This window comes from Marmota flaviventris, chromosome 17 (assembly GCF_047511675.1).
Source record: "Marmota flaviventris isolate mMarFla1 chromosome 17, mMarFla1.hap1, whole genome shotgun sequence".
Classification (NCBI taxonomy): domain Eukaryota; kingdom Metazoa; phylum Chordata; class Mammalia; order Rodentia; family Sciuridae; genus Marmota; species Marmota flaviventris.
In genome coordinates this window covers 17,859,382-18,003,560 of record NC_092514.1, presented here as the reverse complement: position 1 = coordinate 18,003,560, position 144,179 = coordinate 17,859,382, and the positions used below count along the sequence as shown (strand labels likewise).

At 39.4% G+C, this 144,179-nt stretch overlaps 2 protein-coding genes and 1 pseudogene across 3 annotated transcripts; 1 reads left to right on the top strand and 2 right to left on the bottom strand.

The window, feature by feature from the left end:
* The first annotated feature begins 21,642 nt into the window (after positions 1–21,642).
* On the top strand, positions 21,643–24,160 carry LOC114108406 (germ cell-less protein-like 1 pseudogene; annotated as a pseudogene).
* A 3,080-nt stretch (positions 24,161–27,240) lies between these two features.
* On the bottom strand, positions 27,241–60,470 carry Pmp22 (peripheral myelin protein 22). Of its 2 annotated transcripts, none has more exons than XM_027956003.3 (5): positions 60,328–60,470; positions 55,977–56,085; positions 54,675–54,774; positions 36,138–36,278; positions 27,241–28,578 (listed from the first exon to the last, which is right to left on the bottom strand). In XM_027956003.3, the coding sequence occupies exons 2-5, from the start codon at positions 56,052–56,054 to the stop codon at positions 28,415–28,417; spliced, it is 483 nt and encodes a 160-aa protein (XP_027811804.1). In that variant the 5' UTR covers positions 56,055–56,085; positions 60,328–60,470; the 3' UTR covers positions 27,241–28,414. The 2 variants fall into 2 exon arrangements, with proteins under 2 accessions (XP_027811804.1, XP_071460026.1); XM_071603925.1 differs by lacking the exon at positions 60,328–60,470 and adding an exon at positions 57,750–57,919.
* A 35,256-nt stretch (positions 60,471–95,726) lies between these two features.
* Positions 95,727–131,473, bottom strand: Tekt3 (tektin 3). Its single transcript, XM_027955999.2, has 8 exons — positions 131,388–131,473; positions 122,932–123,539; positions 120,206–120,289; positions 110,923–110,993; positions 108,943–109,086; positions 106,687–106,909; positions 103,501–103,655; positions 95,727–95,943 (listed from the first exon to the last, which is right to left on the bottom strand). Exons 1-8 carry the CDS (start codon positions 131,392–131,394, stop codon positions 95,727–95,729), a joined length of 1,509 nt encoding a protein of 502 aa, XP_027811800.2. The 5' UTR covers positions 131,395–131,473.
* Between the last annotated feature and the right edge of the window lie 12,706 nt (positions 131,474–144,179).

The following is a 144,179-nucleotide window of genomic DNA, read 5'->3' as shown; positions in this document are numbered from 1 at the left end:
AAATGGGCTTTTATAGGAATTATAGCAATTTACACTATTTCAGTGAAGTATGAGTAAGGAACAATATTTTTGTCCTGTTAAAAATTTCTTCACTGAAAGACAAGTTATCTTCTTAATCATACTTAAAGAAGGTAAAATTAATTTCACTTTGAATATAGAAAGAGCTAATCATTTTGAAAAATCTACTAAAATGCATATAAAAATGTGCACCTTACTTAATAAAATATTTACAGTTATAGGGAAGGTGGTAAATTTACTATTTTCTGATGGGGCTCAAGATACATGACCTTAAAATATAACTACAAGACAACAGAATATACCACCCCAACCCATTATTCTCTTTTGGCATATTGCTTATTTTGAGCTGATTTATTTGAGAAACCACAGACAGGAATAATTCTGGAAAAACTCCTCCTGACAAAGGAAATTTACATCCAAAAGGAAGAAAAGGTGTCTATAATAGGAAGAACACGGTTGTGAGACAACTTTTATCATTAGAGAGACTTTTATCTACAAAACAAGGTCATTTAAATTCATCGTTCACTTCCTCTTCCTAATCCCAGGAGCCTCACATATGTATTATTTTCTTTAGCTTGGGATTCTAGGTAAGTTTTAATTACCTGGTCCTTCTTTGAGTCTTATATTTTTGTGAAATTACATGTATATATATGTAATTAAATTTTTTCTCCCATTGATTTGTTTTATGGTAATTTAACTCATGACCCAACCAGAGAACATAGAAGGGTGGAGGGAAAGCATTTTTCCTTGTTGTATACTACTTTCTATGGAACCCTCTCGTTCTGAGTTTTTAAGAGTTAACAGATGGTATTATCATTTTGTAACTGAAATGAGCAGGACTGAAAATTTTTCAGAATATGCCACCCCAACCCATTATTCTCTTTTGGCAAATTGTTGAAAACTGTAAGACCACAATTCCAAAAAGCTCAACAAGCCTAAACACAAGACATCAAAACAAAACTACAAGTCACATATATCATGATCACATTGAGCAAAACCAGTGTTACAGAGAAAATCAGAAAAATCAGCTGGGCTGGACTCAGGTGGAGAGATGGGTTACCTAGAGCTACACAGACAGAGTTGGACAGATGGATTTGTAGACAAAAAGATGGTACAATATCATTAACGTACCGAAACTGCTATCTTAGTCCTTTTGAAAAGGAAAATTCACCCTTCAAAATAAAAATAAAATGAAGACTTTTAAAGACGGAAAGAATTCATCTGTAGCCAACCTACGTGACAAGAAATGTCAAAGGAAAGACTTTGGTCAGGAAACAACGAGGCCATATGAAAAATAGAACTATAGAAAGATTAAAAAAAAAAAACACCAGAAATTGTGACTAGATGAATATGGATATTTCTCTATAAAAGATAATGGCTTTTGTTGTAACAAAATGGTGTGGATGTCTCTGGCCACATTCCTCCCCACTAAAACTATGAACCATGGGAGACAACACATCAGACAACCAAAGGAGAATCCTGACAGGTGGAAAGAGAAAGGTGAGCTTGGTTGGCAGCCTAGAACTGGAGGAACGTAGTGGAGCGTGGCCCAGGAGACCTCCTGCCCTGATCCCTTCACAGGAGAAAGGCCATTTGGGCCCAGCATTTCCCCCCAAATGAAAAGGAAGCCCCAATAACCACATCGGGCCATTCTAGCAGATATAAAAAGGGAACTGATTAGAAACCTCCACCCCCAGCCATCAGCAGCCAGGGGAAGCCATTCTTCCCTGCTGGCCTGGAGAACTCTCTTTCCCACCCCAGAGACAGTACACAACCAAAGAGAAAAACAAATGTGCATAACAAATTGCCCTGCTCAAGAAGCATCGACCTCCCACCCCAGACCTGAGACTCACCCTGCCCCCGCACCAACCAAGAGACCCCGAATGGCCAGGCATGGTCACAAAAGGGGATTCCCCACACACACCAAGCACCTGGTCAGGAAGCCTTGTTTGTCTCATGGATGCCAGGAGACCCAGTCTGGGGAAGCTCCAACCACCCCCTCAAGGGGACTGAGCAGGGACCAGCAGTAGCCATAGCATCAGCTAAACAGAGCAGAGCAAAATAAGCATCACACAGTCTGTGGAAATTAAATTGTTACTGGACCCACAGTTCACAGAAATAGGCGGAGACATAAGTGCTAAACATTAAGTGTGACTTCCTGTTTAAAAAAAAATGAAAAATTAGAGTTTTCTAATTTTATGTCCAGGATAATATGGAAAAAAAAAACTTCCTGTTCTACCAACAACTAGGAAAATCACAAGTTAAATGAGAAAAGACAATTGTTACTAAGAAGGAGATAACTCAGAGGCTGGAATTATCTAAGAAAAATTTTAAAGAACCCATAGAAATGTTTCAGTAAGCCATTACAAATGCTTTTGAATAAAAACAAGAAGAAAAATCTCATTAATCAGAAATAGTGGAAAAGAAAAAAAAAAACATGGAATTATAGAGCTGAAAAATGTGCAATGACAGAAATAAAAACCCTGCTAATCGTTTCAGTAATGGAGTGGAAATGACAGAGGAGAGCATCATTGAATTTGAAGATGAAACAATAGATTTCACCCAATCTGAACAAGACAGAGAAAATAGACTTCAAATATACTGAAAACGCGAACAAGAAGAACCTCAGATACCTGTGGAACCATGCAAAAGTTCCAATATTTATATCACTGGAATCATGTAAGGAGAAGAGAAAGAGAAAAAACTAAAAAACTCTTTGAAGAAAACAAAATGAATGAAAAATTCCCAGATTAGGAAGGAGATAGAGCAAATTATGTTTGTGCATGAGTGAATATGGCATAAAGAATCCCACTCTTATGTGCAATTATAATGGACCATAAATAAGTAAGTAAACAAATAAATAAGAAAATTTCCCAATTTGGCAAAAGGCATAGATTCAAACAGCTAAGCAAACTACCAATAATATAAAAACAAAACAATCCATGCCAAAATATATTCTAATGAAACTCTTTTAAAAATCAAAGAAAAAATATCTTGAAAACATCCAGAAAGAAAGAACGCTTCCACTATAGGAAAACACCAATTTGAGTTAGATTTCTCATCTGAAACCACAGGGGGCAGAAGGAAGTAGCAACATTACTCAAATGCTGAAAGAAGAGAGTTATCAGCCACAAATTCTGTATCTGGCAAAATTATCAGCAGTGAAGGGGAAATGAAGACATTCTTAGACAAAGGGAAATTTCAAAAAATTGTCACTACAAGATCTTCACTTATAAAATGGCTAAAGGGAATTTTGTAAACAGAAAGGAAATGATTAAAAAAAATCTTGGATGACCAAAAACAAAGAAAAAACAATAATAAAAATATGGCTCTATATAATATATTATCCTTCTTATCATGAGTTTTGTAAATCATTTTTTATAACTTGAACAAAAATTATAATATCATCTGATACTCAAAAATTTTAAATGGTGAAGGTATAAGGGCCTAGCTGGAAATAAAGTTTTCATATTTCAGTGGTAAAATGTTGACATCAGTAGGTTATAATAAATCACATATGTGCATTTTAATACCCAAAGAGACCCCTCAAAAAAAAACTATACAAAGAGATACACTTAAAAACTGTATAAGAGACAATAATCTATTTGTATGACAATTCAGAAAATCACAGAAGAACATTCTCAACTCTTTCCTTGAAACCAGCTGATATCAAAACTAGACATAAATTATAAGACAAGAAGACTATAGTCCAATGTTCCTCATGTACATAAACATAAAATACATAAAATGTTAACTAATCAAGTCCAAAAGTACATAGCAAGGATAATACACCATAACCAAGTGGAGTTTATTCCAAGAGTGCAGGATGGGCTTAACGTTTGTAATCCATCAATATAGTTCTTCAAATTAACAAATGAAAAATAACATGTAATCATCTTAGTCATTGTAGAAGAAAAAAAAAAAAAGCATTTGACAAAATCCACCACTGATTCCTGGTTTTAAAACAATAACAACAAAACCTCTTAGGCAGGCACAGGTGGTACACACCTACAATCCCAGTGACTCCCAAGGCTAAGGCAGCAGTGTCACAAGTTGGAGGCCAGCCTCAGCAACTTAGTGAGATCCTATCTCAAAATAAAAAGTAAAGAAAGACTGGGGATGAAGCTCAGTGGTACAGTGTCCCTGGGTTGAATCCCCATTACAAGAAAGAAAAAGAAAAAAAGGAAGGAATGGGGTGGAGAGAGAGAGAGAGAGAGAGAGAGAGAGAGAGAGAGAGAGAGAGAGAGAGAAAGCCAGCCCTTTACCTTTACCAAATCAGGAATAGAGGAAATCTCCTCAACCTGATAAAGAACTCCTGGGAAAGACATATAATGAACTAGTCAACACTACTGTACTTAATGGTGAGAGACTGAATGCTTTCCTACCATGACCAAAAACAAGCCGAGGATATATATATTCATAACTTCTATTCAACATTCTACTAGAGGGTCTAGCCATTACAATAAGACCAAAAAAGAAACAAAGGTATCAAGATTTGAAATGAAATAAGGCAGCGTTTATTCATAGATAACACCATGATCTAGACAGAAAACCTGATGAAATCTAAAACAGAGCTACCATAATTAGCAAAGTGGCAGAATACAAGATCAATAGGCAAAATTAAGTTATAATTTCATATACTGACGCAAATGCGTACAAAATAAAAATTCAAAAATCAATGCCATTTATATCATCAAAAATATGAAATACTTAGGGATAGAAATATGTGTAAAAACTCTAAAATAAAAATTCAACACATCATCCAGAAAAAATAAAAGACCTAGAGAGAGATCTTCCTTCATAGATCAGAAGGTTCGATTTTTATCAAGATATCAGTTATCCCCAAATTGATCTCCAAGTCCAACTCAATATTAATCGAAATTCCTACAAAGTTTGTAGAATTTGCCAAGCTGATTTTAAATGTCATTTAATTCTAAATGTCACAAAAGACATGGAATAGCCAAAAGAATTTTGAAACAAAAGTACAAAGTTGGGTGGAGATGACTAGTCTAAATTCAAGACTTATTATAAAGCTATATTATTCATCTTTATATTTTGGCATCAGGATAGACAAGTAGATCAACATAACAGAATAACAAGACCAAAAACAGATCTGAACATAAATGAACAACTGATTTTTAACAGACACAAAGAAAGTTTTGTGGAGATGAGACTCTTTTCAACAAATAGTTCTGGGACAGTGGATATCCATATGCAAAACACGCATGGATGATATACTTTTGATTCATTCCCCTGCCAGAGACAAAACCCAGCCCAAAATAGATTATAAATCTAAATGGAAAGATCAGAACTCCGGAAGAAAACACAGGAGAAGTTTTTTGTGACTTTGTACTTGGCAAAGATTTCTTAGATGCAAACAACAAAAAGGTAATCCATACAATTTTTTTTTAATTTGGTAAACTTGATTTTACTAAAATTTAAAACTTTTGTTCTCTCAAATACACTACTAGAAAAGTAGGAAGAAAAATCACAGAGTAGGAAAATAATTATGGAGTCAATATCCAACAAAGGACTTCAATTGGGATATATAAATAAATCTCAAAATTCCATAATAAGAAAAAAACTTTATTAAGAAATGAGAAAAAATGATTTGAACAGGCAATTCACTAAAGATATTCTGGTTTCAGATAAGCATATCAATAACAACAAAAGATCCGACCTTATTAGTTAGTCGGGGATGAGAATTAAAATCACAGTGACATAATACTATACAATTATTAGAATGGCTAAAATTGAGACTAACCAAATGCTAGCAAGGATATATAAGAACTGGAGTCCTTAGACATTGTCAACAGTGATAGTAAGTGGTATAACTGCTTCTGTAATCAGTGTGACAGTTTCCTAAAATGTCAAGCTTATACCTGCCATAGGATTCAACTATTTTATTCCTAAGTATTTACCTAAGATAAAAGGAAATGATGCTTCTGCAAAAACTCGTGTATTAATATTCAAAGCAGCTGTGTGATAGCTCCAAACTAGAAATGACTTTAAAATGCTTATTAACGGATGAGTAAATAAACATGTGATACTCTGACAATAGAATACTACTTGGTAATTAACTGGAAAAATCGACTCATACACTCGATAAATTTATTTTCAAAAAACACAAAATGTTTATTTATTTATTTTCAAAAAATACAAAATTAATTTCAAAAATATACTTTAACCCCATATATCGGAACTATTTTCATTTAAACATATTTTTAAAAAACAAAATAATGTACTTAAGCGAATGCAAATTAATTATAACTAAATAAATTTAAATAGTCAACTCCACAGACAGATGAGCCACTTTTCAGAATGGCTACGTGTGGCTAGTGGCTATGAGGGAAGAGTGCAGATCTAGACCTTTTGAGACTGCTCTGAAGTTTCTCTGCCATCTGTATTTATGCACAAAACAGAGGTCAACTAATTCCTTCAAATATTTGTAACCCACCTACGACAGATGACTGAAGCTTCCTTATATAGCAACAAAAATGGGGGCAGTCATCTCTTTTCTCCTCTCCATGTCTTAACACTTCATTTTTAGAAAGATATTGCAAGTGGCATTTGGGGAACAGCTGGGTGTGTTCAATTGGTCCTAGTTCTTTGGACCCAACCTCCCTTACCATTGGAAATCTCTAAAGCTCCCTGAGAACAGTCTTCAAGTTTTGTAACTTCAGGTTCCCCCAACTCAGTCTGAAATATATGTTGTAATGTTTTATGCAGGTACCTTACAACCTCAGAGTGACCCTCCTACCTCCCATTCCAAGAAAGTTGTAAGAAAAAAAAAAAGAAAGAGAAAGAAAGAAAGAAGAAAAACAAGACCTCAACAACATTTCTTCTTGCAAAACCTGTTTTCATTCTCCTCATTACAAACCTCTGGTATATTCTCCCACACAAAGGGCAGATTATGTAAAAGATTATGGGAGAAAAGAGCAAGAGGAAAGGAAAAATAAAATTTTACAACAGCAAACTTTTCTTTGGTACACTGAAAAGTGAGAGTAACTTTCCAAAGACGTCAAATATCTAGAGACCAATTTAAGACACATGGACTTAAATCTGAAATTTGATATTTGTGGTTATGTTTATTTCTTTAGGTTGTATTTGACAAGTAGTTATAAGATTGACATTATTGTACATACATTTATTGGAGATCATTACCTCTCCTTTTCCCCCTAAATTAAAAAAAAATTATATATAGTTTCTTGTGCCTTGAAGTGGAGAAAACAATCATTATCATGGAGATCTAATTTGTTGTTTGGTCATGGAGGTCATCTCCATGAGCCTTGTTTTCTTAGACATTTCCTTCCACAACAAAAATGAGATTCTTTGTCCACTCTCTGTCATCCCCCTCCTTACAAGTCTCTTCCCATTCTACTCCTCTGGGGCTCTGAGAAGAATTGCGCAGTATGGGCCCTCCTCAGTTCTTACTGATACTAGTTGGCAGAAATAGGAATCCTGAACTAGCAAAGGAAAAGGGAGGAAGGAGGAATGATTGAAAACTAAGATCTACATTATCTTTTTAATTCAAGCACATTTCTAAACAACTAAACCCACATGCTTCCCTAAGGTTCCCTGTTATTTTCCAGTTAGTGAATCTGGGCTTGTGAGTATACTTATAGGACCTCCATGATATGCATGCCTGAATTAAGTCCATGCTGAATCTCACTTGAATGTCCTGAATTCTTCTCCATCCTGCCGATTCCAACTGTTTCCCCTCGGATTCCCACCACAGGTGATTGGGGACACTGTAATTAATTAACCTTCTGCTTCATAAGAAGCACTGGGACAACTTGATATTCCCCTGCCATTTGAGGAGCAAAAGAACAAGCAACTAACTCACATCTGGACAGAAAAAAGGGTAAGATGTTATGGTCACAGAGGTGACTATCTAGAGAAAGGTAAAGCTGTCCCATGAGCTTTGCAGGAGCCAGACATCAGAAAGGGGCTCTGCCTGAAATGTGATATGCAAGAATAATTTTTGGTTTGGGTTCTAGCAGAAATTTCACTCATTAGGAAAGCTGCTGTTGTGCGAAATGTAAGCAAGCTATTGACATGCATGCAGCATATGCTTGGAGCAATCTTCTGGGCTCTCAAGGTGGAGCATATGGTAATGATAGGGGCAGACATATGTAAGTGGTGGGAAAACGAGGCTAAGGGAATAATTCTTTAAAATGAGTCCACTGTGCTGAACCCCACGTGGTTTCTTTTCCAAAACAGCAATTTACCTGCAGCTTTGCCTGACCTAAGTGAACAGGCTATACGACATTCCTTAGCAAACTACCTGTTATGTGCGGGAGAAACGCAGGCCAGAAATAATGTTGATAAGAGGAACATGAGTTACCCTGAAGGGGGAGATTTTTGTGACCCTTTTCATAGACCAGATCCTGAAACTCAGGGAGTTAAGAGTAATTCTTCTTCACCATAAAATCTGTAAGAATTCATGGTGAATTTAAGAATCCAGTTAGAACCTGTCAGCATGGGCCAAGGTGACATAGAGTGACATTCATGGCAGTAGGGACGTGAATGTCCGAGGTCATCCTGCTGTCAGTCAAAAGTCAAGAGACTCTCTGGAAACTTGTGCGGGATCCTCAACGAAAGTTGAGTGCAAGACAGGCACATTGTCCCTCTCCTCTCTGAGAGAACCCACTCTCTCCCTTGAGCGTATCCCTTTTCTCTTTTCCTACCCCTCCAATAAGTTCTTATTATTCTGACCGATGTGTCTGAAATCTTTCTGACTTGATCACAAGAATCAGGGTTTGAAGGAGGGGTCTTCACTTGGCCTCAGTGTCTCTGAAGGCCCCAGGTCTGTAACACTAAGGTCTATCAATTGCCAATGAGATGATGAGCCATTCTACATGATAAAATGAGCTGCAAAGGAAGATGATATAATGCTGTGATAAATCTCGCACATTTTATTTGTGAATAGAGAGCTTTATAGGCAAAACTCAAGTATTTCTGGTTCTCTAACTGATGTTATATGACCCCTTCATTACACCAATACATTCTCAGCAGTCTAAAGCACTATCTACAACAAGTTTATAAACTTCTCTTTCCTTTTTCTTTCAGTGCTGAGGATTGAACCCAGGATTTTACACACGCTAGGGAACTGCTCCACAAAAACTGCATCCCCAATGCTGTAAACTTCTTAAAGGAAGAACTATGCTGTCATTTTGGTCATCTTCCAGAGGGTCTTTATTGTGCATAATTAACAAATGAACAAATAAATTAACATTAGTTTATAAACAATGTGGCTGTTTATTCTGCCCAACCTTAGCTGTTATGGTTTAGATATGAGGTTTCCCCCAAAAGCTCATGTGTGAGACAGTGCAAGAATGTTCAGAGGTGAGATGATTAGATGCTGGGAGTAAGAACCTAATCCTCTACTGATGTGGATTAACTGGGTGGTAACTGTAAGCAGGTATGGTGTGGCTGGAGGAAGCAGATCACTGGAGGCATGCTTTTTGGGATGGATATTTTGTCCCTGGTAAGCAGAGCTCTCTGCTTTCTGACTGCCATGTCCTGAGGTGCTTCCCTTCCTCCATGATGTTCTGCTCTGTTTTCATGCCTAGAGATACAGAGTCGGCCAACCATAGACTAAACCTCTGAGACCATGAGTCAAAATAACTTTTACTCCTCTGAATTGCTCTTGGCAGATCTTTTGGTCACGGTGACTCAAAAACTGACTAAAACACTAACCAATTACATTTTAGTAATATTACACTTTACAACATGAAATGATCAATGATTAAATGATTTAATGCGTGGAATGATTGTATAATAGTTCTATCATGTACAGAGTACAAAAATTGCCTAATTATGCATCTTACAGTTGTCATCAAGCTGTAAGGGTGAGTCAGAGCTGGTAGAAACAAGGAGAAGAGAGTTAAAGGACTGAAATGAAAGAATTTAAATCCTCAAAGACAAACTGGTTCTAATGAAAACAACAACAACAATAATAATAACTCACATATATTAGGCACTTGCTATTTGCCAGTATTATGTCAAACAATACCCAACTCTGTGATACAGATACTTTCATCATCTTAGAAAGGTTGGTTATGCTGAACTTGGACAGTCAGTCAGTGAAAGAGCTGTAATTTGAATGCAGGATGCCTGAACCCCAGGCTCTAACCTCCAGTTCACCTAGAGCTGCCTCCAGGGTCTTCATGGACTTTTTTTTTTTTAGAGAGAGAGAGAATTTTAATATTTATTTTTTAGTTTTCGGCGGACACAACATCTTTGCTTGTATGTGGTGCTAAGGATCGAACCCGGGCCGCACGCACGCCAGGCGAGCGCGCTACCGCTTGAGCCACATCCCCAGCCCAGTCTTCATGGATTTTAATGGCAAGATAAATATGTTCCTAAAAACAGTCTATTAAAAACTGGGAAATAAAAAAGGAAACACCATTGTTGTAATTGTGGATACAACGATGGGATTAATTTTATGAACACCAAGGACACTTTATCCCTAAGTCAGAGAAATCATTAAGAAGCCACTTTTTTTTTTTCTTTGCTTAGACAGGTCTCTGAATGTTCCAACCCTCATGGAACTAGATGAAGCCCAGAATGAGGCTTTCCTTTCAGTCCTTGTGGAGGATCAATCCTGTTCTCTCTGCTCATCTGTGACTTCATCTGAAAGCATGGTTAAAAAGACTTTGAGTGTAAGCAAACTTGCATACCAGACTCCCGCCCCCTTAATGCTTCCCAGTCTGTGAATAAGTGTGTCTCTTAATGCATATAAGTGCAGCGGGACCAACAGGCTCCAAAGATGAAAGGAAGAAATTCCGAACACTCTCAGGTGCTTCCTGGTCAAGGACCAGCCACTAAAGCCAAGGATGGCACTCTGGGTCCTTCTGCCCTGGGATCTAGAGATAGAAACAGTAATTTGGTTCATTTCAGCCCCCAAGAAAAATATCTTGTACTTAGTGCAAAAGAATAGTTGGGGAAGGAGAAATTAAGATAATGAATTTTATTCAAAATCTTGAGTTTATGAGTTTCAAGTCAGGTAAGAAGAACAAGGGAGCAAATGATCCCTCCACGTTATTGGCCAAAGGGAATTTCCTGGCTCAAAATATCTTGAATCCCATAAATTGTAAATAATGCCTTCTTGAATTACCTCTCAGTTGTGAAAAATCTAAACACCTATAATTTCAACTGTTCAGACCCATATCACCCATCTACATAGGTAATGAAAGCTTTTCCAATGCTTCAGGAGCTAAAATGAAAGGCATTTATCTGCTTTTGGATGAAGAGGATGAATTTAGATGGTGCTACAAAAATACTCCAGATTTTGCTTCTGCTGTTTTTCATAATTTAGCAGAGCAATAGAATTATCCTGGGAAATACCTAATGGAGTCCAGAAGAACAAAACGTAGATGGAATCACTCTTTATTCAACACCATAATGGCCAATTAGGAAATGTTTCTTGGCTGGAATTCGTCTGAAATGTGGATTTGCCATATATTTCTCAGAGATTTAGATTGTAACTAATTAGGAGGATGTCTCAAGGTGATTACCAGACCCCTTCAACACTTGAACCTACACACCTGGATAAGATGAATCCACATGTTGAAAATTTTATATTCTAAATCTGTGATGTGTTAATAAAACTTAGGCATTTAAATTCTTACATTGCTTTTGTCTTCATTTGGAATTTCAAAAATAAAAAAAGAGGACCAGTAAAATCCCCCAAATAATATCTCTTGAAACCCTAAACTTGAAGATTTACATTTTGGAATTCACAAACTACATCATGAGTGATGTAATCCAAAAGGCATTATCAATCATGTGAAATCAATAGATCCCATCTATGGTGAATTGTCTTGCAATTCACAGAAGTCACTTGCAAAGAAGTGAATGTGAAGTGTCACTTACAAAGAAGTGCATGATGTGAAACTGCCAAATGTATAGAAAATGACTACTTCCACATAGTCATCAATAAAATAAACTGACATTTTTCTTATACTAAAGAGACTGAGCTCATACCACATTTTCAAGTTCAACACACACACACACACACACACACACACACACACACACACACACATATAACACGGACACAGTCCAGCCACCTGAGCAGGTTGAACATCAAAGTTAAGAATCAAGATTCATCAGCAATACTCAGGAGTACCTTCTGTGGATTCCATGGGAGATTTGTAAGAAGGAACCATATCTAAAAGTTCTTAAAAGGGAAGAGAATATGTTCACAAATAAACTTTTTAAAAAGTGACCTAAGGATTTTATTGTTTTTCACATGTGACTAGAGATCCATGACTCTACTAAAACTCTGATTTCTGTTACAATCCCATTTAGAGAAGTGCTGTGTCTCCCAGGGAGTGTAGCTTGGTCAAAGTTGGATACACTAAACTCATTGCAGTATTGTAGATAATCAACAAAAGCATGGTGAGTTTAGGCAAAATAAGAAGAATTACATTGAAATACTGCATGACCTCACTCATATGTATAATCTAAAAAAATTAATAACAATCTCATAGAAATTATCAGAGCCTGGGGAGGGTGGGGAGGGACAGGAATGAAGAGAGCTTGGTCTACAAGTGCAGCTTAGATATAAGAATAAGCTCTGGTGCTTTATTGCACAGTAGGGTGACTATAGTTAGCAACAATGCATCATATATTTTCATAGCTAGGATAGAGGATTTCAAATGTTCTAATAAATAAATGGTGAATATTTAAGCTGATAGACATACTAATTTGATCATTATACAATGTATGCATGTACCAAAACATCATTGTTCTCTCATAAATATGTCAAATTGTTATGCTGATAAAGTTGAATTTTAAATATGAAATACTGTTTTTAATCCTTCATAATCATCTTATGATATATTGTGATTGTGTTGCCATTTTTTTAAAGATTTTTTTTTTAGTTGTCAATGAATGTTTTATTTTATTTGTTTATATGTGCTGCTGAGGATCAAACCCAGGGCCTCACACATGCCAGGTAAGTGCTCTACCCCCTGAGCCACGGCTCCAGCCCCATTTTAATAAATATTCTTCTGCAACATTTTTATTGGCTTCTTGATATTCCATTTGATAGATGCAGCTTCATTTCCTTAAACATTTTGCAATTATTTCTGTGTTTCCCTCTTTTAAACAAGTCTGAAATAAATAGTTTTGATTTAACTGAATCTTTCATGTGGTGTTGGTTTTTTCTTTAAAGTAAAATCTAAAGATAGAATTGCTAGTCAGAGGATATTTTCATATGTAATAATTTGGGTATCTATGCACAAAATTTATCAATTGATGATCTATACTAATGTTTCTTTTCCAATGTAGTACCCAGAAAAGTATCTTATTTTAATCTGTAATTTTTATATGTGTTTAGCAACAAATTATTAGAGATCAGAAGACAAGTTGGCAAAAAATAGTAACAAATTGAATGAAGACTGAAGGGAAAGGCAAAAAATAAAAATAAATAAAAATGCTAATGGGTTAGAAAACATGTGAAAAAGATAAATACAATATTTTTAGTAAAATAAGAGAAACAAACCATTACCAAGATGAATAAATAAAAATGAGAAAATATAAACATGCAAAAATAGAAATAGGAAACATAGTATGGGGAATTTAGAAAAACTATTAGAAATGCTTGCCTAATTATCTGAAAATAAAATTGAAATTATGAATAAAAGATAAGATTTCTTGAAAATAAATTATCATAATAAATTAGGAATTTGAATACTTAAAGAGGACACAAATTAGGGAACATCTGTTTTAAAAAGGTGCCAGAGTACTATCCTTGGTTGACAGGATAACTATCCAAGAGTGAGGAGGTTTAATTACAGAGTTGTATCAAATCCTCAAGTAAAATCAGCAACACTTAATTATTCAATGTCCCCCAGTTAATTTATAAATTGACTTTCTCTTTCAAAATGAAAAGTTAATTTTTGCTTTCACAATAAAAAGGCCTTCCTGTATAATTCTTATAACATAAAAACTTGTCTAGCTGAGAATTATCAGAAAATCTGGATTAAAACAAAAACCAAACTAAAAACAAACAACACATAATTTGAGAGCATTGGAAGACACTTGCGAATCCAGCAGTTCTGAGAGAAGAAAACCCGTTGAAAGGACCCCAACACTTCTTCCTGAATGTTCCTTCAAGGAATTTACCAACTAATAAACAGCAGATCAAGAGGCTGGATGGGGCTGTGGTTGTAGCTCAGTGGTAGGGTGCTCGCCTAGCATGCGTGAGGCACTGGGTTCGATCCTCAGCACCACATACAAATAAAAACCACATACAAATAAAATGAAGATACAGTGTCCACCTAAAAGTAAAATAAATAAATAAGAGGTTTGAAAAACCTGTCCCAGAAGAATATGCATTGGAAGAATAGGGCAGAAAAAATAAACAGAGTATTACAAACCTAAAAGAGTTGGAGAGGCAAAATAAGAGTCAAAGCTACTAGGAAGATAAGGGTACAAGATCCCAGAGAAAAGAGACATGCAAAGAAGGGATTCCTACCAGGCAGAGCAGCTATTTCCCTCAGAGCATTCAGTGTTTTGTAAACAATGCACTCCCAGAGTCTGAGAGCAGCGCAGAATGTAGCTGCGGAAAGTACAGTTTCTAATCAAAACTCCATTTCTGTAAATTCCTAAGATTGAAATATTTCTCAGAAGCGCTCAAGGACGGAAAATAAATGTCATCCAAACAATCCCCTGAGAAAGCACGAGATTTTGCAAGTGAAGAAATGTGTTAACTGTTCATGTCCAAGGTCCTGCTTTGTTTGATAGTGCTCAGAAGGACGAAGTATCTCATTCCTTTTTTAAAAAACTGACCAGAATCACAAAAATAAAAGATGCGTTATCTTTTTTTACACTGAAAGAACAGACTTAATGAGACATTTGGGAACAGCTGGAGCAGGCAGCTGTCTCCTCTTGACCATCTTCACTGCCTTACAATTAACCCACTCGAAGCATAAAATTTGTTGTTTCTGAACACATTTACCTTTGCAAAAAGATGTGTAACCACCACTAAAGTTAATTTTAATAAAACATTTTCACCACCTCAAGAGGAAATGTCATGCCCTTTAGCTACTACAATCCTATGTCCCTACCCACCTCTCAGCCCTAACCAACCACTAATCTATTTTCTGTCTCTCTGTGGATTTCCCTGTTCTAGACTTTCCTATGAATGGAATCATATAATAAGTAGTTCTTTTTGACCAGCTTTTTTTCACTAAGTATCCCATTTTCAAGTTTAATCCTTGCATGTAGCAATACATTGATGCTTTTCATAGATAACAACATGGCTATGACAATTTGTTCATTCATCAGTTAATGGACATTTGGGCTGTTTCCACTTTGGAGCCACCATGAATGGAGAGCTGCCATAAACATCTGTGTCCAAGTTTCTCTGTGGGCATTTGTATTTGTTTCTTTTGGTTTATATCTAGGGATGAACTTCTGGATCATATCTATGTTTAATCCTTTAAGGAACTGCCAGAATGTTTTCCAAAGTGGATGCCCCATTTATATACTCTCGTGAGTAATATATAAGAGCTCCCGTTCTTCCACAATCTCACCAACAACATGTGTTCTCATCGGCATTTTGATTTTAACTAGCCTAGTGGGTGTGAAAGGATATCTCATTGTGGATTTGATATGCACTCTTTCTGATGAGTAGTAATGCTGAGCATCTTTTTATGTGCTTACGGGCCATTTGTATATCTTCCTTGGACAAGTGTCTAATCAAGTGGTCTGCCCATTTTTAAATTGATTTGTCTTTTGATTATTGAGTTGTAAGTCTTCATCACACAGTCTATACATAAGTCCCTTATTTGATCTGTAATTTGCAAATATTTTCTTCTATTTGGTAGATTGTCTTTTCACTTTATTCATGGTGTGTCCCCTCCCCCCTTTTATTAGTGCACTATAGGTATACATAGTAGTTGGGTTCATTTTGACAAAATTATACATAAATGGATTTTTTTTTAGAGCAAGCAAGAGAGAGGTTTTTAATATTTATTTTTCAGTTTTAGGTGGACACAACATCTTTATTTTATTTTTATGTGGTGCTGAGGATCGAATCCAGGGCCCCGCACATGCCAGACGAGTGCATTACCACTTGAGCCACATCCCCAGCCCATAAATGGAATTTAATTTACTCCATTTCACCCCCAAACCCAGAATTTCATGATGTCCTTTAAAGCACAATTCTTTTTAGTTTGATGAAATCCAATTTATTGATATTTCTCTCTTTGGTTGCTCATGCTTTTAGTGTTATATACAAGGATCCTTTGCCAAATCCAAAGTCAACAAGACTTACCTTTGCTTTCTTCTAAACTTTTTATGTCTTTATTCTTACTTTTAGGTCTTTGGTCCATTTTGAATTAATTTTTGCATATGTGTTAGATGAGGGTCAATTCATACTTTTGCATCTGTTGGATTTTGTCAAATTCATTTTCTGAGCCTATTTGAAACAATCATGTGATGTTTTGTTTTTTATTCTGTGGACATGATGTATTACACTTTTACTTTCAACCTATATCTTTGAGTCTTAAATGTGTCTCATAGACAAAATCTACTTGGATCATGTTTTTTTGTTTTTTTTTTTTCTAAGTCCAGTCTGACAATCTTTGAATTTTGGTTGCTTTATTATAATTATTTAATATTATGGATATATTTGAATTTCAGTCTGTCATATTTTACTTTGCCCTACAATGGATTTTTCTCTCTTTTTTCTTTCTCTTTGCTTCTGTCTCTGGCTCTTGACCTGAACACCTCTGCATGATCAGTGCACCAAGAATGTACGATTTATGTCACAATGAAGAGTCTCTGAGGAAAACAGGAAACTACCATTATCTTAAAAGGGGAAGGCTGAGCAGGATGCTGGGCTCAGCAAAACCGAACTGGTTTAAGCTGATTTGGATGTCCTCTTGACCAGTCTTTGCCCTCCAAACTTAATTTTAATGTTTTTCCTTAGTAGAGCTCCCTCCTTCTAACGCCATGGCAGTTTACAATTTCTATGGCATCCCTAGAAGTAACAAATATGGTCAAAGGAGGGGGTGATTAAACTCTCAGAGATACGGTGTCATCTTCCTGGAATAGTTATGAATATTCTGCTCACGTTTCCTCCTTATTTTTGACTTTCAGCATTTTTTTTTTTTTTGGATTAAACTCAGGGGCTCTCAACCACTAAGCCACATCCCCAGCCCTTTTGCGTATTTTATTTAGAGACAGGGTCTCACTGATTTGCTCAGTGCCTTGTTTTTGCTGAGGCTGGCTTTGAACTTGTGATCCTCCTGCCTCAGCCTCCCAAGAGCTGGGATGACAGGGGTGCACCTCCGTGCCTGGTTAAATACATTCAGGATTTTTACTATGATGTGTTTTTTTTTTTTTTTTTCTACTTGCATTAACTACATTAGCCTGACCCTTCCTATTTTAAGAAGACATATAAACTACTTTTGCTTACTGGAGGTGGGGAGGATTGATTTAAGAGCTACACTCCTGTTCCTTCCTTCACTGGCCTCTGAATCAAGTCCTGCCTCTTTGGTCCAATGTCATCTGGTGTGATCATTGGTTCTGATCCCCAAGGTTAAAGAAACAGTCACAATTTTACTTCTCTCTTGGCTAGGTCACAATTTTACTTCTCTCTCTCTCTCTCTCTCTCTCTCTCTCTCTCTCTCTCTCTCTCTCTCCCTCTGTTCCTTCTTTACTGTTTTCTTTTGCCATTCAAGGAGTATTTTCTGATTAGCATTTTACACTTTTTAATGGTTAGTGTGGAAAAAATACTACCTTAATTTCAGTGATAAGTAGAAATTAGTGCAATATAGCTCTATTTTCTTTCCCCCTTTTTTTGTGGTGTTATTGTTATTATACATAGTGCATCTATTAATGTCATAACCCAGTAATATATTGTTTAATTACTTTTTCCATTGGTATTCATTGCTTTAGCCCAAAACAACTTTGCTCCCACAGGCTCCCTTTGTGTTATTATTGATCAATATAGCATAGACCTATTACCTTATATGCGATAGGCTCAATAATACATTACATACATGCTATTTTATGCTGGGAGCCATTAGCCAAGTAGGTATGACAATTTCCTTGCCAGCGTACCCCATGTTGCTTAGTGGAAGGACTCGTGGAAATAGGACATTTTGCAGTGACATTGCATCTAAGGTGACCTTGCTCAAGGACCAGGGCGGATCCGGGTTTAGGGCGTTCCCGGTTTAGGACTATCCGGGTTTAGGGTGGTTCCAGGTTTAAGGTTATTCCTGCTGGGAATAGGGTGTATCCTGCTGCCTGAGTTCCCCTTGAGTTCTCACGGGATTCAGACAGTATTTTTTTTGGGAGACAGAAGCCCAGTGGGGGTGGATTTTGGGCAGAGAACGTGGATTTCCCCAGAACGTGATTGTAGATGGCTGGTGTGAGTTCGGGAATAAAGAGTTGCTGTTTGAATCTGCAAGCTGTGTGGTGGTTCGTGATTCTGTGCCCAGCAAGACTGCGGCAATTTTATACACTTGATTTTAAAACCAGTTAAGAAATAATAAAAATACCAGCGTTCTTTGTGGGTTTGTGTGTACATGTGTGTGTGTGTGTGTGTGTGTGTGTGTGTGTGTGGTGGGGTATGATGGATTCAAGTTTCCCACTGGGGTCACTGGCTTTCAGCCCAACAAACTTCTCTGGTTTTTTTGTTTTTGTTTTTTGTTTTTTTTTTTTGTTTTTTTTGGTAAAAATGGGCTTGCCAGAACAAATTTCTCAGTTTTTGTTTATCTGGGAGTACATTTGACCTTAATTTTGAAAGATAGCATTACTGGAGAGAAGATTCTCGTACACTTGTTTTTTCTTTGTGTGCTTTAAATACATTGTCCAGCTACCTCTTGTCCTTCATCATTTCTTCTAGGAAATCAGCTGTCAATCTCATTGGGTTTCCCTTGTATTTGAGGAGTCATTTTTCTCTCACGGTTCATGAACTTAATGGTGTTTCTCTCTCCCTGTTCTTCAGGAAGAAGATACTATCCAGCTCTCTTTATATATATATATAAGTTTCCACAGTTTTAAGCACCTACTAGAGGTCTTGAAATGTATCACTCAAGGAGAAAGGGAACTACTGTATCTGTTGCTTGCTTTCTTTCTTTCCTTTTCATTCCCAGTGCATGGGTCATACTTTTCTGTTTCTCTGCATGGCTCATAAGTTTTTTCTTTCTGCAGGAAACTGGATAGTCATATATAATGCATTCATTCTTGAATAAATCTTTAAGACTCTCATTTTTTGCTCATTCTTTTTTTTTCTCCTTGTTCTTCAGTTTATGTGCCATTTCAGTTCATCTATTTTCAAGTTCACTTATTCTTTCTTCTACTAGTTCATGTTTAACATTAAATACATTTGATGGGTTTTTTAAAAAAAATTAATTATACTTGCCACAACATAATTTCCATTTATTTTTAAATAAATTCTCTTATTTAAATTCTTTGTTCAATGCAACATTTATCATAATTCCTTTACTTCTTTTTCTTTTAGTTTTTGAACATGATTATAATGCCTGCTTGAAAGTCTTTTTCTAATAAATACAACATTTGGTTGTTCTCTCTCATAGATAGCACAGGTCACCCTTATTCACAGTTTTGTTTCCTGCAGTTTGCTACTTACAGTCAACTAAACACTGAAAATATTAAATGAAAAATTAAAAAAAAATAAATAATTAAGTTTTAAATTAGGTGTCATCGTGAACAGTGAAATAAAATTTTGTACTGTCCTGCTCTGTCCCTCCTGGGAAACGAATAATATCTTTGTTCAGTGTATCCATCCTGTATATGCTACCCACATTTTAGTCATTTGGTAACCATTTTGATTGTTAGTTCAATTGTCACAGTATCACAGTACCTGGGTTCAAGTAATCCCTATGTACTAATCCAACTACATCACAATACCTGTGTCATTCACCTTACTGCATCTCAACCTGTAAGCATATCATCTCACATCATTAAAAGAAGAGTAAATATTGATTCATAAGATATTTTGAGAGAGACTAAATTTACATAATTTTTATTGTAGTATATTATTATAAGTTCTCTACTTTAAGTTATTGTTGTTAATGTCATAATATGTCAAGTTTAAAAATTAAACTTTATCATAGGCATATATATAAATATATATATATATATATTTATATATATGAAAAGATTATACTATAAAGAGAGTTCAATAATCCACTAGGCGGTCTTATAATGCATCACCCAGGGATAAGAGGGATCACTCTATCTGCTTCCTCCTACCTCCCAGTGCATGGGTCATTCTATTCTTTTCCTTTGCATGCCTCATAGTTTTTCCTTTTTATAGGAAACTGAATCTTTTACATTATATATATGATAGCAACTCTGGGTTTGGGTTTTCCTACTCATGGGTTTATTTTTATTATTTTTGTGTTTGTTTATTGACTGGCTGGATTATTTTAATAAATCTATTTCCTCCTTACAGACCTCTGATATCATTTCTCAGGCAGAGCTTTGAGTATGTTCATAGTCACTCAGGATGACAGTGATTTTTGTAGGGTTCCTTTTCTGTCTTTCCCTGATTACTCATCAGTTATTAAACTCTGCTTATTGCAGAGTTGCTCCACTGTTTTCAACAATGCTGTGCATAATAAATAACTCCACCAACAAATCCAACCAAATTCTGACTCCTTTCAAATTATACTTTCTGCAGTGTTTGATTTTAGTTTAGACCCCAGGAGACAATTTCTATGGCTTGTATTATTCCCTGGTTCTCTCCTGCCAAGTAGCATGCCTAGAGTTCAGCCTGTATCTTGGATTTCCTCCCAATTGTCTTTCACCAAAACCTCCACTATCCTTGGAGAGTGCCTTAGACCTTGAACTTCTTCCCTCTGTTTAAATGAAGTCAGTTCCTTAGGAAGAGATTAGGAGCTAACTGTTATGTCACTCAGGCAAAATCTGAGCCAAAGTTTAATGGGGGTGGGGAAAATAGCAAGCTTCTCTCAGGCACCCTGACTGTATTCGCTGCACACTTGGAGAGGGGTGGGCGGCTGGTCTGGTTATCAAGTTATCTCTCCTGGTTGAAATCCTCACCTCATAAACAGGGCAAGAGTAATCAGTGCTCCCATATCCTTAGCACAATGCACCCAAAGTACAGCCTCCATTCCAAAAATGGAGTTTAGACATAAAAAGGAAGTGGCCACTTCTCAATTGCACTCATCTGGGGCTTAGCCTCAGCAATAGGTATGTAAGGGCAGAATGAAAAATGCTGAGTCCAGCTTTCCCTGGGAAGAAAGCCCTTTGGCTAGGAGCTGGGGATAGGGAGCCCTGGGTCACTGGCTGGAACTGCTGGATAGAGTTTCTATCACACTGAACTGGGAGGAAAGAAGGAGAGTAATCTTGATTCAAATAGTACCAAATTTCACAGGTGTTCTGGCACAGTTGTTTCTGTGTTTGCTGGTTTTATTTATTTTATTTTGTGTATTTATTTATCTAGGTACCAGGGACTGTACCCAAGGGCACTGAGTCACATCCTCAGCCTTTTATGTATTTTATTTTTGAGATAGGATCTCACTAGGTTGCTTAGGGTCTCACTAAGTTGCTGAGGCTGGCTTTTGAACTTGCAATCCTTCTACCTCTGCCTCCTGAGTGGCTGGGATTATGGGTGAGTACTTGTTGTGCCAGTGGTATTTGCTGTAAGTCCTTTTTTAAAAATTTTATTTTTATTTTTTAGTTTGTTCCAATTAATTATGCATGACAGTAGAATGCATTTTGACACATTGGACATAAATGGAGCACAACTTCTCATTCCTCTGGCTGCAGAGTCATACCGGTGTTGTAGTCATACATGTATATAGGATAATAATGTCCGTCTCATTCCACCATCCTTCCCACCCTCATGCCCCCTCCCTTCCCCTCACTCCCCTCTGCCCAAACCAAATTTCTTTCATTCTTCCTACCCCAACCCCTTATGAATCAGAGAAAACATTCAGCCTTTGGTTTAGGGGGATTGGCTTATTTCACTTAACAAGATATTCTCCTGCTCCATCCATTTACCTATAAATGCCATAATTTCATTCTTTAAGGCAGAGTAATAATCCATTGTGAATATGTACTGCATTTTCTTTATCCATTCATCTGTTGAAGGGCATCTAGGTTGGTTCCATAGTTTAACAATTGTGAATTGTTGCTATTTGTCCTTAGGAATGTTATCTGAGGATTTAAATAGTCTTTTTCTTTTTTTCCTGTTTTTTTTTTTTTTGTGTGTGTGTGTGTGTGTGTTTAGTTGTTTGTTTTTTCAAGTTTTCACCAGTTTCACTGGGCCATGGATGGGTGGATGTTCGTCTGTAATGCAGGATATTCTCTCTGGCCTCTTTTTGTTCCCCAATTAATTTAGAGCCAGTGGTGAAGGAGAGAGCAGCCCTGGATGACTAATCTGGTGCCAGGTTCTGCTCAGGGCAAATATTGCAAATATGTCCTGTAGCTCAGTAAATAGCTGAGAAAACTGGAGAACCTGCTATGGTTTGAATACAATTTGAGTGTGTCTCCGGTATGGCCCTGTTGGGGAGGCAAAGCTACATGTGGTAGGGTCTAGTGGGAAGTGGTTGTTATTGGGGATGCTACGCTCAGGAGAGATCAATGCTGGTCTGTCTCAAAGATTTAAGTTCGCTCTAAAGAGAGTAGGTTATTACACAAGTTCACCTCACACATTTGGCCCCTTCTACATGTAACCATTTCCCTTTCTGCTTCTCCACCACGATGTGAAGCAACCAAGGAGACCCTTACCAGCCCTTCTGGGCCACCTGATCTTGGACTTTCAGCTTCCCAAACTGTAAACTAAAATACATCTCTTTTCTTTGAAATATGTAGCCTCCGGTATTTTGTTTTTGCAACAGAAAACAGACTCGGAGATGACTACAGAATACATTACAGAACCATTGCTAGGAGCCTAAGCACCCAACAGCCTGGCTTTGTTATGAAAGCAGGGTGGGGGAGGGGGAGCAGGTGGCCCTGCCCTCATGGGGCAGGACCCAGGATGGAAGCTTGTAGTGTGAGGGGTTGGGGCTGCTAGTGAGAAAGTGGTGGTGTAGGCGCCTGGGCTGGGAGGAGCCTGGGTATAGACAGGCCATGATAGGAAGCCCTCTCTTCTGGGATTCTTGAAGCCTGTTCCACAAAGTATCAGGGAGCCATGTCCCATGGGCTCCCTGTGCATCCAGTGGTGTGCCACCTGCGGCCAGCCTAAGCCCAGCAGAAAGCGGAGCAGAAGGGCCTTTTGCCTCTGTCACTTCGGACAGATGAGGATAAGAGGAAGATGACAGGCGGCAGGGGCTTCTCCATATCCTTCGAGGTGAAAATAAAACAGCACATCCAAATATATTTATCAAACATTATTTTTGAATGGTGAAAACGGTGATCTGTGTTCCAGGACTGGAACTTACACAAAATATGTGTCAATTGAGCTACTTTTCTAGTATGTTCAGTGGTCCTGGGAAAGAATCCACTGAATATGATTGAACTTGGAGATTCCTGAGCAGAATATTGATATAGAAGCACTGAAGGTTGCCTTTGGATTACTATGTAGGGAGGATGTCTTAAGAAAGCCCGGTTGAGTTATTCCCATTTTGGAAGCAGCTTGTATGCTGCAGTTGGATGGTTTAACACAGCACTGTGGTGAGACAATGAAGGAAGCAATTAATGTGAAAATCGCGGCTATTACACATCAGCAGGGACTTATGGATAAGATTCTATAAAGAAAAAGTGTCGTGAAAATCTTCTAAACAATTTGATGACTCAACAGAATGTTAAAGTTTTTAAAGAGCTGGGTATCAACATCATGAAACAGCTCATTGGTTCATCAAACTTACTTGGGATGCCAGTAGACGTGGATGTACATATAGCTCTAAAATAAGCCTTCTTGGAACATATCTTTAAAACAGCTTTTGACAGAAACAGATGTCTGGTTTTCCCAGCAGAGAAAATATCTGAAGGCACTAACTTCCTTGAAACTGAGAAAGGAAAGCCATTTGCATCCGTGTTCAGACTTCTAAGGTTACTGTGTATTACCAGTGATCTGGCTTCTGCAAGGGTTATTGAATGAGATTCTCTAGAACCTTCAGAATAACCATCTTCTGTGTGTAAACATCAGTGGCTTCTATGCTTCTGGCAGAAAAGACAGTGAAGTGAGATTGTGTTTGGCTTCTTTTGATAGTAGTGGGAAACTAATATGTAGTAGAGCAACCGATTTTCAAATACTTAACACTTGAAAAGGATCCAGAGCAACTGGGAATGAACTTGGACAGCAGGCTTCTGATGCTCCCTTTATATATCCGCAGTACGTTCTCTTATATATTGCCAGAAAAAAAGAACTGAAACTAATCATTACCCAGGAAAATTTAAATAAATAAATAAATAAAAACCCCGAGGATCCTAATCAGTTAGAAACAGTAGCATTTAGAAAACTTTTTAGGCCAGCTTTAACTTAACGGCCCTACTGATATTCACTCCTAAGGTGGCAATATCAAAAGCCCTATGTCTTGTACAGAAAATACAGAGTATAGTTCCTAGCCTTGTTATATTTCTGTGCATATGTGAAAAAGCATTTTAAAGCCAAGAAAGTATCTGACAAAACAAGAGTGTTATAAAGATGTCACCTCATGCTTTTAATTAAGCATTAGTAGAGAATTGCTGTGAGTAAATTTCATCTCTTTGCTGCCAAATATAGATTTAATTTTTAGCTTAAAATTGATGCTGCTTAATGTTGGTGAACTTCATTTATCCATCTATAGACTTATTTTTATTTTGCTAAAACAATGCTAAAGAAATAATTTGCATGGCCAATTACAAATACTCTTTGACTTTAAAGCTAATTTTTTTCAACTGCTCATTTTGATTCCTCCATATAGTCTAATCCCTTTCCAATCTCTACATGTGTTTAATTATGAAATACAATTTTTGTGGTTTGAGGAGATAAAGCGTAGGAATGTTTTTTTAAAAAAATAAGTATTTTCATGATTCTTTTTTTAAATATAATTTAGCTTTCCTAGAATTTTTAACAACAACAACAACAAAAAAAAAAACACTTCAGACCTTCAAATTAACTCAAGAGGGGAAAATCAGTTTGACTCTGAGTATATTATTTTGCCTTATATTGTTTTGTCCTTGACATTCTGTAAAACTTTATTGTTAGGTTATGAATCATTTATGTTCCAGATATTACAGTTTTAAAAGTTTTAATCATCTCTGATGTTTACAATTATTTATGTTCAAATTTTCGTTGGGAATCCTGTTTCATACTTAAGCTCATGACTTTAACCTCTGAATTAAATGTCTTTGAGTTATACGTACCAACAGAAATTTCATAGAAAATGTAAATAAGGTTGGAGGATCTAACATAGAAGCTGATAATAGCATTAAGGTAAAAATAGAGCTTATTTTTGTCAAAAACGAAATGTACACTCGTCGTGATTTACATAGGTTGGCTTCTTGCGTTTATTGGTGTTTTGAAAATAGCTAATGTTCATTTTCTTTCAAGAGTAAGTACTTTAGTGGTTAATGTGTACTTTATATTTTTAAACATGGGAATCATTTTTATGTATCTGTACAAATAATAAATGCCGACTTGGTAAAAGGAAAATGATGCATAATGGCATTTAGCACTTTAGCTGTGGGTAATGGTATTTATTACAGAGTAAAAATGTCATTACCCACAGTTAGAGTACTAAATGCCAGTTCCTTGGTGATATTCGCCATAATAGATTGTTTGCTGCCTATCAGAAACTAGACCACACTTAGACTAGGCTATAGTAGACAGGTTCCCAGGGTGATGAAACTGTCTCAGGATGTGAGATCATATCAGAGCACTGGTCACAGATAAGTTATTTCTACTCAAGTGTTTTTATTTGAACACTCCTTTTTCTTGGTGGATCCCAAGAGTTACATGCAGAAAGTCAGGTCTAAATAGAACGTGAAGTTGATGCAGTTTTTCTGGAGACTAAGCTGTCAATATCTACTAAATAAATAAAAAAAAATCCTTTTGTCTTGGCAACAACCTTAGCAGGAATGTAATACTTGGACATACTTCAAAAATTCACCAATATTCATTTATAAGGGTGTTCATTGAAACATTTTGGATAATAATATAAAACAGGACACAACCAAAGTGTCTATCACTGGGAGCTGGTAAGTAAAGATTTGTGTAGCTATATAGTAAAATATTCTATAGAATTTTAAAAGAATGAGTTGAGGGTTCATTAAAAAAGAATAAGGTATATGTTAATAGAGAATGATTTCCAATTTTTATCAGAAAAGATGTAGAACGGTGTGAGCAGTATGATCATTTTTGTATAAATTTTTTAAAGTATTTACATGGATGCATATGTATTGGACATTGTTTTTTTTTTTCCTTTAAGAAATTATGTTTTATGACCAGTTGACCTTTGGTAAGTCAATATGAGGTAGGAAATAGGCTTCAGATTTTATTCTCTGTAGAGATGTTAGAATGCTATATTCCTATTTGCAAATTACTTCTTAAAAGTGCAACAGGGTTACCCGAGTGGAGAGATGTGGGGGATTTTTTTGCTTTAGTTTGAGACAGGATCTTGCTAAGTTGCTCAGAGCCTCACTAAATTGCTGAGGCTGGCGTTAATCTTTTGATCCTCCTGCCTCAGCCCCAGGATTGGCTGGGATTACAGGCCTGTGCTCCCTGGGCTACCTGTTAGGACAATAAAAGTTGACAAATAAAAATTGTGAGATACAGCCCCAAAACCTGGAGCCAGATGACGTGGTTGCCTTTTCCCTGTCTCAGGATGGTGTTAGGAGCTCAGTTGGCACTGACTAATGTTTTAATCCAGAAGTCTGGCCCCAGGTGGCCATAATTCAGACCTTTCACTGTATCATACCTCAACATTAGGGATCTGAGCACAGATATATTGGGCCAGTTCATTTTACGCCTCTGTGTATTTTTTTCCTGTTTTCTGGTTTCCTTCCTCCTTTCCCCCAGAAAGAGGGCTTAATAAAATGGAATTCCAGACCATTTACAGCCTTCGTCTCAGCTACAATTCCCAGCTCTTCAATTAGCAGACATTTGCACAGACATCTGAAGGCATCATGTGCTTCCCTTAGCCTGTAGGACAGCTGTGATCCTGGTCCTTAACACCACACTACAACCCCAGACACCATCTCAACCTTGAAGCTCTTTACCCCACCCTGACGTGTATCTTGTCCCCATACATAGGCCCCACAAAAACCAAGAGAGATCAGTGAGTTACTCTGATGTTTATTTTAATGCTTCTTAGTCCACACAGTTGGTATAAAATCAGAAAAAGCAAAGCAAAAAAAAAAAATAAAAATAAAGGTCTGGAGTCTTAGCATCAGAAGGGCACCGTATATACATCTACAGTTGGTGGCCAATACGAATCATTGCCAGACAGTCCTTGGAGGCATAGAACACTCTAGACCCAGCCAAGCCCTGGGAATTCAAAGTCCCAAAGGTCTAGACATTTGTCCTGATGCTCCGACCGTAAGAAAAAAATGTGGGAGTGATGAAGACTTTTAAGATTTATTAATTATAGTAATACCAGCAACCTAGCTAGGTACAAAAGCGGTTATAAACCATTTATATTACACAGAATTTTTCAGGTCTCCATTTCTATTTTATGTCATAAAATTGTTAATTGAATTTCCAGTGAGTCGTTTAGATGATTAGTGATCATAAGGAATGGTAAATCCATAGCACCATTTCACAGGTCTGTTGTCACTGATTTCTCATTTATGCGGGCCACCAAGGTACTCCACCTGCAAGGGCAAGTATTCTAAAGCCACAGGCCGTATTTTGGCCAAGGGTTCCGGTCTGGGGCGTTTGGTCTGTGCATGCTTAGAGCTTCACACAGAGGTTTAGGCAGTGAATGTTTCTGTTAAATGCACTGGGACACCCACAATATAAGGGCTTGGGGGCATTTGGGGTTCAAGCCCCACACTTTGGTTTTCTGTGAGGTGGAGTGGGAGGGAGGTATCTTCTTTCAGATGAAAGGGAAGGGGCCAGATGCGAATTACTTGATTTCTGGGCAAAACAAAAGATTGAAAACCAACAACAAAAATACTGCGCTCAATTATACGGTTAGGGTGTAAAGTTCCTTAGCTACTTTAAGGTTCAACACGAGGCTGATGGTCAACATAAAAAGCAAACAATACTATGTACATATATGTAAAAAGTGTTATAAATAGGTTTTATAAACCATAGATATTATATACATCTTTGATCAACAGCAATCCCCGCCCCCCTCAACTGTTTTCTGTTTGGTTTGGCTTGAGTTTGGGTTCTTTTGGCTAACTTTGTATTTATTTTATTTTATTTTTATTTTTTTTTCCTGTTTTCTGGTTTCCTTCCTCCCTTCCCTGTGTACGCTCAGAGCCTCAGACGGACCGTCAGGGCACATCATTCGCGTTTCCGCAAGATCACATAGACGACTCCGCTGAGAAGAGCCAGCGGGAAGGCCACCCAGGCCAGGATGTAGGCAAAGCCATAGGAGTAGTCAGAGTTCAGATGCCACTCGTAGTGCCTCACCGTGTAGATGGCCGCCGCACTCATCACGCACAGACCTGGGAAAGAGGGACAGGCAGGTGAAGGAGAGTTCATGCTGGGACAACCCCCTCTCCACCACCACCACCCAACCCTGTGCAGGGAGACCATTTCTAACTCTGGAAGGAATCTGCTTCCAGGTTCAGAATCCAGAGGAGGCAGCTGGATGAGATGGGAAAGAGCAAAACAGACTTATTCTCTGGTTCCAATCCAGGCTACTGAGGTCATGAATGTCCTCTGCATATTTTCTATCCCATTTCTTTTTTTCTTTGACCGTTGTCAACTCCCAGGCCACAAGTGAACATGAGGGTTGCAAGAGAAACCTATATGTCCCTTTCCAAGGGTGAATGGCCTGGAGGTTCCCGGAAATCTGTGAACCACCCTACAGCGGCGTGACCTGAAGCCCATGGAAGGGAAATGACATGGTACCATGACTGGTGTCATGGCATGACAAAGGCACTAATTTTCTTCAGACCTCTGGAGTCTACATAGTCTCCTTAGCAGGGATTCCCCATGAAAGTAAGCTGGTGATGGCTATGGGCACTGCTAAGCATAGGAGAAGAAGAAAAGGAGGTGAGGAGGAAATGAGGAAGGAGAAGACAATACAGGTGAGAAGCAATGTTACAAAGGGAGAAGATTATCAAGGACCAGCTCCATTTCACTTGGTGGCCCCAAGATTGGGCCTGTAGCCCAAACACAGATAAAAGGGCCAGTCAGGCCCTTTTTAAAAGGTAAGTCAGGCCAGCCCTCCTTGGCCTGTCAATGTAGTTCTTTGGTATGGGAAGAAAGCCTCCACCTCTGGCCCTGGGTAGCAATCAGGATCAAACCCAGTGGTCCATGCCCACATGACAGGCAGCATCCCTCTGCAGGGAGGGGGTCTGGTGACATCAACGCCCCAGCCTGGAGCCGCACAAAGGCTGAACTGTTTCCTCCTGAAAACAGGGTCTTTGAGAAGCTCTGAGTGACTCTATTATAAATCCAGTATTCGTGTGGAATTCATGTGGTTCCAAAGCTCCCAAGGCCCCAGACCACCTACATCTAACCTCACTGCTATTTGGGCTACCATCTTACTGGACACTGCAACTTTGTTTAAACAAAGTGCAGAAGTGGGACTGTGTCACATTAACCATCCTGATAAGATTGCTGTTCTGCAGTTCAGAGGGGGGGAAAAATGCCCACACAAATTGACCCCCAGAAGGAAAGCCACACAATAGTCTTAAAAACTATCGTGGGATTGGGTCCAGGGCTGCCTGCTATGTACAGAAAGTTCAGGAAATTGCAAAGATATATGTCAGATGGGAACTATAGCTGGTGGATTGCTAGTCAAGGAAAAGAGCAGTTTTGATTTGTGTTAAGGTCCAAGATCCTCAATTATTTTGCTCTAATGATCCCTGGCCCACCACTACAAAGTGTTCATCTTTGTGTTCAAGAAATGATGAGGGCTAGGGAGGTTTGTCACTAGTAGAGCACTTGCCTCGTATGCACAAGGCCCTGGGTTTGATCCCCAGCACCAGGGGGAAAAGAAACATGGAAGTTGTCTCTTAAGCTACATGTGACTTACCTAACAAAAACAGTGCTATAAGGAGGAAAGCTTGCCCACCGAAGAGAACAAGGTGTTAACAGAGAGCAAAAGAGCAAGGAAATTGCTTATCTTGTGCGTAGGGCTTCTGCACGGAGAGTTTCACCAGCCACTGGCATGAAAAAGTGCTTGGTAGCCACATGGATTAGCTGTGGATCGAAATCACTGGCAGAGAAAAATATCAGGTTCTGTCCTTGAACAAGAGGGACAGAGAGAGGCAGGACGCCCAAGTGTAGCAACTAACTAGATGATCCAGTTTTCACCCTTCACCCTAATAGGAAGGAGTGAATCTAAACTCAATTTCAATAAGCAATAAGCTTAGACACTTTGAAAGCCAAAATGAAAATACACAGTTAGCACTGTTAGGAGGAGATTGATGTTTTAGAGGATATATTCCTATTTCAAGGTTCTCTGCCCGTTAACAATAGATGAGTGTTCTGAAACAAAAACGGAATAAAACATGGACTCTGGCTGGGTACCCTCTGTCTGCAACCCTGGGTAATTAATGTCGGACAATAGTCATCCCCTGAGCCATACATTCCTCCTAATAAGTGATGTGACTCCCTGCTTTTCCAGCAACCAGTAGGTGGAGATGTGTCATCAAGGTCCCCAGGGACAAAAGAGGTGTCACAGACGAGCTACCTATGCTTTGGCAGTGACTGGGACTCCTTAGGAGGGTCCCAAGTCTGGGGACACAGGGCAGCTTTATGTGGCAGGACAAAGATCCTATTCAAATAGCATAAAAGTACTGGGCATTCAGCTCATAAGAGTTTCTACCTGTTTATGGATGGCTGGCTCTGCAACAGCCACTTGAACATTCTCTATTAAGTCCTTTGGAAGAGAAGGAAGGTCTCAAGTCCCTTCAGAGCACAGAGCCTTTGGAAAGAAGCCACCATGGAGATGGATATGGAGAAAACAACTAAAGCAATTCTCCATACTTCCTTAGCATTTCCATTCCCCTGGGTTCAGTAAATGTGTAACGAGTGCCTACTGTATGCAGGCACTGTCCTAGATGCTAAGAACATCAAGATAAATGAGGTGAGGCCCTTACTTTAGGGGTGTCTGTTCAGAAGACAGATATATCCATACATACTTATGATATAATTTTAGAAGGAGAGAAATGTGTCAGATGCCCTCTGAGTACAGGTGGGCATGGAGTCCCCACTGGGGCACTGGAGGAGCCTCAGGAGGAGATGGTAATTGTGTTAGCCCTAAAGGATGTATAAGAGGTGGCCAGGTGAAGAGAGGTGGGAAGGGAATTCTAGGCAGAATTCCACTATTTGCCAAGAGTGAGTCTGAGAAGACAGAAACTATCAGCAGATGAGGATAACAGTATCCCATGTTAGGGAGGCTGGAGAGCTCACTGAGGGCCTCAGTGGCATGTTCAGGGAAACCCTGCAGGAACACTCAGCACAGGAGAAATATGATCAGATGCATGTCTTAGAAAGAATGTTCTAGCGGCAATGCAAAAACGGGTGTGGGGCAGGGACAAGGCAGATGGCCAGAAGGTACATTGAGGAAGCTTTTGCATATTTGCCATGCTGTTCATGAGTAAAGAGAAAAGTACCTAGAGGGGTGCAGTACCTATGGGGGACGATGCAATGGCTTCACTCAGGAGTGGACTGAATCTGGGTTGAGGGAGAGAGAAGAGTTGAGCAGGACCACCCAGTGCATGAGCAAAGGCAGGTGGGAACAAAGGAATATTTTGGAAGCCCAAGGAATACAATTTCAAGGACGGAATATTCAATATGGAATATAATGGAGTGACCTTACATTAAAGACTTTACAGTATAAATACTTTACAGTATATTTTGATGACTCCTGCAGAGGCAGCTACAGAAACTAGAGTGAAGTTGGCTAAGAAAGATAAGACCACCTGGTATTGGTGTGATGATGCTCTATCACTGAGCCACATCCCAGTCCAAATGCTCAATGTTCTATCAATCTGTCTACAACAAAAGAAACAAAATAGATGGAAAAGGTGAGACTCGCTCCAGAGTCGAGTTCTGCCATCTTCTTCCTTTTTCTTAATCATAGTGATTACACATTTAATCTGAGTCAGATTCTGCCATAGGAACACAGTTATCCAATCATCAAAGAAATTGTTACTCAGGGGCTTCTATGTGCCCTGCGTGGTGCTAGTTCGTGGATCTAAAGTAGTCAAATGACTCAAAACAAGCAGAGTTTTTTTCTCTCTAGGTCCTGTATCTTATATGAATTTCTTGATTTTTTTTTCACCATCTCATGTAATCCAACCCAACAGAGCAAAGGCAAGGATAATTACTATCTAGGAATAGGTGACTATAGGTTCTGAAAAGAAGAAAGACTACAAAATCCACATATAGGATCAGGACACTCCCTCTCTTAAAAAAAAAAAGGGATTTAGAAGAATCTATAGCTTATGAATGAGATTAACTGTCTGTGGGAAGATGTCCTAGAAGACCGCACAGTTCAATGGCTATACCAATAGTTCTCAAACCTGGGGGCACATCTGAGTCACTCAGGGAATGGCCACACCCCAGAGCTATTAAATGAAAGTCTCCAAGGATGTGCATTGGTGTTGTTTGTTTGTTTCTTTGTCTTTTTTTTTTTTTTTTTTTTTTGTTAAAGTACCCCCAGCTGATTCCAATGTGCAGCTCTGATTGAAAAGCACTGAATTGGAGGGAGCTGCCTTTTGGTATGCCTTCAGAAAGCAGACACCTAAGAAATATGGAATCCAGGAAGACAGTTCTTAAATGTGAGGCTTATGGCTCAGTGTGAACTAGAGAGGTGATGATGTGGAAAACCAGGGAGACTGCTAACCCCACAAGAGCTGTCATCTAGAAGAAGGCAGAGAGGTCTCCTAAACAGAAACCAGCCCAAGGAGCCCACCCACCTGCCATCTGCCTCTCCTGCAAGAGCGAGTGTAGTGTCCATAAAGATCACAGTGGGCCCTTCAAAGGGAAGCTATGCACATAAACCAGTCTCTTGGGAAACTCAGCAGAGATCCTAGGAGTTTCCACTTAAAATGCCTCAGTGCTCTGAAGAGTCATCTACCCTGCGTGGAATCTATAGATTGTGGTAGGTGTGCTCTTAGATTTTGAGTCCCGTGATCATAGGACTACTTTCTTCTTTCCTCCCTCCCTCCCTCATTCCTTTTGTTCTCTTTCTCTCTCCTTCTCCTTCTTCTCTTCTCTCCCTCATGATTATTTTAGCTTTTCTGACTTCTTCCTTGATTTCAAGCCATCATTTTCCAAGTTTGCACTAGTTCTTAACTCCAGCTATCCTACCCCTAATTTTCTCTCCTGTTACTATTTTCTTTTTTCCTTCCAGTACTGGGGATTGGACTAAGGGGTCTGCCACTGAGCAACATCCCCAGCCTTTTTTTAAAATTTTGAGACACAGTCTAGCTAAGTTGACCTTATGATCTCTCCTGCTTCACCCTCCCCCTACTGTACCTGGCTCCAATTACTAACTTCTTAATAAGCCACGAGTTGGGGAACAACCTGACAAGGTTGACTTAGAATTATCACAGCCTCAAGGAGTCGGGAAGTCTGTAAGTAGATTCCCTAACTCTTAGTTCTCAGCTTTGGTGGGAAGACCCTAGAGCCATTTCAAATGCACATTCTAAGCATCCTTGGTTCCTAGGAGGCCAATCTTCAGGTCATTTTGACTGGAGTTGACAAGCAGGCACAGAACCTTCTTCAGATTTCAAAATTATAACTGCTATTTTAGTTTGACATTGCTTACTTCAGATAACTTCCCATTTAAATGTGGACCACTCAACTGACAAACATAACTGAAAATGAGGTCTTGTGAGAGATAAGCAACTAGATTGGAAGGGGATAAAGAAGAAACAAATCATGTGCTTTTAAATTCAGAGATATTTATGGCAAAGTTCTGAAATGCTTGTACTGAGTTCAGAGGGGGGGAAGCAAAGCCATGAAGCAAGGGTGGATTAGTAAAGCACTTTGGAAGACTGTAAAATCTCCAGACCTCAGAGTTGTTCAGCTGAACAGAAATACTTTAGCCCGCAGCGCAGTGACATGTGAAGGGTTCTTATCTCTGGACTTTTTGTTCTGGCCTAGCAGGATGTTGCTAAAAAGACACTGTTAGAGGGTTTAAAGTGGAAATATCTCAGTGCAAAGAATAAAGGTGGAAGTTCTGCCTATTCTGAGAAGCACTTCCACAGTAACTTAGTCCTCAGTTCAGTATTTTTTTATTTGAAGAGTTCTGCTGATGCCAGCTCTTATTCATCACAGATGCTTAGAAACTTTGGAATAATAAATGGTGCAGATGAATTGCCTTTGCACCAGAAGTCAGTTTTAATAAAAGATAATAAAAAGGCAGCGATTATGCCTTTGATTTTATGTTTCTGATAATTTGGGGCGGGAGAGGTACCTAACTATATTCGGTCCACAAGGTATGGGAGGGGTTATAACACTTGGCAGTCCCTGCAATGAGTGGGGTGACCTTCATGTCTTAGGTTCAGTCTTAGGTTCAGTTTATTCATCAGCAAAACAATAAGCTTCCATAAATTAAATTAAAAATAATAAAATGAAACTTCTGGTTCCTAAGTGTATTTTAATTGATATTGAGCTACAGATGCAATGGGTATGATCATTTCATTTGATATCCAGCTATGTCATCAGTGAGCAAAAAAAAAAAGAAACCCTAGAAGGCATTAAACAGTTTTCTATATTATGTCTGGAAACTGAATAATAACTCTTTGCTTTTTATATACCTAGAAATGATATCCATTGCATAATTAGCCATTTCATAAAGCTGGTGATACTCTAGGAGTTGGCTTGGTACAATAAAACCAGGGCCAACAACAAAACACTGTTTGGCTTTAAAATCCTGAGATCCTGAGTATTGAAATGTATTGAAGTGTTTGGTGAAAGGGGGGCCTCTTCAGTTTACTTTCTTGGGAACTCTCTGGCTTCTAGAAAAGGTCATCGCATTCAACCTCAGGCAGTCTTTCTGTAAAACCCTTTATGAGGATTCACGTCTGCTGGTTAAACCACTAAGCCCATGTGCGCAGTTTCCAACCCTCCAGTCACTACTGAGCACAGGGTGACGAGAGAGCACCATGGGCTTTCTGACCATCAATAAAAACATGAGATGAGTCGTCCTTTGCCTACGTAGAAAGTCATAAGTGAGAACATCACACAGCACCCAGACCTACTCTGGTAAATATGAAGTTCATGATTTATGAACTGGGACTATAGAATCTACCATGATATCTGCCTCCTTTATTTCTCTCCAATGCCCTGCAGACTCACTCCACTGGCAGTCAGCAGACGGAAAATAAGTCAATTGGAAGCAAGACGCTGGCCAGAATCTAGAGAAAATGTTGGAAGATGCCTCCATCTACAACAGAAGCTTCTGTATACTGTGACTGTGAATAACCTATTGACGACCATATAGGGAGGAGAAGAAGGGGAGACTGCTATTTGAAGGTCCCATATTTGAATGATGGCATAGTACATAGGGTTGCCCAAATGAAGACATGATAAGATGATAAGAAAAAACTCAAAGTCTAATGAAATCTAAGAACTGGAGAACAGAGGGTCAAAATGTGTCTGCATAATTTCATCCCTACTTACAGGTAGAAGACACATACCTGAGAGTTACCTTGCCAGCACTCAGCCATTTTCTGCACTGATGCAGAGATGATTTCTTGGAGTCTAATATAATTTACAGAAAGTAGCCCTCAAGACTGGGCTTGGCTCTACTATTACCCTCCATATTGACCTTGGATGATGTGTCCAGATTGTAGCTTCTAGCTTGACTGGGGAACTTCCTTCCAGAGCTACTAAGTTTTTTCATGAGCACCTCAATCTATAGAGAAGTTGGGAGTTCTCAAGTTCAAGGATACATACGCACATACACACACACACACACACACACACACTGAACTTTATGATAATGCATTCAACGTTCAGACTCATGAATATCCATCATTCCAGGGCTACATCCTTGGACAGGCCCCGCTTCTACATGGACTTTACAACTTACCAGCAAGAATTTGGAAGACTCCAGTGATGTAAAACCGGCCTCCCTTGGTGAGGGTGAAGAGCTGGCAGAAGAACAGGAACAAGGACAGAACACTGAAGATGACGGACAGGATCATGGTGGCCTGGACGGATTGCAGCCATTCTGGGGGAAGAAATACTTGGTTAGAAAAGGTGGACGTGGCCAGAAAGAGGAGCACCTGCCATGAGGTATGTGACCCTGACTGCTGAGTGCCACAGTCCTCTTCCCTTAGCAGAACTCAGACAATTTACTTTTGCACTTTAAAAAGACCTTCTTCATTTCATAGTTTTCTTTGGGAGAAAAAAAATATATATATATATGTACTACATATATATATATTTTTTTTCTTCTCCTTGTTTAACTTTGGACATTGTAGGGAAGGGCCATAAGAAAACTACAGTCTTGTTACTCAGAGTTAAAATCAATTTAAAACATACTGAATTTCCTTCCAGTGTTTCTACCAAGTGTGTTACTGAGATATACAGACTATCACTGACTCATAATGGCTCAACTTATACTTTTTTGACATTACAATAGTGCAAAATTGATACACACTCAGTAAAACCCATACTTCCGATTTTGAATTTGGATCTTTTTCTTGGACTGACAGTATACAGTATTGTCCCTCCTTCACAATGCTGGCAGTGGCCATGAGCCACAGCTCCCAGTCAGCCATCCAATCATGAGCGGAAACAACCAACCAGTCTACAGTGTTGCTAAACTGTGATGTTCTGAAGGTTAGGTATATTAAAAGCATTTTTGATATATAATATTTTCAGCTTATGATGGGCTTATTGGGGCATAACCTCATCATAAGTCAAGAAACATCTGCATGTACATGTGTTAGAGGGCTTGAGCCCTACCCAATCTTGGAATTCTTGCTTTCATGGATCTTAAAGGGCTTATAGGAACCCCTAAACTGCTTTCCAATAAGACGAGTTTAAACCACTGTTCACAATATCAGCATCTCCCAAAGAGGTCGTGGGGATGGTTGTTAGAGCCCAAACTAATTTTGTAGGAAGTTGAAAAAAAAATAATGCTGAAGATGATGGCTAGACTTTATACAGGGACAGAAACCTACTTGCTTGGCAGAGCTGTATCTTTTTCTTGGGCAATCTTGATCATGGTTTTTAGCCTCAGCCCAGAGCAGTTTGTGCCCAGTCAGATCACCAGATAGGTTCATGGGTTACATATTCTCATCTTTGTTGAACCCCCAACCTTCAATCAAACCTCTAAGCTTCCAGCTGAAATTCAAACAAGAAAACAGGTCCCCCCTGTGGTCTCTCCATTTCACAGTTTGCTGCAAATTAATGTCATTTCAGGAGGGAAGGGGAGACAAGGAAATAATCTTAGTTCACAATAGGGGGAAGCTCATGGTATCCACCTAGATGGGCTACATTAGGTCTTGCCCACCCTGGGTGGATACTGGGTCAGGCCTTGCTCCCAGTGGAACAGATGATCTGAAGGAGACAGGGTTTTATCTTCCCAGCTAATGTGCACTGGTTTAAAAATGCACATCCATCAATGCTTAAAACAATATTCAAAGCTAAGTAATCTGGATGGTTTTATACAGGTTATGCATCCCTGACCCCAAAATCCAAAATGCAAAAATGCTCTAAAACACAAGACTCTTTGAGCAAACATGATACCACAAGAGGAAAATTCTACACCATGAAACTCTGTTTCCTTCACAAAATTATTTGTTTCATGCACAGACTTATTAAAGATATTATATAAAAATTACCTCAGACTATGTGCATAAGATATATAATGAAATACATGAATTTGGTGTTTAGGGTTCCATTCACAAGATATCTCAGTATATATATGCAAGTACTCCAAAAAAAAAAAAAAAAAAAAAAAAAGTCCTAAATCTGAAATAGTTTTGGTCCCATGTACTTCAGATAAGGGATACTAAACCTGTAATTATAATTGAATACAATTAAACCTGTTTTGAGCTCCAAGTAGAATTTTAAAGAATTTTAAAGATGCTGATTAGGTTTCACAAAGATTTTTTTTTTTCCCCCAGATTCAGACTTGAAGCATTTTAGAGTTGGAAGAAACCTGAGATCAACTAATCCAGCTCCTTTGCACTGAGAGAAATTTCCGGAGATGTTTTTGATGAGCCTAAGTGCCACAGCCAAATCTGGAAGGCCCTTGGTTCCAATCTAGTACTCTCTCTCTCTCTCTTTCTACCCTTCTCTCCCTCTCTCTCTTTAGGTCAATTAAGACAAGAAGATGATGTCTAATGGGTTGTGAGCCATCCTGATTTCATTTTAATGTAGCCTTAATTAAATGTTTATCTTTATCTAGCATCATGGTTCTTCCCGATAAGCACTATGCAGGAAAACTAATGTTGCCATAATATCATTTAAAAAAATGTTATCTAGCACTCTGTTAGAAGCAGCTAAAAGCACAAAGTAATCTGAAACCCAAATCTGAAACGAAAACAGTGTGATTCACTCTGGCTGGGAAATGTCATGAGGGGCAAGCCTGGTGGAGAGGACAGTCTGGATCTCAGGATTCTTATTTTCCCTTCACTTTCATCCTCAGCGTAAGCTATTACTGGGTCTCACAGAGAAAGAAAACTTAAAATCTTTATATGTTAAATGTACACTAATAAGAAAAGTACCATAGATTTAATAATGTACCTAAGTCCTTGTTGAAACCTCTTTTGCCAATGCTTTGAACTCTAGTCTTCACCCAATTACAAACAAGTGATCTTTCTCTAAGCTGTTGCCCAGATAAGACTGGAATTAAGGAACCAAGGATGTTTTTATTCAATGAGCTTTTGTTGAATGTCTACTGTCTTGGGCCAAGTCCACTGGTTGGCTCTCAGGGTATAAAGACAAAGAAGGCAGTTTTCAACCATAAGCACAATAAATAAACATATAAATTAAGATAGTAAGTCCAACTATATCATCAGTTATAATATATGTGAAATAGATTCAACTTATTCATAAGACAAGCAATATCACTTTGGATTTAAATCATTCTAGTCATTTTCTGGTCTGAGAGATACACCTAAACAAATGGTGATTGGCAACAAAACTATTTTAAAAAGAATCCCAGGCAAATGTTAACAAAAAGAAAGCAGATAAAGTAATGATAACATCTGGAAAAAAGCAGAATTTAAGTTGAAAAAAAATAACCAGAGAAATGTTTCACAGATTTAGTTTACTTGATCTAAGATTGAAGAAATAATAACATATACATACACATATAACAACCAGGCCTAGAAAAAATAGAAAGCAAAAAAATTAAATATGAGAAGAAATTGAGAAAACTGTAGAGTGGAAGATTTTAGCTCCTCCTTCAGGAAATAAATCAGAAGACTGAAAATAAGGAAGCTTCAGGATTATTCGTATAATAAGATCAGCAATTTCAATCCAATAGATACATAGAAAATTTGTGTCCAAATGACAAAGACTATAAATTATTTTCAAACACACATGGGACAATCTTACAAACTGACTATGTATTAGGCAACAAAAATAGCTCTCCAATCTCAAAAAAAAAAAAAAGGAGAAATGATTTAGGCACAACATATAACTAAAGGAATTTAGAAAATAAAAACACTCAAACTTGTAAAGATACCAATTTTATCCAATCTAGATGCCATTTTAATCAATATACCAACTGGAATTTGATGAAGTGATTCAAAAATTCATCTAAAACACAATGAGCAATAAGAACCAAGAAAAAATTTGAACCAAGTACAAAAACAACAACTAAAACACAAACAACAATAACAAATGAAAAAAAATCACAAAAACATACCCAAGGAGATAGCATGTGACCTACCAGATATCAGACATATATTGGTTGTGTCTATTATCTTGAATGATATATATTAAATATATAATAAATTAACAAAATTATATCCTCATTATGAGTAATTATTCCAATTAATTTATATATTTTTATTTGTATTATCTGATCAAGTCTGAGCAATTCAAACAATGTAGTATTAGTTGTGAAAGAAAACAGAATGGGACAGAATGACGATTTTGGAAGTATACATATAAATTTATTATGCAATAAACATAGCCTACAAATCATTAAGGAAAAAAATACAACAGACTATAAGTGATATTGGTTAGCCATTTGTGAAAAATAAAATCAGGTCTCTGGCTCATATAAAGTTTTTAATGAAAAATTAAAAAACCATAAGGTGTGTGATTGGCAAAGAGAAAATATGAATAGACAGGAAACATTAAAAGGTGCTCAATCTCACCAGGAACCAAAAACAAACAAAAAAAACACAAATGAAATCTATGAAGAATGTGATACCATTTTTTTATTCATCAGATTGTCAAAAGTAAAAAAAAAAAAAAAACTGATTATATCAACAGAGTAAATGTGTTATTAAATATCTGCATAGGGATAATAATAAGAAGAACATAATAATCCTTTTGTAATTAGAAATTTGGCAGGATATATTTAAAATTCCCAATGCTTGTAACATAATGAGTCAACAACTTAATCACTACATTAAATACTTGAATCAGAAATGTGCAAATAAGTATATTCATGGTAGTATATCATTCTTATCAGGGAAAATATATTATAGCATATCTCCATGATATGGAATATTTTGCCACATTTAAAAAAATCATGGTCTGGAAAATGAAGAGCCTTTGAAAAATCACACTATAATCAAAACAGTAAGGTGTGTGTACACACAGTATATCCTTATGTCAGTGCATACCAGAATCTATATATGTGAATACATACATCTCTATGCATGCTCATTTCCAAGAAAAAAGAAACAAAGTATATCAAACTAATATCCCTGGGTCCCCCAGGAACTGGAATTGGAATAAAGAAGACTTTGGCCAAGAAAACCTTCTAATTGATCTATATCCTTTGATTTATTTTTAATAGGGAAGATATTTTCACACAATGCAGTCATTCCTCCATGTACCCATAGCTCCACATGTTCAGATAAAAAAAACGCAGATTAAAATATTTGAAAACAAAATTGTGTTTGAACTGAACGTAGACATCCACTTGCCATTACTCCCTAAACAATGGAGTGTAAGACCTACTTAATAGTATTTATATTAGGTATTATAAACATCTAATGATTATTTAAAGTACATGGGAGGATGTTCATAGGTTATTTGCAAATACTACCTTGTTTTATATAAGAGGCTTGAGCATCTGAGGATTTTGGTATGGAAGAATCTGAGAACAAGAACAACTATAGGTAGTATTTGAAAAGTTAAAACCAGGGCTGGGGTTGTAGCTCAGCAGTAGAGCACTTGCCTAGCACGTGTGAGGCCCTGGGTTTGATCCTCAGCACCACATATAAATAAATAAATAAATAAAATAAAGGTATTGTGTCCAACTACAACTAAAAAAAATTATAACCAATTTAAAAGATGAAAAGGTAAAAAAGACGTGCAATCAGTAATAATATTTAGGCTTCCAAACTAAAAATCCCTCGGATTCCTGGGCAGGGTTGAATTCCCATACACAAAAAGAAAAGGGACTTCTTTCATCAAATGCCATCCATCAGAAGCTTCCTATGAACATCCTAACCTATGAACATCTTCCCATGTACTTCAAATCATCACTAGATTATTTATAATACCTCATACACTATAAATACTATTAAATAGTTCTTATACTCCATCGTTTAGGGAGTAAGGGCAAATGTATGTCCATATTCAGTACAAACATAATTTTGTTTTCAAATATTTTCAATCTGCATTTTTTTGATCTGAACATGTGGGGCTATGGGTACGTGGAAGACTGACCGTATTGTACGGGCAGCAAAGGAAAACAGAGCCAAGCCCATTCCAGCCCCGAAGGCTAGCTCAAGACTCAAGAGCTCTGTTGTCATTGTTCAAAGGGAAGCCTGCAAGGCCCTGAGGAGATTCCTAAGCTCAAATGACATTACTCCCCAGCCAGAATCATTCTTCAGAACTGGAATAGACAGATGACCAGGGGGGTGGTAATGGAGAGCAGATATCACACACTCTGGAAAGGACAGGTGTTTGATCCCATCTGAGAATGGGACCTCAGAAGAGGATGTGTAAAGCCAGACTCTACCCAGAAGACGTGTGCATGTACTGTGGTTAGAAAAGCGCAGGGAACAGCTCTGTTGCCTGGTTCTGCTGACCACCAGCTTAACTTGCCACTTACCTATTTTTGGTCTTGATTCCTTTTCACCAACTTGAGGTACTAACATATATTTCAGAGGGTTGTTGTGATTATCAAACAAAAGAGTTGCTATAAAATTTCTCTTAAAGAATAGAGCAGGGCTGGGGGTGTGGCTCAGTAATAGAGTGCTTGTCTAGCTTGCATGAGACCCTGGCTCCCCCACTATTCCTCTATCTTCATCCCCATCATTGCAAAAAAAGAAAAAAATATGTGCCAAATAGCTCCATTAAGGCCAATACTGAGGGGTAGTGTAAATAAGCACTTATGAATCATCAGGAAGTTCAGTTTCTGGCACATGTCCATCTGGGGAAGATGGGCCAAGCAATGTCATAATAGGGACACAGTATTTCACTGAAGCCAGATTATTAGTGCACCTACCAGAATTCTAATAAGTGTTTTGATACAACTTTGATAGCAATTCATATATACTCTCCAAACATCAGTACAGATAAGCAAAATCTCTGTAAAAGAGTCAGTTGGCAAACATTTCAGATTTTGGAGGTCATAGGATTTTTGTAGCAACTACTCAACTCTGCTGGCCTTTGTAGGACAAAATCAGCCCTAGCCAGTATGTAAATCAAAGGGCATGTCCCATTCATCCAAAAAAAAAAAAAAAAACCCTTATTTACAAAATCAAGTAGTGGGTTACATTTGGCCTGCAGGCTATAGTTTGCCAACCTGTGCCAGACAACTCAGATATACAGAAAATGGTTATTAGAGTTGAGAGAAATTGCATGTAAGGGAGAAAGTTGTTAATTGTGAATCTTTTTTACATAGTCAAACCCAATATAACGCCAGTCTCAAGGAGCAAACCCATGGATTTCTACACAAGCCCTTGTGCTGGGATACTCTGTCCCCCACAAAATGCAAGTCTGCAATTATTTAACATAGTCCATGTCGAGCACCTGCTGTCATTCTCTAGGCCTCACTCAATGTAGGAATTTGTGGAACTGACAGTGCAGTATTCTAAGCCAATCTCCAACCTTGGTGTTGAGCACTAGAATTAAAAGCCCTGCAGGTCCCTGCAGACCTAGTGTTCCAAAGAGAGCGTCAGGTACAGGGGTTGCTGGCAGCATTCTGATGCAGGCTGTGGCTGGACACCCACCAGCTGATAAGGGGAAGCCTGAGTTGCACAATGACCAAAGTTTCCTTCAAGGTCAGATTCTTGCCACAGGAGCAGCTGAGCAATGAAGGAAATACATGTGCCCCCTCAGCTGTATTCTTAACTCGGGCCTACAATCTAGTGGGCCAAGGGCTCAGAAAACGTGAATTGTTCATCTGCACCTTAGTCATCAGCATGGTCAGCAGCCCTTTCTTACCCCTGCCCCATCTCTACTCCCACTTCAGGAAACTCATAAAACTTTGTCTGACTCAAGAGAACAGGCTGTAGTGAAAGTGAAATGAAGGATGATTGCAAGACAGAGCATAAATTGGGAGGCCATGAGGAAGAGGTCCAACAGAGGAGTGAATCACAAAAGCAAACATGAATAACTCCCCTTTGTACAGTGCTGCACTGTTTTAAAATGCACGTGAACCCCCCCAAAACCAAGACCCCTACCCCCAAACCTCCCAACCTACTACTCCATCACCAAAATCACCATTTTCCCTATTTCTCAGGATGAGCATCATTCTAGAAATAGATGAATTTCCAAGAGGCCCCCACCCTAAACAATGTGACCTTTGCCTTTACAGCTTACCCACCAGCTTGGAGCCCAGTGTGGGTCCTGCCCCAGCGCTCAACAGACCAGCTGGTAACTATGAAATGGGCTTAGTTCTCAGGCTAACTTTGCCTGTGAGCCATGCAGAAATCAAATCAAATGGAAAAGCTACCCCATGTTCTCAGAGCTCACAAAGATAATGAAGATCACATGAGAGGCTCTTTCAACAGGTAATTATGAGAAGTGCATTAGCTACAACAAACATATATGGCTGGTGACTAATAAACACAAACCACTCAGTAGCTGAAAAGAAGCTTCATGTCAAGGTATTCCGGTTCAACTTGATACAGATTGAACATCACTAATCTGAAAATCCAAAATGCTCCAAAATCTGAAACTTTCTATCAATATGATACCACAAGTGGAAAATTCTACACCTGGCCAAATTTGACAGATTGTAGTCACCATGCAGGTGCACTGAAAATATTATATAAAATTACTTTTAGGCTATGTATAGAAGACGTATATGAAACATAAATGAATTTCATGTTTAGAATTGAATACCTAGTATCCTAAAGATATCTCATTGTGTACATACAAATATTCCAAAATCCGAAGGAAAAAAAAAATCAAAATCTGAAACACTTCTGGTCCTAAGCATTTTGGATAAGGAACATTCAACCTGTACAATTGATTGCACTCCTAATTAAGAGGCTCCGTGGCACACAAACTAGTTTCTGAGTCTAGTTTGGTGATTTGATACCCACATTCTTGTTCTGCTAACTAGTTCTTAGACTTTAAAAGGGAGTAACATGTAGCCCTGTGGTAGCAGAGTTTATCAGAGAATAGAAAGCTAAACTATAGAATCGGGAAAATCTGGGTAGGTTGTGCTTCTCAAAGAATTGCTCTTAGAAGACTTATCCCATTAGTTGATATAAAAAGGGGAGTATCAGGTGCACGATCAAATATATTAGTCTTTCTTTGGACATTCACAGTGTACAATGCTTATTAAAGGTTATGAGAAGTCTTGCCATTAAAAAAAAAAGCAGCCTTCTGGTGTGCAAGCCTATAATCTCAGCAACTTTGGAGGCTGAGGAAGGAGAATCACAAGTTCTAGCCTAAGCTAGCAATTTAGCAAGACTCTGCCTCAAAATAAAAATTAAAAAAGGCTGGGGATGTAGCTCAGTGATAGAGTGTCCCTGGGTTTAAGCCAGGGTACTATAGGATGGGCAGGTGAGAGGATGAGGAGGACCCACTTAACTTTTAAAATTTCCTGTTTTCATGTTTATTTTACATGATTCACTGGGGAACCATTTCTCTTTAAAAAACATCCCAAGTACAAACACAGAATTTGGCCACAGTAATGAGCTACAGAGGGAAAGGGCACCTGTAAGTGCATAATTGTGAGCTGCACAAGTGGAGAATGGAAAGGAGATACTTGAGTTGCTGTGGAGATCTCTGGGGTTTGAAAGAAATTCTCTGTATGAAAAAAAATCAGAGACACCCCACCCCCCACCCCCCACCCCCGCGCTGCCCCGCCCAAGGCATACAGAAAGGCCGAGCATCCTGGAAATCTAGAGTGGTGCTTCCCTGAGCACAAAGCCCTTCTGCTCTCCAGGCCTCCTGAAATTCTACCCAATTTCCAAGGCCCTGGTAGAAGAGCAACCAGTGATGTGGGAGGAATGCCTTGAGAAGATGGCCTGCGATTGATTCTACCCAATTTCCAATTTCCCTGTTGGATCTTCCTATGCCACAATTGTGTCCCAAATATGCACAGTGGCCCTGAAACCCATGCAAGAAAGGGCCCCTGACTTCAATTCCTACCTCAACTCCCACTCTACTAAGGAAACAAAGTATGTGCCTCAGGATATGCAGCTTGTTAGAGGTAGACCTACTTCATAACACAGGGCTCCTGATGTCCACTCCACGAGATTTCCACAACAGCACACCAGGAGTGCCAGGAAGCTCAATGATATGCTTGAAATATACAGAATTAAATGATCCAACTGGCATTTGTTAGATTTATAATCCACAAAATGTGGAGAGGAAGGAGGGAGAATGGTGTGGCACAGGGAGAGAGGAGCCCCTCAGCTCTCCCTTCACAGGCTGTTGAACCAAACCAGTGACCAGACCTCAGAAGAGCAAGTAGAGGTCAGTACTTGCTATCTAGAGACCACATTTTATGCAGCCGGGGATTCCAGCAGCATCTGACTAGCACCAGAGAAGACACTGAAAGAGGAAAGGAGGCATCAATAGAAGAGAAGGTAAAACTGTAGTCTTTAAATATTTAAGGGCTATTATACAGAGGACGAATCACAGTCATCCTGTGCTGATCCAGGGGCCACTACAGAGGTTCAATCTCCTTGAGGATGAATAATAAGACTTGGTAAACCCCAGTCTAGAACATCAGGCCTCATGAAGACAACCAGTAGTGACTGGGCCAGTCGAGGAGGAGGCAGACTTGGTCTAATGAGGGAGTTTCTAACTGACAACATCTCAAAGCATCCCTTCCACATCACTGGTTGCTCCTCCTCAGTCTCCGCTTCTTCTCAGATGCCCCATTCCCCAGTCTCCCAGACTCATCTCCAAGCCCTGTGTCCTTCCTTCTACTCCCTTCTGATCTGCTCCCCAAATAATGTCATCTAGCACAATGACATCGAATATCCTTCCATACAGACTAACCACTCCCAAATATGAATCCCAGGTCAGACCTCCCCTCCCCACCAAGCTACAGATATCTCAATCCAAGAGATTCTTTGCTGACATCTCCGATTGCCTAAACCTGAATACTGATTTATATCTCCTCCTGAAACATTCTGTTCCTATCTCTTCTAGCTCAGTCAAAGACCCCCATTTCACACCTAGTTGCTCAGGCCCCAAACCTAAAAGTCATGACTAGTCACCTTTCCTTAACCCCCCTACATTTAACTAGCAGCAAAACCTGACATCAGCCCTGTCTCCTTCTCTTCACCTAGCCGGCTGGCCAAGCCACTACCTGCTTCCTGGGGTTCTTAACAAAGATTAAATATCTTTCCCTTAGAAGAATGCCTGGCACCTATGTGAGTATCATCATCTTCACCATCATCACCGTCACCGTCATCAGTATCTCATTGTCATCATCATTCCCAGCCTAGATCATTACCACGGGCTCATCAGTCCCCCGTTTCCATTTCTGCTTCTCCCCTCAAATTGTTTTTTTAATAAAACAACTGAAGTGAGCTTTTAAAACATAAATCAAATCTTGCTACTCTTTTGCTTCAGATCTTTCAATGGTGTCCCAATGATCCTCCTCAATAACATGGCCTGGAAGGTTCTAGATGTTTAGCCCAGTTCCCCTCTCCTGCCTCACCTCACCACCTTCCTCCAGCTACTGCACTCAGCCACACCAAACTCTTTCCTGCTTCATGGCTCTTCTCTTTACATTCTGGAATTTTCTTCCCATGGTTATTTACGTGACTGGTCCTTCCCTGACAATCCACAACTAAATCTCTATGAAAGGAAGAGGCCTTCTGTGATCAGCTCCTTCCTCCCCAGAGATGACTCTCTATTTCACTCTACAGAGCACTTTCCACTCTCCATGAATCTTTATTGATTATGTATTGCCTCTGTCCTCCAACTAACAGTGAGCACCACAGAGCAGGGTCCTGGTCTTTCTCGTTCACCTCTGTATACCCAATTTATGGAACACAGTCTAGTACAAAGGATTAGCTTGATATATTTGAAGAATAAATGAGTGAATCTCATTGTTATCTCCTCAAAAATGAAAAGGGCTCTCTTGAAAGGTAGAAGGGTCCATATCCACCTTTGTAGGGTGGACAAGTGGTAGGCATATTGCAGACAGCTGTACTGCTCCAGTGGGTAAAAACCTAAAAATGCTGGGAGGGGTTGTGGGTCACTAACTGCACACTCAGAAGGCTTCATTCTAAAGCCAAGATCTACCACCTTAGGACACATCACTGCCAGTCCTTCCCTGTTCCTGAAACATAAAAAAAAAAAAAAAAAAAAAAAAAAAGCTCTAGTAAAATCCCAGGGATGTGACTGAAGTTTTTTGTTTGTTTGTTTTGATTTGGTTTTTGAGATGGGAATCTCACTATGTTGCCAAGGCTGGTCTCAAATTCTTCCTGGACTCAAGTGATCCTCTCACCTCAACCTCATCACTGAATTTTTGAAAAGCAAAGAATAACTATGAACTTGGGGTCATCATTCTAACACAGGCTCCAACAAGCATTCCACATTACTCCTAGATATTAGCATTCAGGAGAAAAATGAAGGGTTAAGATAACAGTATCTGACAACATCCCATATCTTACACTGCCCTTTCCCCTATAGGGCACGCATCCCAGGACAGGGCCCTGTAAGATCAAGAGCCATTCCTTGGGTAGAAATTATGGGTTGGCCCAGGGAGCCACAAAGATTTTAAATTGCAAAACATGAAGCCATAAATGCAGAGGGCCTCCTGTGTTTTCTAAAATCTGACCCAAAGCTGAGCCACAGATGAGGAAATGGTCTGGCATCCTTGCCAAAAGGACAGTGTCACCAAATGGAAAAGCAAGATACAGTCTGGGATCACTCTGAAGATGGAGACCAAGGAGAACAACAATGCTTCATACTGGGGGCTGCTGAGGCTAGTAGGATTTTTTTTTTTTCAATCCAAAGCATTGATCCAATGCTACCCACAACCTATTCAATGTCATGAATTTGTTGTTGGTGGTTAGGATGGAAAGAATAAATAAGGAATGGTGTCTTCTCAGCTTGAGGCCCCTGTCTCAGTACACACTTGGCAATGGAGCAGACCTGCCTATTGTTGTTGGAAAATGAGGACTGCCTTTATAAACTGGAAGGGTGAAGGATGCTTTGAGGACAGATTCAAGAAGGGCCCAGTTATTCCCTTCATGCTTTGGACCTTGTCTTTAAAACTGAAAATGATTCCAGAATGTACACATTTACCCTTTCATGTGCCATAACTCTTCAGCATAAAAAAGTTTGCAAGACAAGACAGGCCTTCATAAATGAGCATAGGGCACAGCACCCAGGTTTGATGAAAGACCACTTCTGCCTGGGCCCTGTCTCGGTGTGGTTCTCTGAAGCTGATAAAGACCATGCCAAGGGACAGGGCAAGACCAGGCTATGCCCTTCTATCTCTCAGGTAACCAATTAGCCCATGACCTGATTCCAGTAATCTGCCCCACTCTGCTACATACTAGGTTCATGCAGATGAAATAAAGAATGGAAGAAAGCTTATGTGGACTTGGAATTAATATTTAAATAAATTGGAGAATCAAAAACAAAAAAGCATCATTTAATAGCAAGCTGTGTTTTGTCTATATGCTCTGTGTCAGCAGATTTTAAACATGCCCACAGAGACTTGGGGATGAGGATTGACACATCCTCTACCCAAACCAGAGCTTCACAGATCTTATTAGCCTTGGAACCTAGAAACTGGTGTCTTCCCCTCTGCCCCCTTGGCTTGTGTGGATGCTACAGCCCCCCCACCCATTGGGCCCTGACTGCCTTCATCCAAGGTTCCATATCTTAAAGCAAAGAGAATTTTTTTTATTATTTATTATTTTTTATTATTTTCTAACATAGAATCCTGTTTGTAGCTATTTACCAATTGTCATCAATGAGGGAAATGTGAAAGGAGCAAAGTCACAGAACACAGTGGAAGAGATCCCATCATCTGGGATCATCGTATGATGATACATCGGTGCGTTTCTATTTTGTAGGATTTCTGAAATATCCTGCCTTATGAATGTTTCTGGACTATTGCTACAGGTGGGGATAAAACAGGTCACTGAGAATTTAAAACAGTTCTAAATGTAATCAGAAAAATTGGAAATGCATCCACAGGCATCAAACTCCTTACTAGTGTCTGGAAGGACTTTCAAGACAACCTGCGATTCTACCCCTTTACTCTGTTCCCAGGACTCTGGCCTGCCCTCTCCTCTTCACCTAAGCCCAGCTCCTCCTCTCCCTGGTGATCTTGCACTTGATGGTCGGTCCCCCTGCATGGAACCTCCCCCAGATGTTTCATATAGCTGAGTCCCAGGCATTTATTTCAAGGAGTCATTCTTCAAAGAGCCCTTCCTTCCCCACTGCAATCCCTCTTTAAAACATCACCTTATCTTGTTCTCTTTATAACTCCTGGAACTACTCCCAATTGTCCATGTTTATTGACTGATTTGCCCACTGCCCTGTAAGCTCTTATTCACGCTTGTGTCCTTGGTGTCTACAATAGCATCTGTCACATAATAGATGTGTAATGAATAGTTTCTGAGGGAAAGAACAGAAAGAAAGAAGGGAGGGAAAGAGAAGATGATGATGAGATGTGAGAGGAGATTTAGGAGAAGCCAGAAGAGATGCACCAGGTGGAATCCTATGGGCCATGTTAAAGATTGCATCTGGAGAGAAAGACCAATGAAAGACCTCTGAAAGGTTTTTTTTAAATTTCAGGAATAATATGATTAAATTTGTATTTTTAAACACATCACCCTGGCTTCAATATGAAAAATGAATCACAAAGAAACAAGAAAGGCTCAAGCCAGCTACTCCAAAGGCTGCCTCAGTGGCTCTCACAAATGAGAAAAGAGACATCATTAAGCCTAACAAGACTTTGCTCATGACTAGGAAGGGAGAGACAAATAGAGAGATGTTAAGATCCCATAGTTTTCAATATGGGTGAGTGCAAGATTGGTATTGGTGTTGACAGAGACCAGGATGAGCAATAGAATATCTGGAGAATGGTAAAATAATTAGGTCCTGCCCTGAAACTCAGAGGACCTGGGTGTGCTATTGTAAAAGAATATAAATGGATGTGTTGGGTGTGGTCAAGCCTCAAGGAGATTCATTTTAAGACAAGATTACAGGGAGGTACTTGCTTTTAAGTTTCTACAAATTGAGAAGCTATGCTCCCCACAAGGCTAAATTCTCAGGCTCCCTTCTAAATAAGTGTAGGTGTGGTCATGTGACTAAATTTCAGTAAAAGATAGAAGCGAATGTGTGTGGGTCTATCTAGAGCATTCCATTAAAAGGGAAAAGAATATATTCTTTCTTCTCTCCTTTCTCCACACTACTACTTAGATCATGGATAAGATGGCTGGTACTCTAGCTGCCTTTTGGTCCATGAGGATAAGAACCAAGCACTCCCCACCACCACCTAAATGGCAAAGAAAGTAGCTAAAGAATACCTGGGTGTCTAACACGTTCATGAAATCATCCTCTTTCTCTCAGGCTGCCTACTTTCAGACTTCATTTAAAAGAGAGAGAAATAAGTCCATTGAAGCCACTGCCATTTGAAGATACATCATCCTAAACAGTCAATTCTAATCCTAACCAGAACACTAGTCAACGGGTCTACCATATCCCATGCATTGCTTGTACTGCAAGGGAATATCCTCCCCCTTGCTTGTATTTACTTAAATCCTGCCCATCCTTTGGAGGGTGGATCAAATTCCACCTCCCACTGGAGATTTCCCTACCACTTCCTCCCCTGAACTCTGGTGCGGTCTGCCTGCCCCCACTTCTTGTGCATCTGACCTTTGTGTCTTCACAGTGAGTGATTCAACTCTCCATACTTAACCCTGACACTTCACTGAGGCTCCATATCATCAAAGGCATGGTCCCCATGGTGTCCTAGTCCCTGCATGTATTCCTGAGACTTGAGAGGCTTTCAAATGAATATGCCTTCTGGGGTGTTTTGGGATTTTTTGTTTGTTTGTTTGTTTATTTGGTTGGTTTTTGTTTACCTCTGCCTATAGGCCTTACAGATAAGAGAGACAGAAAGTAAATAAATAAATTTTAAAAAGAAGATGAAGAAGAAGACTACCACAACCACAGGAAGAGTGGAAGGCAGTTAGTAAGAAATTTAGAACTATTCCCATTTAAAGAGGGAGCTTGGGGGAAAGATCTGATACATCTCCATCAAATTCTATAGCACAAATGTTAGATTGCCTCAAAACACCAGGGGGCTCCATTCAAAGCAAAGAGAGTCCCTTCATTTAAAAAAAAAAAAAAAGCCACAGGTACATTGGTGCAGTGGCTGGGCACTATAGATCCAGCTACTCAGACAGGAAGATCACTTAATCCCAGAAGTTCAAGGCCAGCCTGGGCAATATAGCAACATCCCTGACTTTAAAAAAAAAAAAAAAAGAAGAAGAAGAAGAAAAAGAAAAGAAAGAAAGAAAAGGAAGAAAAAGAAGAAGTCATGTAAACCAAAGTATTTTCCCATTGCACATTTGCAACACAATCTTTGCAAATAAATATCAACAATTACTTTGAATCACTTAATAAAGTATGTTTCAAATATTCTAAAAACAAACACAAACAAGGTAAGTGATTTGTAATAGTAGCAGTTCATTGTCTGATGCTTTTAAAATTCTGTATTTTTCCACCTTATTCTTTTCAAAGCAATTGCTAAACCCAATCAAAAAAGCAAAGGGGGCCTCCCAGGATTCACTATGTACTGCTAAAGTTGTAACACAGGCCAGCATGTTAGGAAGATGTCAGCAGAGATAATTACTATTGGAGAAGTTTAAACGGAAACTTCTAATTTAGAATTAGCCCAAGTGGAAACAAGCCCAGCTTGCTTAGGGTCATGTCCAGATTTCATTAAAATGTCCTTATTGTGAGAACCAAGAAGGCAAATGTGGAGGATAATGGATATTCTGGGGTTTACATGGAAAGGCACTGAGTGGATATGGAACTAACACTCAGGACTTCAAAGTCATTGTAAGTGAATCCAAGAAGTTGAGCTTGGCACACAAGGAACAAGTTAAGAGATAAGAAATTTCCTGTTTTAACTAATGACAGTGCCTCTTTGAGATCTTCTAGCACCAAGTGACAGCTATTTACAACTTCGGCAGGCACTTAAAGCAGGTCAGCAACAGGCTACACTGCAGTATCGCTCTCCTTCCTGCAGACAGTTTGCAGCACAATTTAGCAGTTCCTGGGCCTCCTCTTTCTGCTGAAACTCAGCCGGGCTTTAACACGCCTGCCAAAACTTCCCCCTTCCGGGCCTAAGAGTCCAGGATTCCATGCCAACCCCACGTGGTTAGATGCCACTTGGGGACAGCGCCTGTGGACACAGAGACCAGAGCCTCAGAAAGCCTGTGGCTCAGTTGCCACTTGTGGCCACCAGGTGTCAATAACGAGTAGGAAGACTCCTGTCCTGAGTTGTCAGGGAACTTGGGCCAGACCCTGAACTGGAAGAAACCGGATGCTGTGGCTTTAGGGACAAGCAGCACTATCATCACATTCTCAGGCATTCATGAATTCAGGCATTCATTTACTTATTTGCCAACCTACCATGCAAACTCACCATACAACCTCTAGGATGGCTTTATTCCATGTTTCTCACACACTCAGAGAAAAGACATACTGCTCACTTCAATGGGACTAGGGTCTTTTACCCTGTCCCCTCCCCCAGGAAGGTGGAAACATGAAGTACAGTTTTCTACTCTTTGTCTACTCTCCCCATGTAAGGTTTTAAACGAGTATGTCAGCAGCATCTATTTATACCGAGGATCAAGGCACTTGGTTGTAACATGTTTCGGGACTACTGGGTACAGAGTCCACGGGAGGGGAAAATCTAGCAAAGAAATCAGATGGTGCAAAGCTAGTACCAAGTGCCATTTCACTGCCTGCTTTATTGAGTTGGATCTAAACTGATTTCCCTTATCAGATGCGGCACCTTCAGCATAAATATCGGATCTATGAGTAGTTGCTACAACATTTAAAGTTGTACTTTATTGGCCTTTCAAACCCAGGAAAGTTCTGTTCTATGTATAGCTACTTGTCTCTCCAGGATGAGGACACTTCCTTTAGAACTCAAGACTATGTCAAACCAGGCCCACCAGTATTTCAATACCAACTACTATAACCTTACCCAGCAACCAAACAACACATTTTATTCGCCTCTGCCTCTGTGTATCTCGAAACACAAGATTCCTACTAAGCATTCACCCCCCTCTGAGTTCTTGGGGGGATCTAGTGGGTGCTTCCCCTGATAACTGTCTCCTTAACTTGACCCTAAGTAAGCCTGGCTTCAAATAACTAACAGGCAAAGATGCTGTGCTCAAGAGGAGAAATGCAATCTTCTGGATAAAGGACCCTCAGGCTTAGCTTTGGGTTTTGCAGACAGCTTCAAGTCCCCAGCTTGCAATAAGGAAACACTCAAAGGTTTTGATACTAGGTGGCACCATGGAGGCCCAAGACCTCGGAAGTCACTTTGTAATGAGGGAACCCAAAGCGGGTCCAATCATCCTCAGGACAGCCTGCTGTCACTCCAGCAGGAAGAGGCAAGGCATTTTTGAATACAGACAGTCACCAAACCAAAGACACCCTTTAGATCACGTTCCTAGTGGAATCTGCTAAAGGTCTGGCCATGACACCACCTTTATTGCTTACCTGTATCCCAGTTTCTTGACTCACAAATAGCATTACACTAAATGATCAGGAGGAAACTCAAGGGCATTTCTCTCGGCAGAGAGAATCACAATGGTACCCAGGATCTTAGCTTCCCGAGTGAGGCGACTGCCCCTTTTCCTTCCACCTTGAATTCATGGCTGGGTCACATTCCACCCACCCCAGCAATCACTTTTTAGCTGATGTCTTTCAAGAACAGGTGTTTCCAGGTCTAAATTGAGAAACAGACACGGAAGGACAAGCTTGTGGAGCAAAAAGCCAGTCTCACCATTAGCTGACGAGGAGAAACAGTGCTGGATATTTCCTGAAGAAGATGTGCTGCAGTTCTGCCAGAGATCTGTGGCATGTCCATTGCCCACGATCCATTGCTAGAAAGAATTAAACATCCTGAATCAAAGGAGGTAATGAGGAGTAAAGGGAATGACAAGAAGCAGTCCGAGGGATGGCAAAGAGCAGCCCTATCCACCTGGCTGCCTGGCCTGCTGCTGCCCTCCCCAGTATAATACTGGTCAAGTTCACAGTTATGATCAGAAAATAAGAGGGGTGACAGTCTAGTACAGACATCATGCACTTTGCAAATGGAAAAGTAACACACACACACACACAAATTATGTGCAGAGGTGAGTAGTACAGAAGAAGGAGCTATGGTGTCACCCCAACATAACTTCATTCAACCATCTTTACCCTCTTCATGTCCTGGGTATCATTCCCCAAGTGATTCCACCCCCCCTCTCTAAGCCTGTTTCCTTACTTACAATTCCTATCAATTTGATAAGATTATCATCACACATAATTAAGGTCTTATAAAGATGTCTGTAAGTGATAAAGCAATTCACAAATCTCTAACATAATTGTTTCTCAAATAGACTTAGAAAATCATGTGTACAGCTTGCTTTACGTTAAGACGTTAAAGTCACAGGCATGTAACTACCTGAGTTGCTGCTCATCTTCACAGGCAAGTGAAAAAGTTTAAAATCTAATATGTCGGATGGTTTTGTAACAAGTTATTCTGCTGACCTGTTCACATCAGTGGGAGCTTGACTAACACCCATAAAGCAGATGTGGAACTTGCAAACATTTTCCGGAAAAGCCAATTTTAACTTTCTAAATTCAAGAGGTGTTTTATAAAGTAAGCCACCCATCTGACCTACGGTTTGGATAAAAAAAAAAAAAATTCTTAAATGCTCCACTTACTTCCTCTAGAAGGTTGCATCAAGAAAAAAAAATTGCTAAACAGTCTTATCAAATGAATCCTGCGGGACAGTGGATGGGCCTTGAAATTATTTTGTTATAAATTGAAGCCTAAGCAGCTAATCTAGTCCAGCGATTGCTTGCTTTCTACCCCAGAATCTGCTCGGATTTTCTCAAAACAACTGAAAGGAGGCAGATTGCCAGAAACAAAAAGAAAAGGAGAAAGAAAAAAAAAAAAAAAAAACTCTCTGGGACATCTGAGACTTCTAGTTGTCTGCAAATAACAACCCCGCTCTGAACCAGGAGGGGTACTGGCTGGGCATCAAGGTGAGGAATTGCCCGCCACCCGGGGAGCCTCCCCTGCCCGCTGGTCACTCACGCTGACGATCGTGGAGACGAACAGCAACACTAGCACAGCGACGTGGAGGACAATGATTCCCAGCAACAGGAGGAGCATTCTGGCAAGTTCTGCTCAGCGGAGTTCCTGCCTGCCCGGAGAGAGAGAGAGCCCAAACTGGATGAGAGGCCGAACGCACTGGTCGGCCAGAGGCGCGGGCAGCGGAGCGAGGGAGGAGGGCGCCGAGGGAGGATCCCTGTGCTAGCGGAATGCCGGGTCCTGGCACTGAGCTCCGCTGCCCGCCTGCCCGCCCGCACCGCTGCCAAGAGGGGGCGGCAGCCGACTGTAAGATCCCCGCCCAGCCGGCAGCTGGGCCCGCCTGCAACCGAACATCTTTTGCATTTGGAACAAAACAAGCGGTGTGCACGTCTCAATCGCCCCAGGAGGAGTTTCTAGAATGACTAGTCCACTGGAGGCCTCCAACTGTCCCGGAAGCCTCCCAGGGACATCCTGACTCGGGAAAGGCGAGAGACCACGCTTTCCTAAACTCGGATTTAGATGGGGATACCCCTCTAGGGTAGAAGTAGGGATAAGGGAAAAGTTAGCTCCAGATTTATAATAGGCCTGGAGTCACCAGAAGCCAATTAGGAGGGAGAGCGCAGCAGGAAGGATGGTTTCCCAGACCCCAAAGTTCTCGGCAGTCCGTTGGTCTCCAACTTTCCACCCAGTTTTGCCAGCGTCAGGGAGCCGTCCTGGCCTCAGCTCCGCCTGGCGTTAGATCTACTGGAGGCTCTGGAGAGACAAAGCAGAGCCGGGGGAGCGTGGAAAGGAAAGAATGGCCCGGGAGGGTTGCCCGGACCTGGAGCTTTCCGCCCATGGTGCGCTTTCCCCGGGCAGCCCCTGAGGGAGGGGGACATTCTGCTCCCGGGCTAGCCCCTGTGATCCCCAGGGGGATCTAATCTGCGCCCCAGGCACTTAGAACACCAGCGCAGACCCAGTCCTGTCTCGGGGCGGGGAATCGTGAGCCCAGGAGCTTGATCTCAGGGGTGTAGATGTCTGGCGGGAAGGAAAGACAGAGGGTAAAGAATTGATTGGAATCCCAGAAGAATTCCAATTGGTTAGAGCGGGCAGTAAGAACGTCTTCCATCCGATTTTGTGAGCTCCTAGACTCTCATTTACAGACTTTAAGGTTGGGGTGACCTGTTAGAACGATTGTGTCTCTGAGGACCCGTCAATGACAGAGTCTTGTGCCAGAGAGGCATTTCAGTGTTTTAAAAAGTACCCCAAATCCCTGAAGCCTCCGTTTCTCTTCACAAGCCACACATCCAAAGAAACCCTGAAAAGCACAGAAGAAATAACCAAGGCTTTCTGATGTCTTTCAGAGGGGTTAAAATTAAATGCGATGCTTCCTAGTGCCCAGGAGCAAGAAGATGCTCGCTGGGGCATGTGGCGTGAACCTGGAGGACCACAGGGGTCCAGTAACCCTAGAATGTCTACTCTAGGGAATGTTTTACCAATGCGTCCTGGAATCCACCCCTCTCCAGCGAGTCTTCCTGCGCCGCCCTTAAGTAGCCTCTATCCAGACACCACCACACCCCGCGCCTGGTATGGTGGTCTACAGACCAGAAAGGCACTCCTCACGGTCTACTTCCCAGGTAGGAAGGAAATGAGACAGACAGAGGTCTGCAAGCTCCTGACAGACAGTTCAGGGACCTGGCCAGAGTCGGTTGCCTGCTGTCAGCCTTCTGGCAAACTCCCGACAGAAGATGCCCATGTTTCTCCCCATCTCCTCGCTTTCTCCACCAAATTACTTACAGCCCAAAGGAATAGTTGTCTTGGATCAGAGCGGTCTCGGGCACAGACTTGAGTCGTATGCTCTGTTGCTGGCGTCCCCAAAGACAGCTGTGCTGCGGGGCTGCGGGCGCGAAGCAAGGGGGCAGTGGGAGGCTCCTGGCTTTCCCCTTTAACCGGAACAACGCCCTGTTTGCGTCGCGGCACCAGGGTGTGTCTCTGGGTCAGCGTGTGCGGGAGGGCGGGATTCAGGGAGGAGAGCTGGCAGGAGGGAGTAAGGGAGGGCAGGCGGGGGACAGTTATTTGGCCTTTAATGCGCCTCGGGGAAAAAGCCGATCTCTGCAAAACCAAGGCGACTTTTACTGGAGACTAGAAGCCGCTGAACTTTTCTCACCTCCCACCTCTCCTTGACTCCGCGGTGCTCATGGAAACTTATAAATTGGCCCCTCGGCCTCCTCAGTCCACGTAGGAAAAGCCAGCCAGATGTCGCCCCAAGGGTGTCCAACGCGGGGCTTCGGGGCGCCCTGGCGCCAACTGAGCGCACGCGTGGGCTGAGGCCAAATTCTTCTGCTCCCTGTAGCAGCGAACCTGCGCTTAAATGCTGGAAGACTTCCCTCTCCTCTGGAGCCCAGGCATGCCTGGCTAGCCCTGGCGCTTTAGCTGGACATTCCCCCACCACACTGGTCCCCTCTGTGTCTGCATCTAGGAAGTGTGCTGACTTCTAAAATTCCTGGAGACCAATCTAGAGGACCCTGCTTGGAGGAAAATTAGCGGGAGGAAGAAGAACCAGATTGACTATGGGACACTACGTTGGGATCCCGCTGCTCCTAGCCTAGGCAAAACCAGACTACCAACGAATAAGTTCCAGGCGAAGTTTGCCTGAGGCAGTCTGGCTTGGCTCCCATCCTTGGCCGGCGTCCTGGCCACGGGGTGTGAGGGAAGCGGCCATTTGAGGTGGGGGAAAAGCAGCCAGGGAAATCAGCTGATGCATAGCCGCCTGAGTGTGGCCCGCCCAGCTCTATGGAGAGAGTGGCTAGCACTTGGCTTTGTGCAGGTGCGCCCATCTAAGATGCTTTCCAGCCGGCCCTGGTGCACCAAACAGGGAGCCAGAACGTGGCTGATAAATGTCTTCGCGTGCTAATAATGCAGCAGTTTACACCACATTCTCCCTACCTGTGTCATGAGGCCTCATCACCCTAAATGGCTCAAAGAATTCCATATTATTTTGTCATTTGAAAGTAGCTGTTATTTTAACTAATCTTATATCCTTACTCTTTGAGTAAAAATAAATGCAATTTTTTTTTCAGTGGTTTAAAAGAAAAACTTTTCAGATTAAAAATAAGACTTGTAAAAACTTTTATTCAATTCCCATTAAATGCCAGATGCTGGCATATAGGGTCCGTGGGAAGCAGTGTGGTACATTGGATAGGCACTCTGGCTCTGGACTTGGACAAACCTGATCACCCACTTACTTCTGTTGTGAATCTGGGCAATTTCTGAAGTTCACTTCAGTTTTGTTGTTTATAAAGAGGGCTTTCAGTTCAGTGTCAGTTTTCTTGTTTGCAAAGACAGTTAATACTGCCTGTTTCAAAAATGATGATAATTAAAGGAGACCACATGTATCAAATAGTCAGCATAGTTATCTAGAATAAAATAAGGACCTAGACCCCAAATTGTCACCACTATTATTATAATATCTCATTTAACCCTCACACTGACCCTTTTCAATGCATACCAAACCACCATGACTCTAAAATAGCTTATAAAGCCATTACATGAGAGTGCATATGCAAGTGGAATGACTAGAGAAATGGAAGTATTTTTTTTTCTACTTCATGGGTCATTTTATAAGCCAGATTTGCCCTAGAAATTATTGCCTAGTTTTGTGCTATTCTGCCTTTTATTTATATGACAAGTATTTATGTACTACTACCTATCCAGTACTATTCTAAGTGCTTTATAAATATTAGCAATATTTAACTCAGGATTTTCTTTCCTATCCTTTCTGTTTTTTTAAGTAAACTTTTTAATAAATTATACATCTAGAAAAGTTCATGCATTATAAATGCACAACAGCTTGCTTCTTCTTTTCTTTTGAACCCAATATTTTAATCAATAACTACTCAGGTCACAGCCACACCTTAAGCTTCCAGACTGGTGAACCCATCCATCTCTTACAGCCTCTTACTTCCTGCCTGGTTCCCAGTAGCAGAGAAGAAATGCTGCTCAATACAGTGCCAACCAGGCCACACCCAGGACCTAGCCAGCTACAGGTGGAGGGGTCTTCCTAACCTACTTGCCAAGATCCCTTGCCAGCTATTTCCCATCAGGGAAAAAGCCTCTAGCCCTCTTTCTCTCTTCAGTCTGGATGTGGTAGGTTTCCTAGATTCTCTCAGATGATTCTCCTCCTCCCCAGCCAGAGTATATATCCAGCTCTTAACCAAAATTTGTAAAAATCCTCTGATTCTCCAGTCAATTCCAACACAAATGTGCTGTCTTCATTGAAGTTCTTTCCTTTTACATTTTGCAGGGGTTAGGGAATCAGGTAACTCTCTGTAAATAAACACACCACCCAGAGGAACAATTTGCCAATTAAACTCACCAGACCAAACAGCGTAACCCCTTCCTCCACGCAGATTTCTTTGCAGTCAAATGCAAAGGATAGCGAGGCAAGGCCCTCCCCACTGGGCAGCCAGTGACCCACAGACAGATTAAGCCCCACTGCCTTCAACCGGGTTCCTGGAGATGTTCCCTGCAACTGAACTCAGACCAAGCATCTTTCCAGTTTATTCAGGGGCTGGTCCAATGCTGGGATATGTCATGGTGGCCTGAGAAGCTCTCAGTCTCTACAATTTAAAGAGACAGTGTCCAGATTTATGTACCTTCTAGAACAGCATGATCCCCAGAGGCTCTGCAGGGAATGGAGAGCCTGCAGTCAACTGAGACAAGAGCTTAGGGTATGCCTGAAACCCAGGAGCCACAGCTGTTCTTCCTGAGAGAGCCAGCCAGCATCCTAGCAGAGAAGTTCAGACAATTCTTAGCACCTCCCCTCAACTCCCAGAGAATTCTGCAGGGATGAAATCTACTCTGTGAGGGTCTGTGTGTGTCGTGTTATATGTGCACAGTTAAGTTTCATTTTAAATCAACAACATCCTTTTAAGCACTCCAACATGGCACAGATGACTTCTCAGAGTATCACCCCAGGGAGGCAAATGTCTCAAAATCACCAAATCAAGTTATTTGCTCAGTTGGCAAAGATCTCTGCTACCTGCCCCACCCCAATATACCACACTGGCAGTATATTAGAATAAAGCTCAGAGAAATGGCTCTTCCAGCTCTGTCTTTAATGAGCCCTTCATCAAGTAATTATTAAATGTTGACTTTCATAAGCTAATTCAATTCAAGTAAACAAACCTCTACAGAAAACATTCTGACCTGTCAGGCAGGGTAGGCTGAAAGAGCAATTGGATAGCCACAAAAAGTTGGCAAACAAAGGCACGATCTTCTTTTTAGCTTCTCACTCTTTCAGGCTCTCAAAAAGCATTCCCATCTAGGCTTCTCTGACCACAGGTGAGAGCAGCTTAGCAAAAGAATAAGCAAAGCTCCTAGGTGGGTGCTCTAAGACAAAGGAATTTGGTTCCATTGAACAAATTTCATGGAATTCTGGCAATTTCCCATATCTTATGTCAGGGATCCCCAATTTGGAGCTACCCATAGAATTTGGGGAGGTCCCTGTCTGCTAGGTTCCTTAATCTTCTAGAAGTGAGTCTCAAAGGCCCTGTTCAATTATTCTGCTCATAGCCAGCCTCTTTCCAGTCCAAATGAAACAATTTCACTTTTTTTTTTTTTTTTTTTTTTACCATTTCTTAAGTCATCTTTATTTTTTCCAACGAGGTTCCAGCCCTGATTGCTCTTTGGAACTACCCAAGAACTTCACCAATGACCTAGCCTAGACCTGTGCCCAGAGATGCTGCTGTTGGTGGTCAGGGAAGGGGTTCAGTGTGGGTAATTTGTAAGGTTCTTCTTCCCCAGAATGTTTCATTGTCCAGCCAGGTTGTCGGGAGTTAGCATGTCCCTGTTTTCCTTCCTGTTCCCTTCTGTGGTGGGACCCAAATTGAGGTAAGGATCAGTGTGGGCTGCAGTGTTTCGCAAGTTGAGGTTTAGCCTTGCCCAGAAAAACAGGGTGTGTGTGTGTGTGCGCGCGCGCACACACACACACATGCAAGAGAGAGAGAGAGAGAGAGAGAGATAAGGGAGCACTCCTCAATCCTCCTGTACAGAGCACGTGGGAGCCAAGGATCATGGTTTTTCCAACCTCTCTATAAATGCATCCCCATGATTAGACCTGAACATTGTATGATGGAGGCTGCTGCCCTTTAGGCCAGGACCAAACATGGACACATCTGAGAAGACCATTCCTCTTCCAAGAGCTAAGAATTTGGAAGAAGAGCGTTGGGTGAGGTGAAGGCTGATTGTATGGATTTTGCTTCTAACTGAATAGAACTGTTCCAATCCGCCAGCACCCCCCTCCCCCCCACCTCCATGAGCTTCTCTTTCCAGAACCCGCTTTCCATACCCTTTTGCTCTCCTCTATCCCTAGAAGACAAACCCTGAAAGTCCTTCTGGGTTGGGTTCTCTCCCCCACACCTCCATGGAGCCAAATAAGAAAAATACCTTTCTGGTCTTCTCTCTCTGTTTCAAGTAGCCCTCTTAGCTGGAAGGTACACCTATCCTGGACATCTACTTTGAGTAATGTGTCTGCAGGGCCATGGAGAATATTCCTCTGGGCCACTTTCCTTATATAATGATCACATAGAACAGTCATCCAATCAATCACATTTATCATTAATATTTTCTTCCTCTCACACATAGGGAAAATTAGAATTATGAAACTTCCCTGAGGAAACATAGGTTAAGCCAGATTGGTTAATTCTAATACTTTTGTGCTTTTCTGCTGCAGTAACAACACATTATCCATAAGTTATTGATTAAAATACTAAGAATAGACCATACTTATTTGGTGCCCATTAAGAGTCAGTCACCACCCTGAACAATTCAATGAATCAAATAATTGAATCCTTACTTTATGGAATAGACATCACTGTCAAATGCTTTTATAAGAAGGGGAGACTGAGGCACAGCAAGACCTTGAATAATGTTCTCAAGACATTGCTACAGTGCCCATGCTGTCTTGCATCCTACATTGCTCCTACCTGTGTCCAGCACATCTATCTTCTTTCTCTGTGTTTTTCCATAGACTCTAAAATTTAATTTTCTTATTTCATGAAAGATACTAACATAGGGTACCTATTTAGGTAGTCACATATCCTTTGCCATTAAAAGGCAAGAATGTGTCCCAGAATATCCACTGACTACACCATTCCTTAAATGACATCTTTCAAATTCACAACTTCATCTTGGGATAAATCGCATCATTAGCCTCTTCATCTGTGGGAGAGAGAAAGCACAGAATCACATGGGTGCCACTTTCCAGCATCCTGCCTCTTCCGGTCAACAAAATCATGCCTTCCTGTGGGAAGGACGATTCACATATGGGTGCAACACCAGCAACTGGGGAAAAATCTGCTTGTGGGAAACAGTTGATGTCATTAAGACTGTCACTGTCATCCATGCAGAGAAGACCCCAAGCAGACTCCAGAGAAGGAGGAAGTCCTTTCTGCACTTTGTAGCTTGTAAAATACTATTGCATATAGTATCTCATGGGATGAAGATGTGGGGCTTGAGAAATTTACCAGGTTATCTCCAGGGACCAGCAAGTGAAGGCCAAGGAGGAACTTGAAATCAGATCCTCAGTTCCCTAAGCTGTGATTTTTCCGTTCTGTGGACTCTTCCAAGAGCAAACTAGAAACGAGTCTGAATTGGGCAGTCATCCAGGCGATGAAGTGGTCGTCGAAGCATCTATCACACCAGGTTCTCCATGTATCTGGACAGTGTTTACGCTCCAGTTGAAGCCTTTCCTGTTTCACTGAAGCCAGCAGCCTGCGTGGGAGTTCTTGGCTGGACCTAGATGCAGCTGGTCTGAAAGGGTCCTCAAAAGTCAGGTTTCTCCCTCATTTGGATGCATCCTAGGCTTCTGTGACCACGGGTGAGAGCAGCTTAGTAAAAGAGTAAGCAAAGCAGGGGAGGCAGAAAGCAAAGAAGGCAGGAAAAGAGGAAGGAAGGGGGAGAGAGAGAGAACGAAGAGGAGGAGAAGGGAGAAAGAAAGGAACAGAAGGAGCTAGTTTGATTTCCCATGACAGACCCCTCTATAAATAGATTAAGTTTGAAATTATACATTATGTCATGTCTAAGTCCCGATAAACAAAGACAGGCAGAAAGCAACATACAGACACACAAAGTGGCACAGGCCGTTCCCTAGCTGGCATATTTAAAATTCACAACTTCATCTTGGGATAAAGTGCATCTTTAGTCTCTTCACCTGTGGGAGAGGGAAAGCACAGAATGATTATGTCCCAGCACTGAAACCCTTAAACAAGTACAAAGTACAAAGAACTCTTTGTTCCTCAATGCATTGTTGCTTAGGGAAGCTGGATTCCAGAGATGCAAGTGGAGGGGGAAGAACACAGTCTTTTCTCTCACATCTCTTGAGCTAGCGGAGGAAGGATGGAGCATTTTACATTTAAGCAGGAGAGGGTGAGGAATGGATTTGTATTTGGGAAAGCAGCCTCTGAAACTTTTCTAAAACTCTTTTTACTCCCAAGTGACAGGCTTCTGCTCTAGCAGAGGTGGAAAAGCTGAGTCACGTATTGCCACATAAGGTTGGCAAGGAGAGGAATAGGAATGAATGGATTCCCTGGGCCCCTGCAAACCAGGATACTACTACTGGGAAGGCAGTTGAGAAAGGTAGACAGGAAAGTCTAACATAACGCAAGGGAACGCTTGATTCAGATATACCAAGAAATGGAGCATTCAACTCCAGTAAGAAGAACAGCATGAACACAAATGGTCTTAGATGAGAATCTGGGAGGTCAGCCCCATTATTATCCCCATGATGTGTGTTCTGTGTGATCCTCTGGCTTGAGGATCAGCAGCTGCACTTAGAATGAACTTGAGGGCAGATGTTTTCTTCATCTTTAAGTCTCCAAACTAGTTCTCAAGTGTGAAACCTCAGCTCAAGCATGGAAGGTCACTGGCAAAGGTCAAATCCTTTTGAGAGTTCAAAGAAAAACTGGGCAAAGCTTCAAGCATGCTTCCTCTTCATTGTTAAAGACTAGGAAATATCTAATCCAGAGGACTTCAGTGCTGAGCTTGGGCCTCCTGGGGTAATTGTTTTAAAATTTTGGGCTCAGAAACTAAAGTTTTAGAAATGCACCTTAAAATAGTCACGGATATGCAAAAAAAAAAATGGCTGTAAAGATATTATTGAAACCTTTTATAATGAAGCAAAATGTGAATGTCCAAAATCTCAAACTCTAGAGGAATGAATAGGTAAATTTTAGTGTAGTCATGAGATGAAATACTATGTAAGTCTTGAAAATAATGTGGAGGAAATATATTTAATGAAATGAGGATACATTACACTTATCATTTTGGGGGCACTTGCTATGGGCCAGAAATTGTGCTAAACCTCTCATTTAATACCTACAATAATCCCACAGTGAAAGAGCTATGACCCTCTAAGACACCCAAAAAGCTGGTAAATGGCGGAACCAAAATGTGAACTTTGGTCATGGGAAGCCAAGACACCGCATTCTTAACCACTCAACTCTCTCAGATGTATAGTCTCAGATATACATGTGATAATATATATATTATATATATATATATATATAATATATATATATATATAATATATATATTATATATATATATATTATATATATATATATATATAATATATATATATATGCTAATAAAATATATATATGTGATAATAAAAGCAAAACCTGAAATATTACAAAGTCGGGAGAACCAATGAAATTGTGTTCTTTTAACACTACACATTGTGGTTTGGATCTTAAGGGTCCCCCAAAGGCCATATGCTAAAAGGCTTAGCATTCAGCCTTTGGCACAATAGGGAGGCGATGGACCCTTTAGGAGGTGAGGCCTGGTGGAAGCAAGTTAGGTTTCTGGGGGAATGTCATTTCCTTTCTCTGTTTATTTCCTGAATTCCATAAAGTCAAAAGCTCTCCTGCACCATGTGCTTCCCACCACAATGATCTGCCTCACCTCCGGCCCAAAAGCAATGGAGCCAGCCCACCATGGACTGAAATTCCTGAAATCATGAGCCAAAATAAATCTTTCGTCCTTATAAGTTATCTCCCTCATGTATTTTGTCATAGCAATGGAAGACTGACTAATACACTGTTTCCAAGTTCTGATATAGGATGGGAAAAACAAATTTGCATGGAGTTGAACATATAATGGGAATAATTGGGATGAATAATTATGCATCTCAGGCCTCCATTACAACAAATCTGTGACTTTCTGGCTTAAGAGGAGGAGGTACACATGGGTCCACTCCAAGAAGTGGCCAGGAGGACCACCGGCAAGTGCCCTACTTCATCTTTTGCACTGCCTCAACTGGAGTCTCACATCCAGGCACAGAGGGAGGATGACACTATTGAACTAAGTTGTATGTCTCACAATGTGGATGGTAAAATGCAAGCATTTATGTAGACTTAGAGTTTGATAATCTTATTCTGTCCTTTTAAAATCATATCCGGATGCTCAAAAGAAAACAAGTGACCTAGATCTTCCTTTATCTCGAGAGACTTTTAATGTGCCAAAAGTTTATTGGTTTAGGTATGTGATTTTGAAGATTAGAATCCTTATTACCCACAGCAAAATCATGATTGACATGTGATTCAGATAAGTAAAAGTACCCTGAAAACTATGGTCAGTTTAACCAAGGGAGAAAGCCCTGTGTAATACCAATGGTCCATCACCTACTACTGTATCATCTAATTTTTCAGAATCAATCTCTCTCTCTCTCTCTCTCTCTCTCTCTCTCTCTCTCTCTCTCTCTCTCTCTCAGCTCTTTCTTTCTTCCTCTCTGTCTTCTTTCACCCCCTCCCCTCTCACATTTCCCAGCCTCACAGTATGCACCCAAAGTAAAATAACATTAATATCTGAGTTCCACTACCTTGTGAGAGTCTCAATGATTGGGAGACCTCAGGACCTTTCTTAATTTTTCATCTCACCAAGGTATTTTCACAAGTCTTCCCCCAGGGAAGACTTCTTTCAGTGTCTCACTCTTATATACTTCAGTCACTTGATATGCAGTTATGCCTTGGTGATTCCCTAGAAGGAAACTGGACTACAAAGCCTTTCCTAAACGTACCGAGCCTTGGAAACTTTGTTCCCAGGTTATGACCAAGACTTGGGTTCCATGGACCTCCCTGCTGGCTTCAGTGGCCTTCTTCCCTGACATTCTAGTCTTCATCAAGGCAGGAAATAAGACTATTGTCATCTCAGAAAAAGAAAAGGCATATTTGAAGGCAGGAGGTGTTGACTAAGGACTCTGGGCCAGTTAACTTTCCCCAGACAGGGAACAGAAAACATCAGTCGTGGCCAACATTGAGTAGAAATCCCAAAGAGATTTGTTTTTGTGATCCCGGGGTGAGGAATTGGGTAGATGTGGTCTGAGGTCACACAGTGCTCCAAGATAGAGCCACATTGTTCCCCCCATGGCTGCTCGGGCTCTCTTGTCGTATTTTGGAGAAGAACACAGTGTTTTGACTCCGGGAGTAGCCTTCCCATGGTCTTTGGAAGAGTTCCCTGAGACCCAGTTAAGGTGTTATATAAATGAGCCCAAGATGGCCTCTGCATATTGAATTGTTTATTTCTTTTACTACAGGCTGAGGCTTATTAGCTCAAAAGTCGAATGCTGTCAGATTCAAATGTTTTATACTTCTAGTTATTGTTAAAGGAATTTCAAAACAAAAACCTCATATTTTTAGACCTATAGAACTTATTTATTTAAAGTACCCCGTGAAATCTCAATCCATATCTTCTACCCATGGATAAGATAGAGCCTCATGGTTATAAGAACTCCAGTGGCTACAGCCCTTCAGAGTTCTCTGACTCAGAGAACTGCTGAGTGGCATTGATGCCACCTAGGAATAGAGGCCCCGCTCTCTGATATTCTCTCCCCCTAGGTATTCCTTTTCCTCCTCCCCTTTTGGTTAGTGGCTCTTGAGCTGTAACCCCTGAAAAAAATACCATGCCACAAAGGGCATTCCTCCTTTTATTCCACCAATAAAAGTTGTTGTGGAGGCTCCTGAGGCTAAAACAGGAGGATCACGAGTTCAAAGCCGGCCTCAGGAACAGCGAGGCGCTAAGCAAGTCAGTGAGACTCTGTCTCTAAATAAAATACAAAACAGGGCTGTGGATGTGGCTCAGTGGTGGAATGCCCCTGAGTTCAATCCCTGGTATTGCCCCCCCCAAAAAAAAAGTTGTTGTGTTTTACTGCCCCTTGTTGTCACATTGTTTCCTCTACTAGTCCCCAAAGTCCCTTGAATGACCCTCCACATATAGACAGAAAGAGATGAATGCAGAGGAATAGTGGAACTGGGGGTGGGGGCACAGAAAAATCAAGTGTTCTTGCATGCAAAGAGGGACATGAAGGAAATCATTTATGCTTTAGAGGAAAAGAAGCATCCTGGTGGTGACGGGCCACAGGCCACCCCAGCTTCCTCAAATAACCCAGATGAAGGATTTCTTCCAAAGAACCCAGGGTGAAAGTGATTGACATGGATTGCCAGTTACAGACCTCCTCAGCTGAAAGCCTCTGAAAAAAGTCTTCGTACCATCAAGCTAAGAGGGAAGACTCAAAATGAGGCGGAATGCACGGGCTACTCAGCTATGGTGCTGAGGCAAATAATCAGCTGTTACACAAACCGGTGTGTAAGCCTGGTGGTAGTCCACGAGCATACTACACAGACAGTGGAAGACGTATGCTTCCACTTTGGGGACTGAGGGAGCCATTTTTCATTCTACAATTTCAGGTCCCAATTTTCAACCCTTCTCCCTTCCATACATGCTGTGTGGATGCCTTAAACAGCTTCACACTGCAGCATTAGTTCCTGGTCTCTACAAGCGGGTTTTTAAATCCAGGAAACAAAAGCCATGCAGTTTCCCTTACTAAGGTCACTGGACTGTGCTGACTTCTTCCACGAGGCAAGAGTAAACAGAAGATGACTAAGTGTATTTGGCACCCAAAGCGATCCTCAGGCAGAACCAAACTCGGGGAGAAATGTATGCTGACCATCTTAATCTCATCTCTGGGAAGAGAAGGGAAACTGAAGCCCTTTTTAAATATAATATTCACTCGATAGATACTTACCGAGTGAGGACGATAGGCCAGGAGTCACTTCATTCTTCATTAGAATGCAGAAATAGCCACAAATACTTCCTGGTCTCATATGCATGGCCCCTTGCAATGTAACTTTTCTGTAATCTCCATAAAGACATAGAGTCTCTCCCTCCATTCTTTGAATCTGGACCTGGCCGTGCTTTGGCCAGTGTGATATTAACAATGTGACACAGTAGAGGCTATAAAAGTACTTACTCCTTGGGACCTGCTCTCTTGATGATGGGGACTTTTCCACCATCAACTGAACAAGCCCAGGGAAGTTTCTGGGTATTATTGGTAGGCAACATTGAGAGAGATCCCAACCACTCTAGCCATCAAAGCTCAGGCTCTAGACATGAACCACCCAGAGAGACAACCTAAGAGCCCGGCCTGGGCAAGAAGAGTTGCCAAAGAAAGCCCATCCATCCCTTAGAATTATGAGATCCGATAATTTACTGCTTTAAATCAATGAATTTGGGGTGGTTTGTTACACAGCAGAAGCTAGATGATACATTCATGTTCCTAGAACTGTGGTTAGATACCAATCATTATATTTAGAAAAGGACTCGATGCCATCTGGGGCAGAGACAATGACCCCTGCCACAGCAAATTAACTCCCACTCGCTTCTGCATTTTTAGGATCTGAAAACATCGATTTAATAGTTGACTTAGCAGCATCTCCAAAATAGGAGAGTGCAAATCCAGAGAGACTGAGAAGATTCCTAAGGTTCTGTGGGAATTGCTTGACTCAGGAGACTCAGGCATTTTCTGAGACTTTTATGGTTCTGGGTAGAATCAATTCTATAAGTCTGAAAAGAGTCCTAAGGACTTTGGAGAATTCTAAGTTGCATTGTAGAGCAGGCTTTCTCAAACTAACTGTGGTGAGGTATTATGTTGGCTTGTTCTTTATTTCTAATTTATCATGATCTACAGGTCATGGGAGATAGACTTGCCCACTGATAGTGCACTTGGATGCCCTTGGAACATCACATTGCAATAAAATTGTCTAAATTCTTACTCTCTTCATCTACATTTATCTCATGGCAGGCGAGTGATAGTCTACAAACTAGCATGGTTTGCTGTGCAGCCTACACTTTGAGTAACTTTGCTATAGGGTACTCTGAGATCAGCCCTACAGATATGCAGTCCCAGGCCTGGTACCATGAATTCCCATCTATGACACGAGTTTGACTATTAACACTTTTCTTTGAACACTTATCCAAATGTTGTTTCTTCCATCCCCAGTGCAAGGCCTATGGAAAAATCAAATAACAGGAAATCTTATATGAAGAACAGAACTTTTCTTTAGGAAGGGTGCTAAATTACAAAAATAAGCACTCTCCACACTTAGCACCTTATTGGCTGGGGAAAAAAATAGTTGGAATAGGAAGCATTGTTCTACAACCAGGTGTGAGTTGTTGGCAGCATTGATTCAATGGATGCTGATTCTTCCCTTAAAACTGTTTCAAGGACCACTGGGTGCAGTTGAAAAGAGCTGTAGGAACATCTCACCTTGCTGTCTGTGCTGCAGTTGAGTGTTTTACCAAAACTGCATTGCATTCTGGGGGTTTCATAGAACAAGTACAATATCTGTCAGGGGAAAGTCCTAGGGAGAGTTCATAATAGATATATAAAAGAATTCTAAAGGAACGGAGAAGTCCTGCAATAAGAACAAAATAAGAACCTATTACCCTAAACACTTTCCTTCCTGGGTGATAGATGGGTTGCTACGTGGCATTTCTGACCTATAAATAGCACAATCTATTGGATCTGGTTGCCTTTATATTTGTCTGTTTTCTGCATTTCTGGTTTCTCCATTGGGCAAAAGCACCATGATCTCTGGTACTCTTCCTTTTCACTGGGCCTGGAAGAATGGCCTTGCATAGAGGATGGTGAGAAGAAGGGCTGTTCTTCCATCAATGTAGCGGTGATCCAAGAATACATCATCAACAATCACAAGCATATCCATGGAGTGACGTTCAAGAAGCAGGCCTCTCGGTAACTCAGAGAGATTTGGGGATTTGCCGTGAAGGAGATGGAATTCCAGATGCATGCATGAATTCTAGGCTCAAGGAAGCTAAGTCAAAGGAATCAGGATTGTCCCATATTGTTCCTGTGTGCAATTGTCCAGGAGTGCCATGAGGATGAAGTTTCACCAAACAACTCTTTATTTTGGTGACCTATGTCCCTGTACCTCTTTCAAAAATCTACAGTCAATGGAGATGAGAACTGACGACTGATTGTCAAATAAAGTTATAAATGGCACCATTTCGGACTCAACTAAAATGGTTGAACAATAAAAGTAATGTTAGCTGGGCACAGTGGCTATAATCCCAGCAGCTCAGGATGCTCAGATAGGAGCATTGTGAGTTCAAAGCCATCCTCAGCAATGGCTAGGCACTAAGCAACTCAGTGAGATCATGTCTCTAAACAAAATAGGGCTAAGGATGTAGCTAAGTGGCCAAGTGCCCCTGAGTTCAATCCCCTACGTACTCATCCCACCACCAAAAAAAAGTCAATGTTAAACTTATAATTCTGAGCAGAAGGTAAGTGGCCCAGCATGTCCCAGGCATGAATCTTTCACCAAATGTTTTGCTTTGCTTTGTTTTCCGCATGTGCTCTCACAACACAAAACCGTAAATCTGATTGTAATCCTGTTGCCTGAGGAGGCAGGGAACCTGTGACAGGTTGTTCTTCATGCAGAGGTAGTTATTGACAGATGGGATGGGGGCACCTCAGGCTATTTTAGGTGAGCCTAGCTAGAGGACTGGAAGTTAGTATTTTATTCAGCTTTTTCACTGCTGTGACCAAAAGTCCCAACAAGAACAATTTTAGTGGAGGAAAAGTTTATTTAGAGCTCAAAGTTTCAGAGGTCCCAGTCCATTGCTCTGGGCCCAGCTCCCAGTGGGTTCCGCTTCATTGCTCTGGGTCCAAAATGAGGCAGAACATTATGGGAGAAGAGGAAAGCAGGTCAAGACATGGCACCAGGAAGCAAAGAGACCCCATTCACTAGGGACAAAATATATACCTCAAAAGCCCAATGATTCCCCAATGACCTACCTCTTCCAGCCACAGTTAATCTCTATCAGGGGATTAATGCACTAATCATGTTAAGGTTCTCGTAATCCAATCATTTCACCTCTAAACTCTCTTGCATTTTCTTACAGCTGAGCTTTTGGGGAACACCTCACACCCAAACCATAATACAGAGGTAAAGATTCTTGAGTCCCTTTATGTTCCCAGTTCAAGTTCACAAGTTCTTTACAATAAACCTCCTTTCTCTTCACCTCTTGCTATTTTTTCACAATCCAAATGCCTAGTTTGCACACCAAAGGTTTTTTTGGTACTTCTCGAAGTCATAGTTGGAGATTCATTTATTTAGGTTACAAGTGTTAAAATAGGCATAGTTTTATCAGAAAATTCCTAGTGGTGGCAGATGAAAGCAGTTCCCTAGAGGAGGAGCCCAGGTATAAGAGAGAGGGACAAGAGATGAAGAGAGAGAATTCTAGAAGGAGGCAGTTCCCTGGGATAGTGCAGGCTGCTGCTGGGGCAGTCTGGTAGGTCAGGGGATACCAGGAGGCAGCTGGTGCTTGGATGAGGGGTACCAAGAGCAAGCAGAAAGAAGACATGCTAAAGGCAGTTAATGGGCACCAGAATGTCCCAGGTCCCAAATGCTTATTGCAGTTTCTTATGTACCTTCACAGTAACCTTATAATCCCAAATTAATGAAGGCTCAGAGAAATTCAATGAGATACCCAAAGTCATGCAGTTATTATAGGCTTATAAAGAACTACTACTATATGGATCCCCAACAAAATCACTTTTTTTTTTTTACCACTAATGATCCGATTTTAGAAATACTTTATTTTTTTTCCCTTAACTCTTTTTAATGCTTAAAGTGGACAATGTTGGTATGTCAACCAAATACTGTCAAATCCCATCTTAGTATTTCTGTGTGCCTGTTCCTCACCCTGCCCCGCATCACTGGGCTTCCAACGACCTTTACCTATCTTTCTCCTTTGAAGGGCTGCCGGACACTGTATCTACCAGCAGGAGGAATTAGAAATGCCTGGGAGCTCACCTGTCATCCTGCTATACCAACCTTGACCATTAACCAGAACTTCAAGTTGAGGATTTAATAAAGTCCTTTGCTTTGGGTTGGGGCAATTCTTAAATGTAATTTACCCTCCAGTGTTCCCTATGGGATCAGGATGAAAAAAAAAAAAAAAAAACACCTTCTGCAGAATTTGTCCTGAGCTCATGTCTTTGTTTGGCTTCTCTGGCTCAGCTTCTACTTTACCAGTCTTCCCTGGGGGCACTTGACTTATGATTAAATAATATATTAGTCAAGATAGAATGGGGTCTACTAAAACAGCAAATAAAATCCCAAATCATAGTGGCTTGATCCAGTGAAAGATTATTCTCATTCACTCCAAGTCCAGTTAGAGTTGGTGAAGACCATATTCCAAGTGGTGACTCAGGGAACCAGGACGCCTCCTTGTGACCCATCATATCAACACGGAGCATCCAAGGCAGTTGGAAAGGAAAGAAAGGTTGAAGGGGATAATGTTGGCTCTTAATCATCTGGACTAAATTTTTTTTCTTCAGATTCCATTGGCAAAAATTGCTCCAGTGGACCCAAAAGCAGGTAGGGAGATGTAGGAGAGCACACATTATCTGATGAATAGTTTCTCTGCATCAATGGCTGTGTGTTCTCTGTTTTACCAAGTATCCACAGAGGGTATTGCCTCCCTGATACTGACATTCATTTGTTCTTTATTAGCTTACACAACCCTCTTCATTCATTATGTTACTCCAGGTTAAAAGAATCAGTATAAAGTTAGGGAGTCTCTGGATCCATAAGAATACCACTCCCTGCCTTCAAGACCTGACCCTTAGGTAGGCCTCCCAGTCCTTCCAGCCATCAGAGAAAAATCTCCATCCACTGACCCAAAGATGCCCTTTACCAAGCAGAGGTGACACTCAGCTATTCCCAGAGGCCAGACCAATCACAGGCATCTCGACTTTCCCCCAGCGCTCTATAAGCACTGAGTATAGTCCCCTCTAACTCCTTTTGGATGTCTGTTTCCCTGAGTCTCAAGTTGTTTTTGCTCTCTCACACATATGTGCTGATCGGTTCTCTGCAGAGTTCACTTGTCCACTCTCTCCCTTATCTTGTACTCTAGTCTTGTGAACTCTAGCTGCCTCACACTCCCCAGATTCTCAGCTCTTTCTCCTCAACTCAGGGAGTTCTCTGGGCTCTTCCCAGATTCCTCCTCGCTGAGCCATGGGCTGGAAACCTCAGCATTGAAAGCAGGGGCTCTCATAGCTTTCAACTCATTTATTTCTCATTCCTCAGGAATCACTGTTCTTTGTTGTCAGATGCCCAGTGTCTTGAATACTGTCGTCCTATTTACTTTGTCTGGTGTTTGTTTGCTTGTTTGTTGTCATTTCTGGCCAGAGAATAAATCATGTCCCTATTACTCAGTCCTGGACAGAAATAGAAATCTCCTTGTTGTTGTTTTTTTTTTGACCCGTGTTTTGCAAACAAGTGAGGGTCTTTCTCAATGCTTGACAGGATTAGCACATGATTTATTCCCTAAACATCTGATCCAAGACCTCCTCCTTTGCAAATCTCCTGTCATCTACCACCTCCCACTGTGCACTGAACATAGAAGAGAATCTTCCTATTCATGAGGGATGCTTTCTGAGCATGTCATGATTTCCCATATTGGTCTCCACCAATGCATTATATTTTTTTCTCTAAAAATGTTTATTTTCTGGGTAAGAACAACTGCTCCCTCCAAAGATTTTTAATTTCTCCTCACTTCCATCATGATTAATTGAAGATGGCTTCTGTCTCAAGGTGGTTTTTCACAACAATACTGAGATAGCATTATAGCACATGCTGTGGCCACCATGGAGAACCAAGAGTCTCTGAGATACAGGTGTTATGAGAAGCCAGATGAGCCCCTCAATTGTTTGGTGACTTGTCTCTGCTTGTTACTCTCAAGCCCCTACATTTCATGCTGTGCCTCAGCAAAATGAAAATCACTGGATGTCACAGATCTGGGAGACTGCTCACAGACTGCTGACACCATGAATACAAAATCCAGTTGTTATGGACATAATTATGCTTTGCTGCATAATTCTTTATTGGATTACTCCTAGTTGGATGTAAGCCTGAGGGAGACCGGGTCTTGTCTTACCATTTTTATATTCCCATGCCTTATTATACTCGAGGTCATAAAATATGTATTTGTTGATTGAATGAATTAATGAAAGTGTAGTTGGAAAAACATACAAATCTCCAGACTTCCATGTATTAATAGAATGCCTACACTGTGATGACCCTGTGTTTAAGTGCACCACACTTTAGCAGTTAAACATTGTTTTGGATTTTTTTTTTTTTTTTGACGGAGAGGGGTTACCAGGGATTGAACTCAGGGACACTCAAACACGGAACCACATCCCCAGCCCTATTTTGTATTTTATTTAGAGACAGGGTCTCACTGAGTTGCTTAGCACCTCACTTTGGCTGAGGCTGGCTTTGAACTTGCAGTCCTCCTGGGTCAGCCTCCCAAGCCACTGGGATGACAGGCGTGTACCATCATGCCCAGCTGCTTTGAACTTGTTGACAGCTCACTTACTTTTATTATCTCAAACTCTCCAATCTAAGAAGTCATGAGTGTCCATTCCGTCATTTAGACTTCAAGACAGGATTTAGGGGGGAAAAAGGAAGAAGAATGTGGTATTGTGATATCAGAGAATGTCTCCAGAATACTTTGTACATTGATAAGCACTTCTTGAAAAGACTCTCAGGTTATTCTTCTTATCTCCATCACCTCTGATGCTTCCTGAATGCTTCTTATATGCAGGGACTCTGAGGGTTTTCCTAGGACAAAGCAAAGTCCCTTTTGTTTTTCAATTTGATTAATAATTTGGAGGCCACACATCTTTCTTTTATTTCATTTTAGTAAGTCTTTTTATTGGTGCATTATAATTACACATTATAGCTGCTTTGTCATTACAAATTTGTACAGATACATAACATAATTTGGTCTTTTCATTTTGTTTTCCATCCCTCCTCCCTCCTTTGATCCTATTCCTCTATTCTACTGGTTTTCTATTTTCATGAGATTCCTCTTATTTTCTTCCTTTTTTCTCTTTATCTTTCATGCATGATTTTAAAGCATACGATCCTTGATTTTTTTTGAGTTTGGCTTATTTTGCTTAACATAATGGTTTCAAGTTCCATCCATTTTCCTGTAGATGACATAATTTCATTATTCTTTTTTTAAGTACCCTTAACTTTCCCTCCCCCTCCCCACCCTCATTATTCTTTATGGCTGAGTAAAACTCCACTGTATACATATATCACATTTTCTTTATCTATTCATCCATTGACAGATTACCTAGGCTGATTTCATAGTTTGGCCATTGTGTATTGTTCTGCATTAAAATGGGCAGGCATATATCACTATAGCATGCTGACTTTAATTATTTTGTATTAACACCAAGGAGTGGCATACCTGGGTCATATGGTTCTATTCCTGGTCTTTTGAGGAGACTTCATACTGATTTCCATAATGGTTATACTAATTTACAATTCAACCAACAGTATATAAGTATTCCTTCCCCCCCCCCACATTCTTACCAACATTTATTATTTTGTAATCTTGATGACTGACATACTGAATGGTGTGAGATAAATCTCCATGTAGCTTTGTTTTGTATTTCTCTGATTGCTAGAGATGTTGAACATTTTTTCGTATATTTGTTGGCTGTTTGCATTTCGTCTTTTGAGAAGTATGAAAACACATCTTTCTTATTATTTTAGACATCAGGAAAATGAGATTCAGAGACTAGAGAAACTTCCCAAAGACCCTTAGCAAACCTGACTGCAATTGGGCCCTCCTCATGAGCATAATGCAGTTCCACGAGCTCAGTCTAAAACTAGCTTTCTTAGTGGATTGCTTTTATCTCAGAAGGATAAACACTTCATGGTGTTTGGTTACTAGAACAGTGGATCTAACACTTGACCGGCCGCTGCCTGCAACAGGATCCAGATTTTATGTGAGTTATTTGAAGGCCTCTGATGAAGTACAAGTATAGAGTCATATTCCAAGCATCTAAGGGACTGAACTATGTTTATCCAGACCTGGCAATTCCTGTGTGAAAAACTATTTTCCTGGAGCACCCTGGAGGGCTTAGTCTTTGCCAGAGAATGTTCTTACAGTGTTTCTCTGGAGTCAGAGGAAAGCACTGGCCCAACTCTGTACGTGCAGATGACGAGAGCAGCTGTCTGTTCTGCTGCTCACAGGCAGGTCACAGGGATGAGGGAACACACAGTTTTCATCCAAACTCTTATAAAAACCCTTATTCATTGTACAGCCTTCTGAGCAAGTGCATGGCGACACTATGACCATAAGGATTTCCTGGTCATCAGACTGGTTTATGGACAAGCCTTTCTATATAGCTTAGGGATGCTACTGCTCTCTTTCTACAAATTCCAGCCACAGGCTGCCTGTGGTTCTGTGTCCCAACCCTTGTCTCAGTACATGTGAGCCCATGGATCTATGACAAAATGACAGCAGCTGCTATGTAGGACGTCCCCTCTGAGCCAAAAGGCAGCAGGGGAATTGAATGGCATTGATCCCTGGACAGACCCCATCCCCTCTTTTTTTTAATGGGTAGGCTCTCAAAAAATAAGTCATAACTTACAGGCTCTAATTTAATTTGTATTCCATTTTGCTGTCTTCCAACTTTTATGAAAGCTTACTTTTTTTTGTTTGTTTGTTTTTGTTTTTGGTAACAGGGATTGAACTCAGGGGCACTTAACCACTGAGCCACATCCCCAGCCCTATTTTGTATTTCATTTAGAAACAGGGTCTCACTGAGTTGTTTTAGCACCTCACCATTGCTGAGACTGGCTTTCAGAACCTCCTGTCTCAGCCTCCCAAGCGGCTGAGATTACAGGCGTGTGCCACCGTGCCCGGCTATGAAAGCCTATTTAAATCCATTCTCCAAAAAACACCGAAGAAGAACTATTTTTTTTCACATATCCCATACTAGTTTGCCAAGGCTGTCGTAACAAAGTACCACAGTCTCGGTAGCTCCAACAACAAAAATTAGTTTTCTCATAATTCTGGAGCCTAGAGTCCAAGATCAAGGCATAGTTGATTGGATTCTTCTTAGGTCCTTCTCCTTGGCTTGTAGATAACTGTCTTTGTCTTCATGCCATCTTTCCTCTGTGTTTCTGTGTTCCAATCTCTAATTATAAAGATGCCATTCAGATAGGATTAAAGCCCACCCATATGACCTCAATTCAGATGAATCTTAATCACCTCTTTAAAAGGATCTGTCTCCAAGTACAGTCACATTCTGAGGGGCAGGGGCTAGGATTTCAACACATGAATTTGGGGACAACAAAATTCAGCCTAGAACATATCCCTACTTGGGTCAGTGTGTTGGGCCTTGGTGATTCATAAAAGGATTACAAGGGAAGGAAGATTCGGGTGAAGAAAATGGCAGCTTTGAGTCTGAACTCCCTCCTGACAAAGAGATTTTTTTTCCAGAATAGCTTTGGATTTCTGGTTTCCTCTTTACTCATAAGAATCACATCTATTTGCAGTCTCTCTGTTGGCCAAACACACTTTTAGCCAAACCTTATCCCACCCACCACTAAATCTGTTGCCCACTCCCCATTCTCCCTTCCTCCTTCCCCAGACCCACACACCACATTGTCTTCCCAAAGTACAGCTCAGGCCCTTAGTGTATCCTCAAGGACTTGTATGTCAAGTTCAAATGACTCCACCATATGGTCCCAATAGTCTTCCCAGTCATGTCTTTCTCCACCAATCCTTGTTCCCTGAAACCTTCATTCCAGGCAACTAGAAAACTCACCAGAAATTCTAAGGCTACCATGGAAGGAGAATCTCTCTGGGAAAGGGGCTAGCCTTAAAACCTGCCATTTTGTTCTTGCAAATCTTTCTTCCCTTGGGATCTCTCAATAACTGCCAAGGCTCTACCACCCTGGCATGTGCAAGGCTGTGTTATGGGATGAATTGTATGTATGGTTCCAGAATGTATATATTGAGGACCTAATTCCCAGTCCCTCCCTTTTGATACCTTTACTCCTGCTATTCCCTTTATCCTTTCCGACTGTCTTAATCCACCCGATTCACTGGTGTCCTTTAAATTCTACCTCCTGAATTAATCTTTATCTGATTAAAAATAAATGAATAAAAAGAGTGCACACTCATTCACTTGGGCTTACACTTGCTCTTCTCTCTCTCTCACTCCTGACCCCATTTAATTTATCTTTTTCCAGTGGTGCTTATCTACCAAATCTTCCATGAAATTCCTCCCATGACCTCTTGAGCACAAAGGTAGCACTGTTTCCTCTTCATACTACTATGAAATGCCTTCTGCATTATCTGGCCTTGCCTCCAACACAAGTTTAATTCATTAATTCATTAATTTTAATTGTGCTAAAAAACACATGACATGAAATTTGCTATCTTAACCATTTTAAGGATACATTTCAGTGGAATTAAGTACATTCCCATTGCTTGTTTGTTTATTTATGTATTTTTTGGTAGCAGAGATTGAACCCAGGGGCACTTAACCACTGAGCCACATCCCCAGCCCTTTTTATTTTGAGACAAGTTCTCACTAAGTTGCTTAGGGCCTCACTAAATTGCTGGGGCTGGCTTTGAACCTATGATCCTCCTGCCTTAGCCTTCCAAGCCACTGGGATTACAAGCATGTGCCACCACACAGGACAGGTTCCCACTGTTATGCAACCATCACCACCATCCATTCCAGAACACTCTTCATCATACAAAACTGAAACTCTGTACCCATTTAACAATAATCCCCCATTACTCCCTCCTCCAGACCCTGTAAACCACCTTTCTGTCTCTATAGATTTGGTTATTCTAGGTCCCTCACATAAGTAAAACCATGCAGTATTTGTCCTTTTGTAACCTGCTGACCTCACAAAACGTTATGTCATCCAGGCTTATCTCTGTTTAGCATGTGTCATGATTTCCTTCTTTCTTAAAGATGAACAAAATTTCATTGCATAATTGCATAATATATATTATATTATATATATTTATAATATATATATTATAAAATTGCATAAATATGTTGTTAAATTATATGTTTTATATCAATGATCTGCAAATATTTTCTCCAAGTCCACAGGTTGTCTTTTCACTCCGTTGATGGTATCCTTGGATATGAAGAAGTTTCTAATTTCTATGGAGTTTCATTGATCTAGCTTTTTCTCCTGTGAGTTGGTGCCTCTTCTACATGAGCCCTATCATCACATTCAACTAACTCTTTATTGCCATCCTAATCTTTTGAATTATTTCATACTAGAAGCAATGTTTTTCCTCCATTTGTTTTTATAATTTGGCCCATAGAGAAGTGGATTTTTCTCTCTCCTTGCTTCTAGGGGAATATTGAGGAGAACATATTTATTCTTTCTTGCTCGATCCCCTGCCAGGTCCTTCCCAGGAGAGGAACAGGGATCGTCTGACTTGAAATATATGTGGTTTGCAGGGTCACTGTGCCAAAGCCAGTGGACTTGTGCCACAATCTCTTTCTGGTGGCTTCTTAAAACAGTTATCTACCATTTTGTAGGAGTGCCAGTAACATTCGGGAATCCTCTTAATGCCCAATCTCTCTCCCTCTATTTATTGGCACCTGAGAATGTGGGTCCCCAGATTCCAAATCTGGGGTAGTGACCAGAAAGGAAAACACCCCATCTCATGTTAAACCTGAGAAGTCTTCTGGAATCCAGGTATAATCTGAGGTTTGCATTGATATATCAGGGCTCTTAATTGGTCTATCCAATAAGTCGATGAAAAGGAAGCATGAAAGTGAAAATATTTCTTTGTTGCTCAATAAGACTTGTGTATGTATTCCAGCAGGAGAAAACTCTATTCATGCTGGAGAAATTGATTAAAAGTCAGAAGGGGAAGCAAGGTCACTTTAATAATTGGGAGAGCTCTTGCATAAAGGGGAAAAATACCCTGGTTGAGTATATTAAGAGAGACATTGTCTGATAGCATAGATGGGGAAAAAAATCAAGTTCTCTGGAGATTCCAGATTTTTACCTTTTGGGATAATTTCTCATTTTCTGAGAATCAAAGATAAGGTCCTATGCATTATCACTCTCTAGGAATACAGAGTTCTGATTTTTTTTTCACAAGTCATTCAAATATAGGATCTTCAAGGCATGTGGGCTATCTCCCCTTTAAATACTTTACTCAGAAATATTATAAACTTAATTTCCCAGTAAATCACCTTCATAATCCATCAATGGAAAACATTTCTTGTTGAAGATTGTAGAAGATGGAATATATTTTAAAATCTATTTTTATCAAATATGTCCATTGGGTTCAATGAAACCTACCTTAACTCATTTATCACTCAACTTTATTTTTTTTTGTAGATTATTTTTTGTGTGTGTGTGTTTTAAATTTTTTTCCTCCTTATTTTGTTGTTGCTATTCTGCTGCATACATTCTCAGTTCACAAAAAAGAATTGATGACTCAAAAAGTGGTTTGTTAAAGAGTAAGAATGTAATGAAAATAGTAATATAAACATCACAGCTCTAAATAACAGCATAAATATAAATAGGAAAGAGGACTCCAGTTCAAATATAGACCATGAAACTACATGGACTAGAACAGATGATAGCCAAATATGTTTCTTACAAACAGCCCAAACTGAGGAGATGAATGGGAATTTTGATTGGACTAACCAGAGCAATCAGGCAAGATTGGACTTCTCAAGGCATTTGCTTCTGCTTTTGCAATGATGTCTGATTAGAAACTTTTATTAAATAAGATTGTGATGATTATGCATCATTTTTTTAAAGAGAGAGAGAGATGAGAGAGAGAGAGAATTTTTTTTAATATTTATTTTTTAGTTTTCGGTGGACACAACATCTTTGTTTATATGTGGTGCTGAGGATCAAACCCTGGCCGCATGCATGCCAGGTGAGCGCGCTACCACTTGAGCCACATCCCCAGCCCTATGCATCATTTTTTTTTAAATATCTATTTTTTATCTTTTAGGTGGACACAATATCTTTATTTTATTTATTTATTTTTTATGTGGTGCTGAGGATCGAACCCTGGTCCCGTCCGTGCTAGGAGAGTGTTCTACCGCTGAGCCACAATCCCAGCCCTTATGCATCATTTTTCATTTAACCTTTTAAATAAACCCATTGAGATTTTTTTCAATCTTAGAGAAAGTTTAAGATATTGTTTTTCCAGCTATTTTTATCTAAAAAGTCTAAAACACATAAACAACATTCAAAGCTTTCTCCAAAGCATAAACATCTTTGGGTCAAAATATTTCCCCAAAGTCTTATAAACCCAATTTTATAGTTTTTGATGTTTATGCTCAGAAAGGGAACAAAATAAGCTTGCCGACTTCACTGGTACTGTTCACTACCTACTTCCAGATCTTCGCCCTCGGTATGCATCCTAGAATTCCATTGTTCTGCTACCTATGATATAAGGTGTGACCACATGACCTGCTTCAGTCAGAAGATGAGAGTGGAAGAGCCAGTATGTGATTCATCATGGTTTATTCCCCCTGCTTCCATGACAACTTGGTACTGTTCTAGTAATGACTGGTCCACTAGCCTGGGTCCCAGAGTGAGGAAGACATATAGCAGAGCTTTTAGCTGACAATCTCTGGATATGAAATTTGCTGAATAAGATTTTGAGGGGAGTGGAAATCGTTTTTGCAGCATAACTTAGCCCAACCTGAGGGGTACACGGTGACTGATGGAATTCTTTAATCATTAGACATAAGTTGGGTGATGGAGAAAATCAATATCATGTAAATTGCATATAATGATCAATGTCTTGTAGTGGGGCAGGAGTAGGGATTGTGTGTGACTTTGGCTTATGGTTAGATTAAGCCACTTTCTCAGTCAATTAGTGCTGTTACAACAGAATATCACAGACTGGGAAATTTATAATGAACAAAACTTTATGTGTCTCACAATTTTGTAAGATAAGAAGCATAACTCTGGAGTCTGGTAATGACTTTTTTTGCTATATTATCCCATGGCAGAAGGCAGAAAGGCAAGAAAGAGCACCAGACAGAGTATGGCCTGCTTTTAAAACAAACCCACTTTCCTGGTAACAACCACTCTTAAGATAACAAACCACTCTTAAGATAATGACACTAAACCATTCATGAGGGCAGAACCCTCACCACCCGATCTCTTCTTAGAGGTGCCACCTCTCAACACTAATGCATTGTAAGTTTCCAATACATGAACTGTGGGGGTACATTCAAACCACAGCAACCACTGGGGAGCAACTTAATTTATTCTTGGAATAAAAGTGACATAAATTGAAAAAAAAAGTGGTTGGTGACATTTTCTGTTGGAAACTTATGCTGCAGGAGAAGAGGTGCCAATTTTTGTTAACAATTATTGTGTGAGTCATGGGGAAGACTGGAAAATGTGTGCTGGAGTCAGGGCACGTTGAAGAAGGACAATGCTAATTCACTATTGGAATATAGGAAAGCTATTGATTTTTGTCTATTGATCTTGTATCCTCCTTTACTGAAATTGTTTACCAGCTCTAGAGGTCTTCTGGTGGAATCATCTATGTATAGAATCATGTCATCAGCCAATAGATAATTTGACTTTTTTTCTTATTTGTATCCGTATAGTTTCCTTTTCTTGCCTGATTGCTCTGGTTAGAGTTTTAAAGACGATGTTGAATGGGAAGAGGGAGAATGAACATTTCTTGCTTGTTCCTGATTTTAAAGAAAATGTTTTTTGGTTTTTCTCCACTCAGTATGATGTTGGCTTTGGGTCAGGGTAATGCAAATCAAAACTACATTGAGATTTCATCTCACTCCAGTTAAAATGGCAATCATCAAGGATATAAATTAAAATAGATATAAATTAAAATAGATATAAATTAAAATAGATATAAATTAAAATAGATGCCGGCAAGGATGTGGAGTAAAGTGTACATTCATACATTGTTTATGGGACTGCAAATTAGTTCAACCGCTTTGGAAAGCAGTATGGAGATTCCTCAAAAGACTAGCAATGGAAATATCATATGACCAAGCTATCCTATTCCTGGGTATTTATCCAAAAGAACTAAAATAAGCACACGACAGTGATATATTCATGTCAATACTCATAGCGGCACAATTCACACAATAGCCAGAGTTATGGAACCAGCCCAGGTGTCTGTAAACAATGAACAGATAAAGAAAATGTGGTATACATACACAATGGAATTTCACTTAGCCATAAGGAAGAATTAAATTATGTCACTTTCTGGTAAATGAATGGAAGTGGAGAACATCATACTAAGTGAAATAAGTCAGATTCAGAAGAAAGTCAAGGGGTGAATGTTTTCTCTCATAGGTGGAAACTAGAGGAAATAAGAAATCCAAAAGAGAGAAGGGATCCAGGAATACAGAAATGAGATCAGTAGAGGAGAGAAAAAGGATTGAGGGGGAGAGAGGAAAAAAGAAAGAAGAGGAACTGCCAAATGAAATTGGCCAAATTATGCTATGCCCATGTATAATATCTCACGGTGAATTCCATCTTTATGTATATCTATAAAGCATCAATTAACAAGCAATAATAAATTAAAGGAAGGCCAGTAGTATAGAAGAAGAGGATCAAGGAGAGGGAGAAGGGCAGGGAAACAGGAAGTGGATCAGATTATATCGCGTGCACGTATGAATATGTCAAAACGAACCACGCTATTACATATCACTATAATGCACTAACAAAACATTTTTTTTAAAGAAGGGCAATGTCAAGAAAATAAAAATGTTACTCCTCAATGTCACTGTTCTCACTAGGTGGTATTCAACATTGTGCACACTAATTGTGATACAATAGTGAAGGAAATACATGCATATTGGAAATTAAAATTACGTGGTTCCTATTTGGTCTATGTCTTTCAGTAGGCAATGTGAAGGGAGGTATTGACCAGGAGTTTAAGTATTTTCCACACAAGACTGTATTGAGTAAAAGACACTCAAATGAGTATTTGACATCAATCATTTATTTGTTGCTTTGTTTCTTCAGCATTATTGCATGGCACTGATGAGATCAATTATGGTCATGTAAATAATGCCAAGTGATTTTTCCCATGCAGCCTGTGGAATATCTCAGATAAATATCAGGAAGTTCATGAAGATTCTTAAAGAAATAAATACTGCATACCAACTAGTCACTACAAATTCAACCTTTTCCCAACATTTGATGATTTTCTTTCATTACTAGAGGAAGAGAAACATGCTATTTTATTTGGCAGACAGTACTTTATAACTGTAACCAAATGTGTCACAGAATTTGAAGAAATTCCCAAGCCCAATTTGATCAAAATGGGTATGAACCATTCACTGCCACCTCTAGATTTGGAGCATTGATATGCTCTTATTAAAATTTTGAATGCTTAAATGGATACAAAGACTGTGAAGGTTTCTTCCCACAAGCTATATAGTTCTCCATCACATGTTTCCTGACAGAGCTGCTTAGGATTTGCTTCTAGTCTCAATGACTTATACTTACTTGTAGGCTGTGATTTTGTGGGTTTCTTATATGTTGAGACTATTATTAAATGTATCTTAATAATACATTTCTTTTAGTACTTTCTTAGATTTTCAAATTCTGGGACTTATGTTAGCATATCTCATGACATTATGATCCAAATTTTGAATTATCACTTTTATCTACTGTTATGAACTGTTGATTTTATTGGTTTCACATACATATGTGAGACCATTTTGGGGCTTTTCATTTTATTGATCTGTCTGCCTACCCCGGTTTTATTACCATATTCCAGAAGCTAAATATCATATTGCCTCTGGAATAATCAAATAAGAATGACTGAAAAACTCTTTTTAAAGGTAAGTCTTACCTTTAAAATAACTTCAACATCATCATCAAATATTTCATCTATCACTAAAAGATAATACCAACAGGACAATATTATCTATTATCTGACAATATTTCTAATATATTTCAGTTTCTCACTCAATGCTTATAAATGTGAACAGGTTTTCTCTTTGTTGAAGAATTGTGCATTGACTTCATTGTGTTTTTCTGATGGTTGCTTTTCTCTCTTTCCTTTCATGGCTGATCAACCCCTGTTACCCATGGAGCATATTCCTCTTTCTCTTAAATTCCATTGTTATCTGACTACACTTCAGTCCCCAAGAGAACTATTAAAAGTTATCAGTGACCTCCTTCACGTCCTTCAGGTCTATTTCTGATCTTTGACCTCCTGGGACTCCTTACAGAACGTGACGTCTGTCCCCACACTGCCTGGACTCACCTCTTTTCCTCTCTCGAGTACCTGCCCTGGACTTTCTCTGAACTTTCTGGTAGGAAAGTCTTTGCCTCCTCCCTGCATCCTGGCTCTTTCTGAGTGTGCTCTCTGCACACAGATTTCTTCCAGATGTGACTAGGTGGCCTGGCACATGCTATTTTACCTCAATTTTTCCCCCATTCTAAGAGCATGAAGTGGTTTATGCTGTGTCGATCAAGCACCTGCTGAAGATTTTCACAGCTGGTTTTGCTGCCAGGTAACATCTCCCCAGTCTAAGACAAATTTATCACCTTCCTGTGGACTCCCAGATTAATTCCTCTCCTTGACATTGCAATATCACTATTTGTCCCCAGCGCCTCTGAGTCACCTTCTAGATCTGAGAAATAGGAGCCCCTAGGCTGCAAAACCTTACCACCTTTGAAACCCTCATTCCTACTTCCTAAGTAGTTTCCACTGAAAGTTAATTAAAAGCTTCTCTAGCTTTCTGCTGCCAGCTGCATAAAGTCTAAATGTCTTAACCTGGCACACAGGACCACCAGAGTCAATGCATAGACTCTATTTGCATCATCTGTGTCTACGGAGACTCTAATACTCAAATCACTGGGATCTGGATTCCAATCTGGACTTGATTTCCCAGCAGCTGTGGGTATTGAGTAAGTTACTTAGCTTCATTCTCACCAAACACGTGGGGTGGCAGAAGTGGTATTTGCCACATGGAACCTCGGTATGTCAAGTGCTAAATGCCCTCCAGTGATCAAGAGCCTTGCTTGTCAAGCACAGGGGCAGAGCATGGTTCATGTGAAACACCAGCAGTAATGGCACCTCTGGACTGCAGAAGGTGAACAGAGGATGCTCCCTACTTTTCTTGGGTTCTTGAAGTTTAACACAGGGACTTTCCCTTATCCTTGGCTCTTGGAGTTTGACAAATTGATTCTTCTTTTATTGCTTTCCCATCTTTGACCCAACGAAGCCATTTTATTTCTTAGAGTCACCCAAAGATTTACTATATTTAAAGAGCCTTCTATAAAACTTTTAAAATAAGTGGTTTCATGAGACCATCCTTTTAGAGTAAGGAGAAAGACCACTGAGAGCCAGCAGATCTGGGTTTATATAGGTTTCACCCTATTCTGATTCCATGACATTGAACAATTCCACAACTTTGCTGAGTTTAAGTGTTCTAAATTTTCATGTGGACCTCTGGTTAGTTTCAAGACCTACTTGTGATTGATAGCTACCATTTTGGACAGAGAAGATACAGAACATTTCCATCATTGTAGAATATTCTATGGGGCTGTACTGAGAGAACAAAACACCATAAGAAGGGTGGTGTGGCTGCCAACAATGACATAAAATAGTATTTATGGGAAATGCTTTGAACAAAAGCTTCACAGACAACAGAAATATGACTGCACTAAGTGGAGGAGACAGCCAAGCATCTCTGGGATGTACTCCAGTTGTCTATGAAATTAGATTAGTGGAGATTCAGACAAATAACTGAAAAATCTCACCCTAATCATCTGGTTCATCGAATGATAGGAAGGAAGAGGGAAATGTTACCGTAGAAAAGTAGCTTTCATTTACTCAGGGGCCCCTAATATTAAATCAAAGATATGAGGCATTTCCAAAAGATATTTTATGGCTTCCAATGGGAAGTGGTAGCTTTCAGATTTTTAAGTTTCTTAATCAACTTGAGAAATTGAACCTTGCATTGAAAAGGCAAAGGAGCCCTGGGTGGTATTTAGCTCAGAGAAAAGATTGAGGAAACGTATAACAAATTCTAGTTTATCCCAACCAGGATACTTTATTATATGAATGTTTCCGCCATCAATTCCCCAGGATCTTCTTTTATATATTTCTATCATGTGAAACTTTTAAAATAAGCTCTTCGGATTTGACATTGACAGATAATACTCTAATTTCATTGAGGGCAATAACTTTGTCCATTTTTCCATTTTTCACATCTCAACTGGGGTGGTCCTTTAGGAATTGAGATTTATGTCACTCCTTACCTTGAAACCCTCCAATGGTTACAAATTATATTTGGGATTAAGATGAAATTTCCATATCCAGGACTGGCTACATAATTTGGGGGACCCAATGTACAATGGAAATGCAGACTCTGAACCTTGTTGCATTGAGCATGAGCTTTTGAGTGGAACAATTTCTGATTCAAACTATAACAATAGGTCTCATGATACAGGATCCACCTGTATCTAACTCCAATATACAGGTACTCGAATTTTTCATCTTTTAAGATGTTTTCTCTCTTCTTAGAATACCTTTGGTGGCTCTCTCATTGCCACCACATTGCATATGGATTTTTTATTTTTCAGCTGATTGTTTAAATGTCACAACTTCAAGGAAGCCTTCCAAGGCCCAATCTACTTTCTCCTAATTAACTTAGTTCTCCGTGTGATTATTTGACTAACATTGATCTGATCCACTGATGGTATGCTCCATGAGGAGAGACCTTTTTCATCTGTTCATCATATTATCTCCAGCACCTACTGTAACACTAGCATAAAGAAGGCACTCACTCAATAACAACATATTTCTCAAGTGAATAAATACATGGATGAATTGACATTTTCCACATAACATATCTTCAGAGAACTGAGTAGTGGGAATGGGAAGAAGATTGCCCTGAAAGAGAGCAGGCAAAGTCCAGTTCTCCATTCAGTTCCACTCAAGACAGCTGGCTCAACCAGCCAGGGAACAGGGAGTCAGCCCAAGGTGTGGATACTTATTGTTTATCATCCTGCCATCCCTGTGGGGGTCTCAGTGCATTCTCACTTGCCACTGGATCTGACTAGCTTATATATTGTTTAGGAATCTTTATTGATGAGCATGTTTCTGAAAGTTCTATGGGTTTTAAACCTCTGCTTTGAAGATCATAGCAATAGCTTCCAAAAGGACAAAAAATGAAAACAGTCTTTAGAGCTAAAAGCATGAGCATGTCTCACCAAACCAATAAAAACAATTAACTCTCAGAAGAGAGGGGCTCTACAGGGGGATAGTCGTCTTAGAACCTGACTTGTCTGATGTTTCACCATTTATATTTCTTACTTTCTTGCTCCTATTAATGTAAAACTTAAAAAGGTTTTCACTTTTCTTACAATTGTACAGCTTTCTTATTCTAGAAAATTAGAAATCAAAAAGAGCACAAAGAAAAAATAATAACATGCCACCATCCGAAGACAACCATTTTAAGATTCTGATTAGCTTCTGCTAGCCTATTTCCTTTGAGTATGTATTCCCGACGATATATAAAACTTTGCATCATCTTCACATGACTATTATAGAAGGTATTTTATCTTTAAACATTATCCATAAAGATAATTGTAATAGGAGCTGGGGTTGTGGCTCAGTAGAAGAGTGCTCACCTCTCACATGCCAGGCGCTGGGTTCGATCCTCAGCACCACATAAAAATAAATAAATAAAATAAAGGTATTGTGTCCAACTACAACTAAAAAATAAATATTAAAAAAAGATAACTGTAACATAAGATTTTATCCTATTACGTAAGTTACTGTTTCATCATTTTTAAAAGATAACATGTTTCTGTTAAAAATAATTTTCAATAATATTAAGATATAAAATGTAAGTCTTTTGCTCCATTATCTTGGCCCTCCAAAGTTAAAACTTAAATCCTTAAAAACTAGTATGTTCTAAACCAAATATGTGTGTGTGTGTGTGTGTGTGTGTGTGTTTTAAAACAAACACCTGACTTGATGATAACAGTACATAATTTGCTCTCCTGAGCATTTTATCATTTGACTGATTTTGTGGACTAATTTCATTCTTTAGCTGTTTCAGTCTCTTTGTGGAGCCGGAGTGTTTCAGTAACACTGGGTCTGGTATTCAAATTTTTATTTGATAATTATTCGTCTCCAAATTACATTCTAACCATGAAGCCAGTCTTCTGTAAAATCATCCAAAGCAAAAGAATCACAAGATTTGTGCCATCTTGTCCTTCAACGTCACCAGTCTGGGGTTTGCACAAAGCCCTTCAATTGCCACATATAGCCCATGCCTCATCTCACTCTTCCTCTCCCTACTGTCCTATTCCGTCTCAAAGTTTGTATTAAAGGATTTCAAGCTTTTTTGCTTTTTATAAACAGAATTAAACTATACTAGAATACTGCTTGTGTAGACATGGATTATATTGTACAATGGTCATATTTCTTGATTTCCAACAACCATATACTTTTAAAGTCATTTTTATAGATCTTATTTTCCCCTGAATGATACAATTCCCCATTTTCTCCTGGAATGTTATATGGGTACAGCTAATTAAGATTGCATCACGTGAACTTTTCCATTTGATACATTCAGGCATTTCAGGCCTCAGTTTATCTCAGGTCCAATGCGGCCATCAATGCTACAATTTAAAGTACAAATATAATAAATCTAAGCTCCAAAACTAAACCAGGGCTCCTTGGCCCGGCTGTTCTATTTATGAAGTTGTGTGGGAAAAAAAAATGTGCATATGAAGTTACCACTGTAGTATTTCGGTCTTGCCCTCAGTCATCTTCCCAAGCCAGAGCCTTCTGACTCTTAGTAGGGATTCAATAACTTCAATAGCAGGATACAGATATTCCATCACACAGAGACACATTCCTGGTGATAATTGGCCAGAGAAGAATGGTGGATACCGTTCGTCTGAGAACATGCCCTTCAGTTTATTCTAGGTCTCCTCTTCACTCCCCCAACACTCTCTGATGTTCCCCAGTTTAGCGGCTAAATATCACCTGCCACTTGTCTTCATGATAATACTATTATTGTTGTTTTATTATAGTAGAGTTATACTAGGAACATCAGTCTTCTGGTTGGACCTCTCAGCATTTGAGTTTGCCATCCCAGATATACAGCCTTTCAGAGAATTGACACTCAATTGCCTTGGATTGTTTTGGCTCTCAGATTTGGAAACATCTAAAGCTCTGGCTCACCTGTTCTATGCTTGGAACACCTCCACTAGTCCTATTTTCTAAATAAGTGCAAAAGATCTAGTCTTAGCCTGCTATTTCTAAGCAATGCATTGGGCACATGCTCAATTGCTTGGCCAACACTACAGCTTGCCTTCTGAGAAAGGACAGAGTCTGAAATTCACAGTGGAAAATGACCAACCACTAGATAGTTCTTGCCCTCATCAATTTCTTATGGCTGACGTATTAGTTAGGATAGGCCAGATTAGGATGCAGTAACAAATAAGCCAAAAATATCAGTGGCTTAAAAAATACAGATATATTTCTTACCTGTGTTACATGGCCACAGTGTGCAATCAGGTGAATTCTGCTGATTGTGCTCACTCAAAAATATCTCAAAATTTTCTGGTTTGTCATGTAAAAAGAAATAAAGTATTAGAGAGTCTCACATTGGCAATTAAATACATAAGCCTTAAATGACTCATATCTCTTCCACTCATCCACCAGAGACCAGGGAGGCGTCCCCTCAGAAGCTCATATGTGATGTGTGAGACAATGCAAGAATATTCAGAAGAGAAATGATCGGATTATAACAGGTTTAATCTAATCAGTGGGTTCATCCACTGATATAGATTAGCAGGTTGGTAACTGTAGGCAGGTAGAGCGTGGCTGGAAGAAGTAGGTCACTGGAAAGCTAAAATAATAGGGTTCAGGAAATACTATTGGTGCACTATGCATGCAATGCTGGTCTTGGCAATGGGAACCAATGGTGCATTCAGCCCTCCTGGGAACAGTGCAAGAGCCAAGGCCAGAAAGAAGCTGCAAGGAAAGACATGAGGTACAAAGACAAGAAGCAGCTCTACCCCACCCACCACCACCACCATGTGCTCTGTACACAAAGGGTAAAACAAAAATTATAACCTAAAACTAGACTCCATGGTTCAGCTATTTACAGCATGAACTCAGGAGGCAAAAGGGCCAGGTGAGAGGTGTTTATGACAACACTCTCCAGAGACATAAATGGAAATTACTAAAATTATAGGTGGCTTGGCTATTTAGGGGCAATTACACACATTTCTAAATCTGAATGATGCTTGGGTAAGTGGAAGCCTTGGACATTCCAGCAACCCCTTCTGAGGCCACATAATATTAAAGATAGTTTGGGCCTAAGTAGATTAAGCCAGATCATGTGCAGATATTTGTTGTCCTGAGATTCTTAAATATGATCACATTCTCTAAGTCTTGGCTGCTTGTGAACTTCAGTGTTGGAAAAAGTGCCCTCACAAAGCAGCAGCAAATGTTTTAAGCTGGAAACCAAATGTTTATTTGCAGAATTTAGCCTTGCCCACAGTTTACCAAAATAACAAGAAAACTAGACTTTTTTTTTTCTATGTCTGCACTACATACTTCTTCCCATCACAGTCTTGTAATGCCAGGAATATGGACTTAAGTAAAAAGACCATGTGAGCATGTATTGCTCAAAAAAACTTAAAAATAATGCCATTCATAGAAAAGATCAGGAAGATTTTCTCCAAGCACAAGACGTATGAGATATGTGGAATTTATATTTTTGAAAACCCATACCATTGTGACTGCTAACATTTGATTACTCTAATTGGTCAACGTTTCTGCGGCATCCATATATCTTTCTTTCCATTAGAAGCAAAGGGAGAATTACAAAACCTACAATTTAATTGCCAAAATGATATACTCAGCCAACAAAAATAGACCCGGTGCCCGTTTATCATCTGTATGTCAGCTCTTCTGACATTTTAAGGTGTCTTGTGAAATTGACTAACCAAGGTCTTAAAGCACTTTTAAGGAACAGAGAAGGGAGAAGGAGAGAGAGGAAAAGAGAGAAGGGAGAAGAGGAGAAGGACCAGGTGGAGGAAAGCAGAGACCATCAAGAGGCAGAGGACGGGGAAGAGAAGGAGAAAATGGAGTTTGGAATTAATGGTTAAGGCAGAGCAAGAAAAATGCAGGCATACAGAGAGAAATGCTAACAGGATGGGGGCAGCAGGGAGGGGCACAGGAGTAGTGAGAAATATGTAGAAAAGAGAGAAAACCTCTGCCTTCTACAGTCACATCTTCCCATTTCACAATTTCCAGAGCTAAAGGATTCAAAGTTAGTATACAGCCCACACTACCCCTGAGGGATTCCAGACAGATAAGTGGAATTTAAGGAATTGTAAAACAATTAGAAGTACATACTCTTGGAATGAAAAAGTGCTTTCTGAGCATAACCCCAAAGGTATAAATCATACAGAATACATTTATGTTTTTGCTTCTGTATTTAGACACACACACACACACACACAATGTAAAGGCAAGAGACAAAGAATATAGAACAAAAATGTCATGTTGACAGTTTGGCAACTCTTAAAAAAGTAAGTAGAAAAAAAGCCTTAGAATAAGTTTTTATAAAAGTTAAAAAATAAGGTTAAATGATCAAAAATGTTGTTGTTGCTATAACTGGATATCATAATGTGGAGAATTTATTTAAAAAAATCATTAATCTATGAGTGGATTGATTATTCCTGAAGACAAAGCCCTCAAGACCCAATCAGTCCTCCCAAAGGCCTCACTTGAACATACCATTAACATATGTCTTTGGGGATTAAGTCTCCAGTATATGAATTCTGAGGGACATACTCCAATCATAGCAAAAGTTATTTTCAAAAAATAATCTTTGACATACTGTAGCGTCTTCTGGAATGTAAGCAGTTTCTCCATTTTTTTACCCCATCTAGGATCAACTCCTTTTTGTCATCCTGGGTCCCTTAGCACCCTGTATGTAAAGATGTCCCAAATCCTGTCTACCTGTTATGTTTTGTATGTCTCCTTTGTCCATTACCATTTCTCCATTTCAAACTTTCAATGCTTTGTGATGTCTAGAAGAGAAGCGGGTGGGAGACTTTCAACTCCAGTTTAACAAACTGGAGAGCTGACAGGTGTCTCTAGGCAAGAAAATGTCAGCTCCCCAGTTCATTAACCTGGAGTTGAAAGTCTCCCACCCCCTTCTCTTCTAGGCATCACACTATTTTATTTCTTTATGTATACCCTACATTATAAATCACACACACACACACACACACAAAACTGTTCTACTTACATACTCTGTTTTCTACCTATGCTTTTGCTCAAATTACCCCAATTACCTCATACCCAAAGACCTTTCCACTTCTATGTGTCCTTTAAGGCAGAGCTCAAAATGAAACCTGCTTTTGGATGCTAGTCAACTTTTGATCACTGTAACAAAGTACCAGAGATAATTTACTTATAAAAAGAAAAGGTTTATTTTGGTCACAGTTTTGGAGGTTCTAGGCCAAGATCTGTTGATTCATTGCTTTGGGTCTCTGGGGTTCTAGGAGGCAATGGTAAAGAGAAGTGGAACAAAAACAAAACCCTGCATACCTCTTGGCCACAAAAGAATAAAGAGGAAGAGGTTGGTCTACAATCACCTTCAAGGGCAGCTCACAGCCTTATAGTCTATGGACCTCCCACTAAGCTCTACCTCCTCCAGATTCCCCCCCCCTCGCCCCAATAGAACTACAGGAGAGACCCAGCCTTTACACAAGGGCCTTTGAAGTACATTCAACTTCCAAACTACAGCATTGTGATTCCTGATCTGAGTGGCTCACAGAAAATGCAGTCCTGCTTTCCAGCCCATTTATGCTAAACCCAGAGTAAGTGTTATGGTTTAGACATGAGATGTCCTTCCAAAGCTCATGTGTAAGACAACAAGAAACATTTCAGAGGTGGAACTGATTGAGAGCCTTAACCTAATCTCCTGCATTAATCCACTTGAATGGATTAAGTGGTGGTGACTATAGGCAGTAGGGTGTGGCTGGAGGACGTAGGTCTACTGGGTATGTGCCTTTGGGGTCTACATTGTGTCCCTGGTGAGTGGAGCTCTACCTCTGCCTCCTGGGGTCATGTCCTGGGCTACTTCCCTCCACCACACTCTTCCACCATGATGTTTTGCCTCACAGTGGTCCAAGTACAATGGTGCCAGTCATCTGTGGACTGAGACCGCTGAAACTGTGAGCACAAAATTAACTTTTCCCCTGCTCTAAAATTGTGGGTTTTTTTTTTTTTCAAGTCTTGTGTCACAGCCACAAAAAAAGCTAACTGAAAGAATAAGAATCCAACAAGTCTTCTTGCCTAACTTCTCCATTAATTGGTTGCATTTCTTTATCTATTTCTTATAACCCAGAAGCCTAGAAGATAGCAGAAAATAAGTTTTTAGACACGTACAAAAATCTTTCCGAGACAAGAGATGGGTATATTTCTATCAATACAATGCTTTAATATGTGAATATATATTAGCACTCAGTTAAACGCTGAGTCAGGCCCTGGTTCTCCTTTTGATTAGGAGTATCAAAACCACTGTTGGCAGGGTCCCTAACAGTAGCCCACCAGTCGGAGGGTGGTGGGGAAGCTCTTGCGCATGCCCATGCATTTTTCCTGGTCAATGTACAGGGTATTGGCTTTGACAGCCAGGTCATGCTCCAGGGTAGCTTTGGTGTGGACCAGGAACTGCAGGGTGTCCTCGGCTTCCCTCAGACGCTGCTGCAGGGTCTGGATGGTGTCATCGACCTCATAGACCTCATTCACAAGGCTGCAGGAGGGAAGAAGCATGGTTAGATTTGCAGGTACCGCACTCCTAAGGCTTGATTTTAGCTAAATTAAGGGCGTGTGCGGTGACTGAATTCCTATCAGAGATGTGTCTGCCGTGCTGCAAGACACATGGAATCCCTCCCAGCTCGTGGACTACTCCAATGTCAGCACAACTTTATATAGCAAAGAAAGCAATGTTTGTGCACGGTTCTAGTATCATATAAGGGTTGCTCCTATTAACTATGCCCCATAGTCGAAAAGGTGAAATGAAATCTACATACACACACACACATACATACATACACACTTTATATATACACATAAATGTATACTAGCTATTATATTTCAAGAGGAGGGTGACTTCTAAACATTTGATTTTTTTTAAAATAGTATAACTGGAGAAAATGAAAGCTAGATTTTTTTGACATTTATTTTGGCATTGAAAGTTATCTTTATAGTTGAGAGCAGAGGGACATCCAACTATTTTTAGTGGCTAGAATTCTACCCAATATGCTAACATATCCCAATAAAGGGGCAGTTAATGGGGCACTCCTCAAATTTTAATGTCCATCCTCCCAGCAACATCCCAAAGGAATGCCACTAGGTCCAGAGTAAACACATTTATATTGGTCAAAAACTTAATACAAGCTGGATGTGGTGGCACACACTTGGAATCCCAGTAGCCCTAGATGCTGAGGCAGGAGAATTGCAAGTTCAAAGCCATCCTTAGAAACTTAGCCAAGTCCTCAGTAACTTAGCGAGAACCTGTCTCAAAATAAAAACAATAAAAAATTAGGAAGGGTTGGGAATGTGGCTCAATGGTTAAGCAGTCCTGGGTTAAATCTCCAGCACACACACACACACACACACACACACACACACACACACAAAATCAATACAACATGAAAATGATACTGTATGAAATCAGCTACAAAAACCGTGAAACAGTTGCAGGTCTAATTGTGTTCCAATGATGAAAAACATCATTATTTTTCATTAAATAGAAAGGAAAAATGCTATGATTTCACGGAACGTCTGGTATCTCTTCAAATTATTTTAATCAACATTGTTTTAGTTTTCATTTCTTTGTATTATTAGTAGATTTTACCTAAATGTCCATTACCCATTTTCCATTTCTTCTGTTAATTGCCTCTCCCTGTCTTCTGCTCATTTTTCAATTGGGATGTTTCTATTTAGCTTAGTTATTTGCATAATGCTCTGTAAATATATTAGGCATGTTGATTTTTTTTAACTGTTATGCTTGTGGAAAATGTTTCCCTAATTTGCCTTTGACTTCATATATTTTTTGTTATGCATAAGATTTCAATTTTTAGTAAGCCAAATATTTCCCTCTTTTCCTTTGGAATTTCTTCTGTTGTAATTATATTTAGAAAGTCTTTCTCTTCCCAAAGAGCAATTAAACTAGGGCTCCCTTTATGCCCCAATAATATCCCAATGATGTGATCATATGACCCCTTAAAGAATTGGGATAGGTTATAAAAAGAAAATAACAGCTTATTTATTGACTACTTCACCACATGTATATTTATCCTAAGTGCTCTACATAATAAGAAAATTTAACATTCATAAAAACACTAAGAATTAGATACTATGATTTTTCTCCATTTTACAGATGACAAATCTGAGGTACCAGGAATTTAGGTAACTCTTTTAGTTTTGTATGGAACTCCCGATGAGCTTCTTTTAATTACTGCTCCTCTGACTCTAAACTGTTAAAAATGATACTCCAAGTATGATCCATCCTTCATAGCTTCATATTCTGTATCCAGTGAATTCAACCAACCCCAGATCAAAAATATTCAGAGGAAAAAATTGCATGTGTATTGAACACGAACAGATTTTTTCCCTTGTCATGATTCTCTAAGCAATACAGGATAACAACTATTTACACCATACTAGGTATTTATAAATAATCTAAAGATGAATGACAATATACAGGAAGATAGGCTTAGGTCATAAATAAATACTGCATCATTTTATATAAGGGACTTGACCATCTATGGATTTTGGTAACTGAGGGGGAGTTCTGGAATCCATCTCCCATGGATATGGAGAGATGGCTGTACATCACATTTTAACCAGGGATGCAAACCTACAATTGTCTTTATTTTGTGAGCTCATTTATTTGCAGATTGACATGAAGTTAAAAATACAAAAAGGACAATGACTATGAACAAATAGGGATGACGATGTCCCTAGAAATAGAAAAAGATTTTGTGATGTCAGAAAAACATCCAGAACACGTGAAAATCTTTATACCAAAGCAACTGTGTGGCTTCACAGAGATTTGCAACTGCAAGAGGAATGTTCAGAGATGGTCGAACCCAGCTTCTTTGTTTTACAGATGAGGAAATTGAGCCTGGAGGATTGATGGACTGCCCTCTCCTCAAATATACAGCCCACATGTGTTTATAAACCAGGCCAGGTTATTCAGGAAGCTGAGAAGGAAACGTGGAGCCTCAGTGGCTATACTAAGGACCGGGTACCATTTCCTGCCCCCCACCCTCTCAGCTCCTTGCAATTAAAGAGAAGAAGCAGAGAACCAGGAAGTTGTCATCTGTGGGCATTGGACTCCTTGGAGGATGACTCCTCTCATCATTCCTTTCCATTAGTAATTCTCACAGGATGCCCAATTGAACTTGAATTTCAGACAAATGAGTAATTTTTTTGGTGCAAGTATATTTTTCAATTGTGGTAAAATATACATAACCTAAAATTTACCACGTTAACCATTTAAGAGTCTACAGTTCAATGCACTAAATACGTTCATATTTTTGTGTTACCATCACCATTATCCAGCAAAAAAATCCTTTTATCTAGCAAAAATGAAACTCAATTCCCCTTCCTTCTTCCCCAAGGCCCTGGTAACCACCATTCTACTTTTGATCTCCATGCATTTAACTACACATGGCACCTCATATAAGTGGAAGTATAAAGTATTTATCCCTTTGTGACTGGTTTACTACACCGAGCAGAACGTCCTCAAGGTTTATTCTAGTTGTACCACATGTCAGTCACTTCTCTTTTTATTGCTGAAAAAATTTAGTACAAGCATTTCCACTTAGCCTTAAGTGGTTTTAATATAAATATTGCATGCAATAATTGGGGTACTTTTATGCAAAAATATTCTTTGATTATCCAAAATTCAGATTTAACTTGCTGTCCTGTGTTTTAATTTGCAAAATCTGGCAACTCTGCCCAAAGGACAGTTTGTTACCTGGCACAAAGTGGGCTTGTCTCAAAGAATATTAAGATGCTAATCAGAGCAAGAATTCTTGTACTTAAAAAAAAAAAAAAAATCCTTTTGCTTCTCTTTTCCCAAAGGACAAATTGTGAATGTTTTCAAGGAGATACACCAAACCATCATAGTTGTTGTTTAGGTTGGAGCTCATAGGTTTGCAAAAAGTACAATTGAGTGAAGGGCCAACTTCCATGTCTTGGGTGAAGGAGGTAGGCTTGAAAGGTAGGGAGCTCCCCAAAGCTCCAAGTCCATAAAATTGAACAAGGGAAGACAAGAGCCAATGGGAAAGAAGGCCAAATGGAAGAAGCAAAGGTAGGAAGAATCTGGAGATGTCCATTACTGAGGTAACTGCATCTAGCCTCAGAGGGTAAGGGCACTTGTAAAAGGCCCCATGTCAGCTCCCATAAGGAAAAAAGAAAAGAAAAGCAGGCAGTGGAAATATCCACCCCATGATCTCCTTTCATCTGACAAACTGTACTGTTTTCTCCATCCCAGTGGAGAAGGCAAGAAACTAAAACTAAGTGCCCAAGTTTCATTGGATCTGGGGACGAACACAAGATCTGAGAACTCAGCTGAAAGCATATTTTTGTTGTTGCTGTTTAGAGCAAGTTAAATTAAAATGAAAGCCTTTTTTTTTTTTTTTTACCAAAGATCCCAAGGTATAAAATATCTCTAGCAAAGAAAAAGAGCTTTGGAGAGGCTGCTGCGGATGGCTGGGGAATGGGATTTATGACGGTGGTTTGTTTATCAAACCATGGGGCCTGCCTCTTGTCTCCCACCCCTCGATGACTTCAAAAGGAACCCTGAACCCAAACGTAGGAAACAGAGCGGGGTGATAAATGATGCTTTACTCCTCACGGCCAAATACTAGTCCAGTGGAAAATGTATCTGAGGGATTGTTTGAAAATGTATACATTAAAATATCATGTTGAAAAGAAAAGAATTTAAGATCCACAGAACACAGGCAGTAAAAGTCTTTGTCTCCCCACTGTTGTGAGCACAGCTAGGGGCTACCACCATGCTCTCTGTCAACTTGAACCATCAGAAACACATCTTTTCACCATCATCAAGGCTATATTTCACTAACAACCAGTTTTCCTATTCTTGGTGGATTGTAGAAAACTAGTCTACGGAAGGCACTCAGTTTTATTATTTATTTATTTATTTTTGGAATTACAGATGTGAAAACCACTTTGCATTGAAATGCAAGTAAAACTACTATGCTTCTTTGTTTTGTTTTATTTTGTTTTTAATGTCAAGATTATTTAAGTAAAGTAGAGCCTGGTTCGTTTACCACCAAATATGACAAGAAGGTTTAGAATCACTTTTGAAAGAGCCATTTGTAATATTTTCAGTGAAAATACAAGTCTTGAAATGAAAACAGCAATTTTTTTCTCCATCGGCACTCCACTGATCTTTGCTTTTTCTTAATCTAGAGAGCTAAATGGTTGCTTTCAGAATGACCAGGTTAAGAAGGAAAATGATCCTCTCCCCTAATAGTAATCCTAAATATTTTTGGCAAGGATATTCATCCGGGGAAATTTTGAGAGAAGCAAAAGGAGGTGTTGTCCTAAAATCAATAAAGGAACAGAAGGAATAGATAGACTAGGAAGTTAACAAAGCAAAAGAAAAAGCAAATTCCATTTAGCTGGGAAAGGGGGGAAAGAGAGTAAAAATCATTCAGCCTCTCAGAGGAATCTGTGGATGTTCTAATGTTTGTCAATCCAAAGTCATCCTAAACTGCTGCTCAAAACCTTTTATAGACTGGGGATATATCTCAGTGGTAGAGAGCTTGCTTAGCATGTGTGAGGCCCTGGGTTCCATCTTTAGCAGGTCAAAGGAAAAAAGCAATTCTTAGTTTGTCCAATTGCTGGCTGAATAATTTATTCCTAACCCTACTTGATGATTCTGCAGAAATTTTTGGAGGATAAAACATCAACTCAGCTTCTCCTAACAATATTTGCCAAAAATCATGATTTGTGACCTAAGCTTAACTGGCCAAGTGGGTATGTTTTGAAGCAGGGAGACATTCCAGGCTGGCTGTGCAGAGTCATTTCTAGCCTCTGGGGTGAAGGGCACTTTATCCCAAATAATGTGCTCTGTAGGAAGAGGGGTTCTATGGAACCCGTTTTGAGAACCATGCAGCCTGGGTAAGCACCTATGTGAAGCTAATCTAGGGAATGAAGTCTGTGTACAGAGGCTCCTTGACTTATGATGGGGTTATGTTTTGATAAATCCATGAAAAACTAAAAATATCATAAGTTGAAAAGTGAATTTAATACACCTATCCTACTGATTACCTGAGCCCAGCCTTGCCTACCCTAAACATGCTCAGTGCACTCGCAGTAGCCTAGAGTTGGGCAAAATCATCCCACACAAAGTGATTTTGTCATCGAGTCTTGACTATCTCCTGTAAGTAATTAAATGCTGCACCAGAAGTGGAAAACAGAATGGCAGAATGGGTACCCTTTCAGGCTATCATAAAGTAAAAAACTCTTAAGAAACTTTCTGCGTATTCTGACGCATGTTTCTTGACAACACGTGTTGATTTTCCATGAGGGTGCTACACATGGAGAGTGCTAAACAATACTGATCTCCTCTGTGACCCTCAGTTTCATCCTCTGTGAGAAAAGGAGATAAGGATGTTTCACCTACTTTGGCACATCATCTACTATGGGCGTTAAGAAGGTCAAATGAGATCAAGTACATGGCCGAGGATGGATAAAGCATTATATACTATAGAAGTTGGGGAAGCAGAAGCGAATCATTTAGTTGAATAGAGTTGCTTTTTGGGGTATCTCATTACCTCCCAACTCCCCATGACTAAAATATCATTGTCTGTCATAAGACAGGCTGGGATTTAAACCTTGGCTCTCCCCTACCACCAGATGTGACCTGGGCCAAGGCATTCAATTTTCTCCTGCTGTAGTTTTCTCATTTGCAAAATGAAGATACTACCCAGTATCAACCCAGCTCAACACAGAGTAGAAAAAATATAGGAGCAGCTATCATTATCATTGCTTTCATTGTCATCATCAGTATCGTAATTATTACGATGGTCATCATAGTCACCACTGTTGACCTCACTCACAAAGGTCCCGTCTTCTCCCCCTCCAGGAGATCACTGCCTCCAACCATGGCTGTTCTCTTCAGCAGTGCCCATAACAGGCCCATCTTTAGGAGAAATCCTTCTTGATGATAAGGGACTTCTGCCAGGAGACCAGGTAGGAGACCTGGCAAGTGGCATCGGAAAGGCTTCTAGAGTCCAAGCACAGCCCTTTTGTTCCTCCATTAACTATCCATTTGACTCACATCTGTAGGGAGTGCTTCATGACCTAAGGACAGAAATGATGGACTCCAGAAAGAAAAGGCAGGCTGACAGGTATTGAGAAATAGGAAAGGATTCCAGAATGAGGCTGAGATGAGGGGAATCTTGGCCAGTTTCTTATAAGTACATGCTAAAAAGGGCCTTTACAGTTTAAATAATAATAAGATTCATGCAGTGTCTAATAGATAGACTGTGGAGTCAGAGTTTTCCTGCCATGTGTATGTCAGAGCTGAGCTTGATGAAGACCAGCTGTTTTTATTTCTACTGAGAACAGAAAATACTAAAGGAAGCCCAAAAACAAACTTCAGGGGAATCAGAGGATCCTAAGGATGATCTTAATGGCAAGAACAGATATTAATGCCCCAAAGAGATCACAGACAGCAAATGAGGGTGGACCGGTCAGAAGAATCGGTACCAAAAGTATCTTTTTTCACAAGAATCCCCCACACTGAGAAATATACAGAAAGCCAATACCCTCTGCTTCCTATAAGTAAGATAAGGTGTTCTGGAAACTCCAAAGACTCCAGGGTAGTTCTCAGAAACCCACACATCACCTTGAACTCCCTGAATGAGTTAAATGTTTATCAACACATTTGTGTGTGTGTGTGTGTGTGTGTGTGTGTGTGTGTGAAGTTTTGATATTATTTCCTTTTTTTAAAAAAAAAAAGTATGGCAAAATACACATAACATAAAATCTATCACTTTAACCATGGCAAAGTGTCCAGTTTAGTGATGTAAGTATATTCACACTGCTGTGCAACCATCACCACCATCCATCTCCAAAGCATCTTCATCATCCCAAACAGTAACTTACCTGTCCATTCTACAATTCACCACTATTAACACTTTTAAAGAGGCACCTACATGATGTGTGTTGTCAGAAACTGCCTCTATAGAAAGCTGATGGGTTGTACTGGGGTAAGCCTGGTGCCTTCCCCTCCCGCCCAGGTGTGCACACTCCACCTTACCGTAATTGAGCCATGTCCCGACAGAGCTCTATATTGGGTCTCCTCGTCCGCTCGTCCAGTCTGGTCTGGGCCACCTTCAGGAAGGCAGACTTCTCCTTGATGGCCTTCTTGATGGATTCTATGGTCCCCTCCGTCTGGAAAATCTCCTGTAGTGTCTGTGATAAAGAGAAGCAATTGCCTAAAGCTCTGTGTGAATGAATCTCTTGGCAACCTGCTTCTGGCCTCTTGCCTGGCCACCTGCCTCACTCCTGGGAGGAGAAGGAAGCTAACTCACTGAGAACCACGTTTCTTCCTACCCCTTCCCCCAGAGAATCTTCAGTGAGGTGCTAGATCTTGCTTGGATGGGCTCTAGAGAGCTCACTGTGTGCTTCTCTTCCCAAGTCTAGATTCAGTGACCTCACACTGAAATGGACCAGGGTAGAAAACTAGCAGCTGCTACAGATCAGGGCTTCTCACTGTGCACCCCATTCTGGATATCACCCCTTATTAATTATTTACCAGTGCACATCTGCATGTAAAGAAAGGAAAGTGGGCCCATAAAATTTGAAAGGCCCTTTACCTTGCTCCTCATATCAAGATGTCCTTGTCTCTCTGTCTTCCTATCAACTTAAGAGAGTTGTTTTCCTACTATTAAAAGTTTTCCTTGAAGCTCATTGGGTTTCAGCTTTCCAGTAACTCACTTGCAAGGGAAGAGCGCCAGCAGTTTTTCACTCCTGATTTTAATCTCTGTGTCTTACAGAGGTTCCCCAAATTGCAAAAAGTTAGATTCTCTCCTGGTTCCTTCTCCTCCTCTCTGCTTTTCCCAGCACCTTGATCTTTGCGCTCTGAGAGTTCCACAGCTTCCCCACTATCTTGGCTTATTCCTTCCCCTTGGCTCCTTCCCTGTTATGTACAGACATGCCCAAGTGTCACCAAACTAAAAAAAAAGAAATTCTCGTGTATTTACCTCTCTCACACTCAACCCCAACAGGCTCCTCTCCCATCTCTCTGCTTATGTTCAGTGACAAACATATTCAGTCATGGCCTGTGACCACTCTCTCCACTTCCTACCCATCTAATCTCCCGGTGGCCCCTGTATTCTGTCCGTGGCCCTCCTTGCTCTCATGAAACTGCCTGTCAAGTCAAAGGTGAGGCCTTGGCTATCTCCCTGTCCTCAAAACCTGTCTCTTTTCTTTGGCCACCTGCTGTGCTCTCTACCTACTCCTCATTTACTCCCAGAACAAGTTTTATCTGGGCAATTCCAACACTACATCCTTTCTCCCCCCATAGAGAGCTACCCAGTCATGCAAATTTTTAGCATTGGGAGTTCCTAAGTCTGTCACATAAGCCTGGACTGCTTCTCTCCCAAGCTTTCAGCAACCCATTAACAATCATTTTACACTCTTCTCTTCACCAAAGCCTTCTTCAGATGTCACCTACTCCATAAGGACATGCCTGTTTCTCACCAATGGAAATAACCACTCCTTTTATTAAACAATCTCAATATTTTGTCTGTAGTTACAAGTGGTTCTTTCTGAACTCTCCCCAGTGGACCGACCATTTCTATGTACATGTCTTATCCCACTCTAAGATATAGGATTGCAAATCAATGTGACATTCAGATGAATATATCCCCAACGTGCCTGTTATACTATATTGAATGTATTTATGGGATGAATTGTGCATGCCTTCCTAAAAAAATCGTATGTTGAAGTCCTAACCCTTAGTACCTCAGAATGTGGTCATATGTGGAGTCTTTACAGAGGCATTAAGTCTCTGCAGAAGTATTAGAGTGAGTCCTAATCCAGTATGACAGGTATCATTATAAGCAGAGGAAATGTGGATACAGATATACACCCAGAGAAGATAATGCAAGGACACAGGGAGAAGATGTCACCCTAGAGCAAAGAGAGAGGCCTCATAAGAAACTAAACATTAGACTCCTTAAGATCAAACTTCCAACCTCCAGGACTGTGAAAAAATTAATTTTTGTTGTTGTTTAAGCTACTCAAGTCTGTGATACTTTGTTACAGTTGCCCTAACAAACTCAAATAGTAGTGAATAACACTTTGGTTAAAAAAGCAACTCTATCACATCAGCTGTCCAAAAGACTTTTAAAAATGCATCCTGACCCTATTCACCTTCCCAATAATGTCTTCTATAATCTGACTGCAACCTACTTTTCCAAGTTTTTCTCCTACAACACACTCTGTCCAGTTCAGCCACAATGGCCTTTTCGTAGACCTGAACTTAACCTCTGATTTGCTAGCTCGAAGACTTTATTCAGGATGCTGCCCCACTTGGAATGTGGGGAGAAATGTCTCCCTCCACACCCCCAAAACACTTTCCACATTTGTTATTTGGTGATCACGATTTGTAATTTCCTATTGTTATGAATCATTGTTTTTCATATGCACGCATCTCTTCTCCCCAAATACAAGCTTCTTGGGAATAAAAACGACGACATTCTGAGTTTCTCTGCCCTTCACAATAGAGCAACTTGTCTGGCTCAACTAGTATTTGTTGCATAAATAAGACAGCGTGAGAAGGAACTGTGAATTGCTGTAGCCTTGGAAAACCACCTTCATCTGGGCATTACCACCCTAGAGCAACAAAGTAGGAGAGTCAGGCTCTTAAGAAATGACCGAGGACATGCAGCATGGTCCACAGAAATGCTGAAGAGTTACAAGAATGATGCTAAATAAAGAAAGAGCTATTTGTTCATCTCGAACCAAATGACTTTCTTTTACTGTCATTGTAAAACCCTTACATTTAGAGTGCTTAAACATTTACAACATCAGGAATACTTTGAACCACCTAATAGTTTCCTGTATTTGGTTCTAGAGTCCAGAAAAAGGGTCTGAAATCATTGAACAGAAAACACTCCTACCATATGTTATAGTAATAAATTCACTTTCTAGTTATATAAAGTGAGTCATTAAACTTTAATAATAATATTTTTGTTTTCATTAAATACGAAAAAACCTTTTCCCTACATAGTGCACTCTTTTTTTTCCAAACACCAGTGGGTTCCAATTTCATTTTGACACCTGGCTACCTGGCTGAAATAAATGGTATGCTTTGTAGTGTTTTTAATTTTTCCTACTCTACATGGCCAGTTTCTATGGTTTCTTTCTGGGAGTGGTGAGAGATTTGTGGTCCCAGAGCACCCTGCCTTGTCCAGGTCAGGTAAGGGGTACCACTTACCTTGGATAAATGAACCTGGATCTTATTCTTAGCATCTGCAGTCTCAGCAATGCGATTGGTGAAAGCCAAGTTCACTCTGTTGAATTGATTCCACATCTCGTTGGCAGTCACAACCAGAAGGTTTTCGATCTCATTTCTTAGCTTGGCAGAAGCTGCCCGTTCACACTGAGAGCGGAGAATATTGTCATCTGTAAATTTGGCCCAGGACTCAGGCACCGAGACCCTAAAAAAAAGGGAAGGACATCCAGATAGTAGTGACAATAATGAATCAGCCTAGTGAATCTGCAGGCCACCACCTAGACTGTGAAAGAGAAATCCCCAAGTCACCGGTCCCAAAGCTTATTTAAACTTTTCTTAATTGTTCCTTATTTTATTCCTAACCCATTTTCTATAAATCCAAAGCATAAACTAACTCTTCTGCCAATTCAGAGGCAGAAAAAAAATTAATGAAGAAGGTCTGCTTCTTACTCATACCTGAAGAATTTAAAAGTTCTAGTTGGTAACTGGCACTGTGGCTGGGACAGGTGAGCCAAAGGATAGGGGGCAGGATATGGAGGGTAAAGCATTCCAGAGGAGAGAATCCACTTAGGGGTCACTTTAGAAGTGGGAGGGGACATAAGTATGGGAAGGAAAATGGGAAAACTTGGGGGGACTGATAAAAAGAAACTATCTTGAGGGGCTGGGGCTGTAGCTCACTGACAGAGCGCTTTGCCTAGCACATCTGAGGCACTGGGTTCCATCCTCAGCATCACATAAAAATAAATAAAATAAAAGCATGCTGTCCATCTACAATGACAAAAAAAGAAAAAAAAAATTAAAAAGATAATAGCTCCAGAGTGGTTTTTGTTACATAGGCGTTCAAATCTGTCAAAACCCATTGAAATCTACATTTAGACTAGATGAATTTTATTATATGTAAATTTTCACCTCAATCAATTGGATTATCTTTAAAGTTAGTGGCTGGCCAAATCCATGAACTCTGCTCAAGATTGCATCCAGGAGCCTGACAAACAAATCATTAACAGGATAAGTTTAACGAGCAGTAGTAAGAAAGGATTTGGCTTTTTTCAGGCTATCACAGAGTCCAGGATATCCAAGAATTAACAACATGTGATTTTCTTTGTGCTCATCTGTGTATCTTGAGGTTTTCTGTAGCACGTAGGTGTAGTTTCCATAGTTCAAACAATAAAAAACAAATATTCTTTTTCAAAAGGATACAGGATGATGTAATTGTCAAGGCCTGGCTGCAGGATGTGCTTGTTGAATGCTCACTCAACCAAAGCTGGGTGTGTCCCTCACCTCCAGACATCTGACCATGCACTTCCCATTTTAACCTGTGCTACAGTCTAAATACGGTGTGTCCTCTCCAAAACTCATGTTAGAACTTTGATTGCCATCATGGCAGTGTCGGGAGGGGAAGCCTTTAAGGAGTGATTAGGTCATTAAGAAGTATTAATGTCTTTCCTGAGAAAATGGGTCACTTCTCATGGGAGTTGGTTAGTTTTCCTTCAAGAAGGTTATTATAAAAATGAGTGAGCCAAGTGCAGTGGTACATGCCTGTAATCCCAGCCATTCAGGAGGCTGAGGCAAAGGATCACAAGTTGGAGGTAAGCCTGGGCAACTAAGGGACACCTTGCGCAAAATAAAATTAAAAAGGGTAGGGGTATATCTCAGTGGCAGAGCAATTCCCAGCCTGCATGAGTCCCTGGGTTCCATCCCCAGGACACTGCAGCAGGTGTGGGGGTTAGTGAACTTGCCCCTCAAGCTTTGTCTTTTACGTGTGCTTGCTTGCCCTTTCCTTTTCAGTACAAAAGCCCATGGCAGAAGTTGTCATCATGCCTTCAGACTTCCCAGTATCCAGAACAGTGAGCCAAATAAACCTCTGTTCTTAATAAATCATCCAACCTCAGGTATTCTGTTATAACAAGGGAAATTTGACTAAGACAACCTTAAACTGCCTTATTTTGAAAAAAAAAAAAAGAAGGAAGGAAGGAATGGATAAATGAATGAACGACATAAAAAAAAATCACAGAAGTGGCTGGGTGTTGTCATGCACACCTGTAATCCCAGCTACTCGGGAGGCTGAAGCAGGAGGATCTCAAGTTCAAGGTTAGCCTGGGCAATTTAGCAAGACCCTGTCTCAATATAAAAAAATAAAATAAAATAAAAAGGGATGGGGGTGGGGATAGCTCCACGGTACAGTGGCCCTGCGTTTAAAAAAAAAAATGTCACAGAAATAGCATGTGCCTGACTTACGTCGCATCCACCTTCTCCACTCCACGGAAGAAGCTGACGCCCTCTGAAGTGTTGCGCAGGTGGTGACATTTATCATCAATCCGTTGAGCTGCTTGTTTATCGCTTAGGTCCTTCTCTAGCTCGTGCTGGGCAGCTCTATTAGCTCTGGAACATGAAATGGGTAAATGAACCTTAGCATCCATCCCACAAAAAAAGGGGAGGCTTCCTATGGCCAGGCTCTCATTCTCACTCTCCTCATCTCTCCTTCGCACACACTCCACTTTCCAATCAAAAGAAGCATTCTTTGGGGATAGCCTTACATGTGAGTCATGGGAACACTATCCTGCCATGGGGTGGAGTGGAACTGGGGAGAGGTGTAGATAAACAGGAGCCAGGCATCTTCTTAACACAACAGTTCCTTACAGCTCACTGGTTTAAAGTTATCTGTTCATCTCTGTGCCTACTTTTCCTCCTCCTTCTTCCTCTGCTATGTCCTGACCATCATCTCCTCTATTTTTGAGTATAGACTATTGCCCAAGAAATTATGAGGTCTTTATAGCCAAGTCTCCCTCTGTCCATCCACGACCTCAGTTTGTGTTCACGCTATGGCTAAGAAGTTAGCCAGGAGATATAAACCATGTGTCAAAATTGACCTCCAGGGAAGGAGCTAAAGAGTTCTTTAAAAGAGATTAGGAGGGGCTAGGGATGTAGCTCAGAGGTAGCATGCTTGCCTAGCATGTGTGAGGCCCTGGGTTCAATCCCCAGTAGCATAAAAAAAGATTAAAAAAATTAACAACAGATCAGGAATTGGTGCCCTCTCTAGCATTATACTCCGGCAGTCCCACTTCTAGAAAGAGACCCAGGTGAGCTCTGATCTGGCTTTCCCTGCCAGATAGAGGCAGACCCACAGCTCACTCCTGAAAAGACAGGCCAAGGGTTAGGGGTGGACATAACTGATAGGTGAGCTACATATTTGTTCTTGGAATAATAGTTTACTCAGCAAATAATCATTCAGCGCCTACTACATGCCAGGCACTATGCATCTGCAAGCCTGGGATGTATCCATGGATGAAAGACATCTCTCCTCTAAGGAGCTATGCTCTACTAGGAGGAAACAGAGGGATACACATCATGAAAGGAGTTTATGTCATTAGAAGAACTGCAAAAAGCAAAGTAGGATCAAGGGGTCTAGGAGGGTGAGTTATGATCATAAACAGGATAACCAAGAGAATGTCTCCCCATGTGACATTAAGTCTTGTAAAAGTGAGAATCAGATAATTCAGTGCTGTGTTGCACATTGGAAATGGTCAGGCTTCCCCCCTGAAATAAAAATGGAGACTACCAACAAGCATTTTAAAAGGATCATTCCGGTGCTAGGCTAAGAATAGGCTGCCTGCCTATAGACTCCCAAGGAGACCCATTGGGAGACCACTCTAGTGACTTGGGTGAGAGATGGTGGTGTCTTAGATCAGGGGACAGCAGTAAAGGAAGCAAGAAGTGATTGTATTCGCATGTATTTAAAAGATAGAGCCAAGACAATCTCCTGAGATTGGCATTCAGTGAGAAAAAAAATTACAAAGATAAATAAACAATTAAATTGCAATGAGGATGCAGTGAAGGCTGTGAGGATGTAATCAGGCAAGGTGGGTCTTGAAGGAAGGGTGAAAAATAAACATAAGCAAGCCACACATCATTAATTTATAACTGGTAGGGCTGAGCACACACAAATCAATCTCTTATCGAGATTTAAGGTTTTTGAATTGAAAAATCTTAGACATATTACAAGTGAGAGCAGAAATCCTTTCCATAGACTCCCAGAATTATTGCTTTAAAAAAAAATTAAAGCAAATATTCCAAGCTCTCATCTTAACCTTTGAATAAAAATATGTGTGTGTGCACGTGTGTGTACTCTTTTAAGAAGCTAAGAGAAATATGAATAGGAGGCATGACAAAATAGATCAATGGTAACATTTAATTCATATAAAGAGGTAAAGCTCTTACGCAAGTTGGGCAATAGCCTTATCCAAATGTAGCTTCATTCTTTCTTGACAACATAGAATAACATCAACTTCCTACTCAATTAAAAAACAAACAAAAATACATTAATGTTTTCATTATTGAGCATAACAAAGTCAGCAATAAGAAAAACTTTTGTTTCTTGAAAATTGTTAAGCAAGAAAGCAATTTTATATCTACTTATTTACCTATATGTCCCCATGATATTGACTTCTAAATAGGAGATTGAGACTCATTCCTTATAGGGCTTTAGGAAAATTATATTATGGACCAAGTTGGGATATGATTAATATTTAGGGGGTTGCTCCCTTTCTTATGTTTGTCCTTAACTAAAATATTAGAAAAAAATAGAAACCCTTGTAATAAGCAAGTTTGAACTTAAGTGTACGTGTTTTCTTCTATAACAGCTAGTCTATAAAATCAAAGTAAATCAAGGATAGAAAAGGGGAAATCAACAGGAGCTTGTCCTTGGCAGTACTTATAATCCTCAGCAGACCCAACTCTTTGGTCCAAACTGGAGGTCAATATATTGTGATGCTGTTTGTGCAAAGACCATGTCAGCCATACCTTTCCACTTGACCAGACATGTAGCATTTTGATGTATGCTCTATTTCATAGAGGATGTATGCTCTATTCCACAAGCATGTGCAATATCAGAGATTTTTAAGATAAACATTGATTGCTCTCTGAAATTAATATTCACCATAGAAAATTCATGAACTCTGAACAGCACCAAGAAGACATTTTTAAAAAATATACATAATCACATAATCATCCTTATCACTTTTTTCATCAAAAGTGACCATCGTACATATGCTGTTTTGTGGCAGTTTAAACTTGAGCATTTTCCCATGACATTAGACAATACAGTTGTGAACAACCTTAATAAATGTTTAGATGCTGCCAAAGGGTATGATTTTCTCCAAGGTTTTGACAAGTATAGCTAAAGTGCTCTTCTAAGAATGTATGTGTCTACAACAATGAATGTCTCTATTGCCTTTGTCCCTTCCCAAGTAGCCATTATTGCTCCTCTAAATCTTTGCTAATGTGATGGGAGCTCCCTCAAATAAACAGCCCACTTGTCTGAATTTGCAGACTAATATAGTATGTAGTTGTTTCTCATTTGACTTTCTTTCTATTCATGGGCTTGTCCACTTCTTCTGTTGTGTGTTTTTAAAAATTAATTTGTAAGGATTTTTAAGATGTTTAAAATTCAGTCCTTTCTCATCGTGTATGTAATAAATATATTTTTCACCATTTTGGCCCTTGCCTTTATATTTTGTGTGCATGGTATTTTTATATAGTTGTTGAAATCTAGCAAATATCTGTCAAATATAAAAAAAAAAACCTTCTTGGTTTCTGCCTTTGCTGTTGTTATGTTATGTTGAACTTTAGGTTTCCCCTGAAAGCTTCTGTTAGTGCAGAAATATTCAGAGATAAAATGATTAAATTATGAGGGCTGGGACCTAATCAGGTTTAAATGGACTCACTGGCTGGTAACTGTAGGCAGGTGGGGCATGGCTGGAGGAGGTAGGTCACTGGGAGTGTGCCCTGGAAGGGTTCATCTTCCCTGTGGCCCCTTCCCCCCTCTCTTTCTGCTTCCTGATTATTGTGTCCTGAGCTGTTTTTCTCTGTCACACCCTTCTGCCATGATGTGTTGCCTCATCTCAGAGCCCAAAGCCATAGAATCAGCCAGCCTGAACCTCTGAAACTGTGACCCCAAATAAACTTTTCCTCCTCTAAGTTGTCCTCATCAGGTCTTTTTGTCACAGAGATGAAAAGCTGATTAAAACAGTTTTGTGTGTGTGTGTGTGTGGTGCTGGGGATCGAACCCAGGGCCTTGTGCATGTGAGGCAAGCACTCTACCAACTGAGTTATATCTTCAGCCCCAAAATAGTTATTTTTTATTATAAAAACTTTCTTCACTCTAGCACTAATTATTAAACACCTATATAGTTGCCTTTTTTATTATTTAACATAAAAAATATTGGGTGCACCTACAGAGACCAGCCTACTGTTTGATTCCTCAATACTCTGAATTAATGGAGCAAATGAGGAATTAAATTCCCATCATCATACGTTGGCACCAAAGTCCTCGCTACTCTTACAGGTGGTCAAGTTTTCTTACACAGTGTGTCGGTTGTTACATAAACTTGAATTTTTGTGTTGCTCTATTTCATCTGTCTCAATGACTTGTGTGTGTGTGTGTGTGTGTGTGTGTGTGTGTGTAGTGATGAATGAGATACTGGTAAAGGATGCATGGAGTCCTCCTTGGACAACACCATTTAAAACCCCACAGTTTTCACACAGCACATAGAGGAAATTCTCCTTGGACTTTTAGTGGGGGAAAATGCATTTAATGAGACTCTTGATATTTTTTTTTAAAAAAATTTAATAATAATTTTTCATGTGCATTTAAATAATGTCATATAGTGAATGTCAGAATGGTGGGGGTGATCATGAGAATAGAAAAAGGCTATCCCCAAGGACCCCTGGAGCTGTCCCCCATGTTAACTTATCAGTCTATGTTCATACGTAAAGGTGACCTTGAAATACCATAGCAGAAGTAAATGGAGGGCAAAGCATTCCCTTACCAGCTTACAAGAAGAAAACATTCAGAAGAAAGTGGGTACACACAGAAGGCAAAAGTGTGGGAGAAGTCTGGATCCAGTAGACCTGTGTCTGTAGCCTCCACCTCGGGAAGTGAAGGTTCTGGCGCAACATTTGAGAAATGCATATTTACGAGGCTGGAAAGTGGTTCCAACAATTCTGGATCCTGACTTGGTGAGGAATAATGGACTTCATGAATGACATGCCCCTGGCTACTTCTCTGAGATTCTCGGAATCTCAATGGCCAAAATGATTAAAATGTGACCTATTTTGTAGAGCTCTGGATGAAAGTGCAATAAGGAATCATGTCCAGTTGTTTGAAGAACCTTCCATTTATCCTACCATTTGAGCAGTTGAAATTTCTGTGAAGCATCTCTCATTACAATTCACCTATGGCAACTGTATTCTCTGGACAAGGGTGAGGGAGGTAGAATACAGACTGCAAAGTCTTGCTAAACATCACCTCTGTTGCCTCACACTCCCAGGTCTTGGGTGGAAGAGTGGTTAAAGACATGCTTGCATCAGACAGTGCTAGTTCAAATGCTGGCTTTTCCATTTGCTAAACTGTGACCAAAGACAAGTTATAAACTAAGGGTAATAATACCTTTTCCAAGGCTGTTGGGTAGATAATGATGTGCCTGGCAGATGGTAAGTGCTCAAAAAGTGTTAGGTCTTTTGATGTTGCAAGAAGAGCAATTTGCATGATGTTAGAACTTAAGCTTCACTTTAGAAGGGAGCTCTGCTCTACTCTCAGCTAAGAAATATGGACCATTGGGTGGAAACATATGTGAAGAAAGCAGTTCTTATTACTGGTGGTCAGAACCCACTCAAATTTCTTTCCATCCTGAGATCAGGGCTGTGCTGGGCTGAAATGCTGGGATGTCTCTCCATCTTTGGTATGCATTGCTTGCACATTCTCAATAAGCCTCTGCAGTTGGAGTGTTTTTGCTTTCTGCTTCTACATCAGTAAGGAGGGAAAGTCACTTGTGGGAAGGAAATTGGCCAGCTAGCTGGGGCCAAGCCCAGTGCCTTAGCCTGAGTTGTAAGCAGCAGGCCTAGCCTGTGTCCCAGAGCAAGGCCAGGATGGGTTGCATGGGAGATGATTCTCTGGGTTCATTTATCTTCAGAGTTGAAGGATATATCATGGTCTGGGAATGCTATAAAGATGGGACCATGGTAGATTCCCCAAAAGAAGCCCTTGTATAAGAATTTGTTAAATCCAATTTGAGCATCTCTTATCTGAAATGCTTTGGATTAGAAGTGTTTGAGATTTCAGATTTTTTTCAGAATTGAGAATATTATTTGAGATTTCAGATTTTTTTTTTTCAGAATTGGGAATATTTGCATATGCATAATGAAATATCTTGGGGATGGGACCCAAGTCTAAACACAAAATAACACGAGTTCCATTTATATTTCAGATACACATGGTTTGAAGGTAATTTTATACAACTGCATGTTATATTTATGTGTTTTGGCTGGACTATTACATGAGGTGTGGAATTTTCCTCTTGAAGTGTCAAAATGTTTTGAATTCTGGAACATTTCAGATTTTAGATTTTTGGATTAAGGAGTCTCAACCTGTTTCACAAATTGAATGTAATAGTCAACAGAATCCATGAAAAAAATTTTCACTATGCCCATGTCTTTCAAAAGTAGGCCTTTCTTTTCTTTGCTCATTTATTCATTCTAAACCTTGAGACCTATTTGATAAAATGATGATGATGATGATGATGATGATGATGATAAATATATGCCAATGCTACTATCTTGAATAAGTGACAGGACACATTCACTACTTGAATTAATCAGCAGTGACCAGGGCACCCCCTCAATTCATGAGCCATTACTCTAATTGCAGATTCAAATTTTTAGATAAAGCAACTTTTGCTACTGACCCTTAAAGATCTAAAAGTTTCTTCTTTTTAGATAGCTTTATAGAGGTAAAATTCACATGCCCTAATTCAACTATTTGAAGTATATAATTCAATTTTTTTGAGTATATGCAGAGTTGTTAAACTCATCACCATAACCATATTCAGCACATTTTCATTACCTCCCCATAAAAGAAACAGGCACCCATTAGTTGTCACCCCCTGTTTTTTATCCCCCAAGTCTAGGAGGGCAACCACTTATCTAACTTCATACTCTATAAAATTCCCTTTTGTGGAAATTTCATATAAATGAAATTATACGATATGTGGTTCTTTGTGACCAACTTCTTTCACTTAACATTCTGCTTTCGAGTGTCATCTGTATGTCAGCACATGGCTCAATAACATTCCTTGTATGACTATACCATATTTTATTTATCCATTTATCAGCTGATAGAAATTTGGATTTTTTTTCACTTTGGGGTTGTCATGAATATAATTGCAATAAACAATCAGGTACAAATATTTTGGAGGGAGGGTATACATTTTCTTTTCTCTTTGGGTAGATACCTAAAATTAGAATTATTGGATCATAAAGTAACTGCATTCCATAATTTTCCAAGCCAACTGCCTCATTTTACATTCCTTCCAGCACTGTGTAATGGTTCTAATTCCTTCACAGTTTCATGTGTTATTTTCTGTATTTTTTTTTTGTTGCTATTATAGCCACACTAGTGGGTATGAAGCTACATTTCATTGTGATGTTGATTTACATTTCCCAATAATTAATGATGTTGAACATTCTGACATATGCTTGTTGGTCTTTTGTATGTTCTCCTTGGAGAACTATATATTCAGATCCCTTGCCCATTTTTTAACTGGGCTATTTTTCTCTCCAAAGATCATAATAGTCATTTATATATTCTAGATGCATGTCCCTTACTAGATATATGATCTGCAAAGATTTTGTTTTTACTTTGTTGAGCATGTTCTGAAGTACCAAAATTTTAATTTTGATGATGATTAGTTTATCCCTTTTTTAATTTTGTTGCTTGTGCTTTAGTGTCATATCTAAGAGGCAGCACCTTCTTCAATGTCACATATTCATGTGCAAGTTTTTCCCCAAGAGCTCCATCAATTTAGCTGTTCCATTTAAATATTTGATCCATTTGACTTATCTTTCATATGTTGTGATATAAGGATTAAACTACATTCTTTCACCACACATGAATATCCAATTGTCCAAAGCACCATTTTCTGAGGAAACCATTCTTTTCTCACTGAGTTGTCTTGGCGCCCTTGTCAAAAGCCAATTGATGGCAACTATGAAAGTTTATTTCTCAACATTTAAATTCTGTCCCATTATACTCTCTGTCTTTATCAAAATACCACACTGTCTTAAGTACTGTAGCCCTGCAAAAAGTTTTGAAATTGGGAAGTGAGAATCCTCCAACTTTCCTCTTTTTCATTATTATTTGACTATTTGGCATTCCTTAGATTTCCATGTGAATTTTAGGATTTACTTCTCCATTTCCACTAGGAAGTCAGCTGGGACTTTGATAGAAATTGTGTTGACTCTATGGATCAGTTTGGGAAATATTGTTCTCTTCACACCAAGTCTTCCAAATCATGAACATGTTATGTCCATTTTTTTAGATCATCTTCCATTTCTTTCAGCAATATTTTGTGGTTTTGAAGCACTTGTTCTTAATTCTGACTATTCATTAAGATTTCCATGGCAACTATCATCTGGGTCAGATTGAGATATTACAAGAATAGCTTTATGAAAGTAATACAACTGGAATAGGTATTTGATATTGATAACAAAATCATTTAGTTAATGGATCTCTTGGTTAAGTGGAGTATAAACTATTACCAGAAAATGTAAAAGTCCATTACAAACTACCTCTGATTTATTTTTGGAAAAAATAAATATTTTATTCAAAATTTTACACTTAGTGTTATCTGTATAAAGCTGCAAAGTCTTTTAAATGGGGAAAATGATTATCAAGATGATGTAAAAGTTCAATATTCTATATTCAATTGACACTTCGTTTACAAAATTTATAACATACAATAGAAGTATTCACTCAAATAAACTTACAATCATAACCACAGTAGCTTCCAGTCATTTGATCCACTTACAGTCCTGTATTTTATGTCTTAAGGTGGCATTTAAATAATCTTCCCAGTATTGAATTTGAAGTTTTCTCATCTCACTAGTGTTGAGAAGGAATAAACAGGATTGAAAGACCTATCATGTGCAAGTGATTATGGATAACAATGTAATGTAAATGTAAATGTTTGAGGAGACAGAAATGTTTAATCTGACTTAAACATGTATTTGAATCTGAATCAATACATATGTGCATAATGTATACATATATTGAAATATCACATTAACCTATTAATGTATAGGTTTTGTTTTTATGTATAAGTTAAAAATAAATTTAATGTTAAAAGCTAAAAACTATTTCCACGGTAATATTTGAAAACCATTCATGCTTAGCCCCCATTCCAGATCTGAATCAAAATCTCTGGGGAAAAGTCCCAGTCACTGATATTTTTTAAATCTTCATCACATGATTCTAATGTAAAGGCATGTTTGAGGGCCACTCCTAGAATAACAGAAATGCTAATGATAGCCAAGTTTCAAAAAACATCTCTTGAAAACACCGTATGTCTGTTTATGAGCAAACTGCTGATCTGTAGTTGTTAAAAGTAGCTTATAGTTTTCTTCCCATTGGACATCTCAGGATCAGTGAGAACAAAAGGCCAAAGAACAGATTCTGGCAAATTCCTTCCCATTTAGGATGACAAAGTACATGACAGATTATTTTAAGAATTGCAAGATTCATCAGAAGCTGGGAAAAAAGAAACAACAGATCAGGGACCCATTAATGCAAAGCTATTTCATTCAGGATTTCCTATTCATAATTACTCCCATGCAACAGGGGGGACCATGATTTTTACAAGTAACGTGCATAGACTTCCTGTAGTGGCCAAAGATTTCCTGAATTTATTTTTTCAGTTCATATTTCTCTCAGAGAATCAGACAGTGAAAGAAAGGAAAGAGCAAAGAAAAAAGTTTTGCTTATCATTTTAAAAAATACCTTTATTTATTTATTTGTAGGTGGTGCTAAGGATCAAACCCAGGCCTCCATATCCTAGGCAAGTGCTCTACCACCAAGTTATAACCCAGCTCATGCTTATCATTCTTAATGTAATGAGCCAATGAAAAAAGACTAGGGCACCGTTAAAATATAAAGATGTAATTACTCGGATGACCATATTGTTAGATCATCATCAAGGACTCATTCTTACCACGGATCAGTCAAACAAAGGCAAAGAGGTGGAACCCTGCAAACCTAGTTCAGGGATGAAGAAGACAGATTCATAGCAGAACTTTCATGATTCAGAAAGGGAAACAAAGCTGAGATGTTAGATGGGAGCCAGCAAAGGAAGGCCTTGGTGGTTTTCTCCTATAGGAATTAGAGTGTCCCGGAATAGTTTTTATCTGAAGGAAGAAATTGGCGACAATATATCTTGTCTAGTAGAATTTGGGGAAGGGAAAGGGTCTGGGAATTTCCCATGATCCACCTGGAAAGAAGGACTGAACACTTATTAAAGGGGTTGAAGAGACAATGGCTGCACTCCAAACACTGAGGACACTGGCACCATCAATAGAAAGGGGTAGACAACAGGGTATAGTAGGCTGAGAAGGGTATTGGGAGCCAGGAGGAGGATGAAGGGAGATTGGGTTAGATCAGTGAATGCTGTATGCCTGGGTGGAAATATCACACTGAAACCCATCAATAACTACAACTGATACATGTTAAACAAAACATAAAAAAAAAATATTTGTTGAGACACCTAGGGATGTAAAACTCATGCTTAAGAAAATATCTGGGCAGGAGAAAGAGAATGGGAAAGGCCTCAAGTGTATATTGGCTGAAATCTTAAAGGCAGAGATCTCATGGTGACTAGTCCAGAAAGTCAAGATCAGAGAACTCAGAACTAAATCAAGATTAATGAGTAGAAGGAGGAAGAGAGACTGTGGAAGACAGAATTCAGCAGAATCATTCAGATACAACTCTCAGCTTCTGGGTGGCAATTTGCTGATGTAAAAAGGCTTTCTTTCTTCCAAATACATATTCCCTTTTACATTTCCTGAAATGTAATCTAAAGAGGTAACAGAAGTGTGTACAGTTACACAGTTATCAACAGTAATAATTTTACATACTGCAGTATGTAACTAAAATTGAAAAAGAGTGGCAGAAGGAAACAACCTAACTACTCTAAGAGAGGATCAACATTTTAAAAAAATGGTAAGCACCTTTACATTGTGGAATGCTGTAACATTAAAAATAATATATTCAAACAAAATCTAATGATAAAAGAAAATTGTCCCAATATAACTCTAAATAAAACACTATTTAAATTCATAAACACAGCATGATCCTAATCTTTAACACATGTCAGTGCGCCCTTGTGTGAGTTGGTTGGTGTATCTAAGCATGTTTAATAAAATGAAACACTCCAAAATTGATGCCAATTTCTGTCCAGTGAAGCTGCAAGCAATGTTTATCTTTATTATTTTCTATATTTTCAAATCCCCAGTTAACACGTGTTACTTTTAAAACATGAAAAATCTACCTTTTTAAGTGCTATAGACATCTGGTATGCTCTTATAATGACTTTATGTAACACCATTTTATTTCTACATTATAAAAACAAGTTAATTACTAAACTTCTCGTTATGGAAGCATTTCCCTCATATTTACCTTCAGCAGTTGTTTCTCAACTTCGTCATGAACTAGATCAATTCCCATTCTCTTCTCTCGATGAAAGAGACATTCTCGAGCAACCTACAGATCAAGAAATAATAGAATGTTAATTTAAACTGACCATAACCAGTGTCTATCAGTTCTAAAATAATGTTTAATGAATATCAATAGAAACTCCCAATACCAACTTTTGAAACCATTTTGTGAGACTTTAGCATGAAAATGACAGTGACACTAAGTAAATCTTTGTGCTAGTTTAAAGAATTAGCTCTTCAAAATAACTTGAAAAGCTGGGCGCAGAGATGCACATTTATAATCCCAGTGGCTCAGGAGGCTGAGGCAGGAGAATCAAAAGTTCAAAGCCAGCCTCAGCAAAAGTGAGGCACTAAGCAACTCAGTGAGACTCTGTCTCTAAAAATACAAAATAGGGCTGGGATGTGGCCCAGGGGCTGAGTGCCCCTGAGTTCAATCCCTGGTACCAGTAATAATAATAATAATCATATATTGAAAACATTCCCAATTTGGAAAGTTGACAAAATTAAGCAGATGACCTCTATTCGATCTCCACAATAGCATCTGCGAAAGTTAGCTAGCATTAGTTGATTCAAGAGAAATATTTCTATAACATGAAACATAGACTTAAAGATATTATTTCCAAATATTTTCTAAGGAAAAGAGTAAGGAAGAAATTAATGATTATTTTTTCAAGATATCAAATATATATGTAGCCAAAACTTCAAGGGATTGCTTTTAAAGTATCATTTTTTATTTCCTAATACAAAAATAATATGCTTTTATTAAGGAGAAAAATGTAGAAAATAAGACTTGACCATATTTTTCTGTTTTATTTGTGTTTTTTTTAAATGGAAGCCAATATGTCCTTACAATTTTATGTAATGCTTTATAATTGGCATTAAATAGTAGACCCCTGTAACAAAGTATGCTTTGAGACAGAGTATGTTAATGACTCCAATGGAAAAACAACTTAGATTGCTAATGATAAATAATGTATGAAAGAACATTATGTAGCTGTTAAAATGCTTTTTTGAAAAAACTATTTTATGACATGAGACTACTGTATAATGTTAAATTTTTTAAAAGCATAAAATATGAAAGTATGTACTCTATAATTCAGATATAATTGAACAATATCTTTGCATGTATCTCTCATTATTTAATATAATTTACACTTAGTAGAAGGAGAATTAATGGTCCAGGAGAACTCTTGATTATTTTAGGTTATATTACTAAATTGTTTTCCAGAAAAATTTCTACCAACCCATGGTCCCACCAGTAATCCATAAAGTGCCTCTTTTCTTCTCCTTTGCCAATCATAGATGTTATAAGTTTTTACTACCAAAAATCTGATAGGCCAAAGATGGTAACCATATTGATTTAATGTTGTCTGATTAAATTTAGCATTTTTTCCTTATATAGCTGATCATCTATATTTTCTTTTGAGATTTGTGTTCTTGCAACTAACTTTAATTTTAATAAGAACCTTCTGATTCTGTTTTGACAGTAAGTGTTCGAGCACACAAGAACATCCAGACAAAAACTGAAATTAGAATCATCTTACTAAAAGTCATCACTAAATCTCATCTGAAAATTAAGAGGACAACCAACTATCGTTTTAAGGATACTTTCAATCCATGAAGGTAGGGTAGGGGCTGTAGAATAAACAATAATCTTCAATATGAGCTAGGACTCAGAGGAAGTATAGGAGGCCTTCAATTCAGAATGAATTGATTTTTAAAAGTCACCATTAGTGTACTACTAATGTTTGTGCCTACCAACCTTCGTCAGGATTCTGGGAGTTTTGTTTGTGTGTGCTTGTGGTTAGTGGGGAGGGGGTTTGATAGGAAGTAACAGTGTGTAGGATGCTCAACAAACTCCTTAAACTACTAGACATTCCAGCTCCTTGCTCTCCAAACTCTCCTACCTACAGGTACCATATTGAAGACCCACTGCAAATGCTTTTTCACAAGGAAATACAAACATCTCATGCAAACATTAAGATGTTAGCTATGCTCATCAAAATATATACAACTTCCATAATAATTTCTATGATTTGCTCATATACAAATATGGAATGTCCTCTTTCGATGGTGGAGGGCGGCATGGGGTTGGAGGACCTATCATGTGGTGCAAGGGTTGGACATGATTTGAGCTCACTCAAAAGCCAGCTAGGAGACAGTAACTAACTGGAAACTGCCTCTATGACCATGGTAGTTGTCCTAACTTCAGTCCCATGTTTCTATTTTAAAAAGCTCCCTCTATTTCATAAAGTGGTCTCATTTGACAATTTGTCCCCTGAAACAGAATCACAACATGTATACAGGAGGCAATTCATGACACAAACTAAGAGAATTAAAATTCTTTTCCTTAAATATTTTTAATCTTTATCTAGGGACAGCAGGGATCAAGAAGGCTTTTTAAGAATTAAGATGATATTTTCACCTCAACCATTGTGCATTCTAATGAAGTCTCCTTAATTAGTCTTACCTGCTTTGCATTGAGAACTTAAGGTGGTTGCATAGTGTGTTGAAATGGCAATGGTTCTACCATTACTGAAACCAGTTACAGATTCATTGGTAGAGGATTGTGTCTAAAAGTGAAATGAAGCATAATCTGACAAAAAATAAATAAATAACCTCAGAAATTCAATCAGTGGACTATAATAATCCAAATGCAATGCCTTTTATGGTAAACTCTATAGTTACCTGAAGGGGGGCTTCAGACTCTGCCAAAGCCCTCTCCAATCTTTTCTTAACATCAGTAAGTGCATTTGTCTCCCCAATCATTTCATCCAACTCATGAGTGATTTCAGATTTCCAAAATCCTATGTCATTGACACGTTCTCCCAAATTTTGGGTGGTGTCGGCCTGGGTTTTTCTTGTTTGTTGATACTTGTCTTGAACGAGACGAGATGTGTCTACTCTGAGTCTCTCCGAATTGTGCCGGGATGTATTAGACTCTTGGAAGTTGGTTAAATTGGACCTGTACCAATCATCAGGAGTATATCTTGTGAAGAGAGTGGTTCTGTTGGAAACAAAGGGAAGCATGCTGCTCTCTGACACCCTCTGTGATCTGGTGCAGTATGGGCCCAACGTCGGAAAGTTGGAGGCAACTTTGTAGTATGTGCTGGGTCTCCAAGGAAGGCTCAAGCTGTGGGTAAAATTGCGATGGGGAAAGTAGTTCCTGTAGCTCGATGCCAGGGTACTGATAGCTGGTAGAAAGCTGGTTGGTGCTGGTGGAGGGCGGGCATAAGTTGCTGTTAAAGTAGAACCTAAAGGTTCCATGGTGCCCAAACACGATCTGTAAATCTGACCTGTTTTGACACAAGAAGAAATAGAAAGTCATATTAGTTAATCTCATTAAACATACCAATAAAAGGCCAAATCTTAGTATCAGTTACAGTGCTTCCTAACTCATTAGATATTTGTTCTAAATCATTCCTCATGCTTCCAAGTGATAAACAAAATAAATATATTTTCTTCTCTGTGTCTCTAGAATGTAGTAGGGTTTCATTTTTTTTAATTGGCCATTTGAATTTTTATTTTTTTTAAATTACTAGAGTAGTACTGTTTCACCATTACAAATTCAAATCAAGAGCTTAAACTATGCAATCTAACAGATAGGGATTAAAATATTGGCCTTGCTATTTACTAGGTATGGGACATAGGGCAAATTACTAATCTCTCTGTGCCTCACTTGCCTCATCTATAAAGTTGCTTTTTGAAAAAGCAAATTCAAAATAACTTGAGGCTGTAGGGTCCCGAAGATTGTCTTAGTTCTCACCTTTTCTCCATGTCAATCAAATCTAGGAATAATTTAGTTTTCTTCTAGCAAGAAGTTTCAACGTGAATAGACCACTCCTACTTTACTTTGGATAATTCTCGACAATAATGGATCCAATAACCAAGAGCTCACTTGGTCTTTTGACCATGGAATTTCCAGTGCAGAATGCCATTTGAGTTTTTCCAATACCTGCTGTGTTGACATCTTGAGATATCTCAACCCAGAATTGTCAAATATTGAACCATGAGCCATCTCTTCCCAAGAGACGCTGGTTCATAAGCCAAGGGAGATATGAGGACTGAGAAAAATAAATCTAGTGTAGATTAGCACTTACAGATTTGTTTTTAAATTAAGGATGGGCTGTCACTTTGAATCTGGAATCTAAAGCATAAAACTCAGTTATTGAGAACTCATGAAGTAGAGCTGCTCATGTATGACAGTAAGCATCACACGAAGAGACAGTATTTTATAGCCACACCTGGAATGCAAGCTCCAGCCAACCATCTTTTGAAACCATTCAGGAAGACTGAATAAAAGACATTGCATGATGATATCTCATCAAAGTATTTCACCATCATGTATTTTTATTGTTGTTGTTATTGGCCAAGAAAACTGAAGTTGTGTTGACTTAAAAAACTTAAACTCCTACCTCCAACCATGATCAAGGAATAAAATTAACACTAGACTCTTACTTTCAAAAATCTACACCAGATATATGAAATTGCTCTTGTACTTTGGACAACAAGCAGCACAGGACTCTGACCCCTAAGAGAAGAGAAACAATTAAGATAATTCTCTGATTATAATGGCATTGCACATGAAGGCAATTTCCAAACCAACATGGAAAAAAAGCAGATAAAAATAAAATGAGCCTGCAGCCTTTGTGAACCAAGAAAGCAATCAGAATTTGGGGAGACTGAGGCAGCTAGACACTGTGAAGTAGGATTCTGGAATAAAGTGAGCTCAACAGACAAAGAGCTCTAGAAATCTCTATAGGGCTCCATGTAAGCCTTCACTGAGTCAGAGCCTGCATATACATCATGGGACCTTCCATAAATGTCAGCAAAGAGAGATGGCAGAGCTAGAAGTTGAAAATTTCTAGAGGTCACTGAGGGTGGAGATATGTTTTGAACTCAGACTAATAAGAGAATAAATGGTGAATACTCGAACCATCCAATGGAGACCTCAGAGGGGACACACATTTGAGGTAAGGCAGAACTGACCCTGGAGGGAAAGTATCACAGACTCACTGTGGCAAACAAAGCCTGAAAACAGGCCTCAAAGATAGGAAACTGATCCACAAGTGACTTAACTGCCAGACAACATCAAGACAGTCCACTATGTAATAACACAATGTCCAGCACCCAGTCTAAAACTACCAGACATCCCAAGAGATAGGAGAATGTGATCCCTAATTAGGAAAAATCAGTCAATGGATGCAACTCTAGAAATGGCAGAGGTGATGATTCTAGAAAGCATTTAGGACAAGTACATAATTAAGAGAGAGATGTAAGATTTTAAAAAAGAATAAACCAAATGGAGCCCCCTGTGTGGTAGCACATGCCTGCAATCCTAGCAACTATGGAGCCTGAGGCAGGAGGATCCCAATTTCTAGGCCAGCCTGGGCAACTTAGTGAGACCCTGTCTCAAAATAAAACATAAAACAGGCCAGGGATGCAGCTCAGTGATAATGCACTTCTAGTTCTATCCCCAGTACTGCAACAACAACAAAAGAGCCAAATGGAACTTTAGAGAGGAAATGTATAATATGTACCTATACAATATATACTTGCACAATTTCACTAGATGGGATTAATAACAGATTAGGCATCAGATAAATAAAGATTGGTGAGCTCAATCCTAACCAAACTGAAGCACAGAGGGGTTTTTTAACACTGAAAATAAAAAGTCATCCCAGTAGCCTATAGTACAAGAGTAAGTGTTTTAATATCTTCTATTTAAAATGTCATTAGGAGAGAGGAGAGGGTAAAAACATGTGAAGACATATGACCATTTTCCAAATGTGATGAAAACTATAATCTCCACAAACTCCAAGAGAATAAACACACATACATGCATACACCCCACTACCAGAATTTCCACCCAAGGCTCACTGAAGTCAAATTGCTGAAAACCAGTGAAGAGTTTACAGAGAAGAGTTTAAAATCAAGGAAAAGAAAGACTAAGTAGAAGGGAACAAAGATCAGAATTAGTTCAGAATTACTATCAGAAAATATGCAAGCCAGAAGATAATTAAGCAAAATCTCCACTGTATTATTTATTTATCTTTTTCTCCTTCTTTCTTTCTTATTTCTAGTGCTTGGGATCAAAGTGTAAGACTAGAATTCCCTATCTAGTGAAAATATTCTTGAAACAGTAAGATGAAATAAAATATTTTGAAAGAAAAACCAAAAGAATTCATCAGCAGCAGACCTGTAATAAAAGAATTGTTAAAGGAAATTCTTCAGGCAAAAGGAAATTATACCAGATGGAAACTTGGATCTACACAAAGAAATGAAGAATGTCAGAAATGGTAAGCATTTGTGCTAATACTAAAAAGAAAACTTTCCTAACTTTCAAATTTCTTTTCAAATTTCCTTTCAAATTTGGTTAAAATAAAAATAACAAAAAAGTTTCTTGTGGAGTGTATAAAATACAAGTAATTACATGGTAATGAGTACAAATAATTGAGGGTTTAGATGGAAATATAACATAGGTCTTATAACTGAATAGAATGTTATTTAAATGTATCCTGTGATAGTTAAAAACCCATGTTGCAAACTTTAGAGCAGTAGTTTTCTCAACAGTGTAACCTAAGTTCCCCATTCACAGTCTAAGACCTTTTCAGGAGTGAAAAAGTTAAAATTATTTTAATAGTAAATACTTGGATGCTATTCACCTTATTTTTTTTTGACCCATTATCTCACAAATTTACAGTGCTTTCCAGAGGTGTCATTACATGTGATATCACAACAGAATGAGCAAAAAATATATGTAAATTCAGCTATTAAACTAGAAATTAAAGAACTTTATCAAAAATGTAAATCAATACCATATTTATCAGTAATTTTTGTTGTAGAAATTCATGTTTAATAAATATGTAGGGGGCTGGGATTGTGGCTCAGCGGTAGAGCACTCGCCTAGCACGAGCAGGACTCGGGTTAGATCCTCAGCACCACATAGAAATAAAGGCATTGTGTTGTGTCCATCTACATCTAAAAAATAAATATTAAAATAAATAAATAAATATGTAATTTGTTAGTATATAATGTGTTATTATAGTTTTTTAAATGAATTCATATTTTAGTTTCTAAATTTTAATTTCATATAAATATATATACACATATATAAGTATACATATGTATGTATATATATTTCCACATATATGAAAGCCCTTTGAGATATTCAATATTTTGTAAAGGGGTCCTGACCAAGATAACAAAGTGTTGCTGACCTGGAGTAATTTCTAAGGAAAAAAAAAAGTTCTCGCTAATAAGCAAAAAGTGAAGAAAAAAATGGAAGACATATAATTAATTTAAGGGGGGGGAGGAAAAAGCAAGACAAAGAAAAAACAAATTACAAAATGATAGATATAAATCCAACTATATTGATAATTACAATAAATGGTCTAAACAATCCAATTAAAAGTCACAGATTTTTAGAATAGTTTTTGAATAACAATATTAAGCTGTATGCTGACTAGAAAACTCCCATTTTAAATATAAAACACAAATAAGTTAAAATTGAAAGTGCAGAAAAAGGTATACTTTGTAAACACAAACCAAAAGAACACTGAAGCGGCTACCAAATAGATTTCAGAACAAGAAATATTATCAGAGATAAAGTTAGAAATAAGGATAAAGGGATCAAAGAGACATACAATTTTAAATGTCTATCTAATATCATTAAGAAATGAATAACAAAAAGACTGAGAACTAAAATGAGAAATAGACAAATACACAATTGTAGTTGGATATTTCAACACTCTTTGCTCAGTAAGTAATAGAAAAAGTAAACAGAAAATTGGCTAACAGACTTTTTGAATGACATTACAACTACCTGGACTTAATTTATATCAGGAAAACATCTACCCCAAAGAGCAGATTGTTCTATTCCCAACTGCGTAGAAAACATTCACCAATATAGACCATATTATATACCATAAAACAAGTCTCAAATAATCATAAAATATTGAAATCATACAAAGTACGTATGTTCTCTGAACATATCAGAATTAGAAATAAATAGTAGATATTTGGAAAGTCCCCAAACAGAAGAAAATTAAACAACACAGTTCTAAATAACTCATGAACCAGTCTAGAAATCACACAGGAAATTAGAAAATTGCATTCACTTAATGAGAATAAAAACAGAACACCAAAATTTGTGAAACGCATCTAAATAGTAATTGGATGGAAGGTTATAGTTTTACCGCTTCTATTAGAAAATAAGAATGAGCCAAAAATCAGTGACCTGTATTTTAATCTTGGTGGGGGAAAAACACAAAATACAAGGAAAAAATAATAGAAAAAAAATCAATGAAACAGAAAATGGGCAAGTAGGGAAAAATTAATAAAACCCTATCAATAAAACTGGTAAACCTCTTGCCAGACTTATTAACATGAGAGGAAAAATTACTAATATCAGAAACAAAAGAGGGAATATTACTACAAACCCAGAAAATGTTAAAAAGTTTATAAAACAATATTGCTGACAACTTTATGCCAATCATGAACGGATAAAATTATTTAAAAAGATATAAATAATCAAACTCAAGGAAGAGATAGGTAGCCCAAGTACCCCTGTAGTGACTAAAGAAACTGAATCTATTCAGTCTTCCCTCAAATAAAACCTCAAACCTAGTATTGACTGGTAGATTCTACCAAACTTCGAAGGAAGAAATCGTTCCTCCATTTTTAAAAGCCTATGGTTTCTTTTGCTGATCTATGTCCCTTACAATGTTTTAACTTCTCTACATCCTAATTCAGTCATTTCCAAAGGGGGCATGTGCAGCACATACTAAGATTATTAACTAATGCTATAAATATCTCATATTTTCAAGGAAATTAAACAAATTCTTTGGAAAAATGAATGAAAACAGCTATGGAAAAGTCCATCCCCTTGATCAGGCAATTGTTTTTTTATTATGGTTTTATTCATACCCAAATAGCATTTTAAGAAATTGAGACATGTGCTACACAATCAAGCATAGTGTTTGGCTAGGTTCATTTAATGTGTGGTCAATAGGTATTTAAATACTGAAAAAAGCTATAATAGTCTTCTGTAAATATTGACATGAGATAAATATAGAACCAATCACAGACATTTGAAATACTGAGAAGTTTCATTGATAATACAAAATCTGGCCTCAAATAAAATGACATATTTTATTAGCACATTAAGGCCAGACTTTAAGCTCATAAAAATTTTAAGATATAAAAATCTATGCATCATTTCTGCAGAAGACATAAATATAAAAAGTTTACTGAAATTTCCCACCCCTGCCTAAGATCTGTGGTAAGCAGAGTCTTCAAAGTGTCTCCCATTCAACTCCCTAGTTCCTTTAGTTCTATCTACTTACTGAGTTTCAAACTAGAGAAGGAATAAAACATTGCCACAAATACATTATAACATAATCAGAAGAAATGATACCAGATTTCAATGTTTAAGTCATGTTTCTTTATGCATAGGACTGAATAATAAAGGAAAAGCTAAATGATCTCTCTTCCCCCCTTCAAATGGAAAGAAATTCTGTTTATTGATGATGTATGAAGTACTACACACTGGACAGCCATGTACAGTATCTAGAAAACTTGAAAGGGGACATTCTCTGTGACTCAGCTCTTCAACTCCTTGATGTATACTTAGAGAAATTCGAATATGTATAAAATCAGAATGTACAAGAATATTTCACTAATATTTTTTAAAGGGAGCAACCCAAAAGTCCATCAATAGGAGGATACATATGTAAATTTTGGTAAATTCGTGTAAGAATTGGCACACATCACCTAGTGAATCACGTAGAGCATGTACAGTATAATACTATTACATAAACTAAAAACAACACTATATATTGGTCTTTGGATAAATAAGTAGTAAGAATATAAAATACATTGGATATAAGTAAACATTAAATTTTGGTAGGTGAGTACAATAAGGAAGGAGAGAGGAGAATGAGCTAGAGGCCTCAGCTGTACCTGTAACCATTCTTTTAGGGGGATAAAAACTATGTTAGGGCTAGGCACAAGATAATTGCTGACTGGGTTTATTGAGTGAAGTATTCCATTTAAAAAAAAAAGACTAGAATATTTTATCAGATGCCTCAAAACACTAATACTTATTATTATAACTCTTTGCTTGCTTTTTTCACAATGACCAAGTGAATAATTTTACCCAGTTCCAGAATGTTTCTTACAACATCATGAGCAAACCAGAAGAAAACCTTAAGGGACTAGGTTTAACTGCCAAAACCTACGTGAGAGCTTCTCAGACAGAGATGAACAGAAATGGCCTTGGACAGAGAAAAAACACTTGACCAGTCTGAAAAATACATGTATGAAGAGTTGAATTTGAAGTCAACATATCTTATATACAAACAGAGATATGAAAAAATTGTGGTATATATGTGTATTAAGAATTGTAATGCAAAAAAAGAGTACATGTATAATGGCATAATTTGGCATTTATATATATATATACACAGAGTTACAAAAAATCGTGCTGTACATGGGTAATAATGAGTGTAATGCATTCCACTATTGTAATGTATTTAAAAAATAAATAACAAAAATTTAAATAAGTAAATATAAGGAAAAAAGAAAAGGAATCCTGTCTTTGAACCATCAAGTGATTGTAAGACCCCCCCCCCCCCAGTGGCTGCAAAACCCTGCCCAGTGAAGCAGAAGGAAAAAGAGGGACATGTTTGGGGCGGCAAGCACCACAGTAGAAAACAATAAGTTAGTATTAGGCACATGGATGCTTGTTTATTATATTTATTGTGTGGAGTATTTCATTTAAAAAAAAAAAAAAAAGGTGGCGGGGGGAGAATATTTTATCCGCTATCTTAAAACTGCTAACAGGTGTAAGAAATTGCATGACCCTGGGGCTCATGCTCTTTTTCTGGTTTAATAACTTCTCAATCCCTGAAAAGCATCAGAAAGATAAATTACGCGTGCGCAGGAGACCAGGTAGGAGGTGTCGGTGGGTTTGTTCGGATTTACGTGAGGCTGAGACAGAAAAGTGAAAACCCAGGGGAGGAAAGCAGGGTTTCCGCGACCTTCCCGCTATTCTGGGGCCAGACGTTGGAGCCCTGACAGGCGAGGAGGGACCCTGCTGGGGGTCACCCCAGCGGCAGGCGCGGGTCGAGGAGACCACTCACCTGTCATTGTGTGCCGGCGAGGGGCGGGGAAAGGGGCGTTGAAAGCAAAGGTCTAGGACCCACTACCATCGCCCACTGAGGCTCAGACCCGGAGCGGTCCGGCCTCTGGCCACGCCTTTCCCCATCTGAGGCTTCAGCTCCCGCGGGCCACTCAACGGCTGCCCCGGGCGACTCGCCGGGAGCCGATTGGTCGGTCAAGGGAGAGGCGGGAGCTAGGAGCTGCAAGGCCTGGAAGGAAACCCCGCGGAAGGAGGTTGCCAGGGACGCTCTCGCGCTTAGTAACCGCGGTCCCCGGGAAGAACTGCTGGGTCCTGCAAGTGAAAGGGATGAGGGCTACCCAAGGGACCCTGACCGGGCATGGCGATTCCCCCACCCCCTTCTCGAAGCCTTTCATTCTGAATTTTTCCAGATGCATAGAACTTGGTGGCCCATTCTGAAGAGCAACAGGGAGGGAAGCCACTGTCCTGGAATGTTGACAAGCCCCCACCTTTATGCTTGTCTTCTTCCCAGCAGAACCTCTCCCTAGATGGGGTTATCTAATCCTCTTCCCCTCCTTCCTAATTTTAAAGAAAAAATTGGGGACTTTTCCTCTCTACCAAAATTTTCTGTAAACAGTAACAAAGTTTCATCCAGTTACTAGGCCACAAACTCCTCCTGTTCCAACCCTCAAATAGGAGTCTATATTTTACAGATATGGAAGCTAAAGCTAGGAGATTTTAATTGACTTAAACACAGTCACCCAGCAGCAGAACTAACACTAAAGCTCAGCTCTGCCAAGGTTCAAGAATGCTTTCTGCAAAGCAGCAAGTGTACCCTGCAAGTGACTGTGCATGAGCGGTGAGAGAATATGTTATTACTTGGGTAACTGTTAACACTGGAGAAGATAAAGTGCTCAGTTAATCATTATTGGTATTGCTTATATGACACTGCACCAAAGTGCAAGGCTGGGAGACTTGCCAGGATAAAGCAACCCCAGGGGGACCTTACTGATGAGACTCCAGGTTGGGTAGCCCTCAGCTTCAGTCATTGAGAAACTTGGTGCTGTGGACTTCTCTGGTTTATCAGAGGCTAAAGCCAACCAAACTCACAGGAATCTAAAATAGAAAATTTAGAATGCTACCACTGAAGTTTATTTAAACACCATGGCCCTCTAACAATGGAGATAAGCCCAGAATATTTTCCCAAGTAGGAAAACTATGAGAAATACCCGATGGAAGAGAAACACCTTATTAGACTCAACAAGCCAAGTTTACCATATTCCATAACAGGACACTGCCAATGCTGTCCTTTGGCTTTCTTATGTTCCTAATCATTAGCTCTTTCTACTTTTGGCTTAATTATTTTTTTCCCACTGAGCTACCTTTATTATTATTTTTCTTTCAACCATAATATACTGCATTTTGTATTAGCTCTTGAATTCAGGATGGGCCAGTTGAGAGACAACACAGTAAATACTAACACCTTGATTCTCTAAGGGGCCAGAGGCTGGCAACCATATTATGTTTTAGTCAGATCCTTCATCATGGTGGCTAAAACACCCAATGAGAATGACTTAGAGGAGAGAAAATTTATTTGTGGCTCATAGTTTCAGAGGTCTTGACCCATAGAAGGTCAATTCCACTGCCCTGGGCCCAAAGTGAGGCAGTATGTCATGGAGGGAGGGATCAATGGAGAAAAGCTCTTTCCTTCATGGAAGCAAGAAAGCAAAGAGAGAGAGGGGGTCACAGGTAAGATCTACCCTTCCAGGGTACCCCCAGTTACCCACCTCTCTAGCCACACCCCACCTGCCTGCACTTACCACCCATTCATTCAAACTAGGATGGATCAGTGACGTTCAATCACATTCCTGCATTAACACTGGAGTTTTGGGGTACAAATCATATTCAAACCTTACATTCTAAAATAGTCTTAATTACCTGCAAATTTCTTGATGATACACAGTCCTTGTGTTGTGCACACAAAACGCTCAGTATGATTGCTAACTGATTATCAAATTCATTCAATGACTGATTTAAAACCAACAGGTGGAATTCTAGCGGAATCTGGTGTACTGAATGTTACATTGAATCAGTGCATTTTATAAACCTCCTGATTAAAATTCCAGGTTAAATTGGCCAACTTGGGTTTGCACAGAAAGAACCGAATGATTTTCAAAGAGTTGAATGGTTTAAAAAAAAAAACATGGTTAGATATCCTCTCAAAAGATTGTTACATTGTTATCAAATCTTCACCAGAATTAAGAGGTTCATTCTAAGCCTTCGACCTTATTTTATAATGGAGATTTCCAGCAATTTTTATGTGCCTTGTTTATAAAAGGAACAAAGCAAACCAACCTACATTAAGCTATTCAAACTCACCATCCTCGGTAGCCCCAAAAGTTTAAGAATGTATCTGTCTCTGTTCACTGCACCCCCAGTATATGGCTTTCCACCCACCATGAAGGAAGTTCACCATCAATTTTTATTGAATGAAAACATGAATGTGGGATGCTTACGGAAGTCAAAGAATATCAAAGATATAGAAGTGGAAAGGCAATAAAGCAGATTTTGCTTATTTTTATAATTTGGCCTAAGGAACACACAGCTTGAGGCCATCTTGATAACTTCCTTCCTCTGCCCTGCAGTCACCAAACTTCCTCTGCAGTGGCACTGGGGCTTCCTGACACTCAGCCATTACTCTTCATTCAAATGCACCAGCTCCTTCACAGTCCCATTTCCTCACCAGAAACCAAGGGTGGGTGTGTCTATCCTCACTTCTAGACTCCACCCACTGATTCCATCCTCCTGGCTGACTCATGCCCACAGCTCCTTCCTCCTCCATTCCCACTCCCCAACTGAAGTTGTGCTACTAATTTAGTACACGGCTGCTCACTACACATCACTGCTACTCACGTTCAGTCTACACTTAGATGCTATCCTTCAGAAATCTGTGCATTCAGCTCTGTGCATGTTCCTAATGTACAAAAGAACCATCTCTCCTAAAACTCACTTTTCACATCTAGACTCCTGGTGAGTGCAAAACTTAGCCTCTAATTACATGAAGACGAAATCATTGCCACGTCCTCCTCTTCCCTTCCATACTTTACCAACCCCAGGTCTCTTCTCATACTCATGACCCCATCCTTAGGAAAGGATGTTCATGAGAAAATCTTTAGGAAAGGAAGATTTTTCTCATGAACATTCACTCAGAACCATATGGCACTGCATTCCACCATCTAGATACTTTAAATAACCCTTTCACATACAACCACTTCCACTTCTCTTTCTCCCTAGGAACTCTCCCTTCCATTGTTAAGCATATGCCAATAATTCTTGTTATTGAATTAAACTACTAGGCTTTCCTGCTTCTTCAAGTTATCCACCTACAATTCCCTTCCTTTCCCTGTCAAATCTCTAAATAAAATGAATATGTTCACAGCCTCAGCATGAATTATTACCTAGTGTCCTGACTACCTCTGGATTGAAGAAGTCAAGTTGCACATCCAAATTGTTAACTCCTATGTCCCTGTCTCTGGCCTATTGTCTGGTCTAGTACCACATTTCCACTGCCACCTCCAATAAATTTTCCTAAATTGTAAACTCCATGAGCTAGCAAACATCTCTCATCTATCCAAATTAAATCCCATAATGTTTATGACAACTTCTCCTAAGTAGTGGGGACTCAATGTTCAAAGCAAAACACGAAAGCTCTTGTGTTCATCTGCCCATATGAGATATAACCACAGACTATGGTTTCTCATTCATTCATTCAACCACCATTTGTTAAGTGCCAACTACTATGTATGTAACCAAATGTGTCAGGCATTGGGGAGAAGACAACAAACAATTCATGTTCCCTACACTAAAGGAGCTACAAAGCTGGGAAAATTAGACAAATGGGTCAACCCAGAATGAGCCTAACTGCTCTGGTACTATAGCACTTAGGTCAGAGCACAATGAGTACATCATGAAGTCAACTTTTATTTATGCTAAGAAAATTTAAAAATTGTGTGGGAAAGGGTATTCCAGAAAGCAACAGAAGCAAAGGCTCAGATTGAAGGTGACTGAGAAGACAGACCAGCCTCTCTACTGCTCCTGAATCTGGTGCTACCCATTCATGCCTCTCTGAGACGTGGTCTGTGTTATTCTCCACACCCAGCATGCTCTTTCTCCTCCTCTCTACCTCCAAAGCCTGACCTTCCTCCTTTTTCCAGTACCTCTTCTTGACTATTTTAGTTCCCATCTTTCTTTCATCTGACCATTAATTATACTGAATACCCCCAAGTTTAGCTTTTAATTTCTTTGTTTTTTATTAATTGACAAAATAATCTGTATTTTGGGGGTTGTACAACAAGATGTTTTGAAGTGTGTATACATTGTGATGGCTAACTTGAGCTAATTAACAGATGTGTTACCTCACATACTTACTTTTTGCTGTGGAATACACTTAAAATCTACTCTCTGGACAATTTTCAATAATGCAGTGCATTATTGTTAACTATAGTCACCATGATGCACAATAGCTCTCTTGGCTTATTCCTCCTGCCTAACTGAAATTTTGTATTCTATGACCAACATCTTCCCACCACCCCTCTCCAACCCCTGCTGATGACCATTCTACTCTCCACTTCTATGAGTTTAACTTCTTTAGATTTCAGATGTAAGTGAGATCGTGTAGTATTGGTTCCTCTGTGCTTGGCTTATTTTACTTAATATAATGTTCTTCAGGTTCATCCTTCTGGTGGCAAATTACATCATTTCCTAGTTTCTGAAGGCTGAATCGCATTCCATTATGTATATAACACATTTTCTTTATCCATTTATTCTCCAGTGGACATTTACATTGATCCCAAATCTTGTCTATTGTGAACAATGCAGCAAAAAACTGGAAGTGCAGATGTCTCTAAAATACTGATTTCAATCCCTTAGGATATACACAGTAGCGGGATTTTAAATCCATTTGGAAGTTCTATTTTAATTTTGAGGAAGCTCCCGACAGTTTTCCATCATACCTCTCCTAATTTACATTCCCACCAATCCATTGTGGGAGGACTCCCCTCTCTATATATCCTCACCAGACTTACCCCAGCTATCCTCACAGGTGTGTGGTGGTTGGTTTTAGGTTTCTTTGATGCATTTTTGGCTCTTCAACTCTGATATATTTTCTGACAGCCCTAACTGTAGGGAATGTGTCTCCATCTTCTTTAGATTGCTGTCCTGCAAAGACCTCAATGATGAGCCTGCCCTTCCTCTAGGGCTGCCCTTCTCAGGAAATAGAACCTGGATGCTCAAACAGAAACTTTGGAGCCCTCATTAATACCCTTTTCCTTTATCCATACTTTTCCTGCACCAATTCCTGACAAAACCACCTCTGGAAAGGTAGCTGAAACGTATCCATGCATCCATTTCTCTCTGTCTCCGGTGCCACCATCATAGTTGGAACCATCACAACTCCTATCTGGATGAGGGCATAACCCTCAGACAAGGTTCAAGCTTCTAGTATTCCTCAACAATAGCAGCTGAAGTAGTCTTTCAAAAATGCAAACTGGTTATGTCATAGGACCAGAGATGTAACCCAGTGGAAGAACACTTTCTTAGTGTGCATGAGGTCCTTGGATTGATCTCCAGCACTGCTACCAAAAAATAAAATATATATATATATATCAATCAATCTGCAGGTAATATATATATTATGTAATTATATTATATATTATATAATTATAATATATAATATAATTTATATATCATATGTATTATATAATATATATTATATATAGATATATATACACATACCACATATTATAATGTGTGTGTGTAAAATCCACCCTCATACCCTCATTAACATATTTACCATTGTACACAATTGCAGCAAAACTTTTCACTTCTCTGGCTGTACACGATGTAGTATCACATCATATGTGCAATCATACATGTACCTAGGGAAATGATGTCCATCGCATTCCACCATCTTTCCTGCCCCCATGCCCCCTGACCTCCCTCCCCTTTGCCCCATCGAAGTTCCTCCATTTTTCCCATGCTCCCCCCTCCATTATGGATCAGCATCCACATATCAGAGAAAACATCTGGCCTTTGGTTTGGGGGGATTGGCTTATTTCACTTAGCATGATATTCTCCAACTCCATCCATTTACCTGCAAATAATATTATTATGTTTTAACACTGAGTAATACTCCATTTTGTATATATACTGCAGTTTATTTATCCATTCATCTATTGTTGCTTCTACAGTTTAGCTATTGTGAATACTCACCATGTCTTGAATGGACATGTCCTTCCTATTCCCGACTTCATCCCTGCCTCTTTCCTTACTCACTGGCCTTTATTCAGACTTTTCAGTGCTCCAAATTGTTCCCACCTCAGGGCATTTTCACATGCTCTCCCCTCTGCCTGGACCATTCTCCCCCTAAAATGTAATTACCTCAGAAGAGTAATGCCTGTTGCCCAAACTCAACGGGGTCACCCTGTGATACTCCGCCAACTCCTCTCCCTCATGACATTTGTCATATTTCCAGTTACTTCTCTGTGTTGTTATTTTATTAACATCCGGATTCCCTTCCAGAATGGACGGGACAGGAAGGTCGAGTAGGACCCAGATCTATTTTGTTCAGCATTAAATCCTCAGCAGGTCACCTGGAGCCTGGCCCTGGGGAGGACGGCCACTCTGCCTCTGACAGCTTCTAAAGGTCAACTGAGCTCACATTTTCTGGTTCTGAATCATTCCATGAATGGTGAGAGGAAAGTCCCTTGACATTGGCTTGACTTCTCCAGTGTCCATAAAACCCAGGTATGTTTATTTAATGGCTCTGCTAAGGTCTGCTCCTTTGGCAAATACTATCCCAGAAATGAAAGCAGGATCCATGAATCCAGTGGCAGAGCGAGAATATCCACCAAAGAGTGTGGAAGGAGTGAAGGTCTGGTGTTTACTCAGGTATGAGTCTTACTGTTAAATTGGCACACTATAATAACACAGCCACATCAATGTTTATAGCAGCTCAATGCATTTGGCTTTACATTTATTTAATGTCTCTGTCTCCACAGTCTGAAAACTCCTGTCATTGCACACTTGCCCATGTGCATGCGCACACACACCTTATTGCACTACAATAATACAAATAGCAATTTATATTTATTGAATCCTCACTGTGCCATATATCATGCATTATGGTAGGGTTTGATGGAGAGCATCTCATTTACTATAGGACTATAGGATAGACTATTATTTCTATTTTCTAGATGAGCTAATGGAAATTTAGAGGTTGGGTGTCTTAACCAGTATCATTTAAACAAAAGGAAGAGCCCTGCTTTAAATCTAGGTCTGACTGGCTTTAGTATGTGTGCTCTTTATCTATATACTAGAGCCAAATAAATCATAAATTCCCTGGGAGTGTGTCTCCATCTTTTCTTAAGAATCCTATTCTGGAAAGAGCACAGGGATGAGCCTGCCGTTTCTCCAAGGCTGCCCTTCTCAGGAAATAAATGGTAAATTGAAAACACAGTACCAACCACGAAGAAGAATGGTTAGAAGCATTTCCCTCTCACCCATGAACTTCTTCAACTCCCTCGACATCCCTGAGAGGAAGGAATTCCTGTGCCAGCACATGGTCAAGCATGCTGATGCCTCTCTGGAACTGATGACAGTACATAAGGCTGACGTTGGGGCAAAGGTCTCCTATGGAGAGGTTTTAAGATCAACTCTTATGTGGATTAACACTTTTAATAAGGCAATCTAAACAATTTGCTTTCTAGGTGGGATACACCTATACAGAGTAGGTGCTATAGTGTAGCCCTGAATGTTCCCCAAAGACCCATGTGTTACAGTGATGGTCTCCAGCCTGTGGCACTATTGGGAGGTGGTGGAACCTTTAACATGTGGAGCATAGTGGAAGGAAGTTGGGTCATTGGGGAATATCTTTGAAAGGGATTTGGGGACTCTCTTTCTTTCTTTTCTCTCTCTCTCTCTCTCTCTCTCTCTCTCTCTCTCTCTCTCTCTCTCTGCTTCCTGATCACCCTGGAAGCAGTTTTGCTCCACCATCTTGTGCTCTTGCAATGATGTACTGCCTTCTTATAAGACCCCAAAGCAATGACTCAACTGATAATGGACTGAAAACTCTTAAACTGTAAAACCAAAATAAACGTTTTCTCTTTGTAAGTTGGATTATCTCAGGTGTTTTGTTAGGGCAATGGAAAGCAGACTAAAGTTGCAGGGTGCAATGACCAGTACAAGAAAGTTTAAACAAAACCACCTCAGGGTTCTGGGCTTCAAATTCTTCAAGGCAATGTTTACTGGTAGCACAAAGCACAGGCGTGGATGGCTAAAGCCAGCCCACAGCTATTTTGTGCACCCCTTTAAAGATCTGCAAGGTCATACTGGGTTGGTGGATGAACTTCTGCTCATCCTGGAACAGAGCAGGAGACTGTGAATGAGGGCTTGTTAAACATGCTTCAGGATGAAACATAAGCAAGGAGTCTGTTCCTATCATGAGAGAGACAGCCCTTGGAAGCAGAGATAGAGTCAACAAGTTTCTTTCCTCAGCTCCTTAGAATAAGAAAAAGAGAACTACTATTGCATTAGATCAATGTCTCCCAAAATGTGTTCCCTGGAACATTAGATCAATCAGTAATAGTTCTAGCATCAAATGAAGTTATGAGTTTCTCGCACAAAGAGAGAGAACTAGATTTCTCTACGACAGAAATTCTGAAGTCTTTAACATGTCAATTTGTATTTCCCGTTGGGATTCTAAAAATACAGAATTTTTAAAACTCAGAATAATTGTTAATAACTCCACGGAACTTGAGTTTGGGAAACCTGTTTCAGCATAATGTAGCAGTTCCAAAGTTCAAACTTACCATATTTCACTACATAAATATTGTAGATTTTTATGCCAGAATTTTTTTTTTTTTTGCAAAATATAGTGAGGTGTTACCATTACATGACTGTTTTTTTTTTTTAATTGTGCCAGTATTACTTAAAAATCATCAAAATGTCGTTGGTACAAGATGAGGATGCATGGTATATTTGTGAATACATATTGTATGATAGAAACAATTATGCAGTGAAATGTGATAAGGTTCCTAAAAATGTTTCAGTTAAAAAAAGAGAAAATATATGCCCATGTCCCCTAATTGCTAGATATTTTCCAAAGCAATATGGGAATAATTGATTATCTGTGTATTCAATAAAGAATTTCCACTTCATTGTGGTTTTCTGACTGTTCCCCTATTAAGTGTCTTGTCTAAAAGTGGGTGTGTGTTGAAGGGCAGCTTGTGGAAAAATGAAGGAGGAGGAAAAAAATAAGAGAAATAAAAGAAATGTAGGGAGATATGAGTGTGTTGGAGGGGAGGGAATGTTTAGAAAAATATTTGGAAGAAAATAAATAGGAAATATTGTCTATATAGCTAAATAGTTCTAATCTGCTTATTCCTTAATTCTACAATTACATTTTTCTAGCAATTTATACAGGAAAATTGTAAATATTTGCATTGTGGGAGAGGTAATAGAAATATTTACCATATACATTTTACAATAATATAGGTTCTTGAAATGTATTCTTTTTCTTTTTTTCATTCTTTATTTCTAGTTGTACATAACATTAGGATTCATTTTGAAATAATTTAAAAAGCATGGAATATAATTTGCTCTAATTCAGTCCCCAGTACTTCCCCTTCCTCCTTCCACTTGATTGAAATGTATTCTTTTCATTTTTCTTAGAAATTGCTTAGAAACAAATTTGTGACACATTAATCAAATTTGTACCACAAATATTCATATTTATTATTTTCCTTGTGTTGTGCATGGGGAATCAGTACTTGGGAAACAGAAATGTCAATCTCTGAATGTCAGTTTGGGTGTGGTATCCAAATGGCCTGAACATTCAGAATATAACACTGTGTAGAAAACAGCTTTGTGGAGGATCGATTAGGAAACTTAATTGTGTGTATGATGCATGCCATTAAGAATTTTTATCTTTTACAGCAATGGCAAGGCGATATCAGTTGTCACTATCGTGTTTTGTTTATGTTACCAGGCTGTTTAAAAGGGTGTGTATTGCAGTCAGCTTTTTTTGTTGGATAGACTTTTTCCTAACATGAAATTGCAGGGCACACCTTGTTGGGAGTTGGTCCAGAGAACCCAGGTATGCAAACTCTATCAAGGTTAGCTATAATCATCTAAGCCCTTGTTTAGCACGTGGGAGAGCTGTGATTCAGACATTAAATAGCACACCCCAGTCCACATTTTTGCTTGTGATCTCCTGACCACATGGAATACAGGTGAGCTTTCACTGTGTTCTCTTTATGTTTCCAGGAGAGCCACTATTGTTTTGTCATATATTTCCACATGTTGCCTGTCCTATTAAATTGAGTACCATGGATACAGAGGCAGTGTTTTTCCAGCCTTAGTCACAGGAACCAGTTTAAAGCACCTGCTCTGTGTAAACCTCACACACAGCATCTCATCAATACCTCTCACAGTAATCCCACAAGACTGACAATATCGCTCCTTATTTAGAGGGATTTAAAAGTTAAGTAACTTCACCAATATCACATTATCCAGAAGGTAAACAGAGTCAGAATCCAGCCTAGGGTTGTCTGACCTTGAAGTCTGTGATCTTTTCTCCATATTAAAGGACTCCATATCCTTTTTAATGTCCTTCTTTGGTCATTAGCACCTATCATCAAGTTTGGCCTATCATGTACATCTTGCATACGTTTACTGAATGAATGGATCCATGGGTATCAACTTCTAGAAAGAAGGAGCAGCTTCTCTCCTGGCACTTGCTAATCCAATGATATTGGAAAGATCCCCAAATCACCCCAGGTCAGTTGGAATGCTCCATAAAATAGGGATAATTATGTCTCATTTGCCTGGAAGAAATGGAATGAATCAGATGCTCTAATGACATTCTTTCCAGAAAATTGATTGACGTTCAGATGCTTATGTGTGAATAGCTCTAGAAGAGTGCGTTAGGCATGGCATCAGCTTCTGTAGTGGTTGGCAGTGGGACGAATTCTCCTTTTTTTCTGGAAGAAGTATAAGGGAAAAGAAATCAAGATTGGAATTATCAAGTAAGGTATATAATGGAGTAATCGGCAATTCCCCCAGCATCTGAGATGACTTCTTCTTTTAAGAAGTCTTCAAGCAATTGATCCCCATCTCAGATGCTGGGGGAATTGCCGATTACTCCATTATATGTTCTCATGCTGAAAATATTTTCACCATGGCGATCATCAAAAACTACAATTCAATTGATGAAAAGTTCCACATAGAAAGCCTTAATTCTTATCGATAATCCTGTGTCATAAATTAATCATCGATGATAACTACAAAAGTGACTCATATAAAGCACTGTACAGAGATCCTGACAATCTACAGGAGATAAAGACAGACACACGATATTTAGAAGACAAAGGGAAACCATTTGGTTTAATGTCATTAAGAGTCATAAAATGGTAAATGTTGATTTTGGATAGTATTAGGTTTCAGATTGTATTTTGTACAATAGATTAAAAAAGAAACAGGGAACTATATCAAGGCTACACAAAATATTTTAGGATCTAAGGTCATTTTGTAATATGGTACCTAAAATTCTGTAGAAACTATATTATTAAGGAAATATAGCAGCTACAAACAAAGGGTCACTAACTGATCTGAGAAGGATGGTTTTTTTATCAGAGACACACTAAATTTCATCTAGAAAGGCCGATCAGATCTTTATTAGTTTAGAAAAATTAGCTTCTGAACTCAGGTACCTCTGGGACTTTCTCAGGGCTTTATAAAGAAGGAGGCAGAACATGTCAAAGAGAATCCGAGTCAGTCTCTCCAACTGGCCACCTCACATTCACTCAGTCATTGAATGTTTTTTAGTAACATATAAGACAATGAATTATGAGAGGCGACTGGGAATGAGGTGTCAGAAATGACTCAAACTGGCTCAGAAGTGGCTGCTTTTAAATTTTTAGGAATTTTTGCAAGTTGATTTTTTTAAGCCCAGACATCATTAAAAACTAAATTATGTAAACTTACTGTTTAATCAAATATAACGATAGATGGAGCCTCATTTTCTGATTATTTTACTTCTTTTATCCTTGAACTTATTGTGATCCATTGTGTCTTCATGATGGAAACACTATATAACAATGTCCTACTGAACATCTCTTTCAATTTCTGAATTCAGCGACATTCCATAGGTAGCTTGAGAATGATCATGCTGAGAATATTTTCACCATGGCGATCATCAAAAACTACAAATCAAGTCTTATAGTTTTGTTGATTGTGATGATTGTGTTAATTTCTCCATCAACAAAGTAATAGAGACAATGCTATCAGACACATTAAACTTAAAGCATCTAGTATCTGTAGCCATTAAATTATGACAAGCACCCCCCCAAAAAAATCAAAGCTATATTCCTCCTGTATTTGAAAACAATGATTAAGCCAAGAAGTTACTCATGTCTTTCCAATGGATATCCACTTCATTCCAACATATATCCACTCATTCCAAAACACATCTCCATTTTTGTCTCTCTTGTTAATATAAATGTAAAAACCAACCAACATTCATGTTGGAATTCTTTTTGTTCATTAATGGCAACCACAGGTTGGCTAGAGACATAAACAAATAAATAAAAGCATTCTGTGAAAATTAGTCTGCTATACACAATTTATAAGGCAGTGTTTTATTTTTATTTATAAATTATATTATACTTCTTTCAATATTATTAAAATGTATCTAAAATTTATGTACACACATATACATACATTTTAGATCTCTTGAGAGTTCAGAAGAGGAAAAAGC

What these genes read in the sequence shown, in the direction of transcription:
- Pmp22 (XM_027956003.3), bottom strand. Translation starts at nt 56,054, where the DNA reads ATGCTCCTCCTGTTGCTGGGAATCATTGTCCTCCACGTCGCTGTGCTA. An exon ending in TCGTCTCCACGATCGTCAGC is followed by an intron (nt 54,775 to 55,976) that starts GTGAGTGACCAG and finishes AATTCTTTCTAG; the next exon opens with CAATGGATCGTGGGCAATGG. An exon ending in AGTCTTCCAAATTCTTGCTG is followed by an intron (nt 28,579 to 36,137) that starts GTAAGTTGTAAA and finishes CCTCTTTCCCAG; the next exon opens with GTCTGTGCGTGATGAGTGCG.
- Tekt3 (XM_027955999.2), bottom strand. An exon ending in AAGGCTATTGCCCAACTTGC is followed by an intron (nt 109,087 to 110,922) that starts GTAAGAGCTTTA and finishes TTCATGTTCCAG; the next exon opens with AGCTAATAGAGCTGCCCAGC. An exon ending in GTGGAGAAGGTGGATGCGAC is followed by an intron (nt 106,910 to 108,942) that starts GTAAGTCAGGCA and finishes CCTTTTTTTTAG; the next exon opens with GGTCTCGGTGCCTGAGTCCT.